The sequence below is a fragment of the Erinaceus europaeus genome, chromosome 12 (assembly GCF_950295315.1).
Source record: "Erinaceus europaeus chromosome 12, mEriEur2.1, whole genome shotgun sequence".
NCBI lineage: Eukaryota > Metazoa > Chordata > Mammalia > Eulipotyphla > Erinaceidae > Erinaceus > Erinaceus europaeus.
The window spans coordinates 41,239,735-41,373,510 of NC_080173.1; the positions used below are offsets into that span (position 1 = coordinate 41,239,735).

Sequence of the window (133,776 nt, forward strand, 5' to 3'; positions counted from 1 at the left end):
TATTGGAGAAATGAACCAGGACAAGAGTCCAACTAAAAGCCCCCCAAAGGTTGAAGCACAAAATAATGAGGTCAACATCCAAACACTAGTTAAAAATAATTAAGGAGTGAGTAAAGAGTTTGAAAGAATTGTCATCTGAAATGCAGAAACAACAAATGAGACTCTGGAAGAAAACATAATTATCTCAAGGTTATTAGAGAGCTGAAAACTGAAATAGCTGAGCTAAGAACACAACTAGCTGAACAAGCTAAAACAGTATCAGAACAGGGTGACAAAATAGATGAACTCCAGAAAACAGTAGAGGGGAAAGAGAATATAATCAACGAGGCTGAAGACAGAATTAGCAAGATGGAGGATGAATTAGAGACAACTAAAAAAGAAGTAAGAGATCTCAAAAAGAGATTAAGAGATACTGAAAACAACAACAAAGATCTATGGGATGACTTCAAAAGAAATAATATATGCATTATTTATTTATTTGCTTTTTGTTGCCCTTGTTATTGTAGTCATTGTTGTTGTTGTTATTGATGTCATCATTGTTGGATAAGACAGAGAGAAATGGAGAGAGGAAAGGAAGACAGAGAGGGAAGAGAGAAAGATACACACCTGCAGACCAGCTTCACCGCCTGTGAAGCAACTCCCCTGCAAGTGGGGAGCCAGGGGCTCAATCTGGGATCTGTACATAGGTTCTTGCGCTTTGCACCACATGCATTTAACCTGCTGCACTACCGCCTGACCCCCAATATATGCATTATTTGCTTACCAGAGGAAGAAAGAGAGGCAGGAGAAGAAAGCATTCTTTAGGACATAATAGCTGAGAACTTCTCTAGTCCACACAACATAAAAGACATAAAGGTTCAACAAGCCCAGAGGGTCCCAAATGGAACTAACCCAGACTTAAAGACACCAAGACACATCATATTTAGAATGGAAAAGAATAAGGATAAAGAAAGCATCCTGAAGGCTGCAAGAGAGTCACCTACAGAGGAAAACCCATAAGATTAGCAGCAGACTTCTCCACACACTACAGGCCAGAAGACAATGGCAAAATATCTATCCAGTGCTCAATGAGAAAGGCTTTCAACCAAGAATACTGTATCTTGCTACACTGTCATTCAGACTAGATGGAGGCTTACAAACCTTCTCAGACAAGCAACAGTTGAAAGAGTCAACTATCACCTAGCCTGCCGTGAAAGAAGTTATGAAAGTTCTCCTATAAACAGTCAGACCACCATAAATACGCCATCTATCAGAACACTCAGAAAATCTACAAGAATGGCGCTAAAATACCTTCAATCTTTCATATCAATAAATGTCAGTGGCTGAATTCACCTATTAAAAGGCACAGAGTAGGAAGGTGGATCAGAAAACACAACCCAACAATATGCTGTCTACAGGAAACCCACCTAACTCAACAAGACAAACACAGACTCAAAGTGAAAGGATGGAAAACTATCATACAAGCCAATGGCTCACAAAAAAGTGCAGGAACAGCCATTCTCATATCTGACACGATAGACTTTAAAATAAAAAAATTTTTTAAAGATAGGGATGGACACTACTTAATGCTCAGAGTGTCAGTCAGTCAAGAGGACTTAACAGTTATTAACATCTATGCACCCAATGAGAAGCCATCTAAATACATCAAACATCTACTGAAAGAGTTACAGCAATATATTAACAGTAACACAATCATAGTAGGGGACTTCAACACCCCACTCTCTCAACTTGACAGATCATCCAGGCAGAAAATCAATAAAGACATGAGGGAGCTAAATGAAGAGATAGATAAACTGGAACTATTGTTCATTTTCAGAGTCATTCATCCCAAAAAACTGGAATACACATTCTACTCAAGTCCACATGGGTTATTCTCAAAGATAGACCATATGTTAGGCCAGAAAGATAGCATCAGCAAATTCAAGAGCATTAAAATCATCCCAAGCATCTTCTCAGACCACAGTGGAATGAAACTAATGCTTAACAATCAACAAAAGTTGATAGTCCCAAAATGTGGTGGAAGCTCAACAGTACACTACTTAACAACTACTGGGTCAAAGAGGAAATAAAGAAAGAAATCAAAATGTTTCAAGAGTTCAATGAAAATGAAGACACAAGCTATCAAAATATTTGGGACACAGCTAAGGCAGTACTGAGAGGGAAGTTCATAGCCATACAAGCACACATTAGGACACAAGAAAAAGCACCTCCTGATTGCACATCTTAAAGATGAAGAAGAAGAAGAAGGAGAAGGAGGAGGAGAAGAAGAAGAAGAGGAGGAGGAGGAGAACCCTAAAGCAACCAGAAGGACAGAAATAACTAAAGTTAAGGCAGAAGTAAGTAGCATTGAAAATAAGAAAACAAGGGAGTTGGGCGGTAGCGCAGTGGGTTAAACGCACATGGCATGAAGTGCAAGGACCAGCGTAAGAATCCCAGTTCGAGTCCCTGGCTCCCCACCTGCAGGCGGGTCACTTCACAGGTGGTGAAGTAGGTCTACCGGTGTCTATCTTTCTCTCCCCCTCTCTGTTTTCCTCTCCTGTCTCCATTTCTCTCTGTTCTATCCAACAATGACTAAATCAATAATAACAACAATAATAACTACAACAATAAAAGAACAAGGACAACAAAAGGGAAATTAATTAAATAAATAAATAAAAAGAAAATAAGAAAACCATACAAAAGATCAATGAAAGTAAATGTTGGTTCTTTGAAACAGTGAACAAAATCAGAAGAATGAAACTGATCCACTATATTTCACAAAATACAAAGGTAAATTCCAAGTGGATCAAGGACCTGAATGTTAGACCAGAAACTATCAGATACTTAGAGGAAAATATTGGCAGAACTTTTTTCTACATAAATTTTAAAGACATCTTCAATGAAATGAATCCAATTACAAAGAAGACTAAAGCAAGCAAACACCTATGGGACTACATCAAATTGAAAAGCTTCTGCACAGCAAACGAAACCAATATGCAAACCAAGAGACCCCCTCATAGAATTAGAGAGGATCTTTACATGACATACATCAGACAAGAGGCTAATAACCAAAATATATAAAGAGCTTGCCAAACTCAACAACAAGAAAACAAATAAACCCATCCAAAAATGGGGAGAGGAACATGGACAGAATATTCACCACAGAAGAGATCCAAAAGGCTGAGAAACACATGAAAAAATGCTCCAAGTCTTTGATTGTCAGATAAAGACAACAATGAGATACCACTTCACTCCTGTGAGAATGTCATACATCAGAAAAGGTAGCAGCAGCAAATGCTGGAGAGGGTGTGGGGTCAAAGGAACCCGCCTGCACTGCTGGTGGGAATGTAAATGGGTCCAGCCTCTGTGGAGAACAGTCTGGAGAACTCTCAGAAGGCTAGAAATGGACCTACCCTCTGATCCTACAATTCCTCTCCTGGGGATATATCCTAAGGAACCCAACACATCCATCCAAAAAGATCTGTGTACACATATGTTCTTGGCAGCACAATTTGTAATAGCCAAGACCTGGAAGTAACCCAGGTGTCCAACAACAGATGAGTGGCTGAGCAAGTTGTGGTATATATACACAATGGAATACTACTCAGCTAATAAAAACGGTGACTTCACCGTTTTCAGCCAATCTTGGATGGACCTTGAAAAATTCATGTTGGGAATCGGGTGGTAGCACAGCGGGTTAAGCGCACGTGGCGCAAAACGCAAGGATTGGCGGAAGGATCCCGGTTCAAGCCCTGGCTCCCCACCTACAGGGGAGTCGCTTCACGGGAGGTGAAGCAGGTCTGCAGGTGTCCATCTTTCTCTCCCTCTCTGTCTGCCCCTCCTCTCTCCATTTCTCCCTGTCCTATCCAACCACGACGACAACAATAAAATAATTAGGGCAACAAAAGGGAATAAATAAATATTAAAAAAAAAAAAAGAAAAGGGAGTCGGGCTGTAGCACAGCGGGTTAAGCGCAGGTGGCGCAAAGTACAAGGACCGGCATAAGGATCCCGGTTTGAAACCCGGCTCCCCACCTGCAGGGGAGTCGCTTCACAGGCGGTGAAGCAGGTCTGCAGGTGTCTTATCTTTCTCTCCTCCTCTCTGTCTTCCCCTCCTCTCTCCATTTCTCTCTGTCCTATCCAACAATGACAACAACAATAATAACTACAACAATAAAACAACAAGGGCAACAAAAGGGAATAAATAAATAAAATAAATATTAAAAAAAAAGAAAAATTCATGTTAAGTGAATAAGTCAGAAACAGGAGGATGAGTATGGGATGATCTCACTCTCAGGCAGAAGCTGAAAAACAAGATCAAAAGAGAATACACAAGTAGAACCTGAACTGGAATTGGTGTATTTACCAAAGCAAAAGACTCTGGGTTGGGTGAAGGGGAGAATACAGGTCTAAAAAGGATGACAGAGGGCCTAATGGGGGTTGTATTGTTATATGGAAACCTGAGAAATGTTATGCATGTACAAACTATTGTATTTACTGTCTAATGTAAAACATTAATTCCCTAATAAGGAAATTAAAAAAAAAAAAAAAAACGGTGGTGGAAGCAGAAAAAGCAGGTCATAAAAAATGTTCTGGATTTCCTTGGACAGACGACCCCACCAATATGTCCTGGAGCTCCGCTTCCCCAGAGACCCACACTACTAGGGAAAGAGAGAGGCAGACTGGGAGTATGGACCGACCAGTCAACGCCCATGTTCAGCAGGGAAGCGATTACAGAAGCCAGACCTTCCACCTTCTGCAACCCACAATGACCCTGGGTCCATACTCACAGAAGGATAAAGAATGGGAAAGCTATCAGGGGAGGGGATGGGATATAGAGATCTGGTGGTGGGAATTGTGTGGAATTGTACCCTTCTTATCCTACGGTTTTGTTAGTCTCCTTTTTAAAATAAATAAATAAATAAATTTTAAAAAATGTTCTGGAACTAGATAGTGATAACAGTGGCTGCAAATGTACTAAAGGCCACTAAATCGCACACTTAAAATGGTAAATTTCATGTTACTCTTTTTTAAAAAACTGTGTGTGGCATGGAGGGGTTTGTGCACATGCAATTTCACTGCAACTGAACCACTTTTAAATTTTTAGGGAGAATGAGAGAGAGAGAATAGCACTCAAGTTTCCCCTGGGTTTGTGGGACTCCCATGAGGTACCAGGGTTTGAACATGGATCAGTCAGATGCTTGGCAAAGCATGCACCCTACTGGGTGAACTATCTTTCCAGTCCAACTTGAATAAATAAAACCATAATATTCTTTATATTAAAGGGCTTCATTCTGGGCATATCTACTTGGTTTCTGGGAATTATGCAGTTTTTTAAAAAGATGTTTATTTATTCATTTATTAATGGGAGAGGAACAGCATCACTCTGGCAATGTGATGCTGGGGATCAAGCTTAGAGCCTCATGCTTGAGAGGTGAACATTTTATCCACTGTACTACCTCTTGGGCTGCTGTGACCCTTATTCATTTTTTTGTTTTTAGTTATTAAATATTGATTTACATAATTATGAGATAACAGTGATATAATTTTGCACCATTCCCACCACCAATGTGTCCCCATTTCCTCCAATGGAAACTGCAGTAGTTCTCCCAAAGTCACAGACATGGGTTGACTATTATTTCTGTAAATATCCATATTTATATATCCTTGCCCTTTTTTATGGTACTGCCTTCTCTTTCTTTCTAAGTCACACCTGCAACTATTATTACTTCTGAATGTCCTTCCTTTTTCTTCCTTTCTCTCTGTGTCCTTATGAAATTAGGGTTTGGAGCCCTCTGGTCATCTTCCCCTAATATTTCTCTCCCTCTGGGAATATGGATCAAAATTCTTTTTGGGGTGCAGAAGGTGGGAGTTCTAGCTTCTGTAACTGCTTCTCCACTGGACATAGGCATTGGCAGTGACCCTTACTCTTTATTCTTGTTGCCTCTTGCTTCCCAGAGAAAGATGATCTGTTTTGACCCCCATGCAGATTCTAAGAGAGAGACATTTTCCTCAAATTCCATTAGCACTTTGACTCTCATTCACAAAGGTGGTGACTGAAGGGCAGGGGTAGACATCATAATGGTTATGCAAAGAGACTTTCATACTTGAATCTCCAAAGTCCCAGGTTCAATCCCCCACACCACCATAAACCAAAGTTGAGCAGTGCTCTGGTTTAAAAAAAAAAAAGACTAAGGCTTGAGCTGTTCACCACTTGCTGAAAATGCACAGCATATTTAGAGAACTGGCATCAGGCACCCAGGGGGGAAACCCATGATTCTCCCCAGTGGAACAGCCTCATGGGGGTGGAGGCTAAGCACACAAGGTGGAGAGGAAGTAGTAAGCTCCTCTGGCTGAAACCACCCTTCCTGTACTAGCAGAAGCACACCACAAGGATGCGCTGTGGCCCAGAACTTATTAAAAAGCCACAGGGGAGTTGAGAGAGAGGCTGTAAGACACAGAGAGCCTTCCTGAGAAAGCATTATCTGAGCAGATTCCTGAAAGAGGAGAGAGAATGACTATGTAGTTGTTAGGAGGAAGAACATTCTGAGCAGTGTGAACAGCAACTGCAAAGTTTTGAGGCCAACACAGGAAGGTTAGCTTTCACTCTGCACAGCCCATAGGCACCTTGAAGTCATACATTCACACGACATTTATACATTTTCATAAGACATGGTGGAATCCCCACCTCCAGGGAGGAAGCTTCAAGAGCAGTGAAGTGGTGCTGCAGGTCTCTCCCTTTCTATCTCTCTCTCTTCCTCCTTCCCTCTCTATTTCTCTATGTCCAAGCAAATTAGAAAGTAATAAATATATATACAAAAAAGACAGTGGAGGTTTCGGAAAGGGAAGAGACCTGGTTTGGGGGGATGGAGCTGATGTGATGAGCAGGGAATATGGTAAGAGAATTGATGGGCAGGTGAAACAGTTACTTGGATAATATGCTGCTTTGCCAGGTTCAAGCCCAGCCCCAATCAAATTGTAGGAAGTTTTGGTGTGCTATCTTTCACTATCTCTTTCTCTGTCTCTAAAGAAAAGAAAGAGAACTGATGAACAGGAGGGTTGGCAGAGGGCTCACCTAGTAGAGTGTACATGTTACCATATGCAAGGACCTGGGTTCTAGTCTCAGGCTATATACATATATATATGTATATATATATATATATATATATATATATATATATATATATATTTTTTTTTTTTCTTAAAGCAGTTCTTTATTTCCTACTGAGGGGATGGGGGTGGTTGGGGAGAAAACTGGAGCTTCACTCTGGCAATGCAATGCCAGATATCTAACTTGGGACCTCACACTTGAGAGTTCTATGCCCCATCCACTGCACCACTTCCCAGACTAGAAGAAGCTGGCTTTTAAATTGTACTTAAGTCACCACAAGGGACTCTAAGCACCAGATTGAAAGAATCTAGGTGCTTACTCCTCTCATAAGCTATGGAACTCACCTGGGGATCAAACACACAGGACCACATCTCCACGATGCCTCGGCTACCCCTTAGTCTAGTCCTACTTGTGCATGACTTTGGTCTCTGCCCATCCACTCCACATGATGGGATCAGAAAGGAGTGGTTCAGAGCAACCCCACCCCCACCCCCAGCTGCAACAGATGGACTTGTCTGAGACTAGCACCTCCCTTTCTTACTGGGGCCAAGAATATTCCAGTTGCTAATTTGAACCCAAACAGTGAAGGTTTCGATCCCCCTACACACACACACTGCTTTGGGTATTTGGTCTGCAATTTCAGTTTTGAACAGTCAGACCCTTTGCATGCAAAATGCTCAGCGTGGCTGTGGTCTCCAGCTTGTTCCATGGAAAACAAGTATCGTCTACTTGTGGTTTATACAAAGACTCTGCATATGGCACAAGACAAAGCTGGCTCAAGACTGGGACCAACTGGGGAACAACTTGATCTCACAGACTGGTGCATCTCTGTATCAGCACCACTCATATTTGGGACCAGATGATTCTCAATTACGGGGCTTATCTGTATACAGTGCTGTGGCAACATTTGGGGCCTTACCCACTAATGCCAGCAGCTATCACCTTCTTTCCCCAAGTCTTTATCCAGACAGAAGAAAAATATCCCTAGACACTGCCACAAGTCCCCTGGAAACAAAACCTAGATAGCTAGAATGTCTAAAGTTACCTCTCTTGGAGGTTGAAAGTGAAGGTTCTGGACCCCCCTCCCCCCCCAGCAAACAAGCATTTCCGAATGTCCAAAGTATAAGGAAGAAACGTGTGTCATTTAAAGATATCAACTGAAAGATTCTTTATCGTAGCAACCTTAGGAGGCAAATACACCATCTTTATTTTTTAAAGATCATTTTATTGATTTATTTATTTATTTTTGAGAGAGAGAGAGAGAGAGAGCAAAAGACCAAATCATCACTCTGTCACATATGGTGCCAGGGATTGAACCCAAGACCTTGCTCATGCAAGCCCCACACTGTTGCTGAACCACCTCTTCAGCAGCTCATTGTTTTACTTTAAATTGCACCTCTAGACCAACAGAACAGCTCACCTGAATAGTGCACCTGCTTTACCATGTGCAAGACCCAGGTTCTAGCCAGGTCCCCATGGCATTGGAGGAAGCTTCTTTTTTTCTCTCTCCCTCTCTGTTTCTATCTGGAAGGGAAAAAAAAAAGTCAGCCAAGGATGGGGAAATAGCATAATAGTTATGCAAAAAGACTTTCATGCCTGAGGCTCTGAAGTCTCAGGCTCAATCCCCAGCACCACCATAAGCCAGAAGTGAGCAATCTCTGATTTCTGTCTCTGTGTTCCTTGTCTCTCTCTTTCATTAATGAATAAAAATATTTTTAAAAGTCATCCTGGAAGAGTAAATCCGTAGCGATGATAGAAAAAGAAGCAAAGGAAGGAAGGCAGGTAGGTAAGTAGGTAAACAGAAAGGAAGGAAGAAACAAAGTTTCATTTTCCACAATGGCTTCCTTCCTTCATTTCTCCTGCAAGACCTCTGCCAGTATCCAGTGCACTGTGTGTTTTACTTGCTTGTGTGTTTCTTCCAAGTGGAGAATAACTTCCAAGAAGGCAGGGACCCCTCATCTGATTTATCTGGGCTAAATGTCCTAAACTCATGTCTCTAGCAGGACTCAATGCACAAATGCATAGAAGGTTGAAATACTCAGAATAGTGCAGAAAGGAGATTCGACTTCCGGAGGCGGAGCTACGAGCAGCAGATCGCTTTCTCTCCTCTCCTCTCCTCTCCTTTCCCGGATCAACTAGGAATACCAAAGGAGACCACCTGGAACGAAACAAGACAGGACTAGAATGACCACAGGAACCCAGTAAATCACCCGTGAGTACAAACACGCGTGGCTGGTGACAGAGAGGAGAGAGGGGCCTGAGGAGAGATTGAGTGACTGCTAACAGTTCAGCAGTTTGTCAGTGGAGACACCACCTCCAGTCTGCTCCACAACAGGGGGACAGCTGAGGGGAGGAGGGGACTCCCCAGAGACTCGCCAAGTGCAACTCTGAGTCTCCATTGCTACTGCCCTCAGAGTCTGGAGCAGCAACAGGGAGGGACACCAGGGTACAGAGATCTAACCGGGAAAATCAGGAGAAGACCTATACCTCGGTGGCATAGCTGAGGGGCTGTGAAAGTCTCTTTGCATAACCACTGGATTATCTCTGCCACACCCTGCTTTATCTCTTGGTCAGGAGTCAGTGATTAAGCTAAGAAGCCTATTGATAGTCTAAAAGCCCTCAGGCTCCCATAGCCTACAGGGAAGAAAAAAAAAAGAGGCTTTTACACCACTGAGCTCCAACTCAGGGATTGAAAAAAACTGTTAACTTCTACCACGGTAAACCCTTTAATTAAATTACTTAGACACAAGTCAATCCAGGCAATAGTGATCAATAATTTAAAAAGTACTGATAAAGGGAACTCATAACATAATATATAAAATGGTTAAAACAACAAGAAAAAATATTGGAGACTCGAACCAGGACAAGAGTCCAGCTAAAAGTCCTCCAGAGGGCGAAGCACAAAACAACGAGTTCAACATCCAAACATTAGCTAAGGAAATAATAACAGGAGTGAGTAAAGAATTTGAAAAAATTGTAATCAGAAATGCAGGAACAACAAATGAGAATATGGAAAAAAATTCTAATTATCTAATGGTTATTAGAGAGCTGAAAGCTGAAATTGCTGAGCTAAGAAGGCAACTAGCTGAACAAGCTAAAACAGTATCAGAGCAGGGCAACAAAATAGATGAACTCCAGAAAGCAGTAGAGGGCAGAGAGAATAGAATCTATGAGGCTGAAAACAGAATTAGCAAGATTGAGGATGAATTAGAGACAACTAAAAAAGAAGTAAGAGATCTCAAAAAGAGATTAAGAGATGCTGAAAACAACAACAGAGTCCTATGGGATGACTTCAAAAGAAACAATATACGCATTATTGGCTTACCAGAGGAAGAAAGAGAAGGGGAGGAAGAAAGCATTCTCCAGGCCATAATAGCTGAAAATTTCTCTAGTCTAGACAACACCAAAGACATAAAGATTCAAGAAGCCCAGAGGATCCCAAATAGAATTAACCCAGACCTAAAGACACCAAGACATGTCATACTTAGAATAGAAAGGAATAAGGATAAAGAAAGGATCCTCAAGGCTGCAAGAGAAAAACAAAGAGTCACCTACAAAGGAAAACCCATAAGATTAGAAGCAGACTTCTCCATACAAACACTACAGGCCAGAAGAGAATGGCAAGATATCTATCGAGTGCTCAATGAGAAAGGCTTTCAGCCAAGAATACTATATCCTGCTAGACTGTCATTCAGACTAGATGGAAGCATCAAAACCTTCTCAGACAAGCAACAGTTGAAGGAAACAACCATCACCAAGCCTGCCCTGAAAGAAGTTCTGAAAGGTCTCCTATAAACAACCAGACCACCAAAAATAGGACATATATCAAAACACTCTAAAACTCTACAAGAATGGCGTTAAAATATCTTCAATCTTTGATATCAATAAATGTCAATGGCCTGAATCCACCTATTAAAAGACACAGAGTAGGAAGATGGGTCAGAAAACACAACCCAACAATATGTTGTCTACAGGAAGCTCACCTAACTCAACAAAACAAACACAGACTTAAAGTGAAACGATGGAAAACTATCATACAAGCCAATGGCCCACAAAAAAGGGCAGGAACAGCTATTCTCATATCTGACATGATAGACTTTAAAATAGATAAGATTAAAAAAGATAGGAATGGACACTACTTAATGCTCAGAGGATCAGTCAATCAAGAGGACGTAACAATTATTAATATCTATGCACCCAATGAGAAACCATCTAAATACATCAAACTTCTACTGAAAGAGCTACAGCAATATATTAACAGTAACACAATCATAGTAGGGGACTTCAACACCCCACTCTCTCAACTTGACAGATCATCCAGGAAGAAAATCAGTCAAGACATAAGGGAGCTAAATGAAGAGATAGATAAACTAGAACTATTGGACATTTTCAGAGTCATTCATCCCAAGAAACTGGAATACACATTTTACTCAAATCCACAGGGATCATTCTCAAGGATAGACCATATGTTAGGCCACAAAGACAGCATCAGCCAATTCAAGAGCACTGAAATCATCCCAAGCATCTTCTCAGACCACAGTGGAATTAAACTGACACTTAACAATCAACAAAAGATTAGTAACAGTCCCAAAATGTGGAAGCTCAACAGTACACTTCTTAACAACTTCTGGGTCAAAGAGGAAATCAAGGAAGAAATCAAAATGTTTCGAGAGTTCAATGAAAATGAAGACACAAGCTATCAAAATATTTGGGACACAGCTAAAGCAGTCCTAAGAGGGAAGTTCATAGCTATACAAGCACACATTAGGAAACAAGAAAAGGCACAAATAAACAGCCTGATTGCACATCTTAAAGACCTAGAAGAAGAACAACAAAGGAATCCTAAAGCAACCAGAAGGACAGAAATCACTAAAGTTAGGGCAGAAATAAATAACATTGAGAATAGGAAAACCATACAAAAGATCAATGAAAGTAAATGTTGGTTCTTCGAAAGAGTAAACAAAATCGACAAACCTTTAGCCAGACTCACAAAACAAAAAAGGGAGAAGACCCAAATAAATCAAATAGTAAATGAAAGAGGAGATATCACAACAGACACTGCAGAAATTCAACATATCATGCGAGGCTTCTATGAACAACTATATGCCACCAAGCTAGAGAACCTGGAAGAAATGAATGATTTCCTAGATACCTACCAACTTCCAAAACTAAGTAAAGAGGAAGTGGATAACATGAACAGGCCCATCACAGCTAATGAAATTGAAACAGTTATCAAAAATCTTCCCAAAAATAAAAGTCCTGGACCAGATGGTTTTACAAATGAATTCTACAAAACTTTCAAAGAAGAACTAATACCTCTACTTTTAAAAGTCTTCCAGAAGATTGAAGACACTGGAATACTCCCTGCCAGCTTCTATGAAGCCAACATCACCCTGATACCAAAAGCAGACAGGGACACAACCAAAAAAGAAAACTACAGACCAATATCTCTGATGAACATAGACGCGAAAATATTGAACAAAATTCTAGCCAACCGGATACAGCAGTATATCAAAAAGACTGTTCATCATGACCAAGTGGGGTTTATCCCAGGCATGCAAGGTTGGTTTAATATACGTAAATCAATCAATGTGATCCACCACATCAACAAACGCAAGACCAAAAACCACATGGTCATATCAATAGATGCAGAGAAAGCCTTTGACAAAATACAACATCCCTTTATGATCAAAACACTACAAAAAATGGGAATAGATGGAAAATTCCTGAAGATAGAGGAGTCTATATATAGCAAACCTACAGCCAACATCATACTCAATGGTGAAAAACTGGAAGCATTTCCCCTCAGATCAGGTACGAGACAGGGCTGCCCACTATCACCATTACTATTCAACATAGTGTTGGAAGTTCTTGCCATAGCAATCAGGCAGGAGCAAGGAATTAAAGGCATACAGATTGGAAGAGAAGAAGTCAAACTCTCCTTATTTGCAGATGACATGATAGTATACATGGAAAAACCTAAGGAATCCAGCAAGAAGCTTTTGGAAATCATCAGGCAATACAGTAAGGTGTCAGGCTACAAAATTAACATTCAAAAGTCAGTGGCATTCCTCTATGCAAACACTAAGTTAGAAGAAATTGAAATCCAGAAATCAGTTCCTTTTTCTATAGCAACAAAAACAATAAAATATCTAGGAGTAAACCTAACCAAAGAAGTGAAAGACTTGTATACTGAAAATTATGAGTCACTACTCAAAGAAATTGAAAAAGACACAAAGAAGTGGAAAGATATTCCATGTTCATGGGTTGGAAGAATTAACATCATCAAAATGAATATATTACCCAGAGCCATCTACAAATTTAATGCTATCCCCATCAACATCCCAACCACATTTTTTAGGAGAATAGAAAAAATGCTACAAATGTTTATCTGGAACCAGAAAAGACCTATGCCAAAACAATCTTGAGAAAAAAGAACAGAACTGGAGGCATCACACTCCCAGATCTCAAACTGTATTATAGGGCCATTGTCATCAAAACTGCTTGGTACTGGAACATGAACAGACACACTGACCAGTGGAATAGAATTGAGAGCCCAGAAATGAGGCCCCACACCTATGGACATCTAATCTTTGACAAAGGGGCCCAGACTATTACATGGGGAAGGCAGAGTCTCTTCAACAAATGGTGCTGGAAACAATGGGTTGAAACATGCAGAAGAATGAAACTGAATCACTGTATTTCACCAAATACAAAAGTAAATTCCAGGTGGATCAAGGACTTGGATATTAGACCAGAAACTATCAGATACTTAGAGGAAAATATTGGCAGAACTTTTTTCCGCATAAATTTTAAAGACATTTTCAATGAAACGAATCCAATTACAAGGAAGACTAAGGCAAGTATAAACCTATGGGACTATATCAAATTAAAAAGCTTCTTCACAGCAAAAGAAACCACTACCCAAACCAAGAGACCCCTCACAGAATGGGAGAAGATCTTTACATGCCATACATCAGATAAGAGTTTAATAACCAATATATATAAAGAGCTTGCCAGACTCAACAACAAGACAACAAATAGCCCCATCCAAAAATGGGGGGAGGACATGGACAGAATATTCACCACAGAAGAGATCCAAAAGGCCGAGAAACACATGAAAAAATGCTCCAAGTCTCTGATTTTCAGAGAAATGCAAATCAAGACAACAAGGAGATATCACTTCACTCCTGTGAGAATGTCATACATCAGAAAAGGTAACAGCAGCAAATGCTGGAGAGGGTGTGGGGTCAAAGGAACCCTCCTGCACTGCTGGTGGGAATGTCAATTGGTCCAACCTTTGTGGAGAACAGTCTGGAGAACTCTCAGAAGGCTAGAAATGGACCTTCCCTATGACCCTGCAATTCCCCTCCTGGGGATATATCCTAAGGAACCCAACACATCCATCCAAAAAGATCTGTGTACACATATGTTCTTGGCAGCACAATTTGTAATAGCCAAAACCTGGAAGCAACCCAGGTGTCCAACAACAGATGAATGGCTGAGCAAGTTGTGGTCTATATACACAATGGAATACTACTTAGCTGTAAAAAATGGTGACTTCACTGTTTTCAGCCGATCTTGGATGGACCTTGAAAAAATCATGTTGAGTGAAATAAGTCAGAAACAGAAGGATGAATATGGGATGATCTCACTCTCAGGCCGAAGTTGAAAAACAATATTAGAAAAGAAAACACAAGTCAAACCTGAAATGGAATTGGAGTATTACACCAAAGTAAAAGACTCTGGGGTGGGTGGGTGGGTGGGGAGAATACAGGTCCATGAAAGATGATGAATGACATAGTGGGGGTTGTATTGTTAAATGGGAATCTGGGGAATGTTATGCATGTACAAACTATTGTATTTACTGTTGAATGTAAAACATTAATTCCCCAATAAAGAAATAAATTATTAAAAAAAAAAAAAGAATAGTGCAGAAAATTACTTCTTTTGCCTCCAGGGTTATCACTGGGGCTCGGTGCCTGCACTACAAACCCACTGCTCCTGGAGGCCATTTTAACCATTCTGTTTCCCTTGTTGTTGCCCTTGTTATTGTAATTGTTGCCATTGTTGTTGTTGTTGTTGGAAAGGACAGAGAGAAATTGAGAAAGGAGGGGAAGACAAAGTGGGGGAGAGAAAGATAGATACCTGAAGACCTACTTCACTGCTTGTGAAGTGACCCACTTGCAGGTGAGGAGCGGGGGCTCAAACAGGGATCCTTGAGTTGGTCCTTGCTCTTCACACTATGTGTGCTTAACACACTGCGCTACTGTCCGGCCCCCAGAAAATGACTTCTTAAGAGATTTATTTATTCATTAACAAGAGAGAGAGGGAGAGAGAACCAGAGCATCACTCTGGCTCACATGATGTCAAGGATCTAACCTGGGACCCTCATGCCTCTAAGTCCAACCCTCTAGCCACTTCACCATCTCCAGGGTGGAAATGATATAACAACTCCTGGTTAGTTTTGTTTACAGCTGGTTGATTTTGCTCCATGTCTTTCCTCTTATTAGAACAGATTCATGCTCATGGAGGCCCCATACCTTCAGGCCAACTCCATCATGTCATCCCCCACCTCTGTGAATTTGGTCTGTACATCTCCAGTGCGTCTTGAAAATGTCATATACCTATAGAAGGTGTGTGGGAATTATACTCAGTGATGTTTAGGGATTTGTGTCCAAAATTCCCAGAAGTAGACTCAGAAGAGACCCTGTCTCTTTCTTATTTGATGTTCTTGTGAGACTTATGCAAGGCAGATGTGTGGATCTGTCTTATTCTACTTTTTTTTCTTTTTCTTTCTCTTTATTTTTGCCACCAGGGTTATTGCTGGGGCTCAGTGCCTGCATGGTTTTACTGCTTTTGGTAGCCTCCCCTCCCCCGTACCTTTTCTATTAGATAAAAGTTGAGAGATAGAGAAGGGGGATGGGAGAAGGTGAGACAGCAGAGCACCACTCTATAAAGCTCACAAAGCTTTCCCCTGCAAGTACTTCCATGTGGAGTCCTGGGACTTGAACCCAGGTCCCCAAACACAGTAGCATTTTACCAGGTGCCCTTGATCTGTGTTGTTCTTTTTCCTGCTGTAGAATGTCCCACTGTCAGAACATATCACATCTGGAGGGGAGGGTGCTACCAGAACTATTTCTAGGGCTTGGTGGCTGCATAATTCCACCATTCCTCATAGCCATGCTTTGTGACAGATGGTGGGAGACAGAGGAAAACAGAGAGGGAGAGACAAAGAGGGAAAAACAGATGCACCACTGCTCCACCACTCATGAAGCTCCTCACCTCCACAGGTGGGGACTGGAGGCTTGAACCTGAGCCCTGGTGCAGGTAGCATGTGTGCTCTACCAAGTTCACCACCACCCAGCCCTCATACCATGTTCTGTTCATCCACTGTCTTGCTATTACTGTCTGATTCAAAGTGTGGGAGGCAACTCACAGTGCTCACTTTATTCACTACAACAAGGAACCGAAGAGCAGCACTATTAGAAAGATGAAGGAAGGGCAGATGGAAGCTACACACCTATTGTCCTTCTGCTTGTCCACAGCTTCAAGTGGTGCTGCAGTGTGTACCTCTGTCCTGTGTGCCAACGTTCCTCCAAGGCGACCTGCTCTGGAGTTACTAAAGGATGCTCCAAGTGTTTTCTTCCCTACCATCATGTCAGCCCAGCCCTACTAAGCAAATCACATTTACAGAACCGTGCAGGACAGAGACCCTGGGCCCACCCCTTGCTGGGTGTGTGACTCTGTGTCTTCACCCCGCAGCACAGTGGGGGAGGGGCTCTGCTGTAGTTGAGAGGGGGGACTGCTCTGCACCAGGCCCTGGGGAGCTTCCTTCTAAGGGGTCTCACAAAACTTTTTTTTGGCAAAGAGAACAAAAGTAGCTGCCTCTTTCTTTTCTCACTTCCTTTTTGGGGGGCTGGGAAAGATGGGCCTGTGAGTGGCCCGCAGCTATTTATGGGTCCCCTGCTGGTGCCTGTGAAACCCCGGGGCCCTCCTGAGAGGAAAAGAGTGGTGAAAAGGTGTGGGGTACAGGTGACCTGCCAGGCTCTGTGTACAGCCTGCCAGGGGTGGGGGCCTAGCCTTCAAACAACACCCAGAAGTCCAGCATGGAGTTGGGGTGCAGGCTGTAAGCAGATAGGTGCTCAGCCTGCTGTAATCTTAGGTGCTCAGAAACACAGAGCAATACCCTACAGAACCCACTCTCCTTGACATGCAGAAGAGGAAACTGGATCCTTGGTCCACACCTGATCTTAGCTCATCCACTCAATATGGGTTGGGGTCCAGGCACCCTTTCCCCTGAAGTGGAGGAGTTACCTGTGTAGAGAAGAAATGATTTTTGAGAATTCCTAGCCTCCTTGTCTGGCTGGGAGCTCTGTTGGAGATGCAGGTTAAGAGGCTGCTATGGGAAGGACATAGAAAAGGCTGCCTACAAATCTCTCTCCCCACTCTTAGTTGAGCAAGTACTATGTGCCAGACACCCTTTAGACCTGGCCAGAGCTGCCCTCACTGATGAAGGTTATAGATGCCATAGGATAAAAGCATTGTAGGCAGTGAAAACAACAGATGCAAAGGTCCCGAGGCAGGAAAAAGCAGCCTTTAGTGAAAGCCTCACATGTGGGTAGTGAGGCAGCAGAAAGAGCAGGAGAGAGAGAGACAGAGACAGAGATAGCAAGCTGTGACCAATGGGGGATTCAGAGAAGGGGAGGGCTGAGCTCCTCATTGGTCTGACCAGGTGGCCTAGTTGTAGGTGGGGAGCACACTGAGAAAGGGCCCTGGGTCTGAAGGAGGGGGCCCCTTGGGGGCCCACTAGCCCCTTTGACTGGTGGGGTGGCAACAGCATGGTGAGGGTGGAAAGGGAAGTCATCTGGGCATCACTTCGAAGATACTGCCACCTTGGACTTCTGCTCCCCTCTGTATGTAATCATGTAATGTAATGTAGCACCCAAATGTACTGCAAGTATTAGACTGTGCATTTTGTCTAAGATAGAGACAGAGAGAGAAACACACACACACACACACAAAGAGAGACAGAGAGAGAGAGAAAGAGAGAGAGACTATAACACCAAGACTTCCTTCAGTGTGGTGGGGGCTGGGCTTGCACGCAAAGCAGTGCACTATCCAGGTGAGCTATTTCCTTCTTTCTTTCTTTCTTTCTTTTTTTACTAGTAATTCAATATTGATTCACAAAATTACATGTGAACAGGGGTATAATTTCACACTGTTTGTACCATAAGAGGTCTGAATCCCAAGTCCCTCTGTTGCAAATCACTGCGGTTCTCCCAAGTTTGCAGACATGGGTTAACTGTCATCTCTAAAACTATCTGTCTACATTTGTACATTATTTCTCCCTTTTTCTTCCACGTCCAATCCTCTCTTCCCCTTCAAGTTACACATAACCCTGTTACTACATCCAAATATATCTCCTCTTTTTGCCCTCTCTCTCTGGGACCTGATGGAGCTGGAGTTCAGAGCTCTCTTATCCCCTTCCTCCTAGTCTATCACTTCTCCACCACTGGGAGTATGGATCAAAGTTGGTTTTGGAGTGCAGAAGGTAGGAGTTCTGGCTTCTGTAGTTGATTATGCATTGGATTTGGGCATTGACAGGTTGATCCACACTCCCAGCCTGTTTCTATCTTTCTCTAGTGGGGTAGGGCTCTGGAGAGGTGAGGTTCCAGGACATATTGGTGAGGTCATTTGCTCAGAGAAGTCAGCATGGAATCATGGTAGCATTTGCAACTTGGCATCTGGAAGGTAGCAAGAAATAAAGTAAGACAAAATAGTTAATGAATAGGAACCAAAAAAGTAGGACCAGATCACATGAGAGCAGGGATTTTAAGCTAGAAGAAAGTTTGGAAGTCCATTCTAGGCATGTTTCTTGGGGTCCATGACTATAGTAGTTTCTGCTTGAATTTGATAGCTAACATGAAGTTGATAAAAAACATTGTCTGAGAAAATGGTGTCAGAGTAGAGAAAAGGGCTAGAAAGTTGGATTAGGGCAGAGAGTAGCTCCCATTCTTGAAAATATTCTGTGGGTAGAATTAACTATTTACCTCCATCCACCAGATCCAGGACCCATACATATTTAGCACCAGAGCCTGTGTAATCTCAAGTCCCTATTGGTCTGAGCTCACAGCTCATGGTCATAGCTGGAAACACTGCAGGCTGTACTCATTTCAATTTTCCTTGAGTGGTAGGGCAGGATACCCCAGCCTCCCTTTGGAGACTGGGGTAGTCCCTACTGTAGCTGCTCTATGGTGAGGACAAGGTCCTGAGAGGGCCCACAAGAGGGCTTGTGATGATATTCCTGAGAGAAGTGACCAGTGGTGGTGCAGAGAGGGGTCTGTTAGAGGTCTAGGCCCATCATATTTGTGTGGGAATCCAAAGATTCCCTGACTAGGGCTCCAGATGGCGAGGTCATGTGATATTGACCAAAAGGGCCATTATTAAGTGAACCAATCTCTTGCCCTTATCCAACTTTTGTAGTCCTCTTTTTGATGACCTTAGACTTTCTCCTAGTTGTTTAAGCACTGAGTGTCATTTGTTGAACCTGAACAGAATTAGTTATTTGGGAATCTTGTCTTCTTTGGGCCTTTCTGTTAGATTGCTAAGCTAATTTAGTCTAAGTCTAATTGATCATAGAATTTATGATGTCTTCTTTAGGCACTACAAATAGGATTCCAGGTTTATTAGGTCAAAGTCTAATCATCAAGAATTATTGAATACTATTACTTTGAGTTATATAATTGCCCCTACCTTATGGCTACATATACACCTGTACCCAGTACCCTAAATGCTACCCCATACTTAGTATCTGTAACTTTGTTAGGTGATGTGCCATCTAAAGTGGATGTAGGTAGCCCCATGTGTTAGGAAAGATCTCCCACGTGAGCTATTTCTCCAGCCCTTATAGTTATAATATGGTCATGATTGGGAATCATTCTTCACTAGGCAGGTCTGGTCTCCAAGACTGTCTGAATCTTTGTGAGTTGCATGGAACCACTAGACAAGTATTCAGACAAGCTGCTTTCTTCTCATCCTCCTCTTCCTTTCCCTCCTCCTCCTCCCCCTTATCCTCCTCCTTCTTATCCTCCTCCTCCTTTTCTTCTTCTTTTTGCCACCAAGATTATCACTGGGGTTAGGTGCCTGTAGGACAGCTCTCCATTCCAAGGATTTAACCCCCCCATTTTCTTCCTTCCTTCTTTTCTTTCTTTCTTTCTTTTAAAGAAAATGAGGTAGATGAAGAAGGAGAAAGTCAGAGACAGACAGACACCTGTAGTACTGCTCCACTGCTCATGAAGCTTCACTCCTGCAGGTGGAGACCAGAAGCTTATACCTGGGTCCTCACTGTGTGCTTTACTGGGTCCAGAAGTTTTTATGCCACCACAAAGGCATAGAACCAAGTGAACACCAATTTGTGTCCCCCTTGGTCTTGACTGTATTTCATTATAGAATACCTCCTGCATGTCTGGATGAGGACCTAGGCAGCCTATACCATTTCTGGAAGACGTTTTGGTTCAGTGGCTAACTCCTCCCATCCCCACCCCCAGTCCCCCATAGTCACAGCTGTGGACTAGCTGGGTCGGGGAGCTCCCTGCTCTTCCCCCATTACTCACAGGCCTCTCTATCCTTCCTCACTTCTCACCCATATTCTCCTACTCTGGGCTCTGGGGGGTAGAGGGGTAGGCTTCCCCTGGGCCCAGCACAAAAGAGTTGACAGTCACTGTTGGGTTGGGAGCCAGGCTGGTTGCAGTATGGCAGCTCCGCTGTCCTGAGAAGCAGATGCTGCAAGGGATCCCACTTCCCAGAAGGGAGAACTGAGCCTCAGAGGGAACAGCCATCTCCTGTGTAGCCAAGGTGGAGTCTAGCTCAACCCGCAGCCTTCATTATGATGAACTTTGTGGATAATCTAGGCAGAAGGGCCCTCCCCACCCAGGCTGTACCCAGCCTGGGAATAAGAACAAAGACTGCTTTGGGGACTCCAGAAAAAAAACCCAGACCTTCCCTGGGGACATGGCGGGCATGTCACAGGTCTGTGTGAGGTGGAGGGTATCCTACCCTCACAACAGGGTGCACTGCAGGCAGAAGCCAGGGGTCTGAGGCCTTGTCTGAATTGGAGAGCACCTGAAGGTAGCACAATAATGTCCTGCTCAATGACGCTCTTTCAGTAAACAGTGAATTTGCCACAAGCTATATTCATTTCAGCAAGGGCTGGGGTTATCACTGTCATTTTATCTATTTACTTTTTTTTTTTTTTTGCCTCCAGGGTCATTGCTGGGGCTTGGTGTCTGCACTACAAATCCACTGCTCCAGGAGGCCATTTTCTCCCATTTTGTTGCCCTTGCTGTTCTTGTTGCCATTGATGTTGTTGAATAGGACAGAGAGAATGGAGAGAAGAGGGGAAGACACAGAGGGATAGACACCTGTAGACCTGCTTCACTGCTTGTGAAGTGACCCCCTGCAGGGGGGAGCCAGGGGCTCGAATTGGGATCCTTACCCCGTACTTGCGCTTTGCGCCATGTGCGCTTAATCAGCTGCCCGACCCCATCTATTTACTTTTTTAAAATTTTATTTATTTATTTTCCCTTTTGTTGCCCTTGTTGCCTTTTTTATTGTTGTTGTAGTTATTATTGTCGTTGTTATTGATGTCGTTGTTGTTAGGACAGAGAGAAATGGAGAGAGTAGGGGAAGACAGAGAGGGGGAGAGAAAGACACCTGCAGACCTGCTTCACCACCTGTGAAGCAACCCCCCTGCAGGTGGGGATCCGGGGGCTCGAACCAGGATCCTTACACCGGTCCTTGTGCTTTGTGCCACCTGCGCTTAACCCACTGCGCTACCTCCCAACTCCCATCTATTTACTTTTAATGTTTACCTATTTATGAGAGAGAGGAAGGAAGAGAGAAGCAGAGCAAGCAGTACTGGGGATGGAATTGGGGACCTCATACCTAAGAATGCAACACTTTATGCATTAAGCAACCTATTAGGCCAACTATTTATTTATTTATTTATATTGTTATCTCATGCATGCACAGTTCCATGGTTCTCAGGATAATGCCTCTATTCTTTTTTAAATTTCAGAAATAAATATATTATAGAGAGAAGGAGCTCTGAGGGAAAGACACCACAGCACTTCATCATCTGTGGAGCTTTACTTAGTACCCAGGGTAATTCTATGTGGTACCAGGGCTTGAACCAGGGCCTTTGTGCATAGTAAGGTGTGCACCCTATTAGGCCTCATTGTTGCTATCTTAGATTCAGTCAGTTAGTAGCTACTTATCCTCCCCAAACCCCTCTCTGTTTTTACCAAAATATTGCTTGGCTGTGGTTTATGGTGGTGCTGGAGATTGAACCTGAGACCTTGGAGCCTCAGGCTTGAGAGTCTTCTGTGGAACCACTATGCTCTCTCCCCAGCCCCAGTAGCTACATCTTTAACACTTCAGTCTTCATTTCTTTCATTTCTTTTTTTTTAATTTTTTTAAATTTTATTAATTTATTCCCTTTTGTTGCCCTTGTTGTTTTATTGTTGTAGTTATTATTGATGTCATTGTTGTTGGATAGGACAGAGAGAAATGGAGAGAGGAGGGGAAGACAGAGAGGGGGAGAGAAAGACAGACACCTGCAGACCTGCTTCACCGCCTGTGAAGGGACCTGCCTGCAGGTGGGGAGCCAGGGGCTCGAACCGGGATCCTGATGCAGTCTTCATTTCTAACTAGCCACCACAGACAGGGCTCATTGGGCTCTCCCTTGATTAGCACTGGGCAGGGGTGGGGTGACTTGGGGAGCAGATAGCAGGCTGATCTAAGTGCTCTCATGGGTCCTGGGAAGCTCCCTTACTGACTTGGGCTGATGGGTCAGTGCCCTGCTTGTCTCCCCCATGGTGCCAATGTGCTCAAAGAAACTCCTAGAATCCTAGGAAAACCTCTTTGGGGAGGTGGTGAGGGGGCATGTTGCAGGGCACAGCTTTCTAAAGAAAGGCCCTCTACTCTGACACCCTCTCTGGTTGCTGGGGTGGGGCCTGGCTGACTATTCTTTTCCATTTTGTACCCAGAGCTGAAGTGAGGAGGAAACGCAGCCCAACTCTATGGTTTTGGGGACCTCAGAACTCACTTTGCCAAATTTTAGGTATAGTCTAAGGGGACTTTAGTAATTTTTGCCTGAGCCCAATAGCTAACATGCAGGTGGGCTGAAAGTATTGTCTGATAAGATGGTGTCAGAGTTGAAAATAGGACTAGGAAACTGAATTAGGGCAGAAAGTAGCTCCCAAATATGAGGAAAGTATATAAATATATATATACATATATATATGGAGTATATAAATATGTAAACCCTATGATCTGACCTAGGGCCCATATATTTACATATTTATGAATTAGCACAGGAGCCTGTTTAACTTCTGCATCTCTGTCAGTCTGAGTTAGCTATTTCCTACACGAAGACCCTTAGTTCATCTTCTCTATTCTTTTTTAAAAAAGACTTCACGTGTGGAATGACAACCCTTCAGCTTCATTATTCGGGTGAGACCTTTCCTTTCATAGTATTCTCTAATTCCATCCCAGGTGGTTCACTTTCTAACAAAGTACCAAAACCTAGATATACACCAGTTTCTGTGAGAGAGAGCATATGTTCACACGTATCCATAAACTAGGGCAAAATATATACCTGAAAGCAGAAGTACACTGGAGTTTGCAGTGAGTACCCCCCTAACACTTCATCTCCACTATTCCAAGCTTTGGGTCCATGATTGCTCAACAATTTGTTTGGCTTTGTATGTTAACTCTCTTTTCAGTCACCAGGTTCCAGATGTCATCAGGATGCCGGCCAGGCTTCCCTGGACTGAAGACCCCACCAATGTGTCCTGGAGCTCTGCTTCCCCAGAGAACCACCCTACTAGGGAAAGAGAGAGGCAGACTGGGAGTATGGACCGACCAGTCAATGTCCATGTTCAACGGGGAAGCAATTACAGAAGCCAGACCTTCCACCTTCTGCAACCCACAAAGACCGTGGGTCCATGCTCCCAGAGGGATAGAGAATGGGAAAGCTATCAGGGGAGGAGATGGGATATGGAGATTGGGTTATGGGAATTGTGTGGAGTTGTACCCCTCCTACCCTATGGTTTTGTTAATTTATCTTTTCTTAAATAAAATAAATAAATAAATAAAATATTTATTTATTCCCTTTTGTTGCCCTTGTTGTTTTATTGTTGTAGTTATTATTAGTGTTGTTGTCATTGTTGGATAGGACAGAGAAAAATGGAGAGAGGAGGGGAGACAGATGGGAGAGAGAAAGATAGACACCTGCAGACCTGCTTCACCGCCTGTGAAGTGACTCCTCTGCAGGTGGGGAGCCGGAGGCTCGAACCAGGATCCTTACACTGGTCCTTGCACTTTGGCCACCAGCCCTTAACCCGCTGCGCTACCGCCCGACTCCCACATCTTCGCTATTCTTATCTTCAGGATCCTGTTTATTAAACAATTCGTCGTGCTTTTTATATCTTACCACCGTTCAGCCATCAAGTTGCAGATGCTGCCAGGACACTATCCTGAATTTCCTGGGCAGATGACTTCACAAATGTGTCCTGGAATCTCACCTACCCAGAGCCCTATCCCATGAGGGAAAGGTAGAAACAGGCTGGGGGTATAGATTGACCTGCCAACGTCCATATTCATGGAGAAGCAATTATAGAAGCCAGACCTTCCACTTTCTGCACCTCGTAAAGAATTTTGGTCCATACTCCAAGAGGAATAAAGAATAGGGAACCTTCCAGTGGAGGTATATATGTACCCCTGATGGAGGGAATTATATGAAATTATACCCTGTTATCTTACAATTTTGTTAATCATTATTAAATCACTAAAACAAACAAACAAACAAACAAAAAACTTCTCTTGCCTCCTGAACTGGAGGCAACTTCCCACTTAGCAGAAATAAATCAACTTCCCTTCAATGGTAGCAGGATTAAGCTCACATCCTACAAAGAGGAAGGTCTGGCTTTTCCCCTCTGTTTCATTCCATCTGCATATGCTGGTTTGGGTTGCTGGAGACTAACGTCACTCTCTTTCTCCTAGAGGGAAATCTCCCACCAAATGGACTGTTTCTTCTCCCAAGTGAGGTAAGGCATAGACTGTCCTGACGGAATTGAATTCAATCCAGGTGCTTCTAAGTGGCTTTCTCTGTGCCAGTGCTGAGGGAGCTCCTATCATTCACCTGATCATTTCTTCATTGAGTAAGCGTATTCCCCCACTCCCCACACCTACCCTCCTGGACCCTTTCCTCCACCTGAGTGGCTGAGAAGCTCACTCACTCCCAGCTGTGCTAATGCCCAGACCTTCACAGATGTCCACTTCCCCTTGCTTGCCTCATCCTGCTAGCCCTTTCTGCCCTGCTGCAGGTGGTGTCTGCCCTTCTGGCCTCTACCTGTCCTGGCTTTTCCCTCTCCCACTGTGAGGTGCACCTCTACCACCCACACACAGTAGGTGCTCAATTAATGCTTGTGTTCTCGGGAGGTGGCGCAGTGATAAGGCTTTGGACTCTCAAGCATGAGGTCCTGATTTCGATCCCCAGCAGCACGATGTCTGGTTATTTCTCTGTTCTCCTATCTTTCTCACTAACTAATAAATAAAATCTTTTAAAAAAATGTCTATCTGGATCATGATTAGGTCTCCAGAGTATGCTGACGTCAAAGAACAGTCCCTTTTCCCCTTCTGTTACTATTGTTACTATTATTATACCAGAGTTATTACTGGAACTTGTGCCTGCATGATTTCAATGCTCCTAGTGGATGCTGTTCTCCTTCGCCTTCTACATTTTTCCTTATTCCTCCTCCTTCTCCTTCTACCATCTCTTTTCCTCCTATTCCTCCTCCTTCATAGAGATCAAGAAACAATGGGAGAGAGATATAGAGATAAGAAAAGATACCATCGGGAGTTGGGGGGGTAGCGCAGCGGGTTAAGTGCCCCTGGCACAAAGTGCAAGGACTGGCGTAAGCCCTGACTCCTCACTTGTAGGGGGTTTGCTTCACAGGCGGTGAAGCAGGTCTGCAGGTGTCCATCTTTCTCTCTCCCTCTCTACATTCCCCTCCTCTCTCCATTTCTCTCTGTCCTATCCGACCACAATGACAGCAACAACAATAATAACTACAATAACAATAAAAGCAAGAGCAACAAAAAGGAAATAAATAAATATTTTAAAAATCTTAAAAAAATTTAAAAAAGAAAAAAGAAAAGATACCATCTCACTACTCCGCCACTCATGAAGACCCCCCCCCCCATGCAAGTGCTCTCAAACCTGGGTCCCTAAACAAATTGTGTACTCTAGTGGCCAGTTATATCTCAGTAGACAATGACTTTTTGTCTTGTAGAGAACACAATAAGAAAAAAAATCATGGCCACTGAAATAGCTTAGACAAGACACAGGTTTGAGCCCAGCCCCCACTGCATTAAAGAAAGTTTGGTGATGTAGTTTCTTTCATTCTCTCTACTTCTCTGCCCCTCTGTCTCAATCTTAAAAACATAAAAAAAAATCAATCTGATCTCTCTATTCTTACTTTTAGTCTCCTGATTATTAAACAATTTGTTCTACTTTATATCTTAATACTTTTCAGCCACCAAGTTGCAGATGTCTTCCTGACCTCTCTGAGCAGACAACTTCACCAATGTATCCTAGAACCCACCTCCCCAGAGCCCTTACCCACTAGGGAACGATAGAAACAGGCTGAGAGTATAGATCCACCTGTCTATGCCCATGTTCAGCAGAGAAGCAATTATAGAAGCCAGACCTTCCACCTTCTGCACCTCATAAATATTTTTGGCACATACTCCCAGAGGGATATTGAATATGGAGACTTCCAGTGTAAGGGATGTGATATAGAACTCTGGTGGTGAGAATTGTGTGGAATTGTACCCCTCTTACTCTACAAACTTGTTGATCATTATTAAATCACTAATAAAATAAAACTTTTAAAAAGGCATCTCTGTCCTGAGAAAGTTGCAATTCCAGCCTGCCCCTGGTATGAGTCTTCTATATTTGGAAAAGTCACTAAAATAAGGTTTGAGGCTGGGGAGATGGAAAAATGGTTCTGTAAAAGACTTTTACGTCTGAGGCTCTGAGGTCCTAGGTTCAATTCCCAGCACCACCATCATAAGCCAGAGCTGAACAGTGCTCTAGTCTCTCTCTATATCTTTCTCATTAAAATGTATATGCATATATGTGTATAATATGCATGTGTGATTATATTATTTATAAATGTCTCTCCCACAGGGTGGCCTAAGCTGTGTGTGGAAGCTCTGCAACAGGGGAATGACCCTAGTGAAGGAATGACTCGGTTCACTGCTTCCACATCCTCAAATTAGTCACTCCACCCAGCAGAACCCAAAGGAACAAAACACCTGAAGAGTTTTTTTTTGCTCCTTTCCAGCCTTCTCACCCATCCATCCATTCATTCCTACAACAACTATTTGTGAAATGTATTACATGCTGAATACTTTGCTGTGCTCTGAGGACACTGTGCTCTTTGGTGTCCTCAGGCAGTCTAGAGTTGGGATGTTTCGATGTCTCAGATTTGCTATCTATATAAAAGGATAGATGGGCAGCCTCAGAGGTGGCACAGTGGCTAAACTTCTGGGCTTGTAAGTAGGAAGCTCTGAGTTTGATCCCCAGCATTGCATGTACCAGTGATGATCTGGTTCTTTGTCTCTCATTAATAAATCTTTATGGGAAAAAGATGTGTGGGTGGGGCCCAAGTCTGTAAGCTTCTTTTAGAGAACTGATGACAATGGAAAATATTGGAAATATCTTTGCCCAGTTTCATGGAGAGATAAGGGTGGGGGGAGTCTTTACTCTCACACTTTCATAGCCACCTACCCTAGCTACAGCCAGTCTCCAAAATGTAGTGTCCAGTGGAAATGCTGTACAGAAGGAAAAGATTGTACACTTATAGTGACCTTAGGTGAGTCATCATACCTCTTTGATCCTTAGTCTTTTCAAATAGCAATAATAATAAAGGTATTCCTAGAGGCCAGGCAGTGGTGCACTGGGTTAAGTGCACATAGTACTAAGAGCAAGGACCCATGCAAGGATCCCAGTATGAGCCTCCACTCACCACCTGCAGGGAGGTTGCTTCTCAAGCAGTGAAGCAGGTCTGCAGGTATCTTTCTCTCTCTCTTTTTTAAACAGTTCTCTTTTTAAAAATTGTTATCTTTATTTATTATTGCATAGAGACAGAAATTGAGAAGGGAGAGGGAAATAGAGAAGGAGAGAGAGAGAGAGACACCTGCAGCCTTACTTCACCACTCATGAAGCTTTCCTCTTGCAGGTGGGAACCAGGGGCTTGAACATGGGTCCTTGCATACTGTAATGTGAGTGCTTAACTAAGTATGCCACCACCTGGCCCCAGTGTCTATCTTTCTCTCTCCCTCCCTATCTTTCCCTCCTCTCTCAATTTCTCTCTGTTCTGTCTAATAAAATGGAAAATATCGCTGCCAGGAGCAGTGGATTCACAGTGCTGGCACTGAGTCCCAGTGATAACCCTGGAGGACAAAGGAAAAAAAGAAAGAAAGAAAGAGAGAGAGAGAGAGAGAGAGAGAGAGAAAGAAAGAAAGAAAAAGAAAGAGAGAAAGAAAGGAAGAAAGAAAGAAAGAAAGAAAGAAAGAAAGAAAGAAAGAAAGAAAGAAAGAAAGAAAGAGGAAGGAAAAGGTATTCCCATGATGATCGAACAAAGCCTCTAAAGTGCCTGGTACATGGAGGAGGTGCTCTACACCAACCACCCCAAATTTCTCAGAGTTGGTTCCTTCTGATGAAGGATAGGGGTAGAGTGTGTTTGTGTGTACGGGGGGGTGTGGTATAGGGCTCTTGTTGCAATATATTCTTTCTTAAAATGAAAATAGCTAAGTGAGCATGCTAGACAGTTATCTGTTTATTTCTACCACCAGGGGTCTTACTGGAACTCAGTGCCTGCTTGTCTCCACTGCTCTTGGCAGCCACTTTTCCTCCTTTTACACACACAGAGAGCGAGAGAGCGAGAGAGAGAGAGTGAGAGAGAGAGAGCACACCTGGGTCTCTGAACATGTTTGTACTCTACTGGGTGAGCCACTATCTGGTCCCCATTTTGCTTTATTTTTGAGCCCTCTCTGAGCTTTGAATTTTCCATAATAAAAAGTTGGGGGGGAGGAGTTTTTAAACAGAAAAAGAAACTAGATTCTTCTTGCTAAAATGTGGATACTGTTACTGCATAGAAACTACTGTTCACTTCTTCAAAGCAAATTGTGACAAAGACCTGGAGAGCATTTCTGAGAAATTAACATAGATCAAGGGCATGGGCACATGAGCAAGATAGGAAATTCAGCCCTTCTGAGTCATCTATGCAAATTGCACTCATGAAAATCAGGGCTTTCGCTACATTTCTAAGAAATGGCCTTTTTTGGTTACTCTTGCTTTTATTTTGCCTCTAGGACTCTCTCAGAGGAGAGAACCCCAAAAAGGTCTTGGGGTGGCCAAGCCAGACCAGACAATCACTCCCTTGAAGGGACCACAGCATCCAGAGTGCCCCAGAGTCCTTCAGGTCACACTGTGGGAGACCCACCACTGTCAGAGAGGAATCACTCTCCTTGGAAACCACTAATCAATGTGGCAGTGCTTTCTTTCATCAAGGAAATTGGTGGGCTGAAGGAATCCAAACTCTTCGGATTTTTTACTAAAATGCAAATTTAGTGGAAAATTGGTGAGACTCAAAAAAGATGAATTATCAACCCCTTAGGTGGTATAGTTGATAAAGCATTCAGCTCTCAAACATGAGGTCCTGAGTTCAACCCACAGTAGAGTGATGCTCTGATGTTCTATCATTAATGAATAAATATATAAGTAATGCAAAAATGATAAAATAGCTATTAAATGAGCTAAAGTAACTTGTATCCAAGATAATATCCAGTACTTAAGTGCTGCATAAAAACCCTTTTTGAGGGGGTCGGGTGGTAGCGCAGTGGGTTAAGCGCACATGGTGCAAAGCACAAGGACCAGCAGGAAGATCCAGGTTCAAGCCCCCGGCTCCCCACCTGCAGGAAGGTCGCTTCACAGGTGGTGAAGCAGGTCTGCAAGTGTCTATCTTTCTCTCCCCCCTCTCATTCTCCTCTCTCTCAATTTCTCTCTGTCACATCCAACAACAACAACAACAATAATGATGACAACAAGGGCAACAAAGCAGGGAAAAAATGGCCTCCAGGAGCAGTGGATTCATAGTGCAGGCACCGAGCCCTAGCAATAATCCTGTTAAAAAAAAAAAAAAAAAAAAACCTCCTTTTGTTACCATTGTTTTTTTTCTGAATTTTTTTCTTTTTGATAGAATCAAAGAGAAATTTCTCTTTCCTCTCAATTGAGAAGGAAGGGAGAAAGGGGGGAGGGGGACACACTGTAGCACTGCTTCAGAGCATGTTGTTTTCCTTTTCTGCAAGTGGGAGCTGGGAGCTTGAACATGTTATCATTCCTGATACGCTTTTCAATAGTACACTTAAAAAGACAACAGCTATGCAAAGAGACTCTCATGCCTGTGGTTCCAAAATCCCAGGTTCAATTCCCCTCTGTTGTGAGGCAAAATCCTGCAGGGAGATAGTATAACGGTTCTTCAAAAAGACTTTCCTACCTGAGGATCTAAGGTCACTGGTTCAGTCTCTAGCACCACCAGAAGCCAGAACTAAGTAGTATTCTGGTTAAATTTTTTAACCAGATAAAAAGAAATTAAAAAGAAAAGGAAAAAGGAACTGTGCAGCAGAGGAGATAGTTTCTCTGCAGGTCAAGTGAAAGACTTGCATTTGTGAGATTTCTGAGATTCTGGGTTCATTCCCCAGCACCATATATACCAGAGGGAATGGCCCTCTGGCCTTTCTTATAGTCAATCAATCAATTAACCAATCAATCAGTTGTGTGTGTGTGTGTGTGTGTGTGTGTGTGTGTGTGTGTGTAGCTAGGGTCTGGATCACTTTTTCATTCGGATAGAAAGAAAAATAAATACCATAGGGCTTAGTTCTGGGTCTCATTTGAAGCAAAGCATGACTTCTAAGTAAATATATTTTTTAAAATATAAGAACTGATTGCCAAGACAAATTAAGTGAAAAAGCAGCATGTGAAACAAGTATATAAAAAAATAGTCTATGCAGACTGGGTGGTAATGTGCACTGGCAGAATTACCTTGCATGAGCACCCTGGGTTCAAGCTCCTGGTCCTCACCTGCAAGGGAGAAGTTTCACCAGTGGAGCAGTTCTCTTTCTCTCTTCCTCTCTCTTCTCAATTTTGCTGTTTCTATAAAACAAACAAAGAAGAAAAAATGTATATGGTGGGGGAGATAGGTATGCAAACACTGAGGCTTCAAAGTCCTAGGTTCACCACCATAAGACAGAGCTGAGCAGTACTTTGGTTAAAAAAAAAAAGTATCCCCTCCTCCCCCCAAAAAATTAGCTTTGACCACTCAAAAACATATTTTTTTAAAAAGTGTGTTCTTGCAAGAATGAGGCAATAACCATAATTGAAAGTGCCTGGGCTTTACTGGAAGGAAGGCTGTGAGCCAATTATGAAGATGGCTAAGGGATCTCATGTTCCAAGATGGGAAATGGACTTTTTGCTGTGCTGTCACATCATTTGATTCTTTCTTCTTCTTCACACACATATAGAAGGGGACTGTCCCCTCTTTTCACACCCCCTCCAACTAGACCTTGTGGCAAACATGACAGCCTCTGGGTTCCAAACTTCTCTGTCATCTTGACTGTGGGATTTATAATTAGAATCCTGCATGCCCCAAGGGAGACAGTTCAGAAGGGGTGGGTTTCAGAATGAGGCCCTGAAACTTCCAGCACCTGTCCTGAGAGCCCAGTCAGAGGGCCAGCCTATTTATAAGGGTAAGGGAATCCAATCATGCAATCATGCCCACCTAATAGCAGCCCCAACAATTCCATGTGACTGTGGGGTGCTGGGCAAAAGGCAGGTGTGGTGCAGTGATCTTTCCATTCCACAGAGGAAGAGTAAGTTAGAGATACTAAACCCCTTTCCTCTGAAATGCACTCAGTCTGGTCCTGCCAGGTTTAACCAAGTGTGAAAGCAGAGGCACCAGAAAGAAGCAGATGATCTCCTTTGCCTGTTCATATTTGTACAAAGTTCTGGAAGGGGATGGGGAGGAGATGAAGCAAGGTGGTAGAGGTAGTGCAGTCAGTTTTCTTTGGAGAGGGCAGCCCTCTGGGAGAATGTAAATGGTCTCAGTCTTCAACAGGACCTTATGGTGTATGTCACTATATGTCAGTGATACTCCTAGTGAAAGAAAAAAGAAAACGAATAAGAGGGGCGGGCGGTAGCTCAGTGGGTTAAGCACATATGGCACAAAATGTAAGGACCAGGTAAGGATGCTGGTTCGAGCCCCCGGCTCCCCACTTGCAGGGGGGTTGAAGCAGGTCTGCAGGTATCTATCTTTCTCCTTGGGAGGCTTCTAGGGTATTGAGAAGACATAGAAACAAGTCACAATAGTGTGTGATAAAGGGTCTGGTTTCATTTATTGATAACTTACTATCTGCCAAGAACTTACTGTGTTAACGACCGGGAGATGGCTCACCCAGCAGAGTGTATACTTTTATCAGGTGGGAGGAACCAGGGTTGAGTTCCTAGCCACCACATGGGAGCGATGTGCACCAGGGAAGCTGTAGTATTTCTCCTTCTTACTCTGCCCCTTTATCTCTGTCTCTCACCCTCTACCTGGAAAAATCAAGATTCTACCAGGAGTGGTGGAAATGGGCAGGCAGGAAGCCTCAGCAAAACCATGGAGAGTGTGTGTGGGGAGGGGGAATGAACTGTGTTAAGTCATTTTTTTAAATTTTTTTTTTATTTTTTAATATTTATTTATTCCCTTTTGTTGTCCTTGTTGTTTTATTGTTGTAGTTATTATTGATGTCATCGTTGTTGGATAGGACAGAGAGAAATGGAGAGAGGAAGGGAAGACAGAGAGGGGGAGAGAAAGACAGACACCTGCAGACCTGCTTCACCGCCTGTGAAGCGACTCCCCTGCAGGTGGGGAGCCAGGGGCTTGAACTGGGATCCTTAGGCCGGTCCTTGTGCTTTGCGCCACATGTGCTTAATCCACTGTGCTACCACCTGACTCCCGTGTTAAGTCATTTTATCCTCTCTTTAAGATTTTATTTATTCATGAGAAAGATATGAGGAGAGAGAGAAAGAAACAGACATCACTCTGGTACATGTGTTGCCAGGGATTGAACTCAGAACCTCATGCTTGAGAGTCCGATGCTTTATCCACTGTGCCACCTCCCGGACCACAGTCATTTCATTCTCTTAAGCTGTGTTATAGGTCCTGCTCTTTGCAATCATTTCACTGACGAGGAAAATGGAGGCATGGAGAGGCAAATGGATGGTAAGACTTCCTCTTGATAAGTGGCAGAGGTGCAATTCAAATTGACCACACTACAGTCAACCTTCAATGGGCTTTGCTAGGAGCAAGACAGGGTTGAGAAAATGGGCACCTGGCCTGGCCTAGTGCAATCAGGGGTGGCTTTCCAGAGGAGGTGATACCTCAGCTGAGAACCAGCACACAGGGTGTGTGCAACAAGGCAGGAGATTAGGCCCAAGTGGCAGGCCAGGGCTAGTTTATACGTTCTCCCAGGCCAGTGTGGTGTGCTCTGGGGGGCGACCAGCAGAGAGGTGTCTGAGAGCACCAGGCCAAGCCCCCCACCTTGTGAGAGACAGAGGGCACAGGCGCAGAGAAGGGTTGGGTGCCACTGATTTACATCTTCCAGGTTGGGGGGAAAACCCAGGAAGTGCAGTCAGGCACCAATCGCGGCTAAGACTAAGAATAAACGTCCTGAGTAATGAATGACCTGGGCCTGAGCAGAAGAGGAGGCTGGAACCGGAGCCAGGCTGGCTGGGAGCAGCTGGGTAAGTGCTGGAGGGTGGCCAACAGGTCCCTAGGTGGCTGACCTGGGACTCAAAAATGGCAAGCTTCACGTGGCATGCTCTGAGGGGTGGGTGGCTGAAGGGAACCTGGGAGCACTAGCCAAGTCACCCACCTGTGTGAGACAGACAAAGGACGCAGAAATGGGGAAGCCCTGTACCCCCAAGCTGGGAGCTCTGATTGTGTGCAGCTGGCTCACATAGAAGGCGAGGAACTGAGGGGCTGAGGGCTGACACCCCACCTCAAATTGAACCCGGAACACCAGAGTGGTTAGGATACTTAAAAACCATTTTATTGGACTCAGGTATTCACTCACTCAGTACACATGTTACCATGCTGAGGTTCAAGCCCCCAGTCACTACCTGCAAGGGAAGCTTTAGAAGCAATGGAGCAGTGCTACAGATGAATCTCCTTCTCTCTCCCTCTTATTTTTTTTTAAGTTTTAATAATGATTAACAAGACTGTAAGATAACAGGGGTACAATTCCACACAGTTCTCACCACCAGAGTTCTGCATCCCATCCCCTCCATCAGAAATTTCCCTATTCTCTATGCCTCTGGGAGTATGGACCAAAATTCTTTGTGGGGTGCAGAAGATGAAAGGTCTGGCTTCTGTAATTGCTTCTTCACTGGTCATGGGCATTGGTAGGTCATTCCCTACCCCTAGCCTGTTTCTCTTCCCCTAGTGGGTTGGGGCTCTGGAGAAGTGAAGTTCCAGGACATATTGGTGAAGTCATCTGCCCAGAAAAGTCAGGATGGTGTCATTGCAGTGCCTACAGCTTGGAGGTACTCAGCTCCTTTTTCCTTTTCAGCACCCTTTTATCCCCTCCTCTATAGTTTTTTTTGCCTGGAAATCCTGCTTCCACTTAGAATTGCCAGGATTTGAAGTGGTTTCTTTGAGGGGAGTCAGCCTAGGTGTGTTGTTTTCATGCAGCCATCTTGATTCCACCTTTACCTCTTTCTTTTTTTTTTTAAACTTTTTATTATTATTATTATTTATTCCCTTTTGTTGCCCTTGTTTTATTGTTGTAGTTATTCTTGTTGTCATCGTTGTTGGATAGGACAGAGAGAAATGGAGAGAGGAGGGGAAGACAGAGAGGAGGAGAGAAAGACAGACACCTGTAGACCTGCTTCACCACTTGTGAGGGGACTCCCCTGCAGGTGGGGAGCTGGGGGCTTGAACTGGGATCCTTAAACCCAACCATGCACTTGGCTCCACATGCGCTTAACCTGCTGCGCTACCGCCCGGCTTCCACCCCCCCCCCCCCGCCACCCTTTACCTCTTTCAGTCTCACACCCTCTATCAAGAGAAAAATGGCCACTTGGAATAGTGGAGTTGTGCAGGCACTGTACCCCAGTTATAACCCTGGTGGCGAAAAAAGAAAAAAAATTATTTGGAAACTACTACTTCTGCAAGAGTAGAGAGGAAAGCATCACCAATCCCCCCTATCGATCAAACAGTTTGAACCGTAATCACTCTGTCATCAACCTCTTATCATCCACATCCCCCACTCCTCCTCCCACTCCCCCTCCCCACTTGATTATTTGAAAGCAAATCAGTCCTAAACATTTTCTTTCCTATCTGTAGATACCTCAGGATCTAGCTTTTAAAAACAAAACCTTTTTAAGAAGAAAAAAAAAGTAATTTTGCCATGACCACTTCTGATTTTTTTCTTTTTTTTTTTTTTTTAAGATAGAGACAGAGAGGCAAAGATGGAGAGTGAAAGAGACCACAGCACCAAAGTCTCCTCCAAAGCAGTGGGGGCCAGGTTTGAACCTGGGTCATGCACATGCTAAAGCAGCTCACTATCCAAATGAGCTATTTTGCCAGCCCTACTTCTGATTTTTGTTGTTATTTTTATTGCTATGGCTTCACCACTCTGGGAAGACTTTTTTCAGCTAGAAAGTGAGAGCAGAGACAGGGAGGCAGAGAGAGAGATTGACCATAGACTGAAGATCCCCCCACCTACCCAGAAGTGTCCTGGGGGCCAGAAGGTTGAACCTAGGTCTGGTGTATGACAAAGAGGCTTCTTCCCAGGTGAACTATCCTTTTTTTTTTTTTTTTTTTTTGCTTCTGTCTCTTTTTTAGTTATTAGTGATTTAATACTGATAGACAAGATTGTGGGATAAGAGGGGCGCAATTCACACAACTCCCACCACCAGCATGCCATATCCCATCCAGTTGAGCTATTTTGCTATCTCATGACCACTGCTGAAAAGAATGTTCGGACGTTCCCAGTTATTTTTCTTATGCCTTTTCTAAATGATTTCATTCAAATCAGAATTAAGACACAGGTCTAAATTATGCATTTAATAATATGGGTTTTTTTATATTTATTTATTTCCTTTTTTTGCCCTTGTTTTGTTGTTGATGATGTCATTGTTGGATAGAACAGAGAGAAATGGAGAGGAAAGGAAGACAGAGAGAAGGAGAGAAAGATAGACACCTGCAGACCTGCTTCACAGCTTGTGAAGTGACTCCCCTGCAGGTGGGGAGCTGGGAGCTGGAACAGGATCCTTACTCTGGTCCTTGTGCTTTGAGCCATAAGCGCTTAAACCGCTGCACTACCGCCTGACTCCAGTGTTGTTGTTTTTTTAATATTTATTTTAATGAGACATCTTCCTTCTGGTCACGCTAGGGATTGAACCTGTGATCTCAGAGCCTCAGGCATGATTGTCTGAGTGGTATAGTAGCTCTATTCCCTCCCTTCCCATGTGTGTGCTATGGTTGTGTGTTCATCTATAAGTCTTCACCAGGGTTCATTATTTGGTAACTTCCTGGTTATTAAAGAAACACATTGTGTGGTCCGGGAGGTGGTGCAATGGATAAGGTGTTGGACTCTCAAGCATGAGGTCCTGAGTTCCATCCCCAGCAGCACATGTGCCAGAGTGATGTCTGGTTCTCTCTCTCTCTCCTTATCTCTCTCATTAACAAAAGAGAGAAAGAAAGAAAGAAAGAAAGAAAGAAAGGAAGAAAGAAAGAAAGAAAGAAAGAAAGAAAGAAAGAGAAAGAAAAGGAGGAAGGAAGGAAAGAAGGAAGAAAGGAAGGAAGGGAGGGAGAAAGGAAGAAAGAAAGAAAGAAAGAGAGAAAGAAAGAAAGAAAGAAAAGAAAGACATTAATACTATAGAATGTCCATCCAGGAAGGTTTTAAAATTGTGTTCAAAGGCAGATATCTGGAGACAACTGTCACTAACGCTGAGGAAAGAATCTGAGTCTAGTTCTGCAGTAGTCCCCTCACGCTGTCCCCAGATCTGAGGGGTTTCCTGCCCTCAGTAGCAAATTTAGAGTCACATCCTGCTCCCTGATACTCTGTCCCCAGGGGCTAGGCAAGGAAGCCTGTCAATTTCACAGCATAAAGTTTTTAGTGTACTGGCAGACTTGTGCAACCATTAATAGAATTAATAGAATCTATTTTATGTTTATTTTTGTCTTTGCCATGGATTCACTGCTTTGGGTTGACATTTTAAGACAGAGATAGAGAGAGAGAAGGAGGGAGAGGGAGAGAGATATCACAGCACCGAGGCTTCCTTCAATGTAGGGGGCCAGGCTAGAACCTGGGTTCATGCACATGGCAAAACAGGAAGTTGTTTTCCCAGCTGAATATAATCTATTTTAGCACACTGTTGTAACACCCCTCCACCAAATAACCTTGTCATTCCTCACTTCTCTCACCCACAGTCCCAAGCTATCACTTATCTACTCTCTTGATTCTATCACTTATCTACTCTTTTGATTCTATAAAGTGTTTTGGGACACTTTATAGAATCAAAGATGATGTTCTGTGACTAGCTTCTTCATTTTTGAGATTCATCAATGTTGTAGCATGTGTCCGTGCTTCCTTCCCTTTAGGTCAAGTAATGCTTCACTTATGGCTACAGTTTATTTTATTTTTCCGGTTGTCAGCTGATGGGCACCTTGGTTGTTTATATTTTTTGTCAATTGTGAATAATGCTGCTGGGAAGATAGCATAGTGGTAATGCAGAAGGCTTTCATGCCTGAAGCTCTGAGGTCCCAAGCTCCACCTTGCACCACCTTAAGTCAGAGCTGAGCAGTGCTCTGGAACAAAAGACAGTCACGTACAAGTATTTGAGCAGACAGGACATTGGTTTACTTAGGAATAGAATTGCTGAATCATATGAGAATTTTGTATTTCACTTTTTGAGAAGCTGTCAAATTGCTTTCCAAAATGTTTGTACTGTCTTAGCATCCAGCTTCACACACAGACATCCCAATATTGTCACATCATGACCACTTATCACTGTCAGTTTTTCCTTACAGTTGCCCTACTTGGCATCTCAGAGTATGAAGTACACTTCCCTAATGACAAATGATGTTGAGAGTTTGTTCGTATGTTCAATAATCATTCAGCTATTGTTTTTGGAAAACTGTCTACTCAACTCATTACTCAAGTCTAAACTGGGTTGTCTTTTCCACTATTGAGTTATAAAAGTTCTTGATATATTCTTGATACAAATCCCTTATCATATATATTATTTGTAAATATTTCCTCCAAAGCCATGGTTTGCTTATTTTTACTTTTTTCTTTCCTTTCTTCCTTCTTTTTCTGTCTCTCCTCTCCACCTCCTGTCTTCCTTTGCAGCTGGGGCTTTGCATATGTGCTATTTCAGCACTCAGGTTAATTTCTCATTCGGGTAGAGAGAAAGGGAAAAATACCACAGCACCCAAACATGTCTGCCTCCTTTCTTAGGTTAGGGTAATTCTTAAATGTTATTTCTTCAAGTAAAATTCTAACCTTGGAAGCTCGCCCAACAGAGTACACACTTTACACAAAAACCTAGGTTCAAGTGTCTGGCTACCATATGGGAGTACAATGCTTCATTAGTGGTGTCTCTGTTTGGTTCTAACTCCATCTCTCTCACCCTCTATCTGAAAAAAAGAGTGCTGTGAGTAGTGGAACAGTGCAGGTGCAGTGCCATAGTGAAAACAAAAACAAATAAATCTAGAGTTGGGCTGTAGCACAGCAGGCTAAGCGCTCGTGGCAAAAACAAATAAATCTGGCAAAAAATAATCTGCCCCATTTCTCTCTCTCTCTTCTCCTTCTGGAACACTGTGATGCAAATGTTGTTCCTCAGTGAAGGAGCAATGGATAAAAACTCCTAAGCATGAGGTCCTGAGTTCAATCCCCAGCAGTACATGTACCAGAGTGATATTTGGTTCTTTCTCTCTCCTCCTATCTTTCTCATTAATAAATAAGTAAAATCTTTTTTAAAATGTTGTCCCTAAGGAGTTGGGTGGTAGCACAGCAGGTTAAGCGCACATGATGCAAAGTACAAGAACCGGCTTAAGGATCCCGGTTCCAGTCCCTGGCTCCCCACCTGCAAGGGAGTCGCTTCACAGGCAGTGAAGCAGGTCTGCAGGTGTCTATCTTTCTCTCCCTCTCTCTGTCTTCCCCTCCTCTCTCCATTTCTCTCTGTCCTATCCAACAACGACGACATCAATAACGATGACATCAATAACAACAACAACAATAACTACAACAATAAAACAACAAGGGCAACAAAAAGAGAATAAATAAATAAATAAATAAATAAATAAATTTTAAATGTTGTCCCTCTTGATGTTGTGCCATCATATTGCATCAATGATTTTAGTTATTTTTGATGTTCCTTTTGTTTGGTTTACTCCACCTCATCCTCCAGCTCATTGCTTTGGTGTCTTTCTTTTTGCTGCTGAGCCCCTCTACCATATTTTTTTAGTTCTATTACTGCATTTAGCTCTGTGGTATTTGTTTGGATATTTCTCACCCTTTATCCACCTTTGGAGTGTTTCTCTTCCATTATTCTCATTTTAGTGGACATCATTAGGGCCATTACTTTGAAGGCATCTTTAGGAAGTTTACATAGCTCTGTTAAATTTGGGGTCCATCCAGGTTGTCTTGATCCATCAACGTGGATAATTTCTCCTATCTTCTTATTATGTTTAATGTTCAGTGAGAATGTGGGCCAGAGGTCTGTGCATGAGGACTATGGCAACCAGGGGCTCATGATCACAAGTTCTTAGCAGAAGTTATTACACTGAGGTCAAACAAGCCTGGGTATTGATTGACCAAGGGTTTGAACTTGCATGTTCTCAGCCACCACTAAGTTGCTGTGGGCAAGAGTTCAGGTCTGGAAGGAAACTGGGGCCTCAGCCCCTATGGTGACAGCACACATAATTTCAGGCATAGTATTAACATCATTTGTTGGAAAGACTCTCTGTTTCTTTGATATTTTGTAGGCATGGGGACTTCTCTTACTTCTCTTATGGTAAAAATAGAAAAATTTACGATTTCAGTTCTTTTCAGTTCCTGATAACTTCTAGTCTATTTTCTGACTCTGAGTTTACTTGTTACAATTACCTCAGAAAAATGGATTAATTTAACATTTGTCCTTTATGAATGGTTTATTTGACTCAGCATAATGTCTCCCAGCTTTGTCCATGTTGTAGTATACCTTACCACTTCATTTTATTGATTTATTTATTTTGAAAAGAGAGAGTCTAGAGGGAAGGTTGGAGAGACACCTGCCACACTGCTTTATCATTTGTGATGCTTCCCCTGTGGAGGTGGGGAGTGGAGGCTCAAACCCAGGTCATTGCACATGATAATATGTGTACTCAACTGGGTGTGCACCACCTGGCCCCTCTTTATTCATTTTAAAACTTGGATTATATCCCATTGTTATATACATTTTATTTATTCTTTCATCTGTTGATGAGCCCTTGGGTTGTTTCCCCCTATTAGCTATTGTGAAAATACTGGTATAAATACTTTGGTGTACAAGTATCTGTTTGAATTGCTGCTTTCAATTATTTTGATATATACCTTGTAGTAGAATTACTAGATCACAAATTCTATTTGAGAAATTTTCAAATTGTTTTCCACAGTGGTTGTACCATTCATTACTCAGCATACAGGTGTTCCATTGTCTCTGTATCCTCACCACACTCTTTCACATATTTAAAAAAAAAAAAATTAACTAGAATGGACCTTTATTTGCTGTTTATTCCTCCTCCTACCTTATTTGGTCATGAAAAATCATAATTCAGGCTTTTGTCTTTCTTTCTTACAAGGGCACTACTCAGCTCTGGCTTATGGTGGTACCTGGGATTGAATTTGAGCTTGGAAGGGAGCTTGGAAGGCAAGGTTCCAACTTCATTATCTTGCATATGGAGATCCATTTTTATTGAAAAGACTCTCTCCTGTCTTTCTCCATTGAAGGCTTTGGTAGCCCTGTCAAAAATCAGTTGGCACTATATATATAGAAGATACTGTGAGTTCTTTATTTTATTACACTACTGTTGGTCTGTCTTTATGCCAATTCCATATTGTCTAGTTAACCCTATAGTAAGTTTAAAAATCAGATAGTGTGAGTGTTCCAACTCTGTTCTTCTTTTGCAGGATAGTATTGGCTATTGGGGAATTCTATATAAATTTAGGATGGGCATTTCTACTTGTGAAAAAAGTTATTGAGATTTTGTTAGGGCATGTGTTAAATATTTATAATTTTAGGAATTCTTGCATCCTAATAATATATATTTTCTTTTTCTTTTTTTAAACATCTATTTAATCCCTTTTGTTTTCCTTGTTTTATTGTAGTTATTAATGTTGTTGTTACTGATGTCGCCATTGTTAGATAAGACAGAGAGAAATGGAGCGAAGAGGGGAAAACAGAGGGGGGAGAGAAAGATAGACACCCTGCAGGTGGGGAGCCGGGGCTCAAACCAGGATCCTTATGCGGTCCTTATGCTTCATGCCACGTGCGTTTAACCTGCTGTGCTACCACCCAACTCCCGGCAAGAACTTTTTATATATTGACTGAAAGTAAGAGAAAGGGGTATCCTTGCTTCGTTCTTTGTCTAAAAGAGAAGCTTTTAGTCTTTCACAACTGAGTTCAGTGTTATTTGTGGGTATGCCATATATGACCATCATCATTTCAAATAATAAAATATTAAATATTTTTATTATGAAAGGTGTTGACATTAGTTGAGTAGTTTTTCTACAACAATTATATAATCATGTAGTTTTCACTCTTCATTTTTGCAGTTAACATTCTGCTGATGTTGTTTTTTTCATATGTTAAACAGTCATTGCATTCATATTTTTTTACATGCTATTATATTTGATTTGCTAATATTTTGTTTAAGACTTACATCTATAGTCATAAACTATATTGTTCTGCAATTTTCTAATGCTATCTTTACTAAGCTTTGGTCAGTACAATGCTTATTTCATGTAATGTGTTAGGATATTTTCCTTACTATTTTATTTTCTGGAAGAGTTTAAAAAGGATTAGTGTTGATTTCCTGCCAGTATTTGGTAGGATTCAGTAGTGAAGCCATCTGTCTCTGTACTTTTTGTTGGAAGACTTCTGATTACTGATTTCATCTCCTAATGAGAGTTCTGTTCTGATGGCCTTTTCTATATGTACCAGTTCTAGTAGATTGCAAATTTCTAGGAAATTTTCTATTTTATTTTATTTTTTTAATTTCATTATTGGGAAATTAATGTTTTACATTCAACAGTAAATACAATAGTTTGTACATGCATAACATTTCCCAGTTTTACATATAACATTACAACCCCCACTAGGCCCTCTGTCATCCTTTTTGGACCTGTATTCTCCTGCCCCCCCCAACCCAGAGTCTTTTACTTTGGTGCAATACGCCAATTCCAGTTCAGATTCTACTTGTGTTTTCCCCTTTGATCTTGTTTTTCTATTTCTGCCTGAAAGTAAGATCATCCTATATTCATCCTTCTGTTTCTGATTTATTTCACTTAAAATGTTTTTCAAACTCCATCCAAGATTGGCTGAAAATGGTGAAGTCACCATTTTTTTTTTATTTCTTTATTGGGGAATTAATGTTTTACATTCAACAGTAAATACAATAGTTTGTACATGCATAACATTGCCCAGTTTCCCATTTAACAATACAACCCCCACTATGTCATTTATCATCCTTCATGGACCTGTTTTCTCCCCACCCACCCACCCCAGAGTCTTTTACTTTGGTGCAATACGCCAATTCCATTTCAGGTTCTACTTGTGTTTTCTTTTCTGATCTTGTTTTTCAACTTCTGCCTGAGAGTGAGATCATCCCATATTCAGCCTTCTGTTTCTGACTTATTTCACTCAACATGATTCTTTAAAGGTCCATCCAAGATTGGCTGAAACGGTGAAGTCACCATTTTTTACAGCTGAGTAGTATTCCATTGTGTATATATACCACAACTTGCTCAGCCACTCATCTGTTGTTGGACACCTGGGTTGCTTCCAGGTTTTGGCTATTACAAATTGTGCTGCCAAGAACATATGTGTACACAGATCTTTTTGGATGGATGTGTTGGGTTCCTTAGGATATATCCCCAGGAGGGGAATTGCAGGGTCATAGGGTAGGTCCATTTCTAGCCTTCTGAGAGTTCTCCAGACTGTTCTCCACAGAGGTTGGACCAATTTACATTCCCACCAGCAGTGCAGGAGGGTTCCTTTGACAAAGTCACCGTTTTTAATAGCTGAGTAGTATTGCATTGTGTATATAAACCACAACTTGCTCAGCCACTCATCTGTTGTTGGACACCTGGGTTGCTTCCAGGTTTTGGCTACTACAAATTGTGCTGCTAAAAACATATGCGTACACCGATCGTTTTGGATGGGTGTGTTGGTTTCCTTAGGATATATTCCCAGGAGAGGAATTGTAGGATCAGAGGGTAGGTCCATTTCTAGCCTTCTGAGAGTTCTCTAGACTGTTCTCCACAGAGGCTGGACCAATTTACATTCCCACCAGCAGTGCAGGAGGGTTCCTATGACCACATAACCTCTCCAGCATTTGCTGCTTCTACCTTTTCTGATGTATGACATTCTCACAGGAGTGAAGTGGTATCTCATTCTTGTCTTTATTGCTTTTCTCTGACAATCAGAGACTTGGAGCATTTTTTCATGTGTTTCTCGGCCTTTTGGATCTCTTCTGTGGTGAGTATTCTGTCCATGTTCCTCTCCCCATTTTTGGATGGGGTTATTTGTTTTCTTGTTGTTGAGTTTGGCAAGCTCTTTATATATTTTGGTTATTAGCCTCTTGTCTGATGTATGGCATGTAAAGATCTTCTCTAATTCTATGAGGGGTGTATTGGTTTGGATAATTGTTTCTTTTGCTGTGTAGAAGCTTTTCAATTTGATGTAGTCCCATAGGTGTTTGCTTGCTTTAGTCTTCTTTGTAATTGGATTCGTTTCATTGAAGATATCTTTAAAATTTTTTTTTGTTTTTGTTTTTTTTTCCTCCTCCAGGGTTATTGCTGGGCTCGGTGCCTGCACCATGAATCCACTGCTCCTGGAGGCCACTTCCCCCCCCCCTTTTGTTGCCCTTGTTGTAGCTTCGTTGTGGTTACTATTATTGCCCTTGTTGACACAATTCGTTGTTGGATAGGACAGAAAGAAATGGAGAGAGGAGGGAAAGACAGAGAAGGGGAGAGAAAGATAGACACCTGCAGACCTGCTTCACCGCCTGTGAAGCGACTCCCCTGCAGGTGGGGAGCCGGGGGCTCGAACCGGGATCCTTACGCCAGTTCCTGCGCTTTGCGCCACATGCGCTTAACCCACTGCGCCACCGCCCGACCCCCATCTTTAAAATTTATGTAGAAAAAAGTTCTGCCAATATTTTCCTCTAAGTATCTGATAGTTTCTGATCTAAAATTCAAGTCTTTGATCCACTGGAATTTACCTTTGTATATGGTGAAATACAGTGCATGTTTCAACCCATTTTTTCCAACACCATTTGTTGAAGAGACTCTGCTTTCCCCATTTAATAGTCTGGGCACCTTTGTCAAAGATTAGATGTCCAAAGGTGTAGAGGCTTACTTCCGGGCTCTCAATTCTATTCCACTGGTCATTGTGTCTATTCATGTTCCACTACCAAGCAGTTTTGATGACAATGGCCCTATAATACAATTTGAGATCTGGGAGTGTGATGCCTCCAGTTCTGTTCTTTCTTCTCAAGATTGTTTTGGCAATTCTAGGTCTTTTCTGGTTCCAGATAAACATTTGTATCATTTGTTCTATTCTCCGAAAGAATGTGGTTGGGATCTTAATGGGGATAGTATTAAATTTGTATATGGCTCTAGGTAGTATACTCATTTTGATTATGTTAATTCTTCCAGCCCGTGAACATGGAATATATTTCCACTTCTTTATGTCTTTTTCATTTTCCTTGAGTAGTGACTCACAATTTTCAATATACAAACCTTTCACTTCTTTTTTTTAAAAATATTTATTTATTTATTCATTCCCTTTTGTTGTCCTGGTTGTTTTATTGTTGTAGTTATTGATGTCGCTGTTGTTGGATAGGACAGAAATGGAGAGAGGAAGGGAAGACAGAGAGGGGGAGAGAAAGATAGACCTGCAGACCTGCTTCACCGCTTGTGAAGGGACTCCCCTGCAGGTGGGGAGCCGGGGGCTCGAACTGGGATCCTTAGGCTGGTCCTTACGCTTTGCACCATGTGCAGTTAACTGCTGCGCTACCGCCTGACTCCCTCTTTCACTTCTTTGGTTAGGTTTATTCCTAGGTATTTTATTGTTTTTGTTGCTATAGTAAAAGGAACTGATTTCTGAATTTCAACTTCTTCTAGTGTTTGCAGAGAGGAATGCCACTGACTTATGAATGTTAATTGTATTGCCTGACACCTTACTGTATTGCTTGATGATTCCCAAAAGCTTCTTGCTGGATTCCTTAGGTTTTTCCATGTATACTATCATGTCATCTGCAAATAGGGAGAGTTTGACTTCTTCTCTTCCAATCTGTATCCCTTTAATTCCTTGCTCCTGCCTGATTGCTATGGCAAGAACTTCCAACACTATGTTGAATAGTAATGGTGATAGTGGGCAGCCCTGTCTAGTACCTGATCTGAGGGGAAATGCTTCCAGTTTTTCACCATTGAGTATGATGTTGGCTGTAGTTTTGCTATATATAGACTCCACTATCTTCAGGAATTTTCCATCTATTCCCAGTTTTTTGTAGTGTTTTGATCATAAAGAGATGTTGTATGTTGTCAAAGGCTTTCTCTGCATCTATTGATATGACCATATGGATTTTGGTCTTGCTTTTATTGATGTGGTGGATCTCATTGACTGATTTATGTATATGTATGTGTATATTAAACTATCCCTGGGATAAACCCCACTTGGTCATAATGAACAACCTTTTTAATATACTACTGTATCTGGCTGGTTAGAATTTTGTTAAATATTTTAACATTTATATTCATCAGTGATATTGGTCCTTGCACACTTTAACATGTGCATTCAACCAGGGGAAATGCCATGTAAATAGATCCTTTTACAGCATGTAAATAGATCCTTTTGTAAAATTCTAGTCTGATGATCTGTGTGACCTGGGAGGTTGCACAGTGGTTATAGTGGTTATAGTGCTGAACTTATGATCATGAAATCTTCCTAAGTTTGATACCTGGTTTCCCATGTTACAAACAAATGTTCTAGTTCTCCCTCATATCTCCTGCTCTCTCACTAGTAAATAAACAAATCCTGGTTAGAAAGAAAAATCCTTTCTGCCTAGTTTTGCTTTTTATTTACTTAAAAGAATTCCTTTTATTGAATTTCCTTTTATTGAATTTCCTCAGCTTTTTAAATGAAAATGTTACTTCCCCCTGAATTCTTGAAAAAAGTTTTTCTTTTCTTTTTTCTTTTGCCTCCAGGGTTATCATGGGCTCAGTGCCAGCACTACAAATCTACTGCTCCTGGAGGCTATTTTTCCCATTTTGTTGCCCTTGTTGTGGTTGTTATTGTTGTTGTAGTTGGATAAGACAGAGAGAAATTGAGGAGGGGAAGACAGAGAGGATAAGAGAAAGATAGACACCTGCAGACCTGCTTCACTACTTGTGAAGCAGACCCCCCCCCTGCAGGTGGGGAGCTGGGGGCTTGAACCAGGATCCTTATGCAGGTCCTTGAGCTTTGCACCATGTGCACTTAACCCACTACACTACTGCCCAACTGAACAACAGTTTTTCTAGGTGGGTCAGACTGTGGCACACCCAGTTAAGTATACATATAACCATGCGTAAGGACCCAGGTTCAAGCACCTGTAGGGGGGATGCTTCACAAGCTATGAAGCAGGCCTGAAGGTGTCTTTCACTCTAACCCCTCATCCTTCTCAATTTCTCTGTCTGTCAAAATTAAAAGGAAAAAAATGACCACCTGGAGCAGTGGAAGCCCCAGCAATAACTGGTGGCAAAAAAGAAAATAAAAACAGTTTTTCTGGATATTTAATTTTTGATTGACAGTTTTTTTTTCTTTTAGGACTTTTAGTTATTCTATTTGTTTTTGATATCAGACATTAGCATTATTAGGGGTCTCTTGTTTGTAATAAGTTGCTTCTCAGGACCAGGTAGTGGTGCATATGGTTGAGCACACATGTTACAGTGCACAGGGACCCAAGTTTGAGCCCCCAGTCCCCACCTGCAGGGGGAAAGCTTTGCAAGCAGTGAAGCAGTGCTGCAGGTGTCTCTCTGTCTCTGCCCTTCTTTCAATTTCTGGCTGTCTCTACCCAATAAATAAATATAGTTAAAAAATAAATGTGTAAAAAAATAAGTAAGTTGCTTCACTTCCCCTACCTTGTTTGTCTTTAAATTTTGAAATTTTACTATATGTGTGGGTGTCTTTGGATTTATACTACTTGAAGAAAAGTGTTGAAGAAATTCTCTTAGAATTCCTGCAAGCATATATTGGTATGTTTGATGGATTCCCTCAGATTTTATTTATTTTCAGTCATTCTTTTTTATTTCCTCTCCTCATATTAGGCTGTAAGGGTTTTCACTGGGGCTTTGCATTTATATAATTCCACATCTCCTAGTGGACCCTCTCTCTTTATGATAGATGATTAGAAACAAAGAGGGAGAAATGCAAAGAGCAGAGATACACATTCACAAAAAAATTTAAACATAAAATCTATAAACTCGCAATATACCTACCCTCTATCTTTATGTACTCAAAACCTTTCCCACTATCTCCATCTCATACCAGAGTGTGACATTTGTTAATATTCAATGGCCCTATGGTGACATATCATTCAGAATCCATCACTGTGCCATGGTTCACACAGTGTCATACATTCTGTGGCTTCAGCAAGTTATAAACTGACATGTATCCACAATCATAATATTGTTAAGAATAGTTACTGCCTAAAATCTCCTTTGTTTCACTCATTCACTCCTACCTCTCTCCACTGATAATCACTGATCTTTTTTCTTTCTACATAGACTTGTCTTTTCCAGTATGTCATATAATGGAATCATATAGTACTAGGAATTTTCCTTTTCCACTTGACCTCTTTCCTTTTATTCTTCAAGATATATCTATTTATTTACTATGAGAAAAGAAGAGAGAGAAGATGGTGCTGGAGATTGAACCTGTGACTTCTGAGGCTTTAGGCATGCAACTTGATGCTCTAACAGGCTGAACTCTCTCCTGGCTCTCACTAAATTTCTCTCACTAGGAATGTACACTAGGGTTCTTTTATTTCTTCTCATGCCCTGGTAGTTGATTTTTTAGAACTGAATCTAAAACCCATTGTTTGAATGTACCATAGTTCATTTATTCTCTGACTAAAGGAAACTTAGTTGTTTCCAAGTTTGTTTCTTATACAATTTTAATCTCTCTACTCATATTTTTATTTTGTTCATACACAATTTTTCTTCTTTTAAGTTCTTTTCCCATGATTTCCTTTGTATGTAAGACAGTTGATTTGACATCCTGGGCTTGGTGACTCAAATCAGTATCCTAGTCTGGTGAAATAGTTCACTAGGACAGTATGTTGCTTGCCACATGTATGACCCAGGTTCAAGCCTGGCCCTCACCGCACTAAAGTAAGCTTCAGTGTTGTGGTCTCTTTCATTCCCTCTCTGCCTTTCTGTTCCTATCTTTAAAAAAAAAAAAAAATCAATCTGTCTCTCACCCTCCCCCAGTCTAGGCATCAAAGGAGACAGATCCAAAACTGAAGCCAGTCTCCTTAGTTCCAACTGCCTTTCACTTTCCACAATGTACCTTACTTCAGCCACTTCTTCCATTCCTTTTCTCTTTGAGCACCAATATCAATTTCACATCTTATCAGCAGGACTTCAAGAAGGAAGGAAAATAAAAACGTGTTTACACTGTTGTGTTAGACAGGGAAACATTGGTCTTTTCTTGGCTGTTTTTTTTTTTTTTACTATTTTTTAATAGTTTTATTTATTTATTTATTCCCTTTTGTTGCCCTTATTGTTTTATTGTTGTAGTTATTATTGTTGTCATCATTGTTGGATAGGACAGATAGAAATGGAGAGAAGAAGAAAAAGAAGAACAAAAAGTAAACATAAAAAAAATGGAGAGAAGAGGGGAAGACAGAAAGGGGGAGAGAAAGATAGACACCTGAAGATCTGCTTCACCGCCTGTGAAGTGACTCCCCTGCAGGTGGGGAGCCAGGGGCTTGAACCGGGATCCTTACATTGGTCCTTGCGCTTTGCACCACATGCGCTTAACCCACTGCACTACTGCCCGACTCCCTTCTTGGCTGTTTTTATTGAAGAAGAAATTAATTTCTTGATGGTCTAGTGGAAAAAGTGCTGGGAGGGGAGTGGGCAGGTGGTGGCGTACTTGGTTAAGCACTGGCGTACTTGGTTCAAACCCCTGGTCCCCACCTGCAAGGGGGAAGCTTCATGAGTGGTGAAGCAAGTCTGAAGGTGTCTCACTTGTCTCTCCCCCTTTCTATCTCCCGCTTCCCTCTCAATTTCTCTCTGTCTCTATCCAATAATAAATAAATATTTTTTTTTTAAAAAAAAGAAAGAAAAAGTGCTGAGTTCTTAGGCATGAGTTCCCAAGTTTGATTACCTAGTGATGCTCTGCCTCCCTGCTTTCTCTCTCTCCCTCTCCATCTCTCTCTCTCTTCTATCTCTCTCAATAATAAATAAATTAAATATTTATTAAAAGAAAAGAAAAGTAAATGACTGTTTTGTAGAAGATTTGAAAATAGAAGATGGGAAAGTGGATACCCTGAAACAACACAGAAAGGGACAAAAGAAGTGGCACCTTCTTTATATTTCTGGAAAACTCAGTATCACAGAACAAACTGCTAAAAGAGTTCCCTCAGCATGGTTGGATCTCAGGTCTATAGTAGAGCCATAAAGCCAGATGTCACAGTTCCAGAATGGATGATATTAACAACCCCAGTGATGTAAGTCAGAACAGAAGTCACCTCTGGGAGTGGGCATGAGATGAAGCTGGGAGCAAGGGACTCTCCAGGGTGCAAGCAATGTTTTCTACCTTGACTGGAGCAGTCATGACATAGGTGTGTCATATGAAAAAAAATCAATCAAGGAGCAGCTGTAAAACTGTGCACTCTGTATATGTCACACTTCAGTTAAAAAAAAAAAAAGAAAGAAAAGAAAAAGAGGGGGTCAGGCGGTAGCACAGCGGGTTAAGCGCAAGTGGTGCAAAGTGCAAGGATCTGTGTAAGGATCCTGGTTCGAGCCCCTGGCTTCCCACCTTCAGGGGAGTCACTTCACAGGCGATGAAGCAGGTCTGCAGGTGTCTGTCTTTCTCTCCCCCTCACTGTCTTCCCCTCCTCTCTCCATTTCTCTGTCCTATCCAACAACCAAAGATATCAACAACAACTATAATAACCACAACAAGGCTACAACAACAAGGGCAACAAAAGGGGGAAAAAAATGGCCTCCAAGAGCAGCAGATTCATTGTGCAGGCACTGAGCCCCAGCAATAACCCTGTAGGCAAAAAAAGAAAGAAAGAAAGAAAGAAAGAAAGAAAGAAAGAAAGAAAGAGAAAGGGAAGGAAAGGAAAGGAAAGGAAAGGAAAGAAAAAAAGAAAAGAAAAGAAAAAGAAGGGAAGGGAAGGGAAGGGAAGGGAAGGGAAGGGAAGGGAAGGGAAGGGAAGGGAAGGGAAGGGAAGGGAAGGGAAGGGAAGGGAAGGGAAGGGAAGGGAAGGGAAAGAAAATGTCTTTCATTGAAGGCCTGATGATACATGTCAGGCTGATAGTCTGATTCATTTAGTGAGCAACTACTATGTCCTGGGCAATGTGCTAAGCTGAGAGAGGGGACCTAGGAGTGGCCTGTTCACAGAGAGAGAAACTGAGGCCATGGTGGGTGAGGGGCTGGTCCAGGTGATATAGCAGGGCTAGGTGCCAGCTCTGCCTGTTCCCCCTCTGCTTGCTGGAACCTTAGCATGGTGCAGCTGTCCTCACTCTCCCTGCCTCTCAGCTCCACAGGGCCTGTGGGTGATGGTGGCCATGAAGTCATGCCCTGAAGAGCAGTACTGGGACACCCTGCTGAACGGCTGCCTCTCCTGCAGGTCCATCTGCAGCCATCAGGTCCCACGCTCCTGTGCCGCCTTCTGCAGTGAGTTCTGGACCACCCTCGCTCTTCTCCAGAGACCCCTCCCACCCCAGCCCCATTGTACTTGAGTACCCAGAGAGGAAGGGTGGTGGGAGATGTACACTGTGGTATTTCTTTCCCCTTTGCTCTCTGCTCTGGCCACACTGGCTCCCCTGTGGTTTCTTGAGGTGCCCCATGGCCTTTGAACATGCTGGGCCTGCTACAGGGAATGTATTTCCCACTCTTCCTTCCTCAGCATCCTCCTCCCCAACCTCAGTCCAAATACTGGAGGTCTTCTCCAGCCGCCCAATGGAAATTAGCACACATGTCCACAGGGCCTGACATTCATTGTTCTTTCCTTTGAAACTTCTTTTTTTTTCTATTTTTTTTTCCTTATTGGAGGGATTAATGGTTTACAAGCAACAATAAAATACAATTAAAAAATAAATAAATACAGTAGTTTCCACATGTATAACATTTTTCATTTTTCCACATAACAGTTCAACCTCTGACATCATGTTCCAGGACCTGACCATCCCCCCCACTCCAGAGTCTTTTACTTTGGTGAAATACACCAACTTTTGAAACTCCTTATTGTAAAATTTATCAAATATACACATACATACATGGGAAAGCAAAATATATCCCTGTCTTCCCATCATCAGCTTCAAAAAATCATATGAATTCTGCCTTGTCACTTCCCCCAAAGTCCTTTTGCATATACATTGTCAGGCAAATCAAAGAACTCATACATAGGTCCAGGCAATGGCACACCCGATTAAGCACACACATTACCATACTCAAGGACCCGGAATCAAGCCCCTAGCCCCCACCTGCAGAGGGGAAGCTTCACAACCAGTAAAGCAGTGCTGCAGGCCTCTCTCTCTCTCTCTCTCTCTCTCTCTCTCTCTGCCTCCCTTTTCTTTTTTGATTTTTCTCCGTCTCTATCCAATAATAATAATAATAAATATCTGATATCATTTTTTTGCCACCAAGGTTACCATTGGGGCTCAGTGCCTGCATGACTCCACTAGTCTTGGTAGCTTTTTTAAAAATAATTTATTTATTTTCCCTTTTGTTGCCATTGTTTTTTTATGATTGTTGTAGTTATAATTGTTGTTTTTATTGATGTCGTCATTGTTAGATAGGACAAAGAGAAATGGAGAGAGGAGGGGAAGATACAGGGGGAGAGAAAGACAGACACCTGTAGACCTGCTTCACTGCCTATGAAGCGACTCCCCTGCAGGTGGGGAGCCGGGGGCTCAAACCGGGATCCTTATGCCGGTGTCTTAGTAGCTTTTTTTTTTTAAGGTTAGAGAGAAAGAGAAAAGGATAAAGAGAGGGAGTGAGAGACCGAGAGGAGGGGGGACATCTGCACCACTGCTCCACCAATTGTGAAGCTTTTTCCCTGCAGGTGGGGACCAGAAGCTTGAACTTGGATCCTTGTTTATTGTAACCTGTGTGATCTAGGGGGAACTACCATGAGCCCCCAAACTCCTATCATTTTACCTGTAAATGTAGATGATGAATCTCTAAAATATGGGGTATTTATTTATTTGTTCATTCATTCTGCAGCAACAGGGCCTTATTTCCCCAGGTCAATCATCTCTTTTTATAAGAGAGAAAGATACAGAGAGAGGGAGAGAGAGAGAGAGAGAGGAAGGAGGGAGGAGGAAGAGGAGCTGACATAGGGAAAGCCATTATAGCACCACTCCAGCATCCATGGAGTTCCCAGGTGCTATTCATATGCTACCATGTAAACCCAGGGCCTTGTTCATAGTAAGGTACATGTTCTGCCAGGTGAGCTATGCCCAGAAGACTCTTTAAATAAAATTTCAGTACCCTATCACTCCTAGCCATAATTCCTTTTTTTTTTTTTTTTGCTGGAGAACTGCTCAGTTCTTCTGGCTTAAGGTGGTGCTGGGGAATGAACCTGGGGTCTTTACTACTTTAGGCTTGGAAGTCTTTTTTGCACAGCCATTATGCTATCTCTCTACCCTCATAATTCCTTGTTGTCAGCTAATAGTCTGGTCATATCCAGTCTTTCTGAACTGTTTTGAAAGCTTTCTCTGGTGATTCTTTTCATGACGTGTTCTTTTCCTTGACAGAACTCATCATAATTAGTATTGTGTTCTTCACGTGTGCTTTTTTTGTGTTTCTCTCCAATGTGTAGCTTAACACATAGTGCTCAATACAGAATGAGTTCCCAGGTTTGAGCCCAGTCTGTATCACACTGGAAGAAATGTTGGTGGTATGGTCTCCTTCACTTTCTATCTCTGCCTCTACTGAAAAGCAAACAAGCAAACACACTTGTTGAGTGGAACTCAGAGAAGCTCTGACTGGCTTGTCCAGATCACACAACATTAGAAAGGTTAAGATTGAAACCAGAACTCTGTGACTCCAAACCATAACTATGAGCCATTAATAAAGCACAGCATTCACTGTGTCTTGTCACAATACCTAAGGTGCCTTCTGGCCCCTTGAAAATAGAAATCTAACATGACCCTTCAAGAAAGTCATCTTATAGAAGTTACAGCAGAAAAGTTCAGTACTCCCAAGTCCACTATTGAAAGCCACCACCTCCAGATGCCAAGGTGGGGAGCAAGGAAATATTCATGGAAGAAGTCCTTAGAGGGGGGCTGGAAGGTGCTTGTCCAGGAGGGCACACTATGGAGGTTACTATGTATGAGGACACCGGTTTGAGCCCCTTGCCACCACATGGGATCACCTGGAGGGGAAACATCACTAGCATTACTAGTTCTTGAATCCCTCTCCTTCTCTCAGCCTCTCTCTGTCTCTCATCCTCTACGTCAAAAAAAAAAAAAAAAAAGACAATCAGGAGCAGTGGAGTTGTGCAGGTGCCAAGCCCCAGTGATCATTTTGGTAGAAAAAATAAGGGCTCTCAGATGTGGAGGGCATGTGGAAGGTTTACTGGGCAAAGACTGCAGGTGAGGAACCAAGGAAGGCCCAAAGGAGAGGTTGTACTAACCAAACGAGCTATATCTACAGCTCTCTTTCTCCCTTTCTTAATATTTTAATATTTTATTATTTATTTGATAGGACAGAAAGAAAATGAGAGGGAAGGGGGGGATGGAGAGAAAGACATGGGGCCAGGCAGTGGCGCATCTGGTTAAATGCTCAGGTTACAGTGTACAAGGACCCAGGTTCAAGACTCTGGTTCCAACCTGCAGGGGGAAAGCTTTAAGAGTGATGAAGCATGGCTGTGGTGTCTCTCTGTCTCTGTCCCTCTCTATCTCCTCCTCCCCTCTCAATTTCTCTCTGCCTCTATGCAATAATAAATAGATATTTAAAAGGATATCAATTAAATAAAATGGGCAGGGGGGCTGAGTGGCGGCACACTGGGTTAAGCATACATAGTACTATGCATAAGGACCTGTGCAAGGATCCAGGTTTGAGCACCTGCTTCCCACCTAAAGCAGGGATGCTTCATGAGCAGTGAAGCAGGGCTGCAGGTGTCTATCTTTTTTCCTCCCTATCTTCCCCTACCCTCTCAATTTCTCTGTTGCATTGAATAAAATGAAAAACAAAGAAAGAGAAAGAAAGAGAGGGAGAAAGAAAAGAAAAAGAAGAAAGAAAGGAAGGAAGGAAGGAAGGAAGGAAGGAAAGAAAGAAAGAAAGAAAGAAAGAAAGAAAGAAAGAAAGAAAGAAAGAAAGAAAGAAAGAAGTGGCTGCTGGGAGTGGAGGATTACTAGTGCCAGCACTGAGCTCCAGCGATACCACTGGAGACAACGAATAATAAAATGAAATAAAATAAAATAAGCTGGTGGTTTGAACCCAGGTCCTTATACATTGTAACAAGTGCACAATACCAGATGCACTGCTGCTTAATCCCTCTTTCTTTTTAGATAGAGACAGAGAGGGAATGGAGAAGGGAGACAGTGAGAGAGAAAACACAGCACCGAAGCTCCCTTCAGTGTGGTAGACTAGAAGCTAGGTCTTGCACATGACAAAGCAGCACACTCTTCAAGTAAGTTATCCTGCTGGCCCTTGACTACTATTTATTGGCAATGATATCTGTTTCTGCTCTTGCAAATCTCATTTATTATTAGTATAGAAGCAACTCTGCTCATTTGGGAATGACCTCCTTTCCTTTTAGTGCCCCCGCCCAATCCTAACTTGCATGGCAGATTCTGGATCCTGCTTTCAACTCTGCTGTCAACAATGGAATAGGCTTCTCTTTCATGGGCTTTGAATTTGACAAGTTTTAATGTGGTAATGTATGTCATGCGGTGGTAGCGCACAGGACTTGCAAGCATAATATCATGAATCCTGAGCTCAAGTTCAATCTCTAGCACTGCATGTGCCAAACAGAGTGATGCTCTGATTCTCTTTCTTCTTAACTATTTTATTTATTTGTTTATTTACACAAAGAGAGAGACCAGAACACTGCTCAAATCTTGCATACAGTGCTGCTAGGGACTGAACCTGTGATCTCAAAGCCTCCAGCATGAAAATCTTTTGCTGGGGCCATGTGGTGGTAGACATGGTGGAGTGACACATTACCATGCACAAGGAACTGGTTTAAGACCCCAGTCCTCACCTGCCAGGGGAGAACTTCAAGACTGGTGGGGCTGTGTTGCAGATGTCTCTTTCTTTCTCTTTCTCTCCCTCTCTACCTCCCTCCCTCTCATCTTTCCTTCTCATTTTCTGTCTCTAGCCAATAAAATAAAAATAAATAAATAAATTATCTTGAGGCCAGGTGCTGGTGCACCTGGTTGAGTGCACATGTTACAATGCATAAGGATCTGCGTTCAAGCCCCTGGTCCCTGCCTGCAGGGAGGAAGCTTCACAAGTGATGAAGCAGTGCTGCAGGTGTCTCTCTCTCTCCCTCCCTATCCCCCCTTCCGCTCTCAATTTTTATGTCCTATCCAATAAAAGAGAGAAAGGAAAGAGAAAAAAAAAAAGTCTTCTGGGAGTGGAGGATTCATAGTGCTGGCACTGAACCCCAGCAATAACCCTAGTGGCCAGAAAAAAAAATTATCTTGCATAACTATTATGCTGTCTTCCTAGCCACTTTCTTTCATAAATATAGATGTCTTTAAATTTTTTAAGAGTAACTTATATGTTTAGAAACTCAGACATGGGGGGCCAGGCGGTAGGTAGCACAGCAGGTTAAGAGCACATGACATGAAGCTTAAGGACTGGCATAAAGATCCTGGTTCGAGGCCCCACTTCCCCATCTGCAGGGGAGTCACTTCACAAGCAATGAAGTAGGTCTGCAGTTGTCTGTCTTTCTCTCCCACTTTCTTTTTATTTATTTATTTATTTATTCCCTTTTGCTGCTTCTGTTATTTTATTGTTGTAGTTGTTATTGTTGTCATCATTGTTGGATAGGACAGAGAGAAATGAAGACAGGAGGGGAAGACAGAAGGGGAAAGAAAGAAAGACACCTGCAGACCTACTTCACCATCTGTGAAGCAACTCCCCTGCAGGTGGGGAGCCAGGGGCTCAAACTGGGATCCTTACGTGGGTCCTTGCATGGGTCCTTGCACTTTGTGCCACCTGCACTTAACCCACTGCACTATCGCCCAACTCCCTCTCTCCCTTTGTCTATCTTCCCCTCCTCTCTCCATTTCTCTCTGCCCTATTCAATAACAATGACAACAGTAATAATAATAACAAGGGCAACTAAAAGGAAAAAAATAACCCCCAGGAGCAGTGGATTCAAAGAGCAGGCACTGAGTCCCAGTGATAAACCTGGAGGCAAAAAAGAAGTATTTAAAAAAATTTAAAAAGTATTTTAAAAAAGAAATGTAGATATGCATATTTTTAATATTTTTATTTATTAATGCAGAAAGACAGAGAAATTAAAAGTGGGGGAGATAGAGAGAGACACCTACAGCCCTGCTTTACCACTTGTGAAGCTTTCCCCCTGAAAGTGAGGGCTAGGGCCTTGAACCTGGGTCCTTACGCACTGTAATGTGTGCACTTAACCAGGTGTGCCACCACCTGGCCCCCGATAAGCATATTTTTAAACACATGCAAGTCAGGGCGTTGAGCGGTAGCGCAGCGGGTTAAGCGCAGGTGATGCAAAGCACAAGGACCGGTTAGGATCCCTGTTTGAGGCCCCGGCTCCCCACCTGCAGGGGAGTCGCTTTACAGACTGTGAAGCAGGTCTGCAGGTGTCTCTCTTCCTCTCTATCTCCCCCTTCTCTCCCAATTTCTCTCTGTCTTTATCCAATAACAAATAAAAAAATTAAAAAAAAATTAAAAAACAAACGTGCAAGTCAAAGAATAATGGAAAGTAGTTTTTCTTTTCTTTCTTTCTTTCTTTCTTTTTTTTTTTTTTGCCTTCAGGGTTATTTCTGGGGCTTGGTGCCTGCACCACAAATCCACTACTCCTGGAGGCTATTTTTTCCCTTTTGTTGCCCTCGTCGTTTCATCATTGTTGTGGTTATTATTATTGTTGTTACTGATGTCATTGTTGTTGGATAGGACAGACAGAAATGGAGAGAGGGAGGGAAGACAGAGAGGGCAAGAGAAAGATAGACACCTGCAGATCTGCTTCACTGCCTGTGAGGCGACACCCCTGCAGGTGGGGAGCTGGGAGCTCAAACTGGGATCCTTGCACCAGTCCTTGTACTTTGCGCCATGTGTTCTTAACCTGCTGCACTACTGCCTAACACCAGAAAGTAGTTTTTTAAACTAGATGCAGAAAAAATTGCTACATATTACATGGAACTGTTAAATATGTAGTTAGAGGACAATGCATAGCCTTATATTTGCATATTTGGAAAGAATTTGTATATCTGTAATTGGAATTGCATTTGGGGAATTGGGGTGTGATTTGCCTGGGTTTTTTTTTTTTTCCTCTCTGATGTGCTTTGAGGCCCGACAGCCTGTGCTGCTCTCTGTCTGCAGCAACACTTGTTTCTATTGAACAGAATCCCTCAGCTGCCACAAGGAGCCAGGCAGGTACTATGACCAGCTCCTGAGGGAATGCATCAGTTGTGCCTCCATCTGCGGACGTCACCCCAAGCAGTGCACCTACATCTGTGAAAAGAAGTTTAGGAGCCAAGTGAACCTTCCTCCAGAGCTCAGGACACAGTGGACAGGGGAGACTGGAAACAGGCCAAACAACCTGGGGCGGTCCCAAGGGTCAGAGCACAGAGGAACAGAGGCAGGTAAGCAGCTGGGGATGGCCTGGACTGGGGCCTCAGGGGCAGAGGTAGTGAAGGAAAAGACCTGACCATTTAGAACCTATTTGTGGAGGCTATTTGAGTTCTTAAAACACATCAAATGGGTTGACAAAATAGCTCCCCAACCCCCACCAGGGCAGATACTTCACAAGTGGTGAAGCAGGTCTGCAGATTTCTCTTTCTCTCTCCCCCTTCCCTCTCAATTTCTGTCTGGTCAAATAAAATAGAAAGAAAACATTTTTTTAAAAGGATAAAATGGCTGCTGGGAGAAGTAGATTCATAGTGCTGGCACCAAACCCCAGTGATAATCCTGATGGTAGTAGAAAGAAAGAGAGAGAGAGAGAGAAAGAGAGAGAGAGAAAGAGAGAGAGAGAGAAAGAAAGAGAGAAAGGGTGACAGAAAAGAAAATAAAGTAAAGGAAGGGAGAAAGAAAAGGATTATAGTAGAGGTTGGTCACTTTGGACATGGTGAGAATGGTCAGTGTGAACTGGGCACCTATGAAGCACCGGTCATTGAAAATTATCTAACTAGGGGGAAGATGATGGCTCACCCAATAGGATGCAATGTTACCATGCATGGAGACCTGGTGTCTCTCCTGCTCTCTGCCTCTCTTTACCTCTGTCTCTTACCCTCTAACAACAAATAATGGCCACAGGGGATGGCAGAGTGGTAGAGGAATCACGCTTACCCTGGTGGCAAAAAAAAAAGGGGGGGGACAGGGAAAAATTATGTAATCAATCTTCCTAGCAAATGCCTCTTATCACACTGACCTTTTCCTGTAGTGTCAGAAAAAGTAGAAGGGTTAGATGATGATGTACCCACTTGAGCATAAATGTTATAACGTGCAAGGACATGAGTTCAAGGCCCTGGTCCCTACCTGTAGTGGAGCAAGTTTCATGAGTAGTGAAACAGTGCTGCAGGGGTCTCTCTGTCTTCTATCTCCCCCTTCTTCTTGATTTCTCAATTTCTCTGTCAGTATCTCATAAATAAGTAATATTAGAAGAAAGAAGTAACGGAGGAGGAGGAGGTGGAGGCCACCACATGCTCCAGTGCCCAGACACACGAGCAGGGTTTATGTAAGGGAAGTTGCCCAATCCCTAGATCCTCTTAACCACATTTCCTTGTGAGCTTGCCTGGGGTCACCTGTGTTTGGCTCTACCCCAGGCATTTCATCCCCATTCTAGAACCAGGGAGCTGAAAAGGCAAGAAGTGATGATGGTAGGAGTATGAAGAATTATAGAAGGCTCTTTGATGGGAGCTGGGCGTTACCGCAGCGGGTTAAGTATACATGGTGCAAAGTTAAAGAACCGGTGTAAGAATCCCGGGGAGTTGCTTCACAAGCGGTGAAGCAGGTCTGCAGGTATCTGTCTTTCTCTCCTCCTCTCTGTCTTCCCCTCCTCTCTCTCTCTCTCTCTCTCTCTCTCTCTCTCTCATCAATAATAATAACTACAACAAGGGCAACAAAAGGGAATAAATAAATAAGTAAATTTTTTAAAAAAAGAATGCTCTTTGAAGTCTAGACAGGGAACCTAAGTTCCATCCTTGCTGTTGTATTCAGTTACTCTAGCTGCAGAAGCAGGCAGGGTGAAGGCAGGAAGGCAGATCCCAACTACTGATGGACAAGAGATAAGGGACTGGCAATCATGGAATGCTGGGATATATTGGATTAATTTTTAAAATTATTTCTTTATTATTGGAAAGAGACAGAGAGAAACTGAGAGGGGAGTGGGAAATAGGGAGAGAGAAAGACACCTGAAGCTCTACTTCACTGATTGTGAAGTTTTCCCTCTGCAGCAGGGGTTTGAACTCTGGTCCTTGCACCAACACCTGGCCCCATGTATTGGATTCTTACAGTCACACCCAGAATCTTTCCTGCCTCCTATGCAGCATGATCTCCTTGGAATCAATTCTACCTGCTCCTCAGATGCAGACACCAAGTCTGAAAAGGAGGGGTTGAGGATGGAGCTGTGTGTACAGCACTGAGCTGGGATGTAGACTCAGTCTGTGGCTCCACAGTTTGTCACCTCCACAAGGGCAAGCTCCCCACAGTGATATCCATGAGACTGTGGCTCTCCAGTGGACAGTAGAAAATTCTCAGAGACTGGGATATTCAGACAAAAGTTAGGGCCTGCTGGGGGCTTCCAGGCCATGGCTGGGCATTTCATCTACTGTCCCCTCATGTCAGGGCAGCCTGGAGATGCCATGACCATCCTTCCATGCCTACCCCTGGCCTGTCCCTACAGGGGTCTGGGACCAGGGCTCCACAGTTCTTTCCTCTGGCTCCTCGGAGTGCAGTGCAGGGCAGAGCCAGGCCTGGTATGGAATCAAGGCACCCATGATAGGGAGTGGAGGTCCCCATGTGACAAGCCACACCCAAGGGCACTCAGGGGACCTAGTCTTCCCTGAGACTTCCTTGTGAGTTCTTTGAATGCTGCTCTCTTCCCATCCCCTGTCCCCTGCAAGACCCCTCTCAATCTCAAATATGGGTCTGCCAGGTATCCACAGAACAGTTGTTTCCTCACGTGCCACAGAGAGAGGCAGCCAAAGCAGCTAACTTCTTCCTCGAGCCCTGGAGTCACAGTCTAGCTACAGGGACCAAGATGAGCAAGAAGCAAACAAACTATACATCAGCCTCTGTGTAGCAGAAACAGAGAGCACCCAGCATATAGTAATTGCTCATTTAAAAAAGGAAATGAGGCCAGGCAGGACCACACCCAGCAGAGTGCACACATTACCTTATGTGTGAAGAACTGGGTTCAAGCTCCAGGGCCCCACCCAAAAAAGGAAACTTCACCAGCAGTGGAGCAGTGAAGCAGGTGTCTCTCCTTCTCTATCTCTGTCTCTGTTAGAAAAGAAAGAAAAGGAATGAGCATCAGGATTGGTGGTGTTAGCAATAACACTAATGGTAAAAAAAAAGAAAGGAAGGAAAAAGGAAAAGTAGAAAGAAGAAAAGAAAGCATCAAGGGGCCAAATAGCTCACTAGGTAGAGAGCCTGCTTTACTGTACAGAAGGCCCAGGTATGAGCCCTGGCACCATATGGAAAGTGCCATGGTACCATAGGAAGTTCAGATGCCATAGTAACTACCTGAATGGAAAAGCAACTCAGGAATGGTGGAATTATGTGTGTGCAAGGTCCATCTCCAATAAAGAAACAAAGAAATGAGGAGGCTGTGTGGTGGCACACATGTAGTACGAAGCACAAGTACCCGAACAAGGATCCCAGTTTGAGTCCCTGGCTCCTCATCCGCAAGGGGGTTGCTTCACAAGTGGGGAAGCAGGTCTGCAGGTGGGTTTTTGGTTTTTTTTTTTTGCCTCTAGGATTATTGCTCAGACTCAGTGCCTGCACTATGAATCCACTGACTCACTACTCCTGGCGGCCATCTTTTTTCCATTTTGTTGATGTTGTTGTTGCTGTTATTGTTGTTTTGGATAAGACAGAGAGAAATTAAGAGAGGAAGGGAAGACAGAGAAGAAGAGAAAAAGATAAGAGTGGTCCAGGAGGTGGTGCAGTTGCTAAAGCACTGGACTCTCAAGCATGAGGTCCTGAGTTCAATCCCCGGCAGCACATGTACCAGAGTGATGTCTGGTTCTTTCTCTCCCTCCTATTTTTCTCATTAATAAATAAAATCTTTAGAAAGAAAGAAAGAGAGGAAGAAAGGATCAAAGAGAGGAACAAGGATCCTTACACCAGTCCTTGCACTTTACACCATGTGTGCTTAACCTGGTGTGTTACCGCCTGACCCCCAGTGTCTATCTTTCTGTCTTTCCTCCCCTCTCAATTTCCCTCTGTCCCATCCAAAAAAATGAAAAAATGGCTACAGAAACAGTGGATTGGCACTGCAGGCACGGAGCCCCAGAGATAATTATGGAGGCAAAAGAAAAAAAATAGAAAGAAAGAAAAAAGACAAAAAGAAGAAGAAGAAGAAGGAGGAGGAGGAGGAGGAGGAGGAGGAGGAGGAGGAGGAGGAGGAGAAGGAGGAGGAGGAGAAGGAGAAGGAGAAGGAAGGAGAAGGAAGGAGAAGGAGAAGGAGAAGGAGAAGGAGAAGGAGAAGGAGAAGGAGAAGGAGAAGGAGAAGGAGAAGGAGAAGAAGAAGAAGAAGAAGAAGAAGAAGAAGAAGAAGAAGAAGAAGAAGAAGAAAGAAATAGCTAGAAAAAGAGTTCCAGGCACATGGCACAGCATGTATAGACGCTGTGTAGGTTAAGGAGCTGTGCCAGAGAGGTACTCTGAGGACTTCTGTGCAGACTGGAGTCTGAGGGAAGGGAAACTAGAGAGAAGTGCAGCCCTAATCACTGTTCATGGATTCAGAGAACAGATAGAAACTGGGGATCCATGCTCTAGCTATTGTCCCAGGGCTGCTGTACCTCTGTGCCCCACACAGCACCCTTCTCAGTCGGGTTTAACTAGGTTTTCTGGAGAGTGTATAACCAGAACTAAGCTGTTTCTCTTCCTTTTATAACATGAGAAGCCTTAAAAGAGTTCATAGGCAAAGCACAAGTACCAGTGTAAGCATCTGGGTTCAAACCCCCAGGTCCCCATCTGCAGGGGTGTCGCTTCACAAGTGGTGAAGCATGTCTGCAGGTATCTATCTTTCTCTCTCCCTGTCTTCTCCTCCTCTCTCAATTTCTCTCTGTCCTATCCAGCAACAATGACAGCAATGACAACAATTATAATAACAACAGCAACGATAAACAACGAGGGCAACAAAGGGAAAAAAATAGCCTCCAGGAGCTGTAGGGCACTGAACCCCAGTGCACCAAACCCCAGTGATATACCTGGAGGAAAAATTAATTAATTAGTTAATTAATTAAAATAAGAGTTCATAGGAGCTGCTTTTCTGTTTGGAGTATATGTGAACACAATTTTTTTTTTTTTTTGCCTTCAAGATTATCACAGGGGCTCAGTGCTGGCACTATGAATCCATTTACTCCTGGTGGCCATTTTTTCCTTTTTTCTATTTTATTTGATAAGACAGAAATTGAGAGATGACAAGGAGACATAGAGAAGGAGAGACTAAAGACCTGCTTCATCGCTAGTGAAGTGGACCCCATTCAGGAAGGGAGCAGGGGCTTGAACCAAGGTCCTTGTGCTGGTAATATGTGCAGTTAACTGGGTGTGCCACTGCCCAACCCCCAAGATTTATTTAATGAGAAACAGAGAAGCAGAGCATTAAACTGGTATATGTGACGCCAGAGATAGAACCCAGAACTCTCTGTGTTCTACAAATCCTGTGCTCTACTGCTTTGCCACCTCCTGAGATGCAGACACAGATTGATTCAAAGAAAAACAACAGTAATAAAAAAATTAAATAAAAAGGCCTCGTGGAAGCGAACTAGCTCACTTGGATAGTGTGCTGCTTTGTCATGTGCATGTCCAGGTTTGAGCCTAGGCCCCACTATATTGGAGAAGGCTTCAGTGCTGTGTTCTTTGTTTGTTTTCTCTCTGTCTCCTTTCAATCTCAAATAGTTGGCCAAGAGGGGTAAAAGAAAACTGAAAGTGGAGGAAAGAAGATCCACCCCTAGCTGTCCAGATTCTCTCTCCAGAAGTGAAGACAGCTGGCAGTTTTTGTTTGACCCTGCACACATATTCTCATCTAAATCCTACTCACTCAACCAATGGGGATCATCATGTCATGACACCAAGTGGCTGGCTTTGTTCTCATGGCTATGCTGCTTTACTTACTGTGGATGACCAGACCACCCCAGGTTGTTGTTTTTCTTTCCAGTATTTTTGTTTATTTTTTTTTATTATTTCTATTTATTTATTTATTATTTATTTATTTTTACCAGAGCACTGCTCAGCTCTGGTTTATGGTGGTGTGGGGGATTAAACCTTCAACCTTGGGGCCTTGGGCATGAGAGTCTCTTTGCATAACCATTATGCTATCTACCCTCGACCTTTATTATGTCTTTGATTTGTGAATAATAGTCGGTCACACAATTGTTAGATTACAGTGTATAGTTCCACAACAGAACAAAAATTAGATACTTGAATCAAAAGCCCAGAAATGTGCTTACACATATAATACAACCATCAAAAAAGGGCCATTCAATGGGGTAAAGGAGATCTCTTCAACAGATGGTACTAGGAAAATTGGACAACCACATGTAGAAAAGTGAAACTAGACCACCATCTAACACCACACACCAAGGTCAAATGAAAATGAATTAAAGGTCTCAAATTTATAGAGGAACATGTTGGTGAAGCTTTGCAGGACCTTCACATCAAAGATGTATTTGGAGACTCAACCCCTGGGCATAGGAAATGAAAACAGGAGTAAATAAATGGGACTACATGAAACTAAAAAGCTTCTTTACATTGAAAGCAAACTACACAAGGAAAACCAGGCAACCCAGTAAGTGGGAGAAGATATTTACACAGCACCTCAGGTTTTTGTTATGAGAAAAGCTCTGGTGAATGCTTGTGTCAGAAAACAAAAATATAACTGAATTGAATCTTTAAAAAGATCTACTTGCCCCCCCCATAGGACCTTGCCCTCAACTTGGATCAACAACAGTAGAGAATGTTCCATCCTCTGAAGGGAGAATGGACAACATACTCTATGCTACACCTGAGGGAGATGGGTCAATATTGGGGCAGCTTGGAATGTTCCTACTTATAACCACAGAATGCGAGCTCAGATATACAGGGTTACAGAGGTCACATAGGCTCCTAAGCTGAATACGGGCCCCAGCCCAAATCAAATTTATGGGGTTTACAGTCAACAATATTTATAGCCCTTTCCCATATTAGGGAGCTACTCTCTTTCCTGATCCAGCTTTCTGTTCCTTTTCCAGCCATGGCATTATCTCCCCAGACAATAACTTGGATCCACCTGCATATCAGATTTCAGGCTCAGGGGAAAAAAACAAAAAACTAGTATAGCCACAGACCCTTTGGAATGTAATTAAAATATTCCTACTCGCTATCTACAAAATGAAGGAACCAACCCCCCCCGCAACTCTTCATCTGCACTATTCCAGCCTTTAGGTTCATGATTAGTCAACAATTTGTTTGGCTTTGTATGTTAACTCTCTTTTCAGCCACCAGGTTCCAGATGCTAGCATGATGCCAACCAGACTTCCCTGGCCAGACAACCCCACCAGTGTGTCCTGGAGCTCTGATTCCCCAGAGCCTCACCCTACTAGGGAAAGAGAGAGGCAGGCTGGGAATACGGGTTGACCAGTCAACACCCATGTTCAACGAGGAAGCAATTATAGAAGCCAGACCTTCCACCTTCTGCATCCCACAATGACCTTGGGTCCATACGCCTAGAGGGATAAAGAATAGGAAGGCTAACAGGGGAGGGGATGGGATACAGAGATCTGGTGGTGGGAATTGTGTGGAGTTGTACTCCTCTTATCCTATGGTTTTGTCAATGCTTCCTTTTTTTTTTTTTTTTTTTTTCCTCCAGGGTTATTGCTGGGCTCGGTGCCTGCACCATGAATCCACTGCTCATGGAGGCCATTTTTCCCCTTTTTGTTGCCCTTGTTGTTGTAGCCTCATTGTGGTTATTATTATTACCCTTGTTGATGTTGTTTGTTGTTGGATAGGACAGAGAGAAATGGAGAGAGGAGGGGAAGACAGAGAGGGGGAGAGAAAGATAGACACCTGCAGACCTGCTTCACCACCTGTGAAGCCACTCCCCTGCAGGTGGGGAGCCAGGGGCTCGAACCGGCCGGGATTCTGACGCCGGTCCTTGCGCTTTGCACCACATGCGCTCAATCCACTGCGCCACCGCCTGACCCCCTGCTTCCTTTTTATAAATAAAAAAATTGAGAAAAAAAGTATCTACTTGACTAAAAATGATTCCAGCAACCTGGGAGGTGATGCAGTGGATAAAGCACTGGGTTCTGAAGTATTGTTCCCAGTGTCCACTTTCCCTTCCCTTTAGACAGTGAGAGAAACAGAGAGGAGACACTAGAGCACTCTCCCAATGCTCATGAAGCTTGAACTCAGCTCTTTACACATGGTAACATGCACTCTACTGGGTGAGTCACTTGCTGGCCCCCATCTTTTTTTTTGTTAACATTTTTAAATTTATTTTACTTTAATGAGAGATACAGAGAAAGGCACAGAGAGACCAGAACCCAGCTCAGCTCTGGCTTATGGTGGTGCTGGGGAGTGAACCTGAGACCCAGGAATCTCAGGAAGGGAAATCTTTTGCGGAACCACTATGCTGTCTCCCCAACCCAATCACTTTTCTTTTGTCACTTTTTTTTTAATGTGGCCCCTCAAGAATGACTTTAGTACCTTTCCTTATGCTTAATAGCACTGAGTGGCTTGAGTTTTCTTTTTGTTGCTTTTTCTCTCTTTTAAATTTTTCTTTTCTTTTTTTAATTATAAAAAAGAAACACTGACAAAAACCATAGGATAAGAGTGGTACCACTCCACACAATTCCCACCACCAGACCTCCATATCCCATCCCCTCCTCTGACAGCTTTCCCATGCTTTATCCCTCTGGGAGTATGAACTCAAGGTCATTATGGGGTACAGAAGGTGGAAGGTCTGGCTTCTGTAATTGCTTCCCCGCTGAACATGGGCATTGGCAGGTCGATCCATACTCCCAGCCTGCCTCTCTCTTTCCCTAGTGGGGAAGGGCTCTGGGGAAGCAGAGCTCCAGGACACATTGGTGGGGTTGTCTGTCCAGGGAAGTCCGGTCGGCATCATGCTAGCATCTGGAACCTGGTGGCTGAAAAAAAGAGTTAACATACAAAGCCAAACAAATTATTGACTAATCATGAACCTAAAGGCTGGAATAGTTCAGATGAAGAGTTGGGGGGTCTCCGTTTTGTGGATAGCTAGTAGACATATTTTAGTTATTTTCCAAAGAGCCCATGACTATACTAGTTTAGGTTTTGTTTTTTGTTTTTTTTTTCCTGAGCCTGACATCTGATATGCAGGTGGATCCAAGTCTGGGGAGATGATGTCATGGCTAGAAAAAGGACTAGGAAGTTGGATAAGGGGGAGAGTAGCTCCCAAATATGGGAAAGGTGTATAAATATTGTTGACTATAAATCCCATCAATTTGATGTGATCTGGGGCTCATATTCAGCTTAGGAGCCTATGTGACCTCTGCATCCCTGTAGATCTGAGCTCACATCCTGTAGTCATGAGTAAGAATGTTCCAAGCTACCCCAATTTCAGGACCCATCTTCCTCAGGTGGAACATAAAGTATGTTGTCCAGAAGGGAGGAAGGCACGTCCTCTTTTTAAATTTATTTAAAGGATGGTCCAGCAAGTGGCACAGTTGACAAAGCACTGAACTCTCAAGCATGAGGAACCAAGTTTGGACCCCAGCAGCATATGTGCTACAGTGATACTATGTTTTTCTCATCAATTAATAATAAAAGTTTTAAATTTGCTAATTTATTATTTTCTTTTAGAGAGGAAAGGAATAAAGGAGACACACAATGGGGGGGGGGGCGAGGAGATGGTGAGCTATGGCCCTGGGCTAAGTTTTCCTCTGGCCCCAGAGATACAGTGACCAGTACTCTGGCCTCAGGACCCCTTGCTCTCAGTGTCCTGCCTCCTGAGTGGCTGCAGCCTCTCAGAGCTTGAGTGCCCTCTGCAGGAAGCCTCAGGTCAGGTTGGAGTAGGCTCACCTCCCTGGACAGTGTTCAGTGAGATCACAGATAAAACAGTGGCTCCAGCCTTGAGGGCTTGAGAGCAGTGACCTACAGCAAAGGACAATAGGTGCAGAGCACCCTGGGGACCCACTGCACACAGCAGCCATGTCCAGTGAGCCAAGGAGCCAGCCTGGCCCAGAGCCAGATGGGCTCACAGCAGGGTGGGTGGGAGTGCTCCTGGAAGGCAGGGAGTTGAATAGCACTGGAGTTGCAGACCTGGTGAAAGGCAGAAAGGAGGGACCTGCTGGTTGCCCTGGGTCCCACTGGCTTCCCGACCTCAGGGCCTACTGCTGTGTTACAGTTGCCCCAGGGCTGAAGCTGAGTGCAGAGCAGAGGGCCCTGGTGTACAGCACACTGGGCCTCTGTCTCTGTGCCATCATCTGCTGCTTCCTGCTGGCTGTGGCCTGCTTCTTCAAGAGGAGAGGGGAACAGCTGTCCTGCCAGGCCACCCCTGAGCCAGGCAAGACGGGGACCAGCATCACCAAGGGTGAGTGTAAAACAGGGGCCCTTCCTCTCCAACTGTCCTAATCATAGGTCTTTCTCTGCCCTTAACTGCTTTGCTTCTTAAAGGAAAATTTTGTTAGAAAGAGATCCAGAGCATCACTCTGGTACATTCATTGCTGGGGATCAAACTCAGGATCTCATACTTGACAGTCCAGTGCTTTATTACTGCACCACCTTCTGGGCTGCTGGCCTTGCCTTTAAGTGGACAGAGCTTCCTGGGAAAGGCTAGGATTGCAATATTTTCTTTGTCCAGAGCAAACAAAAGGCAGGAAGGCTTTGGGCCCCAGGCAGGATGGGTTAGGGTGATTGGCTTATTTATCCTCCGGCTGGTCCCATGGCTGAGGGTCTCTGTGGCTGGGAGGTAAGGGCAGGCTCAGAAGGGTAGTTGGGTGCAAAGGGCTCCTTGGGAGATATTTTAGACCGGCCCCAAGTAGGGGGGATGGCCCCTGACCACACTCCTGCCTTCAGCAGATCACTGGATGGAAGGCGGCAGCACTATGGATGGGCCCCCAGAACCAGTGGAGACATGCAGCTTCTGCTTCCCTGAACGCAGGGAGCCCACTCAGGAGAGTGCAGGGGCCCCTGGAGCCCCTAGCCCTGTGAGCATGGAGAGGTGGGGGCACCACAGGACTGAGACCCGACTGCACTGCGCACACAGCCAGGCAGGCTGCCTGGAGGTGGTATGCATGCCTACCCAGGACAGGGGGCCAGCTATGTGAGCCTCATGGGTAGGGACAGGAGGGAGTGGGAGAGAAAAAAAGGTGCAGTGATGGAGATGGTGACAGGAAAATAAAGAGTTTAGTGGGAAACAGGGAGAGAGAAGGTCAATGACAGGAGGGAAGGGCACCAAGAGAGTGACAGGGAGAAAAGAACTAGGGATGTGCCAGGATCTGAAGTTATGGCCATTTTTGTCCCTATTCACCTCGGCAAACTGTAGTAGCCATCATAGATATGCCACTAAATCACCAGGCCCATGGAACACAGCCCTCTAAAGCCTTCCCACACACAACCCTTGAGCTGCAAAAATAAAGCCCTTCTGGATGTTCACTGTTGATGTCACTGCTATTTGTGGTTCTGTCCCGTTGGGACCCTGGCTGCCCTTCGCACAGCCTGCCCCAGCAGGGGGCTCCACTTCAGTACAGCTGCCAGCATCCTGGAATTCAATGTAGCTGGCTGGTTTGGAGGCAGTTAGGACCCCAAGATTCTGTTAGTCTTAATTTCAAGAGGGAATGTGAAGGGTCCAGAGAGTAGCACACCCAGTAGAACATACTTATTAGCATGTGCAAGGACCTAGGTTCAAGATCCTGGCCTCCACCTGCAGGGAGAAACTTCATAAGCAGAGGAGCAATGCTGCTGTAGGTGTCTCTCCTATCTTTCACTATCAAAAGAAAAGTAACTGAACAGAGAGAAAGAACCACCTCATAGGAGGCATCAAGAATTTACAGGTGGAAATGAGGCAAGTAGGAGCACTGGGGTGGGGCTGTTGTTACACATCTAGGACCAAATAACCGAGTGCATTGTGCACTGTGTAATTCCAGGTGGGTGACAGGAAGAGAAAGGCAGGCTGAGCTTTGGAAATAGGATACCAAGCATGAGTGTCCTCCTTTGGCCTTTGTTTGGTCATTGTCTCCCCATCATCCTGCATCACTGTTTCCTTAGTGTTTTTTTTTAATTAATTTACCTTTTTGTTGTCCTTGTTTTTTTGTTGTTGTAGTTATTGATGTTGTCGTTGTTAGGACAGAGAGAAATGGAGAGAGGAGGGGAAGACAGAGAGGGGGAAAGATAGACACCTGCAGACCTGCTTCACCAACAGAGAGAAAGAACCACCTCATAGGAGGCATCAAGAATTTACAGGTGGAAATGAGGCAAGTAGGAGCACTGGGGTGGGGCTGTTGTTACACATCTAGGACCAAATAACCGAGTGCATTGTGCACTGTGTAATTCCAGGTGAAGCGACTCCCCTGCTGGTGGGGAGCTGGGAGCTCGAACCAGGATCCTCAGCCGGTCCTTGGGCTTTGTGCCAGGTGCACTTAACCCGCTGCGCTACTGCCCCGACTCCCTTTAGTGTTTTTCTTTACCAAACTTCCCTTTTTTTTTTTTCAGATTGACTCTAACTTCATATTCATACCACAGTTCATGGATTCTTATCACTAACATGACTAGCACACATTTCACATGTTGACCATATTTTCTTTTTTCTTTTGCCACATCCTGTGAGTACCCATTCATTGGGGAAACTGACGATCCTTCCTAGCCGACTGAATCCACATGGATCCCAGTCACTTTCAAAGCCAGCAACAAGCAGCTCCTGACAGCTTTCAACCTGACGCTGTTGACTGGGTTATCCATGGGGCTCAGTGTCTGCAATATGTACGAGTGGTCAGTTTTTTCTATTTTTATTTAACAAGACTGAGAGAAATTGAGAGGGAAGGGGAGATAGAGAGGTGGAAATAGACACCTGCAGACCTGCTTTCACCATCTACAAGCAGGGAGCAGGGAGAGGGGGCTCAAGCCCAGGTCCTTGTGTATGTTGATATGTATCCTTAGTTCCCCTCCCATGTTTTTTGTTTTTTCAGTTGAATTTTAGGAACTGGGTGGTGGTGCACCAGGCTGAGCCAACACATAATCATGCTCAAAGACCCAGGTTTAAGCCCCCAGTTCACACCTGCAGGGGGGTGGCTTCATGAACAGTGAAGCAGGTTTTCAGGTATCTATCTCCTCTCTCAACTTCCTCAAACTGTACAGGAGTGTACAGGTACCAAGCCCCAGCAATAATCCTGGTGACAAATAAAATAAATAAACACACACACATAAATGAATTTTGTTTTGTTGTGAGGGGGCCTTGGTTCAACTGTAAATGTTTCTTAGAAGAATAACTTCCCACCTCTTCAAATTGCATTGCCACACCTCACCCACCACTAAAACACCAATATTCTTCCACCAAAGCCTGCTGGAGCCTCTCCGCACTGGCAGTCCACTCTCCCCCAATCCCTTTTGTACTTTCAGTTCCAGTCTGTGTCCTGGGTTTCTCTTTGACTTTATTTTCTCACTTACCTTTTTTTTCTTCCCTTTCCAACTTTCTTTTCTGTTCTGAAAGCCTTTGAAGCCCCTTACTCACTTTGTCTTAACTTAAGTCCCCCTCCATACCCTCAGACACACTCATCCTTATTCCCAGAAAAATTCCACTTTTCACTTTTTTTTGTCACCAGGGTTATCATTGGGTTCAGAGCCCCAAAGAAAACAATTAAAATTCTTATTTGGTTGGAAGAGACAACCACATAACAGAGACGGGACTATGGAAACCAAAGGAATTCTCTGGTACTCCCTGATAGGTCCATAGAAGAAAAGTGGAAAGAAAATTTCAAAGATATGCAAGTAGGAACCCATTCTTTGGAAACAAAGGACTGGGTCAGCCAGGAAAGACCAGAAGGCAAGGGAAATGACAGAGGGAGTAGAAGCATGTCACCTACAGTCCCATAACCAGTCACTGAGCAGGGGACATGTGCACTGTGCATTTTTTTTTTTTTTTTTGCTTTTTCTCATTATTGGGAGGCATTTTACAAATGCACGTGACTCCACCCACCATGCCTTGGGTCTTGTTTTCAAATCTGACTTGGATTCCTACTCTTAAAAAGTCCCTCATGTGGGAGTCGGGTGGTAGTGCAGCGAGTTAAGCGTGCCTGGCGCAAAGCGCAAGGACCAACATAAGGATCCCAGTTCGAGCCCCCGGCAGGGGAGCCACCTTCACAGGTGGTGAAGCAGGTCTGCAGGTGTCTATCTTTCTCTCCCCTCTCTGTCTTCCCTGCCTCTCTCTATTTCTCTCTGTCCTATCCAACAACAACAACAATAATAACTACAACAATAAAACAACAAGGGCAACAAAAGGGAATAAATAATTTTTTTAAAAAAGCAAGGGCAACAAAAGAGAAAATAAATTTTTTAAAAAGTCCCTCATGTGACTTTCAGATCCATCCAAGTAGCCTGCTGCCTGGATACACCATCACCTTGCTCTCAAAAGGAGGAAGACAACCATAGAAAGAGGCACTGTGGGGTGCAGCACCCAGAGCTAGCCCAGGGGAGGAGTACAGCTCAATGCTGACCTCTGCAGGGTGAGCCTGTCATCACGGGACCTCCTCCAGGTGAGGTCCCTTAGATCCTGCCACCTTTGTAGGCAGTTGTGTTAATCAAGTAGAGTTGCTCAGTGGTCAGAATAAAATGTAGCTTTATTATGACATAGTAAAGGCTACAAGCTATTAAAGGAGGAGCTCTGTAGGTATCTCAAGAGACAGGTAAAAGGGAGGTGTAAACATCTCAGTAATAAAATCTACAGCACAATCATGGGAATATTTCTTCTTACAACATTTTTTGTAATTAAACAAAACAGTCACTTGAATTGTCAATAGAGGCAACATGACACTAAGGAATGCATACATATCAAGCCATAGTACAACAGCACAGGGGTAGGCTGCAGGGGGTTCTGACGTCAGTAAGAGTGTCCAAAGTCCACCCAGGGCTCATACCCTAGCAGAAGAGGCCAGCTCTGCCTGGCCCTGCGTTCACCTCTCTCCATGGCTCACTTCAGGCATCTGAGGAGAGAAAGTCCACTTTCTTCACTGCTAAGAGTTGAGATGCAGGCAGCATCTCAAGGACACAGGTTATTTATAATGTACAGGTGTGGGGGAAGGTGTGTTGTGAGAGGGAGAAGGGATTTCACACAATGATTCCTTACTGTTCAGACACACTTTGCAATGGCATCAACATCCATGTGGGGGGTAATTAACAGGAATTTAATAGCTGGAATAGGAGTTAAAAGCAAAGAAATCCTTCAATTTATCAAGTCCCCACCCACCCCTAATTCCAACACAGTAGAGGGTTAAGTGCCTAAAATGCTAATGTCAAAGGGAACAAAATTGATTTGGACACAAAACTTAAAATGTTTATTTTTAAAAAATCACCTGGGGCCAGGTGGTGGTACATCTGGTAGAACACATGCATTTCCATGTGCAAAGATCCAGGTTCAAGTCCCCTGCTCCCACCTGCAGAGGGGAAGCTTCATGAGTGGTGAAGCAGTGCTGCAGGTACCCCTCTCCCAATTTCTCTGGCTTTTATCAAAAAGAGAAAAAAAAAATCACATGGCCCTGCTGCCTCTCCCAGAGCCCCTAAAACATAATTGGGGGCAGGAAGTGGGCAGGAGAGGTAGCCATGGGGAAGCAGGGCTGACCACACCATGGGTGGTCCACCAGCACAGGGCCAGGCCCTCTCACTGGTTCCCTTCTCCATTATGACACTCATGGAAGAAACCCCCACGTGGCAACCTGTAGGCAACTTTGTGGCTTTCAAATCTGCAGACAGCTCCTTCAATTATTTCTCCCTCTGAAATGCTCATTAAAAGGCAACCTCTCCCCCAAAGGGATCCTCACTACAGTCACATATACTGAACCAGAGCCACTTCTGAAAATTTGTACTCATTCATTTCTCTAAATAATGCAATCTTAAAGCTAGAAAGGGGGGGGGGGGGTATTATGTGAGACAGAGAGAAGAAAGGCGACAAGGCTGGAGCACCACTCCTGCACTGGAGATCCAACCAGGAACCTCAGACATGAAAGTCTGATGGCTCTACCAGCTGAACCATCTTAAAGCTTTTTAAAACTTCTCTTCCATAAATGCAGAAATATATTTCTGAGAATGAGCAAGTGCTTGCATCACTGAGGACTCTGCCACTGTCCAATGTGTATTAGTGTTTTCCAGGGCAGGCCCTGCTCCTGTCCTTCAGAGCTAGACCTCATTTGTGGGTTGCTTCTATAGTCATCATATACATTTTTAAATAGTGGGGACAAATGAAAACTCACTGACATATAAACTTAAAAATCCAGTGTTCATTAGCAAAGTTTCACTGGAACACAGTCATGTGTATTCATTTTCACATTATCTATAATACACAACCTGGCCCAGAAAGGCTAAAAAGGCTCTTTACAAGAGTAGGGGAAGTGCTGACCCTGTTCAGATGGGCTCACAGAACACAACATGGCCTAAAAGATAGCCATTTCATGAACTAGACTTAGATAATTTTCACCCTCCACACATAGTCTATACTTTTTTCAGAAATGCACAATCTAAGTTTGGGTGTGAAGAGACAGATGCATGCAAGATATCTTACAAAAAGCAGCGCTCAGTGTTCCAGTCCTCCACCGGCTCTGCTGACAAGCTCAGTCACAAAGTCACTGTTTTTCCTACTACAATGGAAAGGAAATGCCAGCTTGTGTAAAGCATATGCACTTAGTCATGTAAGGCAGTCGCCAATGGGAGCCAGTCCAGCTTCGAGCCAACATGTCAGCCAGTGGAGCAGCACCAAGGATGATTATGAGGAAGATGACAGTGAAAGCATTGAGAAGCACTTCAACAGTCGTAGGATGAATATGACAGAGACACTGTTAACTGCAGCCCGGTTCTATGCTGCTGCACCTATAAGCTACCTGAACAGATTCTTGAGGGTGCAGCCAACACCAATTACCACTTAAAGAAGCAAGAGTTACTCTTCAGAATAAAGGGAAAACAATCAAAACTTCAGTATAAACTAAGTAATTCTTTCATGTTACTATCATAATGCTTATGAAATACACCATCATGAAAGAGAGCAAAGGGGACGAGGGTAAGAAAAATGCCTATTTCTAGAAAAGACTGGTGCTCAGGGAACATGCAGTGTGATGCTAAGTGATGTGAGGGGCACAACAAGCCTGGAGACCCTGCTGTGTCCTCAGTACCACAGCTCTAGGATCTTCTTTCTACTCACTAACAGAACGGAGGTCAATGGTCCCATACTACATACATTTAACTTTTAACTTGAAAAAGCAAAGACAGCTGCAAAGTCCTTTGTCCTTGCACACTGCCTCTGTCCTCTATGTTGCTGCTCTCATGGACCCATTTTTAAACAGACTGGTGCCTTTTCCAGCTGCACTTTCATGCAGCTGAGATGGACTAACTGGGCTGTGAGTGCTCTGCCTGTTTTCTGGAGGAGCACAGGAGACATACTGCTACAGTCTGCTCTGCTCCTCCCACCCAGAGCCTGCCCTTCATTTCATCAGTGTGGTGTTCTAGGAGGGCCACCCAGACCATGGAACTTGTTCATTAAAGATCATTATCCTGGGTACCAGCTTCTGTGACTCCTCGAGGTCCAGGCTGCAGAGACCAGGCACTCTTGGAAGCATTTCTATAAGGGTGGTGGAGTAATGACACTAGGGAGATCAGGGGTCACTTGGAGACTTGCCAACTCCTCACCTTCTCTTCTAAGCAAGGTGGGTAAGGTTATTCATATTCCAGGAACTGTTTGTGATAGAACAATAAATATCTGCAGAGGCAAAAAGAGAAAGCACACTCATGTGAGATGTCAAGTTCTTCCCAACCAATAAAGAAAAACAAAACAAAACAAACAACAACAACAAAAAACATTTGGCACACTGTGCCCTCTGTAGAGCCTGATTTCTTGGTGGCAGCATGGTTTTGTAGGCAAAATCCTTAGCCAAGTAGTGGCTGTAGCCTTATGAGAAGCCCCAGTCCATCCCTCTGCCCCAGCAGTCCTGTCTCCTACATTGCTGTTGAGCCCAGCTGCTTCTGTCTCTGCACTGCCTTTAGAAGGCTGGGGGGTGGGGGTGGGGGGAAGGGCTGCTATCCGTGTCAGCTTAAATTCAGCTCTCCCCTGGCCTCCTCACTGCCTAAGCTCTCCTTTCAAACACAACTTCTACATAAAACCCAAGGTCAGGTGGGAGCCAGGAGATCTTCATTGTTCAAGATACAAAGTCCTCATAGGGTTCACAGCAACTCACACTAAGAGTAAGGACTTAATGAGGCAGAAAGGCTAAAAATGGGTAATACTGTGCCAGGAAGGAATAAAAGGAGTAAAAGGAGAGAAGCTGCTAAGAGGTGAGCAGTTCAGTGTGGGTCACAATGAAGCACAAGCCCGTCCTCATGTTCCTAACAGATGGAGACATCAGTCCAGAGCATGACTGTCTCCTGCCTAATTGATCAAGCTGGCACGATATTCCCAACAAGCTTTAGACTTGAACAGCCAAAGTAACTGCTTCCTTGAATGGTACTATGAACAGAGGTGGCCTTGGAATTAGATGAATGAGTTGGAATCACTGGTGGTAGGACCTACCCCTCACTGTCCAGAACATCCTCAATGCTGGCCTTGGTGATGATGGCGTCATCACACTTGAACCACTGGTCCTTATGCTGCCTAATGAAGCTGGTGTAGTGGCCGCTCTCCAGGGTCCCCTGGTGGTTGACAACGGCAAACAAGGAGTATCTGGTTTGGGAGGAAAGAAGTGGGGGAAGAGACAGAGCAAGAAATGACTATCAGAAACCAGGCCATCCACACACTAAGAAGCCAGCAGTGAAGGGTGGTTCTCCCACCCCAAATGTAGCACTTTAGAATTAAAGCCAATACACACAGGGAAAGAGGCTTGGATGGTCCCCCCTCAGTCCTGCATTGCCTCATGGGACCCACAGTTGGAGAGTGGTAAAAGCAGTAGGTACTGGAAGCTGAATGAGCGCTCTGCCCTTTGTATTTCCTGACACACTGATGGCAGGAAGGTCAAGAGGTCAGGGGGCCCAGAACAGACACCTGAGCTTTTGCTCCAAGGCCTCCGAAGCCAAAACAAAGGGTCGGATTCCAACACCAGGAGAAAGCATTTGCAACATGGGTATGAAAAGTCCTCCCCTGACAAAGGATTAAGTACTTTCAACATGGGTTAACAACACTGGAATCAGGCCAGTGACTGAGAGAAGCAAAAGCCCTGTTGCTATCACTCACAAATGCAGCTGTGTCTCTGGAAACACTGCCAAGATCTCCCTGAGAGTCCTACTCTTCCTGCCCACACCTGGAGATGGCTGGGACACATACCACAAGGCGCCACTTACTTGTTGTCGTTATTGAGACTATCGGTAGGTTGCTGGTACTGTCCATTCATCCTGCTCTCTTTGCTGCAACAAATTAACAGCCCATTCAGCTTCACATAGAGCTAACCAAAAAGACCATTATTTCAGGTGCCATGCTACTGATGGTGACTATATGCTTTAATTTTTCCTACACCTCTGTTTTCAGGCAGATCACCCCTGCGTTATGATGAAGAAACTGAGGCTCAGGCTGGCTAAGCAAACGGCAAGATCTGAGCCCCACAGGTCCACTAGCTATGCCTCCCTGGGCCCCTCTAAGGAAGTACAACCTGCCAATGCCTTGATTTCAGGTTTCTGGAACTATGAGAAAATAAGCACTGATTGCTTTTAGTCAGCAAGTCTACGGTAAAGTTACAGAAGCTCTCATAAACTACAATCATTTCTACTGTGTTACTGAATATTGTATTTTGGGAGAAGGGTAAGTCGCAAGTGGTCTATAATATAAAGCTCTGAAATCACAAGAAATAGAACCTACAACTACTAAGCTAAGTTTGCCTATTTCCCAATATTGGGTTCACAAGCTAAAACACTGCTCTATTATTGTGATTCCCAAGTTGACAACATTCTAACAACTAAATGTTAATGTAAGACTGCCTGAGAAACCCCAAAGCTATTATAAAACAGTGTCTCTGAGGAATAATAAATCATTAAAGTATGCCTAGGGTTATGATTAGGATTATAATTGGGCTTTTTTAGCAGGTTGATTACATCAAATCCCCAACCCAGCATCAGCCCTATACCAAGCAAGAATGTAACAGAACCACATTCCTGCCCACATTCCTGCCCACCACCCTGCACACAAACCTGCTCATACCTGGAAGCCATGAAAGGAGTCATGTCCAGTTCCAGGGGGAAGGAAACGTATGTAGTGATCTTCCTCCTCAGTTTGGCTGAGTGTTCGAATCTCTACAGAAATATGGGTGGTTGGTAGAGGAAGAGTCTTTAAGGGACTTTGCCATGTGCTTCCTTGAGCTGCCCATAGTGGGTTCTTTTAATTTATTTTCTCAATTACCTTTTGATCATAACCAAGTTTAAGGAATCAATAACACAAATCTAACCCATATAAACCTAATTTATGGGGCTCAAGTTAACTCCTAAAATAATGTGATCATTCAGAGCAATAAATGCTCGAGGTAGCAAAAATAAGAGTCAAACTTTCACCAGACAAAATATATTCATCCACCCCCCTTTTTAAAGGTTTACAGTGCAGTTGTTGACACATGAGTACATTTTTTTCATCTTCCCATGGAAGTTCTTTGCAGAACACTCTCACCCCCAACTTAGGTCCTTGTACATCATCATGCACTAAAGCTCCCCAGAGTTCTCTTCATTTCTTTCCTCCCCCTCCTTCCCCAGAGTCCTTTGCTTTGAGCAATCGGCTATACCCAGTCCAAGTTTTACTTTGTATATCCCTCTCTGTCCTTATGTCTTATTTTCTACCTATATATAAGTGAGACCATTTGGTATCTATCCTTTTCTTTTGGGCTTAGCTCACTTAACATAGTATTTTCAAATTCCATCTGAGATGAGGCAATGGAGATGACTTTATACCATTTTTAACAGCTGAGTAGTATTTCTTTTCCCCCCATTTTGTTGCCCTTGTTGTCCTTATTATTGTTGTCATTGCTGCTGTTGTTGTTGGATAGGACAGAGAGAAATGGAGAGAGGAGGAGAAGACAGAGAGGAGGAAAGATAGATACCTCCAGACTTGCTTCACTGCTTGCAAAATGACCCCACTGCAGGTGGGGAGCCAGGGGCTTGAACCGGGATCCTTATGCTGGTCCTTGCGCTTTGTGCCATGTGCACTTAACCCGCTGCGCTACTGCCCAACTTCCCAGCTGAGTAATATTTCATGGTGTATACATACTACAATTTTTTTACCCAATCATCTGTCCCTGGATATCTGGGTTGCTTCCAAGTTTTGGCTACTACAAACTGTGTTACCATGAACATAGCTGTACAAAGATCTCTTCTGATCGGTAATATATTAAGGTATTCTTTCAATTAGACTTCAAATCTAGCCACTAGGAGATATGGTTTTTGTTTCATAATTTTTTATATTTATTTATTTATTCCCTTTTGTTGCCCTTGTTTTATTGTTGTGGTTATTATTATTGTTGTCATTGTTGTTGGATAGGACAGAGAGAAATGGAGAAAGGAGGAGAAGACAGAGAGGGGAGAGAAAGATAGACACCTACAGACCTACTTCACCACCTGTGAAGCGACTCCCCTGCATGTGAGGAGCTGGGGACTCGAACTGGCATCCTTAGGCCGGTCCTTGTACTTTGCACGTGTGCTTAACCCGCTACACTACTGCCCAACTCCCAACCCTTTAGTTTTAATTAAAAGAAATACAGTAAACTTAGTATGGGAGGAAGAATTTGGACAAGTAACTTATTTAGATGAGAGTAACTTACATTCTATTTTCATCTAAAAGCTATTGAAGTATTAGCTTTTACTCACAATAAACTTGTACGGGAAATAGGGAAAGTGTTACTCAACTGCTTTTTACCTCAGGGCTCCTTACTGAATGGCTGCAGTTGGAAATACCCTCAACACACATCAATCCAACAGGGAATAAAAACAGAGTTTGGACTTTCTTTTCTGAAAAACTCACTTTGAGGTGAAAGCAGGCAACAATAGGTAGTTTCTTCATGGTGAGCTGTTTTGTGGACTCCTGGTAGCTGTGGCAACCACTGCATTTGATTTTGGCGCTACTTCCTAAGTGCTCTGGTCTAGTGAATCTGTAAGACATTTGAAAAATATTAAGTATATTAAAATTTGAAAACTGTTAAAGAGTGAAAGAAGGCTACTGAGGAGACAGCATCTTCCTTTCTTTCTTTCTTCCTTTCTTTCTTTCTTTCTTTCTTTCTTTCTTTCTTTCTTTCTTTCTTTCTTTCTTTCTTTCTTTCTTTCTTTCGCCTCCAGGGTTATTGCTGGGTCTCAGGGCCTGCACTATGAATCCACTGCTCCTGGAGGCCATTTTTTCCTCTTTATTTTTTAAATTGGATATGACAGAAAAAAATTAGAGAGGAAGGGTGGGGGGAGAAAGAAAGACACCTGCAGACCTGGTTCACTGCTTGTGAACAATCTCCCTGTGGGTAGAGAGCCTGCGGCTTGAACCGAGAGCCTGCGGCTTGAACCGGGATCCTGCCAGTGTTGACATTTCAAAATTTAAGATTGACTACTTCTCTATAGTTAACCAGAGGTTCAAAAGCTTTACTGCTAGCCCCTAAGAAGACATCAAAAGGAACAGAGGGAGAAATTTGGGGGGGGGGGGGGGAGAAGATAAACTGAATGATTTAGTTTATTAGTATATTTCTTGGTTTTATAGAATAGAAACTAATACAATTAGTTCATCTGCCCTTTACCCACCAGGCTGACTTTTTCAGATACAGTGAGACAAAGGGAGACACATCACAACACAAATGTGTATCCTAGTTTTGTGGGGGCTGGGCTCATACCTGGGTCACACAGAGTAGAACAGATGCATTCCCAGCTATCCTGTCTGCTCTGTTAACAGACTGGAATGCTGACAGACTGTAATTATGACTAACATGAAGAAAAGGAACTTGTTCACATTTTAAAAATATTTGGAAGAACGCAGGTACCTACCTTTTGGTATTGCTTATTCTGTTTGTTTGTTCATTACCAGAACACTGCTCAGCTCTGGCTTGTGGTACTGGTGCCGGTGGGTGTGGGGAGGAAGGGGGTGAGTTGAACTTAGGAGCATGACAATTTGTTTGCATAACCATTATGCTACCTCCCCTGCTCTCTGTTTATTTATGCTAATTATTTAGAAATCTATTTGTATAAAGGTAGTGTGGGAACCTAATCTCAATCTTGTTTGCATAAAGTATAAAATAGTCACTGTTATTACATATACATCTCTTTAATGTCAGGGGGTGATCCAGGGTATCAAACATGTAAGGTATGCACTCTACTTATGAATCAGGTTCAAAAAGTTTTTAAAAATAGACATCATAAATAAACAAATCAAGTAAGCAAGCAAGCAAGCCATCAGGGCAGCAGAATACAGCAGATTGAAGGCAGACACAATGTGGTAGTGACAAGTGAAGACGTGGATACACTCGAGTTGCCAGATTTCTCCATGACTCACTTCCTGCGCAGCTGAACCCTCATGGGCCAGCTCTGCTTCTTCCAGCTCTTCCATGGCAGCTCTAGTCAGCCCTTGTGACAGCAGGACAGGTACCCAGATACAAGTCAGTCACACATGGGACTGTGCACACTGAAAAATGTCTAATTTTAGAGATGGAAGTCCAACAGTGCCAATCCACAGTTAAAATCAGGCAGAGAGCTCTTTCTTCCTGTCTGAGTGAGGACCCAAGAGGTCTAAGTGGATGACAGATAGGAGGCCAGTGTAGAGTCAGCAAGTAAAACCAGGCACTTCTGCCTACACAGAGCCAAGTGTCTTTTTTCCTCTTAGTGAACAAGTGATATGTCTCAGTCTGCTGTCCAGGATCTAGTCTTTTTTTTTTTTTAATCTTTATTGGATAGAGACAGTAATAAACCAAGAGAGAAGGGGAGATAGAATGGAAGAGAGACAGGGGCTGGGTGGTGGCACATCTGTTTGAATGCAAGTTACAATTTGCAGGAACCCAGGTTCAAGCCCCCGGTTCCCACCTGCAGGGGGAAAGCTTCACAAGTGGTGAAACAGTGCTACAGATGTCTCTCTCTCCCTCGCTACCTCCCCCTTCTTCTCCTCAATTTCTAGCTGTCTCTATCAAATAAATAAAGATAATTAGAGGGGAGTCGGGCTGTAGTGCAGCGGGTTAAGCGCAGGGGGCGCAAAGCACAAGGACCAGCATAAGGATCCCGGTTCGAACCCCGGCTCCCCACCTGCAGGGGAGTCGCTTCACAAGCAGTGAAGCAGGTCTGCAGGTGTCTATCTTTCTCTCCTCCTCTCTGTCTTCCCTTCCTCTCTCCATTTCTCTCTGTCCTATCCAACAACGACAACAACAATAATAACTACAACAATAAAACAACAAGGGCAACAAAAGGGAATAAATAAAATAAAATAAATATTTAAAAAAAAGATAATTAGAGAGAGAGGAAGTGATTAGCAAATTGGCAGAAGTATGTGAATCAATATTTACCAGTGATTAGGGTGTTTACACACCCCATCTGGCTAGGCAAGCACAGTCTGATAGTTTCAGGAAGTCTGAAGCTCTTGTAGCAACTAGATCCTGGAGTGGCCTGGCCAGGTGATCAATAAGTAGACTATTGGCAGGCCAGGAGGTGGTGCACCCAGTTGAGTGCACACATCACACTATGCACATGAACCTGGGTTTAAGCCTCTGCTTCCCACCTTCAGGTGGGATGCTTCACAAGTGGTGAAGTAAGTACTTCAAGTGTCTGTCACTCTCCCTATCTCCCCCACCCCTCTCAATTTCTATCTCTCTTATCTAAAGGAGGAAGGGGGGGAAGGCCACCAGGGGGTGGTAGATTTGTTACACCAGCACTGAGCCCCAGAGATTGCCCTGGTGACAATTTAAAAATTGAAAGCACACTATTTCTCATGACAATGTGCATCTTTAATAATTTACACTGATGGAAGTACAAAATGCTCAGCATTCAATCATCAAAGCCATTTAATGTTCTCACTTTTTATTCTGGAAGTTCCTGACATTGTGTTTTTTCATCTACAGTACAATTTAAAAAACATTTGACCCCCAGTCTTTACTGTCATTTCTACCAAACTGCACTAAATTCTTGCCAACAAATTTGCCAACCAAACAAGCTTTAATAACAAAAGTAAACGTCTATATTGTCACACATGAAGGGAAAGTTGGCTTCAACATAATTTTGACTAAAGGATTTACAGGAGGAAATGGTGGCTAACTCATATGCCTACTCCTCTCTCTACTCTCCACCTTCCCATTACACACACACACACACACACGTTTAGGGAATTTCCAAAACTAGGTCTTAGCAGGACCCACCGTCTTCCACATAAGTCAAATATCTGCTTCTCCTATACACTGGTAAGAAGGGCCTGTGACTTGGGTTTAGCCAGCTTAGTGCTCATAATTAGGACTTTATTGCATCAATTAAAAAAATTATTGCCATAAGGGTTATCACTGGGGCTTAGTGCCAGCACTATAAATCCACTGATTCTGGCAGTCATTTTTTCCTTTTTTTTTTTTTACTTTCATTTTATTTGATAGGATAGAAAGAAATGGGGGGGGGGGAGGTAGAGAGGGAGAAAGACACCTGCAGATGTGTCAGGAAACTGTGAGGAGTCTCACAAAGCACCTTGCATTTTTCTGCCTCCAGGAGCCTGGCATTCCTTAAAACATTAAGCCAGCTCCCCCTGTTCCACCCTGCATTCCTGATACTATGGCCTATCTACATAATCACTGTTTTGCCTGAAAGATCCCCACCCATTCCATTCCTTTGATCTATCTTCTTTCTACCCTCAAGACCCTCCCTGCCTACAGGATATTATTAATTCTACCAGTTAAAACCCTCAAAACAGTTGCTAAGCAAGTTCCTACCTTTCTCTGCCCCTTTTCTAGCCATTTCCATTTCCAACTTGCCACTTCCGGGTCTGCCCTTTAAAAGCCTTGGTTCTCTGATCAATAAAGAATTGCACTGCCTCGCTGCCATGAGTCATCTCCCTTGCATCACTGAGTGAGTAGCAGCCCAGGCTGGCTCCGGTCACCTTCTCTCCAACCCAGAGAATATGTGCCCGGGAAGAGGCACCCCCATGCTAGCCCTGCACAGATGTGCTTCACAGCTCATGAAGCATCTCCCTTACAGGTAGAGAGCAGGGCTCAAACCTGGATCCCTGCACACAGTAATGTGTGCACTCAACCAGGTGTGCCACAGCCCAGCCCTGCATAAATATTTTAAGTGAATATAGGAAGAATTTGTCTTAGGCAGCACCCTAACTACATCTGGGGACTATATGGATTATATGCTATATTGGATATTAATCTGGCCTCTCAAAATTACTACCTGTTTGTTGCCAATTACGCAAAATTACTACCTCTTTAGCTGCCAATTATGCAAACTACTCAACATCCTAAGTGCTTAATACACTGCTAAGGCCCTAGGTAATCTGAATTTATTACTACTTTGTTATGACTTATTATTATTTTATTACATAAACAGACTTAAAATAGTAGAGCTAGGGCAAAGGAGACAGTAAAATGGTTATGCAAAAAAACTTTCATGCCTGAGCCTTCAAAGTCCCAGGTTCAAAACCCCACACCACCGTAAGACAGAACTGAGCAGTGCTCATTAAAAAAAAAAAAATTAAATTAAAAAGACTAATTCTGTCTCCTTTACAAAGAAAAAAAAAAAAAAAGAAGAACAGAGCTGAGTGAAGCAGTAAGAGGTTTCTTACCTTCGTAAGCAGTCTGTGAGTGTGGTGGTTCCTGCTACGTGGCTTTCCCCATTCACTACGCTGCCTTCACTCCCAGGACTCAGAGGCCAGAATGGGGTGGAAGAGCCAGGCAAGTCTAAACTGATGTCCCAGAAGGGGTCTATTGTGGTAGAGACGCCACTAAAAGTAGACAGAGATAAACACACATAGAAGAACTGACACACAGGAGAACAGCCAGCATCAGAAACACCGATGGTGGGGTGCATCTTCCACAGCTCTGTTCTCATCCAAGTACCTTGGAGCAAGGAAAGCTGAGTACTCACACCCCACACTGGCCTGGTGAACCATGAAAGCAAAGGCCACTCCTGAAGCCTGAGGCCCAAACTAAACACCATCACAAATGCTCTGGGATTCAGGATTTTTCTCATTTTAGAAAATTAGAAAGTCCTCACATCCAGAGGTTTTGAATCAAAGGATCTATGCCCATGGCATCTCAGAACTGTAGTTTCTACCTGGAGACTGCTACCCTGGGCTCAGTGCTCCACGCACACTTCAAGAAAATCTGCACAGCCCAGCCAAAGCAAAGTGAGCTTGAGCAGCTATGGTCCATGCTCTACTTAACAAAATTAAGTTCTTTTCCAAAGGTTTATAGGAACTTCCCAGATTGGGAAATTTACTGCAAATATTAAACAGGATGTGAATTATGAGAAAATTTGATAAAATTTAATAATGGAACCATGAGTCTGAACTACCCAGAGTGCTGGCCCAGTGTGGCAAAGGAAGATTAGCTAGAAATGCACTTGCAACAATGCACAAACTGCCAGTGGTATCCACTATAGGCTCTGAAATAATTTTAGAATGATCAGGGGGGAAAAAATACAATCAATGGTAAAAATCATCAGAATGCCTGAGGTTGAATGGAAAAAAATGCTTCAAGTACATTCTCCTCCTGGCACTAAAGGGTTTGAACACCAAGCACAGAAACTATATCTGCAAGCAGTTAAGGACAGTACTTCTGAGGACTGGAAAAGAAAGCCATAAAATAATTTGGGCACTTTGGGGAGTGTGTCAGCAAGCTGCCATATAAGGTTGTCTTAGATGGGGCTCTTTAAATTGGTTAGATGTCTTAGAAGAGGCTCTTTAAATTGGTTCTTCTTATCAGGCATCCTAAGGGAAGAAGAGATGGGAGGAGCTGCAGAGCACACACTGTAGGATCCAGCCAGTAACAAAACTCAACAGGAAGGGCTGCCCACTGGTGAGTGCGGCAGTTTCTATCACCTGCAGCATTAAGAGGAACCTACCAATTTCTCTTGTGGCTTTTCTGCTATTTTATTTCAACACATGCTGAGGTTGACTAAATACTACTTCTGCTTCTCAGCCAGCTGCCACTGCAGAAGCTCCACTCTAGTAGCCAAACATACTGATTACTATATGTTACTAACTGATACACTAAGTTCCAGAAATCCAGAAATTTTAAAAATATCTCAGAACACAATTTTGCTGACTGGAAATGTACAAGCTGTTTGGTAAGCAGCACCAATGTTAAGTCAGTCTTAATGACACGACCTTAGTCTCCCTCCCATCGTCAGGTTAGCACAGGTTTTAGGACACCTGATACCATGTGGGCAACAGGCACTTACTGACAGACTTGGCAGGTGACATCAGATTGCAGCCCGCCTGTGAAAATCTGGTCTATGATGCAGTTGCAGTGGTTGGGATTATTGGCCTTCTTCCCATTGTCATCACCTGAGAAGAGAACACAGCTGTGTAACTTTTTTTTTTTTTCCCCCTTCAGGGTTATTGCTGGGCTCGGTGCCTGCACCATGAATCCACCGATCCTGGAGGCCATTTTTCCCCCTTTTGTTGCCCTTGTTGTTGTAGCCTCATTGTGGTTATTATTGCCATTGTTGATGTTATTCATTGCTGGATAGGACAGAAATGGAGAGAGGAGGGGAAGACAGAGAGGGGGAGAGAAAGATAGACACCTGCAGACCTTCACCACCTGTGAAGCGACTCCCCTGCAGGTGGGGAGCTGGGGGCTTGAACCGGGATCCTTACACCGGTCCTTGCGCTTTGCGCTATATGCGCTTAACCCACTGCGCCACCGCCTGACTCCCAGCTGTGTAACTCTTGTCTGCAACCAGCCAATCCCATGGAGGTGCAATTAAGATGGACATGCCAACATCTTCAAAAAAGCATGTGAGGGGCCAAGAAGTGGTACACCTGGTTGAGCACACACATTACCATGCACAAGGACACTGGTTCAAGTCCCTACCTCCCTCCTGCAGGGGGGAAGCTTCATGGGTGGTGAAGCAGTGTTGCAGGTGTCTCTCTGTCTCTCTCCCCTCTCAATTCCTATCTATTAAAAAATAAATATCTTTTTTAAAGATTAAAAAAGGAGTTGAGCGGTAGTGCAGCGGGTTAAGTGCACGTGGTATGAAGCATAAGGACCGGCTTACGGATCCCAGTTTGAGCCCCTGGCACCCCACCTGTAGGGAAGTCCCTTCACAGATGGTGAAGCAGGTCTGCAGGTGTCTTTCTCTCCGTCTTCCCTTCTCCATTTCTCTTTGTCCTATCTAACAACAATGACATCAATAACAATAACTACAACAACAATAAAAAACAAGGGCAACAAAAGGGAACATCAACAAATAAAAAAAATAAAAAAAAAAGAGCATGAGGGGGCAGTAGCACAGCGGGTTAAGTGCACATGGTATGAAGTGCAAGGATTGGCTCAAGGATCCTGGTTCCAGCCCCCAACTCCCTACCTGCAGGGGGGTTGCTTTACAAGCATCTGTGAAGCAGGTCTGCAGATGTCTTTCTCTCCCCGTCTTCCCCCTCCCCTCTCGATTTCTCTCTGTCCTATCCAACGATAACAATAACTGTAACAACAACGGCAACAAAATGGCGGGAAAATAAAGGTCTCCAGGAGCAGTAGATTCGTGGTGCAGGCACTGAGCCCTAGTGATAGACCTGGAAGGAAAAAAAAAAAGTATGTGAAAAATATTTACTGCTTAGATGGCATGGTGAAGGAAGGTGGACTGATTCATCCAACTTTTATTCTTTCATTTAATTATCTATTTATTTATTTTTATCAGCAAGAGAGCACAGTACCATCCTGGCATATGATTAAATGTTAATCCAGGGATCTCACTCATGCAAGTCTACCACTGAGCTACCCCATCTGCATATTTTCATTTTTTTCCCTCTATTTCCTGACTTTTATCCACTAAAGTGTATCTAATGTTCAATAACTGGGTAGAGTTACTACTTCCTTTTATCATGTAAAGGGTAACTGAATACATATTTTTATTCTGTTTTTTGAGAAAGAGGCCAAAGCACTAGCATCCAGCTGTTCCTGGTAATGTCCATGTTGTTCCATGTGGTGCTGGAAACCAAATACATTAGTAAGGCATGCTCTACCACTTAGTCACCTGCTGACCCCTGAACTATGTTTTTTACAGACACCAATGTAGGAGAAAATTCATCAGTAGGATTTCACATACAACTATACCAGTGCAGAAGTCACAGGCTACAGCTAAAGAACTGGCTCAGTGCACTTGAGCTACACCTGAGACCAAGCCACATGAGTCATCAGTGACAGCATCTCTGGGACCCCAGAACTGGCCTGACTCCAGACTTAATGACAATGTGCTATTTATAGTCTTCCAGGTGACCAGCATTCAAGTTTAAGGATAATACCCTATCTGATAGCTGTTGTCAAATGGCAAGTTGGGGGAAGACAATGTGGGGGAGACAAAAAGGAAGGTCTATTATTCAGTTCTTATCTCCCACCTCCAGTTTTAAGAGCTACCCACTAAGCCCAAACTATTAAAATCCACACGTATTTGAGAATCACAGTGACAGTGTGAGGTGGAGGAGTCATGTTCCAATGGGATCATAAGACTTTAAAATGACACTGGAACCAAAACCGAGCCTAATCTAGAATCAGAGTAGTTCTGACAAATGTGCAGGCTCACTTTGATACTCTCAGCTCTGCTTGGCTGCTTTAGAACAATGGAGACCCTTTCAGCTACTCTACAAGGAGAAGGAGACATCTGGTAACTATGATGCACTAGAAACATGCCCAGAAGCTTCTGGGATGCCACAGGATACGACAGTGCAGGGAAGCACTGACCAGCTAACTCATGAGTGAGGAACCAAACAACACAGCACTCCAAGTTCACTATGGACCATGGATGAACCACTCCACACCTAAAGGTCAGGATACGACACCCAAAATGGCTTTATGTTCCCACCTCTGCAGAGCCCCACCTTTGCAGTGCCGGTGCAGCACATCTAGGGCTGCAATAAGGAACTCGTGGGCGTCCTGCTGCTCATACCCTGCCAGGTGCCGGGCATGAGTCCATACGAGGTGCAGCAGCTTGTAAGGGATGTGGGGGGAGCGGTGTCCCGAGTAAAACTGTTCAGAGAAAAAAGGAAAATGCCTGTCAGCATTAAGAGCTATACTCTAAACACAAAGACATTGCAACTGCTACTTAGATGTTTATTTTTTCCAAATTTTATTTATTTATCTTCCCTTTTGTTGCCCTTGTTGTCTTTATTGTTGTTGTAGTTATTATTGTTGTTGTTGGAGAGGACAGAGAAATGGAGAGAGGAGGGGAAGACAGAGAGGGGGAGAGAAAGATAGACACCTGGAGACCTGCTTCACCGCCTGTGAAGCAACTCCCCTGCAGGTGGGGAGCCGGGGGCTCAAACCAGGATCCTTGAGCTTTGCGCCAGGTGCGCTTAACCCACTGCGCTACAGCCCAACTCCCTACTTAGAAGTTCTTATGCCAGGGAGTCGGGCTGTAGCGCAGTGGGTTAAGCGCAGGTGGCGCAAAGCACAAGGACCGGCATAAGGATCCCGGTTCGAACCCCGGCTCCCCACCTGCAGGGGAGTTGCTTCACAGGCAGTGAAGCAGGTCTGCAGGTGTCTATCTTTCTCTCCTCCTGTCTTCCCTTCCTCTCTCCATTTCTCTCTGTCCTATCCAACAACGATGACATCAATAATAACTACAACAATAAAACAACAAGGGCAACAAAAGGGAATAAATAAAATAAAATATTTAAAAAAAATTTTTTTTAAATTAAAAAAAAAAAGAAGTTATGCCTTGGTTTCACCAAAATCACATTGGTGAGGGAGGAGGCAGGCTAGATTTTTGTCTTGACTTTTGAGTGTGCATTATTGCTTTCTCCCCTCCTACCATTTAATGTTTTATGTATAAACTTAAACAATGACTCGTAAGTGTGTCAAAAAAAAATGAATTCATATGCTAAAACATTAACCTGGACAGGATAGTGAGCTCAGCCTGTTAGAAGAGAGAACAAGCCTCAGAGGCCACAGATTCCATCTCTGGGCTCTACCTTATGCCAGATCTGAGCAGTGCTCTGGCTCTCTCACTCACTTGTGTGCTCGCGCTCTCTCTCTCTCCTCCATACCACTCTCATAACAAATAAAATAAATCCTTGGGCTAAGGAGACAGCACAGTGTTGACACAAAAGACTTCCTGGGTCAGAGGTCCCAGGCTCAATCCCTGAGCTAACAAAAGCTAAAGCTGAGCAGTGCTTTGATTAAAACTAATATTAAAATAAACAAATCTTTTTGTTGATGCTGAGGCTTCAATACTCTATATCAGCTTCTTAGACAGAAATAGAAAGACACTAAATAGCATATAAATAGCACTGAAACTTCCCCACATACGGTGGGGTCTAGGCTTGAACCTGGGTTGCATGTGTGGCAAGAGGCACCCTACCAGGCTATCTTACCAATCCTAAATGAATCTTATTTTATTTTGTCTCCAGAGTTACTGCTGAGACTTAGTGCCTGTGCTACAAATCCACTGCTCCTGGAGGCTGTTTTTCCCATTTTTGTTGTCCTTATTGTTGTCATTACTGTTGTTATTGTATAGGACAGAGAGAAATTGAGAGAGGATGGGAAGACAAAGGGGAAGAGAAAGACTGACACCTGCAGATCTGCTTCACTGCTATGAAGTGACTCCCCTACAGGTGGGAAGCTGGGGGCTTGAACTGGGATCCTTAAGCCGGTCCTTGCGCTTCATGTCATGTGCACTTAACCCACTGTACTACCACCACCAGCCACTAAATGAATCTTTTTTTAAAAATATTATTTATTCCCTTTTGTTGCCCTTGTTTTATTGTTGTAGTTATTATTGTTGTTGATGTCATTGTTGTTGGATAGGAGAGAAATGGGGAGAAGAGAAGACAGAGGGGGGAGAGAAAGATAGACACCTGCAGACCTGCTTCACCACCTGTGAAGCGACTCCCCTGCATGTGGGGAGCTGGGGGCTCGAACCGGGATCCTTAGGCCGGTCCTTGTGCTTTGCGCCACCTGCACTTGACCCGCTGCGCTACAGCCCGACTCCCATGAATCTTATTTTAACCAGAGCACTGCTCAGCTCTGGCATACAGTGATGGGGAATTAAGCCTGGGACCTAAAAGCACTAAACAGGTACAAACGTCTTTTACAGAACTATTATGCTGTCTCCCTCAGCCCAAGACCATATTTTAAGGGGGATTTTACTGTTTACAAGTCACATCTTAATAAACCTGAGCTTAAAAGCGACCTGATAGGGGGGTAGATAGAATAATAATTATGCAAAGAGACTCTCATGCCTGAGACTCCAAAGTCCCAGGTTCAATCCCCTCACCACCATCAGCCAGAGTTGAGCAGTGCTTTGGTAAAAAAGTAAAAGCAACCTGATGAGAATGAGTCCTATCACCTCACAGTACCAGGGAAACCGCATGTGAGTGCACAGTCATACTTCTGCACACCCAGTCACTCACTGCTGTAGCCCCATGGTTATCAGCACACTCTATGTGCTAGGAAACAGGTGAGGCTAGACCTGAAGCCAGCCAGATGGTCAACAAGCCTGGCTTCACTATCTAGACCATCCCTATCACAGATGCTCTCTGTGACTTGTCTCTATGGCTCTTGGGCCCAACACACAGATGACCAGTGTGACGGTGCTACATCAAAGGGCACTGACAGAAGTAGACAAGTCTGGGTCTGCTGGCTGCTGAAGGACAGCTATTGTTTCCCAGAAGCCACAGGCATGAACAGCCTAGGCTTCAATTGGGAGCAGATGAGGGCTTCACCTGAGTCTTTTCAGAGGCCACCAAGGTAAGGTCCTGATCTGGCCTCTCCTGGAAGCACTGGTAAAGAGCAGAGAGGAAAAGGCACTACTGGAGTACAAACTGTGACCCAAGCAGGGGTCAGAACTAGATATTGAGAGAAAAAGGTCACATAGATGGAGCTTTCAGTGAAGCACACCCAGAAACTCAAGCAACAAGAGAACCCACTCTCTTTAAGAACAAGCAGCAAAGAAACAAACACCCCTCACCAGGAATCAGGAGCAGACAGAGGCAAAGGGAATATTGCCACAGCATTATAGATAAATGCCATCTGTCACTGTGCCACTGTCAAAACACTTTCTGTCTTTAAGTCAGCAGCATGTCTCTAAAAATGATCTTCCTTAATAATCTTTGGGGGGGGGTTGTCTTTCATAATACACCTATGGCATATTTACTTACTGTGTATGTTTAGAAATGTTACCTTACTTGATTTTGGGGGGAGAGAGAAAAGGGGGTGAAGAGAAATGGGTACAGAAATACCCCTTGCTAAAGTCAGTCACCTTACCTCCTGAAACAGCGAGGACATCTCACAGACCAAGCAGGAGCTGGGGCTCTGCATCTCGCACCTGTGCCTATCAGACAGGAAGAAGTCCCGCAGCAGTGGTGTGTGGGTAAGAGCTTGGACAATACAGTTCATGAAGCATGTGTTCCCCAGGTTAATCAGACCACGTAGACCTGGGCAAAAGGAAACAGGAGTGGGGTCACTGTGGCACCGAGCCCTGCATATCCCTGGACCCAAGAACACTTTAGGGGTTTCCTCTACATTCACATGCTTTTTTTTTTTTCTGATTGAAAAAAGAGTAGGGTGGGTAACATCTAGAAATGTGATCACTGTCTAATCTCTATGCCTCTTTCTAAGAACTGTATTGAGGTATCTTTCACAATATCTCACACAAACTTCAGCCACTGTATGTTCTGAGGAATCAATGGAGAAATTCTGTAACAATTGGCTGGGTTAGAAAGTAGCTTCTCAAACAAAGAAAGGCTTTTTGGAAATCGACTATTGAACCTGGGCTACTGCTGAGCACACACATTACCATGTGCAAGGAAAGACCTAGGTACAAGCCTAGGAGAAAAAAGAGGAGGGAGAAAAGTGACTAAAGCCTAGTTCTTCATATCAGAAAATAACCCCCACCCCAAACACAATGGGGTGTCAGAAGTCATGATGCATTTTTGCAGACTTTTCCAACAACCCAACATTTCTCTCCTTGAAGACAACCATTAAAAAACCCTCAACCTGGTTAGTATAAGCTTGAGTCTCTTTTCATGAACAGACTCTGAGAGTCATGGACCAAGGGCCACTTCTCCTGCCAATACCCCAAGCTTGCTGCAGGTCCCACAGAGAATACACACTCAAGAAGCAACTGGTAAACAAACTAATGAAAAACAGCCATATAGCTGCTTCAAGATAACTATGGTGTGAAACATACATTTTGTTTTGATGAGTGAAGAGTCTCACACATGCTGGTTCACCACTCCTGAGTACTTTTTCTTTTAGACAGAAAACACAGAGGAAAGACACCATAGTAACAGAGCTTCCCCAGAAGACAAGGCACCCCCATGTAGGTATTCCAACGTAGGCTGCAAACACAGCAATGCAGGCACCCTACCTGATGAGCTACCACTTGGGTCCCTGAAACCTGTATTTTACATATACTCTAAAATTCTGTGATATAAGTCTAACCAGGAGTGAGACAAAGACCACTGCTCTGAGCAATGCCCCCACCTACCAATGGTACAGTTAGAGGTGATCTTTCGCCTTTTGGGGTTATGCTTCAGCAGTTCAAGCTCCCTTTTAGTTGGTTCCCAAGTTGAAAACTTCTCACCAACACCTAAGCAACGAAAGACAATTCATGGTGCTGTTAACTACCTTTTTATCAAGTGTGATTATGAATAAAAATGGCAGCAATTTACTTTTTATTAGGTTGTGTTACAAAGAGGGAATTCATAATACAAGGTCTTCCTGAAACCCTGTTAGACAAAAGTAGGCAAACAAAACATATAGATTATTTTAGAAACTATGTTGCACATAAACTATGTTTCCCAAAAGAAGGAAAACAATACACCCACTATAGGTACTCCAACACAAATGCCAAGGTGCATCATCCCCTTCCCTCTTGATTTCTGACTGTCTCTATCCAATAAATAAGTAAAGATAATAATTTTAAAAAAAACTTCCTTCTAATTAAAAAAAAATTAAAGATTAAAAAAAAAGAATTTATGGGACACATGCTAGATGTATATTGTTGTCTTTGTAAGCAGTGATGGCTGTTAGTTGAGAGATGCTCACCACTCAACCAGTGAGCCTTTCGTTGTTGTCTTAACCACCTTGAGCACCTGTTAAATAAAAAGTTTAAGAAAATTGATGGCTAAGCACATGTTACAATTTGCTTGGACCCAGGTACAAACCCTCGGTCACCACTTGCAGGGGAAGCGCTGTGAGTGGTGAAGCAGTGCTGCACGAGTCTTGCTGTCTCTCTCCTAACACCCTCTTTCTCTTTCATTTCACTTTCTGGCTTGTTTGCTTTTTTTTTTACACCAGAGCGCTGCTCAGTTTTGGCTTATAGTTGTATGGAAAATTGAGAGTCTCTTTGCATAACCATAATGCTATCTACCTCCACCCCTGGCTGTCTCTATCTAATAAACAAGTAAATATAATTTTTAAGTTTTTTAAAAGAAAATCTATTTTTAAAAATTAGGGAAACCAAGAGTAAATATATGTAAACTGTAAGGATATAGTTGTACACTTTCACGTGTGTCCCTGAGACTATGTGCTTGATAAAAGCAGCATGAGTGGTGGGTAGGCACTGGTGCATCTGGTTGAGCACATGCACAAGGTCCTGGGTTCAGGACTCCAGTTTCCACCTGCAGGGGCTAAGCTTCACCAGCAGTGAAACAGTGCTGCAGACAAAGTTTCCCTGTCTCTATCTAATAAGTAAATAATTTTAAAATTATATACATCATGATGTGTACCGACATGACACTGCCAAAGCCACAGAGGCACTTATAGGACCACCAAGCCCTCAACCAGTGTGTCTAAATGGCAACTCATTGCATTATTTGTATGGCAATTTTACTCTCTGCTGACACAACTTTCACAACAACCCAAAAAGTCAAGAGTTTCAGATGAGATTCCTCAATCATTTCATAATAGGCTATCCTCATGGATGGTGTCATGAATGTAAATACATGTTTAACATGACTGAAGAGTGTCTCAATATCTGAAATTTGGAGGTCTTGCCTGATAAAGGCAAACCACTCTTCAAGGGTATCTAGATACCGAATCATTTTTCTACATGATGGGATAGTGGTCTTGTATTATGTTTGTAAATATGTCCTTGAAAGTGAGAAAACTTGAGTGTTGTTGCAAGTCCTTCTTCAAGTCCTACACAGTAGTCACAAGCTAAAGGGGTAATCATGGCAGGGCATGCTTTTAAGTGTTGTGGCACTCAACAGCCACAGGAAGGAGAAAGTAGGTATTGGCTGCTTCACATCAAGTCAGAATCCATCCTGTAAAAACCTATCTCTCAACTCTTTTTTCCTTCACACAGCACCCTCTCTTGAATTCATTTTTTTGTTTATTTTAGATAAATACAGAGAAGGCTGAAAGAATCAGAGACCACCAGACCAAAGCTTCCTCCAATGTAGTGGGGGCTAGGCTCAAACCTGGGTCACATGGTCAACTGGTGTACTATCAAAGTGAGCTATCCCTTCTCTTGAATTCTAATTTTATGAGATACAAATGAAAACAAGGCTAAGAGAACATAACAGGATCAGAATCTAGGCAAAAGCCAAACCTTGTATTTTCCAAGCTTTCCGTTGTTCCTCTTTGGCAATGATTTCTATGTCTTTGTCATATATGTAGTCTTGACACAAAAAGCAATAAATGCCTCCATACATGAGTTCTATGGCTGAAAAAAGAAAGACCAAGCAACAATCAATAAAAAATTAAAAGGTGATGCATAATGTTACAATAAAGAGCTTTTTAAGACATTTGACCACTTACACCACTTTCTGCTCCCAAGTCACTGAACACTATCATTGCAATATTTCCTCCTGACACCCTCCATCCTCCCACCTCAGGTAGTTTCCTAAGCAGATGAGGCATGAGTATTTTTGGAAGCTCCTATAATCTAAGAGGTATCACACTCATAAAGGAACTAACACTCACATGTTGGGACCCTGAACCTTGTTCTTTGAAAGAATCATATATAAACCAAAAGTAAAATTTTACAACCATAAGTGCATAAGGTCTTATGGTCACTGGAACAGTAACTGTGCTTTACTATGCCTAAAGTTCCTGATGCTGCTATAAAAGGAGTATAACAATTACTGGCCAACTCACCCTGATGCCAAAAGTAAAATATGGTCTGATCAGACATATCCCTTCCTTCCTCAGTGAGCTGCCTGCCTATGTTTGTGCACCTTTCCAAGTACACATACAGGAAAGAAAAGACATTTAGAGTAACTGGTACTCCCAGCACTATCACTGTCAGCAGCGGGTTAAGAGCAGGTGGCACAAAGCTCAAGGACCAGCGTAAGGATCCTAGTTTCGCATCCCCATCTCCCCACCTGCAGGGGAGTCGCTTCACAGGCGGTGAAGCAGGTCTGCAGGTGTCTATCTTTCTCTCCCCCTGTCTTCTCCACCTCTCTCCATTTCTCTCTGTCCTATCTAACAAAGATGACATCAATAACAATAATAACTACAACAACAATAAAAAAAAAAAGGCAACAAAAGGAAAAATTTAAAAAATCACAACCAAGTGGTCCAGTAGGTGGTGCAGTGAATAAAGCATCGGACTCTCAAGCATCAAGTCCTGAGTTCAATCCCCGGCAACACATATACCAGGGTGATGCCTGGTTCTTTCTCTCTACTTCTATGTTTCACATTAATAAATAAATAAATAATTTTTTAAAAAATCATAACCAAAATATCAATAAGCTATGAAGTTATTCTGGGGATTATGGGAGGGAGCAGCAGAGTGAGCTGTACAGGTTGCCTCTTATCTAAATCCACATGGTAAGGGGTAGAAGAGTGTGCACTTTGCCATGTAAGAGGGCAGGGCTATGAGTTCCCAGAACCACATGGCAGCACCATGCACTAGGGGAAGCTCACGAACAGCGAAGCAGTGCTGTGATGTCACTCTTCTCATACATTTCTGTTTCTACTCATGATTAAAACGGAAGAAAAAATACATATGTATACACACATACATATGGGGGGGGCAGAGAATATGTGTGTGTGTGTGTGTGTGTGTCTGTCTGTCTGTCTGTCTGAAGGGAGCAGTGGAATCACACTGCTCAGCTCTGCTTATGGTGGTGCGGGGGATTGAACCTGGGACTTAGCCTCAGGCATGAGAGTTTGTTTGCATAACCATTATGCTATCTCCCCCGCCAGAAGTGAACTTTTGAATACGAGTAACTGCACAATAAAATTCAAACAACAGAAAGTGGGGGAGACAACCACCCCAATGCTCAGAAGGGCACCTTACCCAGGTTGTGCCGTTTCGATTTTGCATGCTCATGAATATGTTTCTTTGTGAAACAGCCAAAGAAGACACAGTGGAGGCAAGAGTGAAGTCTGTTCAAGTGAACGCCACACACGTGACAGACGCATGATTTTGCCTGAAATGCAAAGAGGAAAATCAAAAAACAGTACATGGCATGACAATTCTCAGACAGAAATATTCCAGCATAGTGTTCCATGAAAGCTATGATTGTGGAAGGAAAGACAGGAACAAGATCAGATCTCATCTCTAAGTCTTACTAGACCCATGGCCCAGAAGACAAATGAAACTAACTAAACTGTGTTCATACACTACAGCCAGGCCACACCTATTCCCCCAATATTATGCCAAAGTAACTCCATGGACGGTGCTACAAATATAGAGTAAAAACTGGATGTACAAAGAGAGAGAACTACAGTTTCAGCCCTAAATTGGACACAAAAATAATAATATTGGACACAAATCTCTTAATGTTGTTCTCACTCCTTCTGTATCATTTTTTGGTACTTTTCTTTACCTATTTTTAAAGATTCATTTATTTACGTACATAGACAGAATTAAGGCATCACTCTGCTCTTGATATGCAGGGAACTGATGGCAGGACCTGATCGGGTATGCTTTTAAATCTAACATTCTAGCCACTGAAACACCCCCAAGCACTCATTGTTTGCCTATCAGTAGAACCACCAAATTTGGATACAAAATTACGCTTTTAAAAAATACTCACGGTTAAAAAAAAAAAAGGGTGGAGGGTAGATAGCATAATGGTTATACAAACAGACTCTCATGCCTGAGGCTCCAAAGTCTCAGGTTCAATCCCCCACACCACCATAAGATAGAGCTGAATGAATAGTGCTCTGGTTAAAAAATAATTTAAAAAAAAAGGTTAAAAAAAAAAAACTCAGATCCTACCACCAAAGTTTGGATACAAAATTACATTTCTGTTCAAGAGAAAAAAAAAAATCCAGGGACTCACTGCTATAGTTCCTTTGTAACTGACTATAGCTGGTGAGAGCACACAAGGTACCTGTGTATATATAAGGATATACTAGTGGTTTATCTATTTATTTATTTTATTAATTTCTTTATTTTTAAATTGCCACCAGGGTTATTGCTGAGGCTTGGTGCCAGCACTACAAAGCTACCATAGTGGCCATTTTTCCTTTTTTTTCTATTTTACATGATAGCACACAGAGAAATTGGAGGGGAGGGGGAGATAAAGACACCTACAAATCTGCTTCATCACTTCACCTTGCAGGTAGGGAAAGGGGACTCAAACTTGGATCCTTATGTACAGTAATGTGTGTACTCAACTGGGTGCATCATCATCCAGGCCCTACTGCTTTCCTTTCCTTTCTTTTTCTTAAACCAGAGCACTACTCAGCTCTGACTTATGGTGGTATATGGAGTTGAACCTGAAACTGAAACCTCAGGCATGAGTCTCTTTATATAACAATCATGTTATTTTCCCTGCTCCTCTACTTACTTATTTAAAGGGAATTCAACCAAAGTACTGCTCCAGCATATGCAGCACCAGGGCTCAAACCAGGGGCCTCATGAATGCAAATTCTGCACTCTGCTCCAACGGGAGTTTTTGCTCCTGGAGACTTTTTCCTTTTAATTTCAGACAGAGGGAAAGAGAGACAGAAAGGAGAGACGGGCAAGGTGTTGGCACACCTCATCGAGCACACATTACCATGTGCAAGGACCCAGGTCCAAGCCTCCAGTCCCCACCTGCAAGCACAGGAGCTTCACAAATGGTACAGTGCTGCAGGTCTCTCTTTCTCTCTCTCCTAAATATACAAGAGTTGATGGAACTTTCCAGGGTGCCATGGATTCAAAACAGGGTTTCATGAATGACAAAGTGTACACTATATTTGGGTGAGCTATCTGTTCCTGTCACTGTCCCAAGTAGTCCCATTTTATGGGGAACCTCACTGTTCAACACCAATAACGTGGGAGTCGGGCTGTAGCGCAGCGGGTTAAGCGCAGGTGGTGCAAAGCACAAGGACTGGCATAAGGATCCCGGTTCGAACCCCGGATCCCCACATGCAGGGGAGTCATTTCACAGGCGGTGAAGCAGGTCTGCAGGTGTCTGTCTTTCTCTCCCCCCCTGTCTTCCCCTCCTCTTTCCGTTTCTCTCTGTCCTATCCAACGACGACAACAATAATAACTACAACAATTAAACAACAAGGGCAACAAAAGGGAATAAATAAAATATTTAAAAAAATAAAAAAAAAACACCAATAACGTGTGGTCCGGGAGGTGGCATAGTGGATAAAACATTGGACTTGAAAGCATGAGGTCCTAAGTTTGATCCCCCACAGCACATGTAACAGGGTGATATCTAGTTCTTTCTTCTTTCTCTCTATGTCATTAATAAATAAAATCTTAAAAAAAAAACAGTAATGTACTAAGCCTATAAATCAGCTGAGACTCCCAGGCAAACTGTTAAAAGCAGATTATTCACTATTGATGATCAGGCTTTTAAACTGGTCCTCAAATCAGCTGTTTCCCTGCTGGTCTATTAGAATGCTACAAGTGCAGCTATCCAAACAGATACAAGAAAATGGTCCTCCAAAAACTGAGTCAAAAAATTAGATCAAAGAAATTGGAGTTCCTTTAAGTATACTACCAAGAGGTTCTGCACTACTTACAAATCTATTGGGAGCACACTCCCTCTCTAAAGATGTTCTTGCTGGGCCTCCTGCCCAAGGACTGCAGCTGAAGGTACACCCTAACCTCCTGGCATGGGGCGGACCACAACAGACCAGCTGATGGTCTCAGTTTCTGGCCCTTCTTTCCTTTAGAGGGGTGCCCGGTGGTCCCCAACCCTCCCACCACTGCAGGGTTCCCTGGAGAGATCCTCCAGTCTCCCTGCCCCCTACCAGGCTCAGTCCCAACAAGAAAAAACCTGCTCCCTTCGCCATCTGCAAGCACCCACCCCCAGGACCTGACAGGGTCAAGGCGGAGGCGGAGGGGGCCAAGAACCGAGGAGGGCTGGGCCTCAGGCCCCAGCCCCCTCCCCTCCTGCTCTTCCCACCTGGCCACAGCCCCCCACGCCAGCACTGGGTGGCGCTGCACCCCTCTCCAGCTTTCCCCAGAGGACAACAGCCACCTTTCTCTCCTGCGCACCCGCATACAGCCTACAGCCTTCACCCTCGTGTACACGCCACCCACCCCCTTCCCTTACACTTCGCAGTCCCCAGCCCCCTCCTGCGCACCCAGCACGGGTCCACTGCAGCCCAGGACCGGGAGCCCCGCCCCCCGCTGCAGAGGGCGCCCCCCCCCACGACCCGGGCGTCGGGAGGTCACCTTGCGCTTGCGGGCCTCGGCTGTGCCGCCCCATACGAAGCACTGGTAGATGGCCCGCAGGTTCTGCCGCCAGTTGTCCACCTTGAAGCTGCTCAGATGTGAGCAGCCCGGCGGCGTCACCACCAGCTCCGCGTCCATGGCCTCGCTGTCCGGCTCGGCCCGGGATACCATGGGGGGCAGGGCTCGGCCGCGCGCGGGAGGCGGCGGGGGCGGCGACGGGGGCGAGGACGACGCCAGCGCGGCGCCCGGGAGCGAGGCGGGGCCGGCGGACAAAGGAGGCAGCTACCGAGCAGAGGCGGCAGCCACCAACGCACCCGCGCGGACCCCCGGAGCGCTGCAGAGGCGACTACGTCACCCAGGTGCGGGCTGCGCAGGCGCCGGAGCTCAGGCCCCGCCCTCGCAGGCGCCCGGGCGGTGGAGTGTGGCGTGGGGTGGGGCCGGCTGGAGACAGCGCCGCGCCTGCGCCCTGGCTCTCTCGCCGCCAGGAAGTGCAGCAGCGGCGGACTCGGGTCTCCCACCGCAAACTAGGCAGGCGGGGCTTCGGGGAGGATTTGGGGGTGCATCGCGCCAGTCAAGGCTCAGGACTGGTTTCTACCCGCCGGAGTTGTGCCGCAAAGAGGCGGAGCTACGGGTGGGGCTCTGCGAGTCCCAGGCTGGCTGCTGCGCGCGGCTGCCGCTGCGTCTCTGAGCCAGCCGGGCCGGCTCACTATCTCTTCTATGTAATAAAATCTTTTAAAAAAGAAAAGAAATGTCACATCCTTCGTTTTCTAGGTATAGTGTACATACAACTGTAACCACAAGTGTAGCTCAGAGATTTTTCTTTTTACACTTGGGTCTGCCCATCCAGTTATCGCCCTGTCCAGGCAAGGCGCGGACTCATCACTGCACACAGCACGACTCCGGCCTCTGCCACCTCCATCTCCTGCTGCTGGCCTTGGCGAAATGGCCCTTTATGACAGCTCAGAGTCTGTGATCCTCCTCCACGTCATCAGTAGCAGTGCATTCTGTTTGTTTTTGTTTCCTTTTACCAGAGCACTGCACAGCTTTGGTTTATGGTGGTACGGGGGACTTCAGAACCTCAGGCATGAAAGTCCTTTGGCATAACCATTATGCTCTCCTCCCGTCTCTAGCAATGCATTCTTTCCCAGTGGTTTATTACAAAAGGGTCATAGCTCAGTGTGTCTATTGGGGATGAACTTGAGCCTCCCTCTCACAGGCGTGGCTTCCTGTGTTCTACATTTCTTTTGGCAGTACTCCAAGGAGAGGGAGTCACTGTCGCAGAGTGGGCTCCATGCCCCCTCATTCCATGTTTCAATACGGAGGTACCTTCTAAACAGAACAGTCTCGGGTGCCTGGGAGCAGATGCCCTGGAATGAATCCTCGCTGTCCTGAGCAGGTGGGGTCCCGGCCTCTCTTGGCTGCAAAGGATGCTGAAAAATGGAGTTTTTGCTGCATGACCTACTAAAATGCAGGTTCTGTTACAATAACAAAGGAGGTTTTCTGGAAGGCTAGATCAGGGACTCGGAATGGGAGGTAGTGGGCAGCAGCATCACAAGATGATTTGCTAGAGCACATCAACCCCACCCCACTTTTTTTCTTTAAAATTTATTTTGTTTTATTTTAATAGAGACAGAGAAGAATTGAGAAGGGAGGGTGGTAAAGGAAGATACATAGGCACCTGGAGCACTGCTTGACCACTCGTGAAGCTCCCCCTACAGGTGGGGTTGAGGAGCTTGAATCCAGGTCCTTGCACCTTGTTACGTGTGCACTCTACCCAATGTACTACCACCGGATACCTTTTCCCCCAAGATTTATTTATGGGAGACAGGAAGAGAAGGAGAGAGAGAAAGACAAGGAACCAGAGTATCATTCTGGCACAAGTGTTACCAGAGACTGTATTCAAGACCTCATGCCTGAGAGACCTGACCCCCCCCTTTTTTTTTTGCTTCTAGGGTTATCGCTGGGGCTCAGTGCCTACACTACAAATTCAATGCTCCTGGGAGTTGGGCGGTAGCGCAGTGGTTAAGTGCAGGTGGCACAAAGCACAAGGACCAGCATAAGGATCCTGGTTCGAGCCCCCGGATCCTCACCTGCAGGGCAGTCACTTCACAAGTAGTGAAGCAGGTCTGCAGGTGTCTTATCTTTCTCTCCCCTTCTCTGTCTCCCCCTCCTCTCTCCATTTCTCTCTGTCCTATCCAACAACAAAGACATCAATAACAACAATAATTACAACAATAAAACAACAAGGGCAACAAAAAGGGAAAATGAATAAATAAACATTTTAAAAAATTCACTGTTCCTGGAGGCCATTCTCCCCATTTTGTTGCCCTTGTTGTTGTTACTGTCATTGTTGTTAGAAAGGACAGAGAGAAATGGAGAGAGGAGACAGAGAGTGGGAGAGAAAGACACCTGCATACCTGCTTCACCACTTGTGAAGCGACTCCCCTGCAGGTGGGGAGCCAAGGGCTTGAACTGGGATCCTTACAGTGGTCCTTGCACTTCAAGCCATGTGCGTATAACCTACTGCACAGCCCCCAAGTCCTGACTTTTTTTTTATTTATTCTCTTTTGTTGCCCTTGTTTTATTGTTGTAATTGATGTCGTCATTGTTGGATAGGACAGAGAGAAATGGAGAGAGGAGAGGAAGACAGAGAGGGGGAGAGAAAGATAGATACCTGCAGACTTGCTTCACCTCTTGTGAAGCGACTCCCCTACAGCAGGGAGCCAGGGGCTTGAACGGGGATCCATTAGCTGGTCCTTGCACTCTATGCCATGTGTGCTTAACCCTCTGCGCTACTGCCTGACTCCCAAGTCCTAATTCTTTACCCACTTCATCGCCCACCTCCAGGTGACTCTTTGGGGACTTTTCAGTCTCCTCAGACAAAGGCCCTAGAGACTGACTGACAGTGTTGATACTATATATGTGTACCCTTTGATGAAGCCCTCTCAATGGACTTGATTATTTATTTTAATGAGAGACTTAAGGAGACAAAGATACAGAGTGACCAGAGCCCTGCTCAGCACTGGCTTATGGTGGTGCTAGGGATTGAACCTGGGAGATCAGAGCCTCAAGCATGAAAGTCATTTGAAGAACCATTATGCATGGTACAGGAGGTGGTGTAGTGGATAAAGCATTAGACTCTCAAGTGTCCCAAGTTCAATCCCTGGCAGCACATGTATCATAGTGATGTCTTGTTCTTTCTCTCTCCTCCTATCTTCCTCATGAATGAATAAATAAAATCTTAAAAAAAAAAAAAAAAGAAAAAAGGAGCCAGTATGCTATCTCCTCAGCCCTACCCCTATTATTTAATACTCTTGTAAATCACCATTAAATCACTAAACAAACAAACAAAACAGACTCTTGAAAAAATATTTTAGCATCCCAGGATCCCAGGAGGTGATACTGTAGTTAGGGTGTTAGACTTAACAGTATGTAGCCCCAAGTTCAACTCCTGGCATCACATGTACCATAATGATGCTCTGGTTTTCTCTCTCATTAATAACATCTTAGAAGAGGCCAGGCAGTAGTGCAACAGGTTAAGTGCACATGGCTCAAAGTGCAAAGACCACATAAGGATCCAGGCTCGAGCCCCTGGCTCCCACCTGCAGGAGGGTCGCTTCACAAGTGGTGAAGCAGGTCTGCTGGTGTCTATCTTTCTCTCCCCTCACTGTATTCCCCTCCTCTCTCCATTTCTTTCTGTCCTATCCAACAACAACAGCAATAATAATAAAACAACAAGGGCAACAAAATGGGAAAAAATGGCCTTCAAGAGCAGTAGGTTCATGGTGCAGACACCAAGCCCCAGCAATAAGCCTGGAGGCAAAATAAATAAATAAATACATCTTTAAAAAAACTTTAATGTGGTCTGGGAGGTTGCACAATGGATAAAGCATTGGACTCTCAAGCATGAAGTCCCGAGTTCAATTCCTGGCAGCACATGTACCAGAGTGATGTCTGTTTCTTTCTCTCTCTCCTCATATCTTTCTCATGAATAAATAAATTAAATTAAAAAACTTCAACACGTTAGACAGTGAGCAAGGTTTTTAAGGAAGGTCAGGGCTGTGGAGAGGCTGCTGTACAGTCCCTGACTTTCTCAAGAAACTTACACACATTCTTCAGTTAAAGTTCTGATGGAATAAGTTTCAGTTTTTCAGGTAGCAGCTCTGAATGTGCTGTTTGCATAAACTCAGGGCTGGTCTGACCCTTAGCAAATTTGTCAGCTTTTAAAGATCAACATCTGGAATTGTTAGGTATGTTGAGAGCAAAAAATGTAGTTTATAATGCTCACTTACAATACCTTGGCCATAGATCCAGAAGAATGCCTATTTGACCACTATACTAAGCTCAGGTCTGGTGTGCCAGACTCTAAACAGCAACCCACAAGCTCCTGGGCTTTTCCACATTATCATAGGCTTTTCCCACATCTTCCTGGGAAGGCAGTGGGGGCAGCACTGACTTCTTTTTTTTTTTTTTAAGATTTTTAAAATATGTATTTATTCCCTTTTGTTGTCCTTGTTTTATTGTTGTAGTTATTATTGCTATTGTTATTGATGTCGTCATTGTTGGATAGGACAGAGAGAAATGGAGAGAGGAGGGGAAGACATAGAGGGGGAGAGAGAGACTTGCAGACCTGCTTCACCACCTATGAAGTGACTCCTCTGCAGGTGGGGAGCCGGGGGCTCAAACTGGGATCCTTATGCCAGTCCTGTGCTCTGTGCCACCTACACTTAACTCGCTGAGCTACTGCCTGACTGCCTAACTTCTTATTTTATCTTCTAGATCAGATTAAAAGGGACAGATCTGGGTAAAGATGGATGCATTCTCCTTTCCTGCAGATGACATTGTGTGTGTGTGTGTGTGTGTGTGTGTGTGTGTGTGTGTGTGTGTAGGGCTGGAGTGTAGAATGTGGAAGCAGTGGAAAAAAAAAATCCCTAGAAACTGAGAAACAAGGAGTTGGGCAGTAATGCAGCAGGTTAAGCGCACGTAGCACAAAGCACAAGGACCGGCAAAAAATCCCAGTTCCAGCCCTCGGCTCCCCACCTATAGGGGGGTCGCTTCACAGGCGGTGAAGCAGGTCTGCAGGTGTCTATCTTTCTCTCCCTCTTTCTTCCCCTCCTCTCTACATTTCTCTCTGTCCTATATGACAACAACATCAATAACAACAACAACAACAATAATAACTACAATAACAATTAAAAAGAAGGGCAACAAAGAGAAAATAAATAATTTTTTAAAAAATTTAAAAAAAGAAACTGAGAAATGTTATGCATATACAAACTATTGTATTTACTTGTAATTGTAAAACATTAATGCCCCAATAAGGGAAAAAAATAAAGAGAAGAAAAAATCCTTAGGACAGACCACAAGGTGTTGAAAGTCTCTCATCAAAAAAGATAGCTGGGTGGGGGTAGATAGCATAATGGTTAAGTAAAGAGACTCTAAATGCCTGAGGCTCCAAAGTCCTAGGTTCAACCCCCCACACACACCACAATAAGCCAGTGCTTTGGTGTTTCTTTCTGTCTTTCTCTCTCTGCATCTCTCTCAAAAATAAAATAAATAAAATACTTTTTTTAAAAAAAGAAAAGATAGTTAACAATTTATGGCTCAAGATATACTGCCTGAGAAAATTATAAAGAAAAGAATAGGGGGGCATATGGTGGTGCACCTTGTTGAGAACACATGTTACAATGTGCAAGGACCTGGGCTCAACCTCCCAGTCCCCACATGCAGATAAAGCTTCACAAGTGGTGAAGCAGTGCTACTAGTCTTAGTCTCTCTCTCACTCTCTCCATGTGTGTGTGTGTGTGTGTGTGTGTGTGTGTGTGTGTGTGTGTATTTTCCTTTCCTCTTGATTTCTATCTCTATCCAATAAATAAATAAAAATTTAAAAAGAAAAGGGTGTGAAGTGGGGTAATGAACAAATATAAGATTTAAGAGACTGGGTGGTGGCACCCAGCCACCTGGTTGAGTGCAAGTGCTATAATGAATAAGGACCTAGGTTTGAGCCCCCCCCACACCTGCAGGGGGAAAGTTTTATGAGTGGTGAAGCAGTGCTGCAAGTCTCTCTTCCTCTCTATCTCCCCTTTCCCTCTCGATTTCTGGCTGTCTCTATCCAATAAATAAAGATAATTAAAAAAAATTTTTTTTTTTTGCTTCCAGGGTTATTGCTGGGGCTCGGTGCCTGTACCATGAATCCACTGCTCCTGGAGGCTATTTTTTTTCCCTTTTGTTGCCCGTGTTGTTGTATCATTGTTGTGGTTACTATTATTGTTGTTATTGATGTCACTGTTGTTGGATAGGACAGAGAGAAATGGAGAGAGGAGAGGAAGACAGAGAGGAGGAGAAAAAGATAGACACCTGCAGACCTGCTTCACTGCTTGTGAAGCGACTCCCTTACAGATGGGGAGCCAGGGGCTCGAACAAGGATCCTTACACCAGTCCTTGTGCTTTGTGCCACCTGCACTTAACCCGCTGCGCTACTGCTTGACTCCCTTTAATCAGAAGATTTTTTTTCCCAATATTTATTTCCTTTTTGTTGCCCTTGTTGTTTTTATTGTTGTTGTAGTTATCATTGATGTCGTTGTTGTTGGATAATCAGAAGATTTAAGAGTCAGTGTTAACTATCCTGGTAATTGATGCTAACTTTGCACAATCTATGTAGTAATCATTAATCAATGTATGCATACCTTATAGTTTCAAATACATACTTACATAATCTCAAGGTTTTTTTATATTTATTTATTCCCTTTTGTTGCTCTTGTTTTTTATTGTTATAGTTATTATTGTCATTGTTGTTGGATAGGACAGAGAGAAATGGAGAGAGGAGGGGGAAGATAAGGGGAGAAGAAAATAGACACCTGCAGACCTGCTTTACCGCTTGTGAAGGGACTCCCCTGCAGGTGGGGAGCCAGGGCTCAAACTGGGATCCTTATGCCAGTCCTTGTGCTTTGCGCCACCTGTGCTTAACCCGCTGTGCTACAGCCCGACTCCCGTGGGTCTCTTTATTTCTACACTGTGACTACTGAAAAGATGCTGGGAATCAGGGATCCTAGCTCATCCTCTTGTCACGAGATGGTTTAAGTAAACAAGGAAATGTCAAAGATGCTGTTTTGTTCTGGATGACAGGGCTTATTCTGACAGTAAGGATGCAAAGAGGTGAGAAATTCTTAAACAGAATATTTCAGCCCACACCTATGGACATCTAATCTTTGACAAAGGGGCCCAGACTATTAAATGGGGAAAGCAGAGTCTCTTCAACAAATGGTGTTGGAAATAATGGGTTGAAACATGCAGAAGAATGAAACTGAACCACTGTGTTTCACCAAATACAAAAGTAAATTCCAAGTGGATCAAGGATTTGGATGTTAGACCACAAACTATCAGGTACTTAGAGGAAAATATTGGCAGAACTCTTTTCCACATAAATTTTAAATACATCTTCAATGAAACAAGTCCAATTACAAAGAAGACTAAGGCAAGTATAAACCTATGTGACTACATCAAACTAAAAAGCTTCTTCACAGCAAAAGAAAACACTACCCAAACCAAGAGACCCCTCACAGAATGGGAGAAGATCTTTACATGCCATACATCAGACAAGAGTTTAATAACCAACATATATAAAGAGCTTGCCAGACTCAACAACAAGACAACAAATAACCCCATCCAAAAATGGGGGGAGGACTTGGACAGAATACTCACCAAAGAAGAGATCCAAAAGGCCGAGAAACACATGAAAAATGCTCCAAGTCTCTGACTGTCAGAGAAATGCAAATAAAGACAAGAATGAGATACCACTTCACTCTTGTGAGAATGTCATACATCAGAAAAGATAACAGCAGCAAATGCTGGAGAGGGTGTGGGGTCAAAGGAACCCTCCTACACTGCTGGTGGGAATGTCAATTAGTCCAGCCTCTGTGGAGAACAGTCTAGAGAACTCTCAGAAGGCTAGAAATGGGCCTACCCTATGATCCTGCAATTCCTTTCCTGGGGATATATCCTAAGGAACCCAACACACCCACCCAAAAAGATCTGTGTACACATATGTTCTTGGCAGCACAATTTGTAATAGTCAAAACCTGGAAGCAACCCAGGTGTCCAACAACAGATGAGTGGCTGAGCAAGTTGTGGTATATATACACAATGGAATACTACTCAGCTGTAAAAAATGGTGACTTCACTGTTTTCAGCCAATCTTGGCTGGAACTTGAAAAATTCATGTTAAGTGAAATAAGTCAGAAACAGAAGGCTGAATATGGGATGATCTCACTCTCAGGCAGAAGTTGAAAAACAAGATCAGAAAAAAAAAAACACACAAGTACAACCTGAAATGGAATTTGCATATCTCACCAAAGTAAAAGACTCTGGGTGGGTGTGGGTGGGTGGGGAGAATACAGGTCCAAGAAGGATGACAGAGGACCTAGTGGGGGTTGTATTGTTATATGGGAAACTGGGGAATGTTATGCATGTACAAACCATTGTATTTACTGTTGAATGTAAAGCATTAATTCCCCAATAAAGAAATAAAAAAAGAAAAAAATGTAAAAAAATAATATTTCAGAACCTGTTTTCTTTTTTTTGTAATTTTTAATATTTATTTATTTTCCCTTTTGTTGCCCTTGTTGTTTAACATTGTTGTGGTTATTGTTGTTGTTGGGTAGAGCAGAGAGAAATGGAGAGGAAGGGAAGGCAGAAAGGGGGAGAGAAAGACAGACACCTGCAGACCTGCTTCACTGTCAGCCCCCCTGCTCCATCCTCCATTGCTGACACTATGGCCTATTTACATAATCACTGTTTTGCTATTTTCTTTCTACTTTGAGACCTGCCCTGTCTGCAGGGTACACTAATCATACCAGTTAAAACCCTAGCAACCGTTGCTACAGAAAATTTCTACCTTCCAGCTCTTTCTTTTCTCCATCCCCTTTCCCAGCCATCTCCTTTCCGACTTGCCATTTCCGGTTTTACCCTATTAAAGCCCACTTCTGTTTCTGCTTTTGGTCTCCTCTCCTCTTTTCTCTTTTTCTCTCCCGCATCCTGACCTGGGGAAGGGCTGGCGTGCGGAGCAGGAGGTGGCCATTGCGGTTTGGCGCCACGTGGCTTAACCCGCTCTGCAGACACCTGACTTTGGAGCATCAGCATGAATAAAGAATTGTATTGGCAGAACTCTTTTCCGCATAAATTTTAAAGACATTTTCATTGAAACAAATCCAATTACAAAGAAGACTAAGGCAAGTATAAACCTATGGGACTACATCAAATTAAAAAGCTTCTTCACAGCAAAAGAAACCACTACCCAAACCAAGAGACCCCTCACAGAATGGGAGATCTTTACATGCCACACATCAGACAAGAGTTTAATAAGCAACATATATAAAGAGCTTGCCAGACTCAACAACAAGACAACAAATAACCCCATCCAAAAATGGGGGGAGGACTTGGACAGAATATTCACCACAGAAGAGATCCAAAAGGCTGAGAAACACATGAAAAAATGCTCCAAGTCTCTGATTGTCAGAGAAATGCAAGTAAAGATAACAACGAGATACCACTTCACTCCTGTGAGAATGTCATACATCAGAAAAGGTAACAGCAGCAAATGCTGGAGAGGGTGTGGGGTCAAAGGAACCCTCCTGCACTGCTGGTGGGAATGTCAATTGGTCCAACCTCTGTGGAGAACAGTCTAGAGAACTCTCAGAAGGCTAGAAATGGACTGACCCTATGATCCTGCAATTCCTTTCCTGGGGATATATCCTAAGGAACCCAACACATCCATCCAAAAAGATCTGTGTACACATATGTTCTTGGCAGCACAATTTGTAATAGTCAAAACCTGGAAGCAAGCCAGGTGTCCAACAACAGATGAGTGGCTGAGCAAGTTGTGGTATATATACACAATGGAATACTACTCAGCTGTAAAAAATGGTGACTTTACCGTTTTCAGCCGATCTTGGATGGACCTTGAAAAATTCATGTTAAGTGAAATAAGTCAGAAACAGAAGGATGAATATGGGATGATCTCACACTCAGGCAGAAGTTGAAAAACAAGATCAGAAATGAAAATACAAGTAGAACCTGAAATGTAATTGGCATATTGCACCAAAGTAAAAGACTCTGGGGTGGGTGGGTAGGGAGAATACAGGTCCATAAAGGATGATAAATGACATAGTGGGGGTTGTATTGTTAAATGGGAAACTGGGGAATGTTATGCATGAATAAACTATTGTATTTACTGTTGAATGTAAAACATTAATTCCCCAATAAAGAAATAAATTATAAATAAATAAATAAACAAGTGGTGAAAAAAAAAAAAAGAATTGTATTACCACGTTGCCACAAGTTCCTGGATCTTCTCTCCCGCCTGCAAAGCTAGTCCAGCACTTCACTGCTTATGAAGCGACTCCCCTGCAGGTGGGGAGCCGGAGGCTCAAACTGGATTACACTCGTCCTTGAGCTTTGTACCACATGTGCTTAACCTACTATGCCACCACCCGACTCCCGTCATGTTTTCTTTTTAATGGTAGGAAGTCTCTAAGTAGCAAGTAACAGATGCTGCAGCTTTTTCAGTTCTGACATTTCAATTTAATTTCTCCCTGGGAGAAGCTTGAAATGAAAAGCTAGTTTTTATATAATAATTCCTTTAAAATTATCTATTTATTAATGAAAGATACAGAGGGACACACACACACCAGAGCACTGCTCAGCTCTGGTTTCTGGTGGTGCTAGGGATTAAACCTGGAACCTCAGGGCCTCAGGCATGTAAGTTTTTTGCATGGGCATTATGCTATCTTCCCAGCCTATGCAAGCTTATTTTTGCACATGTGACCTGTCTCCTTCTAGAAGTTCATGGCCAGGTCAGGAATACAAAGCTATTCAAGATACTCAGAAGTTTTTAGACTCTCTGCTGGATAATTCTGTGCTAATGGGACAGGAAAACAGTAACCTGCCTCCCAGCTCTCTCATTCTTTAACCTCCTTTAAATATCCTTTATTAATGGTGAAGGAGAAATGGAACTGTTTTCTGAAGGGAATAGGATGAATGAGAAAAATCTACTCTTAGAATTATTTATACACAGTCTAAAAAGAAGGGCTAAAGGGGAAAGATAGATGACAAAAAGAAAGAACAAATATCCATACAACTGTCTGCTGGCATAGTAGGGAGAAGATGGACGCTGGAAGCACCAGCTCAAGATGGAGCCTCTGAAGCCAGTGTGCTCGTCCCAGGCGCCACCTGCTGGAAGAGTTTGGAACACATCCTTCTTCAAGAACTGCAGAAAACCAGGGTGAGGAGGTGGGCAAGGCATTTAACCTAACCCAGGCTTCCTAAACTTAGACTTCTGGCAACTGTCACATCAGATGGGAGAGGTGAAAACTTTTTTGCTCTTAATACTACCTTTACTGAGCTGGGGATCCACACATGCAAATCCTATACACCACCACCAAACCACCTACCTGGCTGGGAATCATGTTTTTTTTTTTTTTTTTTTTTTTTTTCACTAGGCCCTCAGTAACATAGTTTACAATGAGAGACACCTGCTATACTGTTTCACCATTCCTGAAACCTCCTCTCTGCAGGTAGGGACTGGGGACTTGAACCACAGGCTCCTTGTGCACTGTAATGTGTGTGCTCAGCCAGGTATGTCACCACCCAGCACCTGAACTCATGCTTGAGAGTCCAGCACTCCATCTAGTGTGCTACCTCCTGAGCTTCTCAATATATCTTTTAAAAAGAATAATTTAGAGAACTTCCAGAAGCGTGGCTATGGAGTAACAGCTGCTGTGTTTTTGCTATCCCCTATCATCTAGGAAAAGCAAAATCACCTGACAACAAAAAATAACCAGAATATCTTCAAACTAACCAAGACACAGTTGAGTGCAGACTCCTGTGGCTTGTGGACAGAAAGGGGACAAGGGAGCTAAAAGGCCCAGAACTAAAAGGCCATATTTAGGGACAGCTGGCGCCAGACTGGCAGCTGAGGCACACCACTTCCAGGTTCAAGTTAAAGAAATGATGATCTGTGGTCCGGGAGGTGGCACAGTGATAGGGCTTTGTATTCTCATGTATGAAGTCCTGAGTTCTATCCCTGGCAGTTCTATCACATGTGCCAGAGTGATGTCTGGTTCTTGCTCTCTCCTCCTTTCTCATTAATAAATAAATAAAATCTTTATAAAAAAAAAAAGAAATGATGATCTAAGGGCCAACCAAGTAGTGGCACACCTGGTTAAGCACACATATTACAATGTGCAAAGATCCAGGTTCAAGCCCCTGGTCCCCACCTGCAGGGGGAAGCTTCATGAGCAGTGGAGCAAAGCTGCAGATGTCTCTCTGTCTCTTTCCCTCTCTACCTTCTCCTCCCCTCTAATTTCTATCTCTATCCAATAATAAAATAAAATAAAAATATTAAAAATTAAATGGTGGCTGAAAAGAAAGAAAGGAGAGCAAAAGAAAATTACCTAAGCCACAAGTGAATATATGTGGCTTAAAGACTGAAAGGGGGTCAGTGAGTGATTCCCTGCACTAAAAATCAGGACTCCGAGACAGCAGGCACCAAATTCTGGGTTTAAGTTTTAGCAATAAAAAGACTGTTACAAGAAAAAAAATCTAAAAACTCAATTTAAAACTCTGACCTTTTTGAGTCTCCATTGCTGTTGCCCCACCAAGGATAGAATAGCAGCAGGGAGACCCTATAATGACATCAAGGTAACATAACTGGCCCGGTGACTCAGGATAAAAATCTCCCCTCTGCCACCAAGATATATAAATATGGAAACTGAACACCTTAGCCACACACCTACTGCTGGCACAACAATGAAATCCATGCTAAATGAAGAAACAGAAGTACACAGACAGCAATGATAGAAACACCAAATGACCAGACAGAAACAGATCTAGAAAAAATTACAAAATTCAGAAAATTCATTCTGAAATCAATTCAAGAACTAAGTGATCAGTTAAAAAGTACAAAAAAAAATCCATACAGAATTTCAGGGCCTAAAGAACATTGTAAACGCAGTTCAGGTTGAGGTAAGAGGTCTCAGAAGTAGACTTAACCAGGTAAAGGACAGAATATCAACACTAGAAGACAAAACCACCACATTCTGTGAATTTAAAACTCTTTTAGAGGAAAGGTTTAGGAAAAATGAAGCACTTCTCTCTGAAATAGCAGACTAAATGAGAAATACAAACATCAGAGTTACTGGCATCCCTGAGGGAGAGACGAGTAGAGAACATTGTCAAAATTTTAACAGAGAATTTTCCAAACCTGAGCAATGTTCAAAATACAGAAATCCAAGAATGTGAATGAACACCTAATTTTTTTAAAAGCAGACTAAAGGAGAAAGAGGACTATCTTATTTTTAATTTTTATTTATTATTATTGGGTAAAGACAGAGAAATTAAGAAAGGAGAGGGAGATAGAGAGGGAGAGAGACAGAAAGATACCTGCAGACCTGTTTCACCACTTGTGAAGTTTCCCCCATGCAGGTGGGGACCAGGGGCTTAAACTTGGGTCCTTGTGCACTGTAATGTGTGTGCTTAACCAGGTATGCCACCACCTGGCCCCCACACTTAAATTTTTGAATTCAAAATGATACACACTAACACACATTATTGTAAAACTCTCCAAAACCAGGGACAAGGAAAAAATATTGCAGGCTGCCAAGGAATGGAAGTAACACACAAAGGCAGAACCATCAGGATTTTATCATAGTTCTTATCGCAAGCCCTAATGACAAGGAGGCAGTGGAATGGCATACTCAAAGTAATAAAAAATAAGAATTGCCTGCCGGGAAACTAAAAGCAGGATCTGACTAAATCTGGAGTAGGGCACCAAAGTAAAAATCCTCGGGTGAGGGTGAGGGTGAGGGTGACTATTTGGTTTCCCGGGGTGGACGGGGCTGGGGGTGGGGTGGGTGTGTGGGATGGGGCACAGTCTTTGGGTGGTGGGAATAGTGCTTATGTACACTGCTATTAATTTGTAGTCATATAAATCACTATTTAATTAATATGAGAGGGGGAAAAATTGATTGAATGTCTTAAACTTTTTAAAGCACAGACTTGAGTCTTTTTAATACATAGGCTGAGTCTTTGATATGTTCACTCTCTCAAAAGCCTAGACTAGGGAGAAAAGAAACAACTGGTGACACAGCTATATACAAATAATGTCAAAGGACATAAATTATGGTGATGTTGGGTATTATACAGCAAATCCTAACAAAGGGATTTTTCAAAGTTAACCCAATTACCAAATAATGTTATTATAACAAAAACTATCTATTGTCTTCTTGAACCCTAAGATAACAGGAACCTCATATTTTCACTATAGAGCCTATATTTCCCCCAGTCCTGGAACCTTAGGGTGGGGTGCTCCTTTTAGTTCATACCAAATAATACTGCATCTTCCAATCCCAACCTAATCAACGCAAGGAGTACCACCTCAGCCAGCTTCACTTCAGACTGTGTCTAGAGACTTCAGGTGTGGAATGACAACCCTTCAGCTTCATTACTCAGGTGAGACCTTTTCTTCCATAGTATTCTCTAATTCCATTCCAGGCGGTTAACTTCCTAACAAAGTCCCAAAACCTAGATATAGACCAGGTCCCCTGAGATAGAGCATATATTCACCTGTATCCATAAATTAGGGCAAAATATATACCTGAAAGCAAAAGTACACAATAGTCTGCAGTGAGTACCCCCCAATACTTCACCTGTACTATTCCAGCCTTTAGGTCCATGATTGCTCAACAATTTCTTTGACTTTGTATGTTAACTCTCTTTTCAGTCACTAGATTCCAGATGCTAGCATGATGCTGACCAGACTTCCCTGGACAGACGACCCCACCAATGTGTCCTGGAGATCTGCTTCCCCAGAGCCCCAACCTACTAGGGAAAGAGAGAGGCAGGCTGGGAGTATGGATTGACCAGTCAACACCCATGTTCAGCGGGGAAGCAATTACAGAAGCCAGACCTTCAATCTTCTGCATCCCACAGTGGCCTTGGGTCCATACTCCCAGAGGGATAAAGAATAGGAAAGCTATCAGGGGAAGGGATGGGATATGGAGATCTGGTGGTGGGAACTGAGTGGAGTTGTACCCCTCTTATCCTATGGTTTTGTTAATGTCTCCTTAAAAAAAAAAAAAAAAAAAAATATATATATATGAATTGCCTGCCACAAATTCTGTATCATGTCAAATTATCCTTAAAGTATGAAGGAGAAATAAAGATCTTTTCAAACATTCAGAAACTGAAGGAATTTAACATTACCAGTTCTGCCTTGCAAGAAATTCTGATGGATGTGAGGGTGATTGGGCTGCAACATCTGTCACCCCACTGATCGCCAGGGTTGAATTGGCTCATCTGGCTGGCTAGGTAGGTTTCCCCTTCCTCCCTCACCGCTCTATGTGCACAAATCAATCAATGTAATTCATCATATCAACAACAACAACAAAAAATATATAAAAGTCATATGGTTGGGGCTGGGCAGTGGTGCAGCAGGTTAAGTGCACATGGCATGAAGTGCAAAGACCAGCATAAGGACCCCAGTTCGAGCTCCTGGATCCCCATCTGCTGGGGGGTTGCTTCATAAGTGGTAAAGCAGGTCTGCAGGTGTCTATCTTTTTCTTCCCCTCTCTGTCTTCCCTTCCTCTCTCGATTACTCTCTAACCTATCCAACAAAAACAGCAATAACAATAACAACAACAATTGCAACAAAAAAAAGGGAAAATATGGCCCCCAGGAGCAGTGGATTCATAGTGCAGGCTTGGAGCCCCAGCAATAACCATGGAGGATGGATATATTACATATTATATATCAAATCAATTGATGCCAAAAAAGGCATTTGACAAGATCCAACATCCTTTTATGAGAAATATGCTCCAATAACTGGGAATAGAAGGACCATTCCTTAACGTAATAAAGACCATTTACAACAAGCCTAGAGATAACATCATTCTCAACGGGGAAAAGCTGAAAGTTTTCCCCCTAAAATCAAGAGCCAGACAAGGATGTTCACTATCTCCACTGTTTTTCAGCATAGTTCAACATAGGTCCTTGCCATGCAATCAGACAAGAAAGAGATATTGAAGGCATACAGATGAGAAAAGAAGAAATCAAACGGGAGTCAGACGGTAGCGCAGCGGGTTAAGCGCATGTGGCGCAAAGCGCGAGGACCAGCATAAGGATGCTGGTTCCAGCCCCTGGCTCCCCACCTGCTGGGGAGTCCCTTCACAGGCGGTGAAGCAGGTCTGCAGGTGTCTTTCTTTCCCCCTCTCTGCCTTCCCCCCCTCTTCATTTCTCTCTGTCCTATGCAACTACAACGACATCAATAACAACAATAATAACGACAACAATAAAACAACAAGGACAACAAAAGGGAAAATAAATATTTTTTAAAAATTTTAAAAAAGAAGAAATCAAACTATCACTATTTGCTGATGATATGATATTATACCTACAGAACTCCAGAGACCACCAAAAAACCACTGGAAATAATTAATAAATTCAATAGATTAGAAGGATACAAAATCAATACAAATAAATCTATGACATTTCTGTATACAAAGAGTCTGAGGAAAGGGAAATAAAATATTCAATCTCATTTACAATTAAGCCTAAAAAGATAAAATACCTTGGAGTGAATTTCATGAAGGAGGTGAGGACCTTAACAATGAAAACTATATGAAATTGCTAAAAGAAATAAAGAAGGAAACAGAGCATTCCTTGTTCCTGGATTGGAAAAGTAAACATTATTTGTTGGTATGCTTCTAGTTCTGCTTCTGGGATCCCTTCTGTTACATTGCTTGACGTTGTGGTCTATATATATGGTCATTCTGTTACATTGGTTTGGTCTCACTCCCCCTGCCTCCGGGAGATTTTGGTTTAGTCTTTGCCTTTTCGTGCTTCTTGATTCTCTCCTATCCTACATACTTCCTGGGTCACTGCTGCGGGAGGAGAGAGAAGAGGACGGATTTAGGTTGTGATTAGATTAGATTAGATTAGATTAGATTAGATTAGATTAGATTAGATTAGATTTTTGAAGCGTTCGCTTGTGAAAAAAGAAATACTGCTTCTCCGCTCAGCCGTGTGTCTCTGTCTCCCGCCCGCGAAGCTAGCCCGGTACACTGGCGCGCTGGACTTTGACAATTATTAAAATGGTCATTCTACCAAAATCAATCTACAATTTCAATACAATCCCTATCAAAATTCCAAAATCATTTTTCAAGTAAATTGAACAATTTATCAAAAAATCTGTATGGAACCTCAAAAGGCCACGAATTGCTAAAGCACTTCTGAAAAAAAAAATAACATGGAGGTATCACGCTCCCCAACTTCAGTTTATACTACAAAGCAATATTAATGGTACTATTACCATTATAAAAAAGCATGATACTAGAATAAAAATCAACACTTGGATCAATGGAGCAGAATCAAAAGTCCAGAAATAAGCCCATACATATATAACCACCTAACACATGACAATGGGGCAAAACTATTCAATGGGTAAAGAAGGTCTCTTCAACAGATGGTGCTATGAAATTTGGCCAGCCACATATAGAAAAGTGAAATTAGTTAACATAATGGTTATGCAAAGAAACTCTCACATCTGAGGCTCCGAAGTACCAGGTTCAGTCCCCTCCATATTTTAAAAAATTTTTAAATATTTATTCCCTTTTGTTGCCCTTGTTTTATTGTTGTAGTTATTGTTGTTGTCCTTGTTGGATAGGACAAAGAGAAATAGAGAGAGGAGGGGAGGATAGAGGGGGTAGAGAAAGATAGACACCTGCAGACCTGCTTCACCCCCTGTGAAGCAACTACCCAGCAAGTGGGGAGCGGGGGCTTGAACCAGGATCCTTATGCTGGTCCTTGCACTTTGCACCATGTGTGCTTAACATGCTATGCTACTGCCCGACTCCCCCCTTCCATCATCTTAAGCCAGAACTGATCATCTGTGTTCTGGTAAGGAAGGAAGGAAGGAAGGAAGGAAGGACGGAAAGGGAGGGAGGGAGGAAGAAAAGCAAGGAAGAAAGAAAAGAAGAAGAAAGAAGGAAAAGAAGGAAGGAAGGAAGAAAGAAAAAAAGGAAGGAAGGGGGAGGGGATGGGATACAGAGTTCTGGTGGTGGGAATTGTGTGGAGTTGTACCCCTCTTATCCTATGGTTTAGTCAATGTTTACTTTTTAAAAAAATATTTATGTATTCCCTTTTGTTGCCCTTTTTATTGTTGTAGTTATTATTGTTGTTGTTATTGATGTCATCATTGTTGGATAGGACAGAGAGAAATGGAGAGAGGAGGGGAAGACAGAGAGAGACAGACACCTGCAGACCTGCTTCACTGTGAAGCGACTCCCCTGCAGGTGAGGAGCTGGGGGCTCGAACCGGGATCCTTCCTCTGGTCCTTGCACTTTGTGCCACCTGCACTTCACCCGCTGCGCTACGGCCCAACTCCCGAATATTTCCTTTTTATAAATAAAAAATTTTTAAAAAGAAATAAATGTTTTAATAGATAGGAAAGAAAAGAAAAGGAAAGAAAGAAGAGGAAGAGAGAAAAGTGTAACTAGACCACCACCTAATACCACATACCAGGTCAAATCAAAACGAACTAAAGGGCCAGATATCCGAGCAGAAACTCTCAAATTTATAGAACATGTTGGTTTCCAGGACCTTCACATCAAAGATGTATTTGGAGACTCAACCCCTGGGCATGGGAAATGAAAACAAGAGAAAATAAATGGGACTAAAAAGCTTCTGCATATCAAAAGCAAACTATACAAGAACAACCAGGCAACCCAATAAATGGGAGAAAATATTTGCACATCACACATCAGAAAAACAACTGATATCAAACAGCTACACAGAATTAGTACAGATCTACAAAAGAAGCAAAAATAACCCAGTTAACAGTGGGCCAAAGAACTAAACAGTTTTCTAAAGAAGAGGTACACATGGCTCACAGACAATGAAGAAATGCTCCACTTCACTTATCATTAGATAAATTCAAATTAAAACTATGCTGAGATACCATCTCACACCTGAAAAGAATGGCTTACATCAACAAACCAGGAAATGACAGGTATTGGAGAGGTTGTGGCAGAAAGGGAATTCTGCTTCACTGCTAGTGAGAATGCAAACTGGTACAGCCCTTTTGGAAGACTGTATGGAGAGTTCTGAACAAATAAAAATGGAAGTCCTGGGGCCAAGTGGTGGTACACAGGGTTGAGTGCACATGTTACAATGCACAAGGAAGGACCCAGGTTCAAGCCTCCAGTCCCTACCTTCAGGGGGAAAGCTTTGCAAGCGGTAAATCAGGACTGCATGTGTCTTTCTGTCTCTCTCCCTCTGTCTTCCCTTTCCCTCTGGCTGTCTTTCTGGCTATCTCTATCAATAAATAAAGGTAATAAAATTTTTTTTAAAAAAATAAGTACCTTATGACACAGCAACACCACTCTAGGGCATTTAACCAGTAAACATTCAAGCACTAACTAGAAGGGACATATATACTCCTATGTTCATAACTGCATTATAGCCAAATAGCCACAATAGCCAAAGAGTGGAAGCAACCTAGATGCCCACCATTAGATGACTGGCTGAAGAAGTTATAGGGATATATATCCCATGGAATATTACTCTGCAATCAAAAAGATGATATGGTATCCTTTGGGACAGAATGGATGAAACTGGAAGTGACTATGCTTAGAGAAATAAGAGAAGAAAGACAACTACCAGATGTTTTCACTCATAAGTGGAGTCTAGAGATCTGATTTACATGAACTTGTCAAAACCAAAAAAAAAAAAAAAAATCCAAACAAAACAGGCATGCAAACTATAAGACTTATAAGAACTATGGTGGTTATCTTTGGGAGGTGAGAGGGTGGGGACACAGAACTTTGGTGGTGGGTGTGGTGTGGAACTACACATTTTAATTTTTTAATCTTGTAACAAATAAAAAAAGCCCCCAAATAAAATTAAAAATAATAATTACAACCAAAAGTAAAATAAAAATATTAATTTATATAATGAGAGAGAGAATTAATCTAACCAGAACATTAATCTAACATGTTGTGCCAGGGATTAAACTCTGAGGAACTCATGCATGCAAATTCTGCACTCTACCGCAGAGACAATTCCCTGGAGTAATTCAGTGTATTTAAAAAAAATCTCACTCAGGAACAATTTTTTAGTCCACAGATTACTTAAAAACATGTCTAACTTCCAAGTATTTGGAGATCTCCCAGTTATTCTGCTTTGGCTATCTAGTTGAATTCCATTGAAGTTCACACATACTGTATAATTTAACTTTCTTGAAGATAGTTTTAAGACCTAGGATATAGTTTGTCCCTGGCATCACATGTAGCAGACTGTTGCTCTCATTTTCTCTTTCACTAATTAATATCTAATTGCATTTTTTAAAATGTCTTCTATTACTTGGACTGGTGAAATAGTTCACTTGGTAATGTGTGCACTCTGCTGGATGTGCCACCACCCAACTACTAATGCTTCACTTGAATAGTGCACTGCTTTTGCTGTGTGTGCCATTCAGGTCTAGATACCCTTTTCACATACCTCCTAATACACGTCCCTCCAAAGCTAACCTTGTCAGACAAAGTAAGGACTACAAAAGCTGAATAAGGGCAAGAGACTGGCATACTTTAATGATGGCTCTTTAATCACTACCAGGCCACCCCATCACCGGGGGCCCTAGTCAGGGAGCCTAAGAGTTCCCACACAGACACGATGGGCCTAGACCTCTAACAGATCCCTCTCTCCACTGTCATTGGTCATCTCCATCAGGAACAACACAATGGACCCCTCTGCAGGTCCCCATAGGACCTTGCCCTCAATATGGATCAACAATGGTAGGGAATATTCCATTCTCTGAAGGGAAGTTGGGCAGCATACTCTACCTATTACCCGAGGAAGATGGATCCCAAAATTAGTGCAGCCTAGAATGTTCCTAGCCATGACCACAGAATGCAAGCTCAGACCTACAGCGATACAGAGGTTATGTAGGCTATTGTGCTGAATATGGGCCCCAGATCAGATCTATGGGGTTTATAGTTAATAATATTTATATACTAGGAGTCGGGCAGTCGTGCAGTGGGTTAAGCGCAGGTGGCGCAAAGCGCAAGGACCCCCCCCACCTGCAGGGGAGTCGCTTCACAGGTGGTGAAGCAGGTCTGCAGGTGTCTGTCTTTCTCTCCCCTTTCTTTTTTTTTTCTTTTTTTTTTCTCTCCCCCTTTCTGTCTTCTCCTCCTCTCTCCATTTCTCTCTGTCCTATCCAACAATGACGACATCAATAACAACAATAACTACAACAATAATGAAAAACAAGGGCAACAAAAGGGAAAATAAATAAATAAAAACAGATTCGACTTCCAGAGGCGGAGCTACGAGAAGCAGATCACTTTCTCTCCTCTCCTCTCCTCTCCCGGATCAACTAGGAATACCAAAGGAGACCACCCGGACCGAAACAAGACAGGACTAGAATGACCACAGAAACCCAGTAAATCACCCGTGAGTACAAACACGCGTGGCTGGTGACAGAGAGGAGAGAGGGGCCTAAGGAGAGATTAAGTGACTGCTAACAGTTTGTCAGTGGAGACACCACCTCCAGTCTGCACCACCAACAAGGGGACAGCTGAAGGGAGGAAAGGACTCCCCAGAGACTCACCAAGTACAACTCTGAGTCTCCATTGCTACTACCCTCAGAATCTGGAGCAGCAACAGGGAGGGACACCAGGGCACAGAGATCTAACCGGGAAACTCAGGAGAAGACCTATACCTCGGTGGCATAGCTGAAGGGCTGTGAAAGTCTCTTTGCATAACCACTGGATTATCTCTGCCACACCCTGCTTTATCTCTTGGTCAGGAGTCAGTGATTAAGCCAAGAAGCCTATTGATAGTTTAAAAGCCCTCAGGCTCCCATAGCCTACAGGGGAAAAAAAAAAAAAAGGCTTTTACACCACTGAACTCCAACTTAGGGATTGAAAAAACTGTTAACTTATATAAAATGGTTAAAACAACAAGAAAAAATAATGGAGACTCGAACCAGGACAAGAGTCCAGCTAAAAGTCCTCCAGAGGGTGAAGCACAAAACAACGAGTTCAACATCCAAACATTAGCTAAGGAAATAATAACAGGAGTGAGTAAAGAATTTGAAAAAATTGTAATCAGAAATGCAGGAACAACAAATGAGAATATGGAAGAAAATTCTAATTATCTCATGGTTATTAGAGAGCTGAAAGCTGAAATTGCTGAGCTAAGAAGGCAACTAGCTGAACAAGCTAAAACAGTATCAGAGCAGGGCAACAAAATAGATGAACTCCAGAAAGCAGTAGAGGGCAGAGAGAATAGAATCAATGAGGCTGAAGACAGAATTAACAAGATTGAGGATGAATTAGAGACAACTAAAAAAGAAGTAAGAGATCTCAAAAAGAGATTAAGAGATACTGAAAACAACAACAGAGTCCTATGGGATGACTTCAAAAGAAACAATATACGCATTATTGGCTTACCAGAGGAAGAAAGAGAAGGGGAGGAAGAAAGCGTTCTCCAGGCCATAATAGCTGAAAATTTCTCTAGTCTAGACAACACCAAAGACATAAAGATTCAAGAAGCCCAGAGGGTCCCAAACAGAATTAACCCAGACCTAAAGACACCAAGACATGTCATACTTAGATTGGAAAGGAATAAGGATAAAGAAAGGATCCTCAAGGCTGCAAGAGAAAAACAAAGAGTCACCTACAAAGGAAAACCCATAAGATTAGCAGCAGACTTCTCCACACAAACACTACAGGCCAGAAGAGAATGGCAAGATATCTATCGAGTGCTCAATGAGAAAGGCTTTCAGCCAAGAAGACTATATCCTGCTAGACTGTCATTCAGACTAGATGGAAGCATCAAAACCTTCTCAGACAAGCAACAGTTGAAGGAATCAACTATCACCAAGCCTGCCTTGAAAGAAGTTCTGAAAGGTTTCCTATAAACAACCAGACCACCACAAATAGAACATATATCAAAACACTCTAAAACTCTACAAGAATGGCGTTAAAATATCTTCAATCTTTGATATCAATAAATGTCAATGGCCTGAATTCACCTATTAAAAGACACAGAGTAGGAAGATGGATCAGAAAACACAACCCAACAATATGTTGTCTACAGGAAACTCACCTAACGCAACAAGACAAACACAGACTTAAAGTGAAAGGATGGAAAACTATCATTCAAGCCAATGGCCCACAAAAAAGGGCAGGAACAGCTATTCTCATATCTGACATGATAGACTTTAAAATAGATAAGATTAAAAAAGATAGGAATGGACACTACTTAATGATCAGAGGATCAGTCAATCAAGAGGACTTAACAATTATTAATATCTATGCACCCAATGAGAAGCCATCTAAATACATCAAACTTCTACTGAAAGAGCTACAGCAATATATTAACAGTAACACAATCATAGTAGGGGACTTCAACACCCCACTGTCTCAACTTGACAGATCATCCAGGCAGAAAATCAGTCAAGACATAAGGGAGCTAAATGAAGAGATAGATAAACTAGAACTATTGGACATTTTCAGAGTCATTCATCCCAAAAAACTGGTATACACATTTTACTCAAATCCACATGGATCATTCTCAAGGATAGACCATATGTTAGGCCACAAAGACAGCATCAGCCAATTCAAGAACACTGAAATCATCCCAAGCATCTTCTCAGACCACAGTGGAATTAAACTAACACTTAACAATCAACAAAAGATTAGTAAGAGTGCCAAAATGTGGAAGCTCAACAGTACACTTCTTAACAACTTCTGGGTCAAAGAGGAAATCAAGGAAGAAATCAAAATGTTTCGAGAGTTCAATGAAAATGAAGACACAAGCTATCAAAATATTTGGGACACAGCTAAAGCAGTCCTAAGAGGGAAGTTCATAGCTATACAAGCACACATTAGGAAACAAGAAAAGGCACAAATAAACAGCCTGATTGCACATCTTAAAGACCTAGAAGAAGAACAACAAAGGAATTCTAAAGCAACCAGAAGGACAGAAATCACTAAAGTTAGGGCAGAAATAAATAACATTGAGAATAGGAAAACCATACAAAAGATCAATAAAAGTAAATGTTGGTTCTTCGAAAGAGTAAACAAAATCGACAAACCTTTAGCCAGACTCACAAAACAAAAAAGGGAGAAGACCCAAATAAATCGAATAGTAAATGAAAGAGGAGATATCACAACAGACACTGCAGAAATTCAACATATCATGTGAGGCTTCTATGAACAACTATATGCCACCAAGCTAGAGAACCTGGAAGAAATGAATGATTTCCTAGATACCTACCAACTTCCAAAACTAAGTAAAGAGGAAGTGGATAACATGAACAGGCCCATCACAGCTAATGAAATTGAAACAGTTATCAAAAATCTTCCCAAAAATAAAAGTCCTGGACCAGATGGTTTTACAAATGAATTCTACAAAACTTTCAAAGAAGAACTAATACCTCTACTTTTAAAAGTCTTCCAGAAGATTGAAGACACTGGAATACTCCCTGCCAGCTTCTATGAAGCCAACATCACCCTGATACCAAAAGCAGACAGGGACACAACCAAAAAAGAAAACTACAGACCAATATCTCTGATGAACATAGATGCTAAAATACTGAACAAAATTCTAGCCAACCGGATACAGCAGTATATCAAAAAGATTGTTCATCATGACCAAGTGGGGTTCATCCCAGGCATGCAAGGTTGGTTTAATATACGTAAATCAATCAATGTGATCCACCACATCAACAAAAGCAAGACCAAAAACCACATGGTCATATCAATAGATGCAGAGAAAGCCTTTGACAAAATACAACATCCCTTTATGATCAAAACACTACAAAAAATAGGAATAGATGGAAAATTCCTGAAGATAGTGGAGTCTATATATAGCAAACCTACAGCCACCATCATACTCAATGGTGAAAAACTGGAAGCATTTCCCCTCAGATCAGGTACGAGACAGGGCTGCCCACTATCACCATTACTATTCAACATAGTGTTGGAAGTTCTTGCCATAGCAATCAGGCAGGAGCAAGGAATTAAAGGCATACAGATTGGAAGAGAAGAAGTCAAACTCTCTTTATTTGCAGATGACATGATAGTATACATGGAAAAACCTAAGGAATCCAGCAAGAAGCTTTTGGAAATCATCAGGCAATACAGTAATGTGTCAGGCTATAAAATTAACATTCAAAAGTCAGTGGCATTCCTCCATGCAAACACTAAGTTAGAAGAAATTGAAATCCAGAAATCAGTTCCTTTTTCTATAGCAACAAAAACAATAAAATATCTAGGAATAAACCTAACCAAAGAAGTGAAAGACTTGTATACTGAAAACTATGAGTCACTACTCAAAGAAATTGAAAAAGACACAAAGAAGTGGAAAGATATTCCATGCTCATGGGTTGGAAGAATTAACATCATCAAAATGAATATATTACACAAGCCATCTACAAATTTAATGCTATCCCCATCAAGATCCCAAGCACATTTTTTAGGAGAATAGAAAAAATGCTACAAATGTTTATCTGGAACCAGAAAAGACCTAGAATTGCCAAAACAATCTTGAGAAAAAAGAACAGAACCGGAGGCATCACACTGCCAGATCTCAAACTATATTATAGGGCCATTGTCATCAAAACTGCTTGGTACTGGAACATGAACAGACACACTGACCAGTGGAATAGAATTGAGAGCCCAGAAATGAGGCCCCACACGTATGGACATCTAATCTTTGACAAAGGGGCCCAGACTCAGAGGGATAGAGAATGGGAAAGCTATCTGGGGAGGGGGTGGGATATGGAGATTGGGCGGTGGGAATTGTGTGGAGTTGTACCCCTCCTACCCTATGGTTTTGTTAATTAATCCTTTCTTAAATAAATTAAAAAAAAAGGGGGCCCAGACTACTATATGGGGGAAGCAGAGTCTCTTCAACAAATGGTGTTGGAAACAATGGGTTGAAACATGCAGAAGAATGAAGCTGAATCACTGTATTTCACCAAATACAAAAGTAAATTCCAAGTGGATCAAGGACTTGGATGTTAGACCAGAAACTATCAGATACTTAGAGGAAAATATTGGCAGAACTTTTTTCTGCATGAATTTTAAAGACATTTTCAATGAAATGAATCCAATTACAAAGAAGACTAAGGCAAGTATAAACCTATGGGACTACATCAAATTAAAAAGCTTCTTCACAGCAAAAGAAACCACTACCCAAATCAAGAGACCCCTCACAGAATGGGAGAAGATCTTTACATGCCATATATCAGATAAGAGTTTAATAACCAACATATATAAAGAGCTTGCCAGACTCAACAACAAGACAACAAATAACCCCATCCAAAAATGGGGGGAGGACTTGGACAGAATATTCACCACAGAAGAGATCCAAAAGGCTGAGAAACACATGAAAAAATGCTCCAAGTCTCTGATTGTCAGAGAAATGCAAATCAAGACAACAATGAGATATCACTTCACTCCTGTGAGAATGTCACACATCAGAAAAGGTAACAGCAGCAAATGCTGGAGAGGGTGTGGGGTCAAAGGAACCCTCCTGCACTGCTGGTGGGAATGTAAATTGGTCCAACCTCTGTGGAGAACAGTCTGGAGAACTCTCAGAAGGCTAGAAATGGACCTACCCTATGACCCTGCAATTCCCCTCCTGGGGATATATCCTAAGGAACCCAACACATCCATCCAAAAAGATATGTGTACACATATTTTCTTGGCAGCACAATTTGTAATAGCCAAAACCTGGAAGCAACCCAGGTGTCCAACAACAGATGAGTGGCTGAGCAAGTCGTGGTATATATACACAATGGAATACTACTCAGCTGTAAAAAATGGTGACTTCACTGTTTTCAGCCGATCTTGGATGGACCTTGAAAAAATCATGTTGAGTGAAATAAGTCAGAAACAGAAGGATGAATATGGGATGATCTCACTCTCAGGCCGAAATTGAAAAACAAGATTAGAAAAGAAAACACAAGTTGAACCTGAAATGGAATTGGAGTATTACACCAAAGTAAAAGACTCTGGGGTGGGTGGCTGGGTGGGGAGATTACAGGTCCATGAAAAATGAATGACATAATGGGGGTTGTATTGTTAAATGGGAATCTGGGGAATGTTATGCATGTAAAAAAAAAAAAAGAAGTAGAAACGCAAAGCAGAAATTGACTGAGTTTGGAGTATGGCATCAAAGTAAGAAAGCAGAAGTATACTAGAGTTTGCAGTGAGTACCTCCCTAATACTTCCTCTCCACTTTTCCAAGCTTTGGGTCCATGATTGCTCAACAATTTGTTTGGCTTTGTATGTTAACTCTCTTTTCAGTCACCAGGTTCCAGGTGTCATCAGGATGCCGGCCAGACTTCCCTGTATTGAAGACCCCACCAATGTGTCCTGGAGCTCAGCTTCCCCAGAGACCCATCCTACTAGGGAAAGAGAGAGGCAGACTAGGAGTATGGACCGACCAGTCAATGCCCATGTTCAGCGAGGAAGCAATTACAGAAGCCAGACCTTCTACCTTCTGCAACCCTCAATGACCCTGGGTCCATGCTCCCAGAGGGATAGAGAATGGGAAAGCTATCGGGGGGAGGGGGTGGGATATGGAGATTGGGCGGTGGGAATTGTGTGGAGTTGTACCCCTCCTACCCTATGGTTTTGTTAATTAATCCTTTCTTAAATAAAAAAAAAAAAATTTTTTTTAAATAAAAAAATAAAAACAATATTTATATGTTTCCCATATTTAGGAGCTCTCTTCCCTGATCCAGCTTTCTAGTCCTTTTTCTTTTAAACATACTTTTTTAAAAATATGTTATTTATTTATTTATTCCCTTCTGTTGCCCTTGTTGTTTTATTGTTGTAGTTATTATTGTTGTTGTCGTTGTTGTTGGATAGGACAGAGAGAAATGGAGAGAGGAGGGGAAGACAGAGAGGAGGAGAGAAAGATAGACACCTGCAGACCTGCTTCACCGCCTGTGAAGCGACTCCCCTGCAGGTGGGGAGCCGGGTTCGAACCGGGATCCTTATGCCGGTCCTTGTGCTTTGTGCCCCCTGCGCTTAACCCACTGCGCTACAGCCCGACTCCCCTTTTTCTTTTTTTTTAAATATTTATTTATTCCCTATTGTATTGTTGTTATTATTATTGATGTTGTTGTTGGATAGGACAGAGAGAAATGGAGAGAGGAAGGGAAGACAGAGAGGGGGAGAGAAACATAGACACCTGCAGACCTGCTTCACTGCCAGTGAAGCGACTCCCCTGCAGGTGGGGAGCCAGGGGCTGGAACCAGGGACCCTTATGCCAGTCCTTACAGTTTGTGCTGCACGCGCTTAACCCGCTGCGCTACCAGCTGACTCCTTCTAGTCCTTTTTCTAACCATGTCCCCAGATCATGCCTTTGTTCCACCTACATGTTACCTGTCAGACTCAGGCAAAAACTAGTAAAGTCATGGTCTCTTGGAATATACCTAAAATAGACCTACTAGCTTTTTCCAAAACTAAGACCCCAAATCTTCATCTGCAATATTCTTGCCTTTAGGTTCATGACTGGTCAACAATTTGTTCTGCTTTCTATCTTAACTCTTTTTCAGCCACCAGGTTCCAGATGCTACCATGATGCCAACCCGACTTCCTTGGGCAGACGGCCCCACCATGTGTCCTGGACACCTGCCTCCCCAGATCCCTGCCCTATTAGGGAAAGAGAGAGACAGGCTGGGAGTATGGATCAACCTATCAACGCCATGTTCAGTGGGGAAGCAATTCAGAAGCCAGACCTTCCACCTTCTGCACCCCATAATGATCCTGGGTCCATGCTCCCAGAGGGATAAAGAATAGGAAAGCTATCAGGGGAGGGGATGGGATATGGAGTTCTGGTGGTGGGCACTGTGTGGAAATGTACCCCTCTTATCTTGTAATCTTGTCAATATTTCCATTTTATAAATAAAAAAGTAATAATAAAAAGAATAAGTACAAATAAACCCGATTACAGCAAACGAAACACAGTTGTCTAAGTGATATAGTATACAAAAATAACATCTTGATTTCTGTGATAATGCATTTCTCTGCAATTCCTGAATGACTCCAAATTATGCTAACTCTGAGCACAGATGTTTACTCTGGGTTTTAGATTTAGTCTGAAAAAAAAACATTTGCTATTGCCATCTGTGTGGGAATCCCGCGCATCAATGCTAGGATGAAGTTGTTCCTGTTTGGCTTTAATCTTTTTTCTCTGACAGCCATTAATGTATTTGCTTTTTGTTTGTTTGTTTGCACCCACTCAAGTATGTGTTCTATGTATGGCCTGGTACAGATGTTACTTGATGTTATTATTTTTTAAATATTTTATTTATTTATTAATGAGAGATATAGGAAGGAGAGAGAAAGAATCAGACATCACATTGCTACATGTGCTACTGGGGATTGAACTCAGGACCTCATGCTTAAGAGACCAACATTTAAAAAAAATTTTTTTTATTATTTATTTTTCCCTTTTGTTGCCCTTGTTTTTTATTGTTGTTGTAGTTATTCTTGTTGTTGATGTCGTCATCGTTGTTGGATAGGACAGAGAGAAATGGAGAGAGGAGGGCAAGACAGAAAGGGGGAGAGAAGGATAAGACACCTGCAGACCTGCTTCACTGCCTGTGAAGCGACTTCTCTGCAGGTGGGGAGCCGGGGCTCAAACCGGGATCCTTATGCCAGTCCTTGCACTTTGTGCCACGTGTGCTTAACCCACTGTGCTACCACCCAACTCCCTGAGAGACCAACATTTTATCCACTGCGCCACCTCCGGCACCACAATGTTATTTAATAGCGACGGAGGTCAGATAATTCAAGGCTATCATTATGCTAAAATTAAAGTTATTTAAGGAAGCTCATAGGTACTTCCATAATTGGTTTTAATATTTTTTATTATCTTTATTTACTTATTGGATAGAGACAGACAGGAATCAAGAGGGAAGGGGGTGGCAGAGAGGGAGGGAAACAGAAAGACACCTCCAGTTTCATCACTCACAAAACTTTCCCCTGCAGGTGGGGACTGGGGATTCATCCTGGGTCCTTGCACACTGTAATATGTGTGCTCAACCAAATACGCCACAACCGGCCACTTCCAAAATCGTTCTTACCTCCTATATGGGAACATATTCAAGAAACTCCAAATAGGGTTGTGATCTGATTCAACTCTTTCCATTCATCAGTTCCTATTCACTAGGGTGCAGAAAGTGAGTTCTTTAACAAAGCATACATAACACCTCTACCAAACTAAATATAAACCCTTTATGTAGTTAAATGCAGATAGACATTTTCCCCTGCACTTTAACTGGTGCATAAAAATTTAGAATTGCTTCATCTTCTTGGTAGATTGACTCTTCTAGATGTATACATCAGACTGCTCTCAGTTATAGTAATTTTCTTTGCTCTGAGTAATTTTCTTTTTTTACATATTTATTTATTCCCTTTTGTTGCCCTTGCTGTTTTATTGTTGTAGTTATTATCGTTGTTGTTGGATAGGACAGAGAGAAATGGAGAGAGGAGAAGACAGAGAAGGGGAGAGAAAGATAGACACCTGCAGACCTGCTTCACCGCCTATGAAGTGACTCCCCTGAAGGTGGGGAGCTGGGGGCTGGAACCGGGATCTGGAACCTGGATCCTTAATGCTGGTCATTGCTCTTTGTGCCACCTGCGCTTAACCCGCTGTGCTACTGCCCAACTTCCTGCTCTGAAGTTTATGGATGAGGATGCTGGGGATCAAACCCAATGCCTCATACATGATAAGCATTTATTTTGTCACTGAGCCATAGCTTAGTGTGCTCAGCAAACTTTTACACATTTATTATTCTTTGTTTTATATCAGAGTACCTCAGCTCTGACTGGTAAGATTCAAGTTTGGAACTTTCCTCATGCAAACTCAATCTACTACTGCTGCAATGGTGTCTTTCCAGATCTTAAAAAATTAACAGTGGGGCCGGACTATAGTGCAGCAGGTTAAGCGCACATGGTACAAAGTGCAAGAAGGGGTGCAAGGATCCCAGTTTGTGCCCCCAGCTCCCCACCTGCAGGGGAGTCGCTTCACAGGTGGTGAAGCAGGTCTGCAGGTGTCTATCTGTCTCTCCCTCTCTCTGTCTTCCCCTCCTCTCTCCATTTCTCTCTGTTCTATCCAACAGCAGTAACAACAATAACAATAAGGGCAACAGAATGGAAAAAATGGCCTCCAGGATCAGTGGATTTGCTGTGCAGGCACCGAGCCTCAGTGATAACCCTGGAGGCAAAGGAAAACAAAAAATAACATTGCCTTTTTTTCTTTTAGGAATGGTGCTTTTTTGTCATTTGTTGTTACTATTATTTTCTAATCATACTCTTTAAATTTAGGCCTATAACCCACCATGACACACACACTCTCTCTCTCTCTCTAGAGATCAAGAGGGGATCTCTAGAGGGGATCAAGAGTAGCTCATTCCCTCTTCCACTGAAATTCAATAGTGAGGAGGCAGTGTGGCTGGCTCTAGAGAACACACATTACAAGGTCCAGGTTCAGACATTCAGTTCTCACTGAATAATTATTTCATTTCATCCTATTCTGTATTTTCTATCCCATCCCCATCCCCATCCCATCCCATTCCATTCCATTCTAGATCGACCACAGCACCAAAGCTTCCTTCAGTGTGGTAGGGGCTCAAACTTGGGTAATGCAAATGGCAAAGCAGCATACTATCCAGGCCAACTATTTTTATTTTATTTATTTATTTATTTGCCACGAGGTTACTGCTGGGGTTCCATGCTGACACTACTAATCCACTGCTTTTGGAGGTCACTCCCCCCCCACCACCTATTTTATTCAATAGGATAGAGAGAAATTGAGCGGGAGATAGTGAGATACCTGCAGATCCGCTTCACTGCTTGTGGAGCACCTCTCTGCAGATGGTGAGCGGGGGCTCAAACCCGGTTCCTTGCACGTAACCGGTTTTGGGTCCTTGCATGTAACCGGGTGCGCCACTGCCTGCCCTGTTGTTTTTATACTTATTTGTGCTTATCTCTGCCTTAAGGCAGTGTAGGGGATTGAACCTGGGATGTGGGGCTCTCAGAAATGCGGTTTTTTGTCACAGTAAGGACTGTGCTGTCTCTCCTGCTCCTGAATTGCTCTTTTTATCTTTGAGCCAGTATATCAAGATTTCATTTGTTATAGTTTTATAATGTTTTTTAAAAATAATTTTTATGGGAGTCGGGAGGTAGGGCAGCAGGTTAAGTGTAGGTGGCGCAAAGCGCAACGACCGGGGGAAGGACCCTGGTTCGAGCCTCCGGCTCCCCACCTGCAGGGGAGTCGCTTCACAGGCGGATGAAGCAGGCCTGCAGGTGTCTTTCTCTCCCTCTGTCTTTCTCTCCCCCTCTGTCTTCCCCTCCTCTCTTTATTTCTCTCTGTCCTAGCCAACAATGATGGCATCAATAACAACAATAATAACTATAACAATACAACAAGGGCAACAAAAGGGAAAATAAATATTAAAAAAAGGAAAAAAATTAATTTTATTAGTGACTTAATAGTGATTTACAGGTAGCAGTAGTCTTGTTCCACTACCCTTCCAACACCAAAGTTCTGTGCCCCTACTCCCTTAGCTTTAAGTAAGATATCTTGATGTCTCCAGTGTTAGTCTCCAACTTTCTTCTTCCTGGAGAGAACTCAGAATCTGACCTTTTGGAGATTCTCTCCGGAAGCCTGGAATGAGGAACCTAAGGCGGCTCTTATAAATCTTGCTCATCTTTTTTGTTTGTTTGGTTGGTTTTCGCAAT

At 43.1% G+C, this 133,776-nt stretch overlaps 2 protein-coding genes across 6 annotated transcripts; one reads left to right on the top strand and one right to left on the bottom strand.

Moving 5' to 3' along the window:
- The first annotated feature begins 33,871 nt into the window (after window positions 1-33,871).
- Window positions 33,872-69,806, top strand: TNFRSF13B (TNF receptor superfamily member 13B). Of its 4 annotated transcripts, none has more exons than XM_060203269.1 (5): window positions 33,872-34,003; window positions 51,269-51,406; window positions 58,288-58,527; window positions 68,472-68,657; window positions 69,143-69,739. In XM_060203269.1, exons 1-5 carry the CDS (start codon window positions 33,937-33,939, stop codon window positions 69,391-69,393), a joined length of 882 nt encoding a protein of 293 aa, XP_060059252.1. In that variant the 5' UTR covers window positions 33,872-33,936; the 3' UTR covers window positions 69,394-69,739. The 4 variants fall into 4 exon arrangements, with proteins under 4 accessions (XP_060059252.1, XP_060059253.1, XP_060059255.1 ...); XM_060203270.1 differs by having other exon boundaries at window positions 69,146-69,738; XM_060203272.1 differs by lacking the exon at window positions 58,288-58,527 and having other exon boundaries at window positions 69,143-69,806.
- Window positions 69,807-72,879: 3,073 nt separating this feature from the next.
- USP22 (ubiquitin specific peptidase 22) lies at window positions 72,880-101,585 on the bottom strand. Of its 2 annotated transcripts, XM_007529672.3 has the most exons (13): window positions 100,955-101,582; window positions 97,625-97,757; window positions 95,930-96,043; window positions 93,863-93,964; window positions 92,638-92,807; window positions 89,253-89,400; window positions 86,618-86,723; window positions 84,999-85,157; window positions 80,244-80,370; window positions 78,441-78,532; window positions 77,591-77,653; window positions 76,827-76,976; window positions 72,880-76,019 (listed from the first exon to the last, which is right to left on the bottom strand). In XM_007529672.3, the coding sequence occupies exons 1-13, from the start codon at window positions 101,123-101,125 to the stop codon at window positions 75,977-75,979; spliced, it is 1,578 nt and encodes a 525-aa protein (XP_007529734.1). In that variant the 5' UTR covers window positions 101,126-101,582; the 3' UTR covers window positions 72,880-75,976. The 2 variants fall into 2 exon arrangements, with proteins under 2 accessions (XP_007529734.1, XP_060059247.1); XM_060203264.1 differs by lacking the exons at window positions 76,827-76,976; window positions 77,591-77,653 and having other exon boundaries at window positions 100,955-101,585.
- Between the last annotated feature and the right edge of the window lie 32,191 nt (window positions 101,586-133,776).

What these genes read in the sequence shown, in the direction of transcription:
- USP22 (XM_007529672.3), bottom strand. Translation starts at nt 101,125, where the DNA reads ATGGTATCCCGGGCCGAGCCGGACAGCGAGGCCATGGACGCGGAGCTG. An exon ending in ATCGAAACGGCACAACCTGG is followed by an intron (nt 96,044 to 97,624) that starts GTAAGGTGCCCT and finishes TTCTTTTTTCAG; the next exon opens with CCATAGAACTCATGTATGGA. An exon ending in GCTGCACCGGCACTGCAAAG is followed by an intron (nt 86,724 to 89,252) that starts GTGGGGCTCTGC and finishes TTCTCTTCTCAG; the next exon opens with GTGATGACAATGGGAAGAAG.
- TNFRSF13B (XM_060203269.1), top strand. Translation starts at nt 33,937, where the DNA reads ATGAATGACCTGGGCCTGAGCAGAAGAGGAGGCTGGAACCGGAGCCAG. An exon ending in GCACAGAGGAACAGAGGCAG is followed by an intron (nt 58,528 to 68,471) that starts GTAAGCAGCTGG and finishes GCTGTGTTACAG; the next exon opens with TTGCCCCAGGGCTGAAGCTG. An exon ending in GGGGACCAGCATCACCAAGG is followed by an intron (nt 68,658 to 69,142) that starts GTGAGTGTAAAA and finishes TCCTGCCTTCAG; the next exon opens with CAGATCACTGGATGGAAGGC.